At 35.8% G+C, this 144,179-nt stretch overlaps 2 protein-coding genes across 2 annotated transcripts; both read right to left on the bottom strand.

The window, feature by feature from the left end:
• Positions 1-48,870: 48,870 nt before the first annotated feature.
• Positions 48,871-109,143, bottom strand: LOC149266551 (dihydroflavonol 4-reductase-like). The gene is made up of 4 exons (XM_089396903.1): positions 109,031-109,143; positions 108,758-108,924; positions 49,237-49,446; positions 48,871-49,027 (listed from the first exon to the last, which is right to left on the bottom strand). The coding sequence occupies exons 1-4, from the start codon at positions 109,038-109,040 to the stop codon at positions 48,899-48,901; spliced, it is 516 nt and encodes a 171-aa protein (XP_089253029.1). The 5' UTR covers positions 109,041-109,143; the 3' UTR covers positions 48,871-48,898.
• On the bottom strand, positions 106,223-108,603 carry LOC149266552 (putative anthocyanidin reductase). The gene is made up of 4 exons (XM_089387807.1): positions 108,596-108,603; positions 108,160-108,327; positions 106,496-106,741; positions 106,223-106,415 (listed from the first exon to the last, which is right to left on the bottom strand). Exons 1-4 carry the CDS (start codon positions 108,601-108,603, stop codon positions 106,271-106,273), a joined length of 567 nt encoding a protein of 188 aa, XP_089243933.1. The 3' UTR covers positions 106,223-106,270.
• Positions 109,144-144,179: the final 35,036 nt, after the last annotated feature.

Here is a 144,179-nt window from a genome sequence, read left to right as displayed (position 1 = left end):
AACCAGGTCTTGTTAATCGCAGGACCTTCCAGAGGCAGCGAAGTACGCTTCACTGTGGGCAACCAGGGATGAACAAAGGATACGGGAGAGAAAAATATTTTGGGTGATCATGGAGATGAACATCAAGATGGGGATCAATTGCAAGCCGCGGTTATCACCCACTGTCTACAATAGTCTGCAGAGCTTCACGGAGTTCAAAGAAGACTTCCACCATGTCTTCATCAAGGCACGGAAGGACCCTACGAAGATGTGGCATGAGTTACCATATTTGGCGACTGATGATGTGATATTCACAGTCCTTGAGCCTTGGTTCCCGAAGTGGCACGCTCTGGCTGGTTCCGCAGTGGAAGCAGAGAAGTTCGCAGTGCAGCGGAAGAAGGAAGAGACAAAACTGTGGATGGCACAACTGGCGGAAAAGCGCAGAAAATAAGAAGTAGTGGCTAAGGCCCAGGTGATGTACGACACTGCGCAGTTGGCAGAGCAGCAGAAAATAGCAGAAGAAGAGCGCGAAGGACAGAAGTCACCTTCGCTCGAACCAGAGATAGACACAGAAAAAGGTGGCACAGACCCACAGACAATGTCCACCTAGCACAAACGTCCGTGCCCACGAGAGTAGGTAGGGCCGCGAAAGAAGACCAAGGCCTCAAAGACTTCATTCGACCCAATCACCCTTTCTGAGGGGAGTCTACACGATATCAGTGAAATGGTGAGGGATGTCACTGCGGAGGCCCTCTAGCAGTTTGAGGAGCAACACCAGTTGGTATTGGAGGCTCTCCAGACACAAATACAGGAGTTGCAGGTGTGCACTCCACAGGTTGGCACAGTGTCAACCAGCCTCGCAGTCGGCACTTCATTCGCCAAGGAAATATTGTGCGTCAGGGTGACCAACACTATAGTGCTACCAAATGGAGCACTCATGACAAAGAACGAGGCCGACAATCCTATGGTCAGTAGCTTGAAAGGGATAGGGTTAAACATGGCTACGTTCCCTTGGGAGACGCTCTATCTTTTGTAGGATGGAGTCACTGCAAAACTTCGGACTAGGGAGAGTCACGCTCTACAAGTATTGAATGAGCATTGCATCAACATTGAGTAGTTGAGCTTGCAGCACAATGAGGCAGTGGCGCAGAATAGACACATAGTGAAAGTTGTGGAGGAAGCTTGCCAGATGGTCCTGGAGTTGGCCATCCAAGTAGAGGAACTGGTGGAGGCACACGTACGTAAGTTAGCCACAGGGGTGCGCGACATCAGAGCAGAAATGGCCAAGGTTCAACTGGAGCTGAACCTTCAGATAGAAGTACTACAGTTGAAGTCACAGCCTTCAACACTGCTAGAGGTTAGAGAACAGTGCGCCACCACAATCACAACAACAATGGTGGCGATTGGCAGTGTAGTGATAGACTGCATGAAGCTGTTCGAGCAGTCATTCGAGGTCCTCACCACCCTGCAAGAGGACCCGAACATAGAGTGCCTAGAGACAGAGGTGCGCAAGCTGCAATAGAGATACAATGAGGTAAAATGGACCACGTAGATGGTTGCCCTTACATAGAGGCTTCCCAGGATGCAACAGGCCAAGGCACTCAAGGAGCAGGTGGATGTCGCTTGGCATAAGGAGGCAGTTTTAAAAGCATGCCTACAGCCATGGATTGATGAGGCATATACAATTACAACATCCGTTAAAGCAAATCTTGCGCAGCTGCAAGCAACTCAAGAGAGGATTCAGGGCAACAGTTCAATGACAATGGTCACTGAACAACACGTAGAGGAAGTCCAACAGGTAGCCGCTCAATGCGTTGCTTAACTTGCAGCGATCCAAACAGAGCTGGGAGGTCTTTGCGCTAAGATCTCTGCACCTACAAAGTAACTCGGGGGCGAGTCATGATGTTTGTGTTGGGGTCCTGTTGGGCGCAGGATCCCCCAAGGGAAGTTTTGGGGCTTAGAGCCCAGATTTTGGTCAATTTTGTAATTCCAATGTAAAGACTTCGCATTTTGTGGGTGCGGAGCGCGTAGTTTGTTAAAGATTCATAGGGTTGTTTGCCCTTAATTTTGATAATGTAATGTTGGTTGTACAAGATTTACCCATGGTCCACGGACCATGGAATTGTATAAATAGAGTGAGGCTCTAATTAGTTAAGCCATATAATCTAAGAAGAAGAACATATGATGTATTCGAGATAGATCTGAAGTGTAAAGTCTAGTTTTGAGTCGTAGCGTAGGTAGAGGCTCTGCAGCTGAGTGTGCAGAGACCTAGTAGTCTGCAGCTAAGTGCGCGGACCCCTGCAGCTAAGTGCGCAGGGTGAGTTGAGTCTGTACTTATCTGGAAGTATTAATAAAGAGAAGTTTCTATTAATTTTTCCTCTTTATTTCCTGTTTTATGCATCTGTTATATTGGGTATGAATTTCACTTCTGATGCTTGTGTGATGCGCGAATGTGTATAATTGTATTAATTAAGTGAACACAAGTAGGAATATCTGTTTACTCGAAGACAACTAAGATTTGATAATAAGATAAGTAAGATACTTAATCTAATTTGGGAAATATCACAGTTCACTGCCCTAGCGATGCAAAAGCATCTCAGCCCCTGGTTAGGGCTGCGCGAAAGCTCACTATAATAGATCGCGGAGGTACTAAAGGTTAAAACAGAGCGCGAAGACACCTACGCGAAGGTAGGTATAAGTTGGAATAAACCGACATCACATCCATCTCAAGGGCGCAGAAGCTTGGTTCCAGCATCCCCCCATACTGCTTCGGGTGAGACTTCAGTCCGCACTCCGTGGGCTGATGTTGAAAGGGCCAGTAGTCTAGGGATTTGTTTGGCTAAATAACTCTGAACTTGGGTCAGGCCCCCATAAGCCAACAATATGCTACTGTTAGGATCATTATTCTTTGGTTTTTCTACGACACTGGCGATGTATGCTTGTCTTTAACAGTTTTTCATGGGCACGAGCATTGTTTTGGAACTCAGCAAACTACTTCATGCTACTTGGGGAAATGGTGGTTGATACAATTCTTCGAACAAATGGGTTTCACACAACGTGCACCAACATGACCTCATACTCTCTTCAAGCGATACAAATCCACAAATCAATTGTGTATGTTGTGTTAGGGTGTTTGGAAATCATCATATAGCCTTGTTATAGAATTTGTGACATGTATAGATGTGTTATGAGTGATATAAATTTTATTTGGGAGCCCAAAATCCCATGGTAGATTCGGTAATGATATGGGAATTTTTCCTTTGAGTCTGTTGAACACTTATTCTCATCTTCCTCCCACTGTATTTGTAAAGGGATTGAAATCATCTTCAGTGGAGGAAATATTCGTCTTTGCGCAACCCGGAATGTGCCAACTTTGGGCAGTGCCTTCTCTATATGTCAACCTGGCTCGTCCAGATCCATGGCTTTTAATTAGAGAAGGTTTTAGAGCTTTCCCTTTGGGAACCATGACTAGCAAGATGACAGAGGCTCTTTTCATTATATTACTGAAAAAGGTTGACATTGATTAAAAACTTATGGGCTTTCTTTTATGGCTTTCCCAACTAGCTGTGGTAGCTTATAAGATTCCCCTCATAGTCCCTGAATGGGACAGGTCACACCAATTATTAGCTCCTTCGGGCACGTTTTGGAACTTGCCTACCCCAGAAGAGGTCACATAGTCGCACCTAGTGGAGGTCGCATCTTTTATCCACTTCTTGAGGCAGCGACTCAGCGAATTGTGTAGGTCGCCCAGTCACACTTGACTACAAGTCACATTTCTGATGGTTTTCCCAAGGTGCGACCTAGAAACCCAGTTGGAAGTGCGACTCAGCAGAGGTCGCATAGTCACGACTCGGATAAGCCGCTCTTTCTGGCTATTCCTGGAGTTCGATTCTGCAACTTGAATAGGGATGGAGAGGCACAGTCATAAATTGGAGGAAGTCGAGAGCCAATGTGACCCATGGAGGTCACATAGTCATACCAGAGTTCTGGTCACACTTCCTGGATTCTTTCCTAAGACTTTGAGACGTGATCCAGCAACCTGAGTGTAGATGTGACTCATCAAAAGTATCATATTCACACTTGTCATCATGACTTGCATAAATAACCATATTTTTTGGTTTAGGAGCTGCTGACACGACAGTCAGCCATATTTTACAACTCCCGGGACTGACATAGGCCAATGAATAAACTGGATATGGAAACTGCATGAATGGAGATCATTCCCACATAAATTTCAAGATATCCTGTGGGTGCACCTGTCAGTCACCAGACTGGTCGCAGAGTTGTGTCCTGGAGAAGGTCACAATTTGTGGAGAATTACATGCGACTCTGAGAGGTCGCATAGTCACGACCAAATGAAAGTTGCATTCTGGAGGCCCCTTTAAATATTTATAGTGCAATTGTGTTGTGTGTAAATGGGGGACCCTTTTATCACCTTTGGCATCGACACAACATTGTCATAATCTTTCACCAGATGACAGTAATCGTGTGGTGCTTCTTGTCGGTATGTTACGTTGCTATGTGAGGTGTAGAACATATCTCTTACTCCTTCAGCATAAACCAATCCAATATTATTCCAACGCACACCATGCCATGGGTTGAAGGATGTGCCCTGCGTTGGCATTGTATCTTTCTTTCATTTTGCATCAACATACGACCTGGTGTATGATGCCTTTGATGATTTCCACGCTGATTCATTTTATGTTCAGATGCCACCCCATATGATTGTGCCTTACTGGGCCTTCAATGTTTGTCGTGATCTCTACCATTTTGCCTCAAATCCTATACCTATGTCTTCTTATTCTAGTTTAGTCGCATCAACGAACCTGAACCACACTTGGCGTCACACCTTCATGTAGCCATAGCATTTCGTTATCTTTTTCTGCGACTTTGGTATGAGATATTGATAATACACATAGATATATCGCATTCCCATAATATTTGGTTTAGGTACAAATGTCCATAGTGTCGGCTTGGAAATTGCTCGAGTATATATATATATATATATAGAAGATAAATGCAAAAAATTTCTTGTCGTCCCATTACACCTCTCAATTCCCCTTTTCAAAAGTATTTTGCTTCATGTTACGTCTCTCTATCGCATGTGTGGGGAATAGAGCTATTGAGTGCCCCCTCAACTATTTGAAATCATCTTGTTGGTAATTTGTTCAAAAAAATGTTCTATTGGTAATTTGTCTTGGGTGCTTTTCAGGTGACCTATCCATGCATATGCATGCTATGTGTGTTATTCTAGTGAGTTGTGTGGAGTTTTCCTTTGCCATCTAATTAGAAAATATATATGCACATAAATAACATCTATTCCCTTATAATATTGATGTGTGCTTCCCAACGTATTCTATAATGAGCTAAGACTTAACACAAATCATCGAAATGCCCTTTAGCTTGTCTTTAGAGTTATGAACGATACCGTGGTTTGGAAATAATTCATGAGGCTCAACTAGTTTCATTTCAGGGTATTTCTAGTGTAGGTATGCATCGATTGGTGTTCATCAAAGCCCACTCCAGATCCCCTAAACAGTCAATAAAAAAGAACAAATTAGTTTACAGATATGACAAATGAATAAATAACTAATTCACTTCAGGAGAATAAACAATGAATTATCCAAATCAAGGTGTTGCAAATTATATGGGTTGGTCAAGTGCGCTCAAGTTTGGAGACCAACTCAAAATCCAAGTGCTTCCATGGATCTATTAATTGTAGATGGTTTGATATTTCATGATGCCCAAGGTGATGATGCACTCAAAGAGCACGTTCCTTGAAATGCTCATGACTATGCGTTTGGAGGGTGGAGATTAATGCAAAGAAGGGCTTCAAAGACACATGGGAAAGGTGACAAACTTACAAACCCTAATGCACACGTTGAGATGGGGAACCAATTATGAACGTAGGGGAAACATGACATGCAATGATTCTTACCATAATTCCAAGTAGTGTCAATCAGAAATATGAATTAGGTTAAATCATGAAGGGAAGCATTCTTGTGCCAATTTAAGGTTTCTCCCCAAACCCTAGTATGGTCAACATAATGAAAGCCAGATATAAGTCTTGTCTTCCCACACACGGTGCTGCCATTGATTAATTCATAGGATAGTCTTTGAAGTCATGGGCAAGACATCACACTTCCAAAACCCTAATGCAATGGTGGGTCGATGCGCGAGATGGGGCATGACAAAAGAATGCATTATATATATTGTATGATTGCACGCGTGAGTTTTGGGTTGTGTTATATTCTTTCCACGATTAGCCCATGTAGTTAACGGGGGGGTTAGAGGGGGGGTCGAGCCCCCCCTTCGTTGCGCCAATTGTGTAGCGGGGGTTGGGGGAGGGGGGTCACAGGGGTTTGAGGTGTACCTGTAACCCCACTTTATGGGGTCCGGAGCAATGCCCCAAAAAATTTTGGTTTTGGACACTATGTTAGGTTGGGCGGACCCACCTATGGTTTTGTGCATGATTTTCACACATGCTTTTTGGACGCGATGGTTTTTGGTCCATGGTTTTGGACACGATGGTTTTCAGTCCATGGTATTGGATGCTTCAGCATGTATAAATATGTATTGTAACATTGAAAAGAACATAATGAAAAATCAAGCTGGTAGTCCCGGTTTTGGGATCCAGGGGAAAATCTCTATGTATATGTGTTTTATGTGTTATGCTCTCGCATTGTTTATTTTATGTGTTTTAGAATTTGTATGCAGGCAATTTCTGTACAGGGTTAAAACCTACATTTGGTATCGGAGTTTTTTTGGCTTCAAGGGGATGCCTTTGTTGCTAAGGGGTTTTGCTCGAGCCTGTGGTAGACCCTGTTCAGTGGGAGATCTACTGGATCGATTCTGGTGGTGAAAGAAGATGGCGAGCAGTGGAAAGATAGAGATCGAGAAATTTAATGGTCAGATTTTTGAGTTGTGGAAACTCAAGATGGAGGATCTGTTGGTGGATAAAGATTAGTGGATCGCGGTAGATCCGGGTACTAAACCAACGAGAGTGTCCGATGAAGAATGGAAGAAGTTGGATCGGAAGGCAAAGAGCACAATACGATTGTGTGTCTCAGATTCAGTATTGCTGAATGTATCAAGGGAAGCTACGACGAAGGTTTTGTTGGACAAGTTAGGGACTTTGTACCAATCTAAGTCTCTGGTGAATAAACTGTTCCTGCGGAAAAAGCTGTATAACCTGAGGATGAAATATGGAGACTCGGTGACAGAGCATTTGAACGCATTTAATATTGTGGTAAGTCAATTAGCATCTGTTGATATTAAAATTTTAGATGAAGATAAGTGCATCAGTTTGTTGTGTTCTCTATGAGATTCGTGGGATAGTATGGTTATTACAATAGGTAGCAATGCAATTACCTTGCAATTTGATGAAATAGTCTCATCCTTGTTGATAGAGGAGATGAGACGGAAAAATATGGAGAGACAGAATGGTGATGTCTTATCTATACAAGGATGGTCCTAGAATAGAAACAAAAATAAGTCATCGAGTGGGAGATCTAAATCTCCAGGAAAACCTGTAAAGGTGGTGTGCTGGAAATGCGGAAAGGAAGGACACTACAAAAGGGACTGTAAATCTAAAGCTCCTGATAAAGGAAAGGGATCTGATGATGCTCCTTCTGTAGAGGCGAAAACCACCTCAGATGAAGGTGGGGATATGTACTTGGCTTCTTCAAGTACACATGTAGATCATGAGGCATGGTTAATTGATTCAGGTGCATCCTTTCACTTCACTCCCCATAGAGAGTGGTTCTGCGAGTATGAGAAATACGATGGTGGTGATGTCTTCTTAGGGGATGATAAGAAGGCTAGAATTGTTGGTCACGGAAAAGTAAAGTTGAAGTTGCAAGGTGGAAGGATTAGAACACTTCCGGGTGTTCTACATATTCCTGCATTGGCCAGAAGTCTGATTTCTATAAGCAAGCTAGACGATGCAGGTGTAAAAACAGTGTTTGAGAAGGATACCTGCAAGATAGTTTAGGGAGCACTAGTATTGATGCGGGGAGTTCAGATTGGAACTTTGTACAAGCTGCAAGGTAGCACTGTTGTTGATGGGTGCAATAGTTATGTGGTTCCTGAAAGTGGAGCAAAAAATCTAGTGGTCTCTGGAGAGAAGACCATGTTGTGGCATTAAAGGCTTGGACATATTGGAGAGAAAGGCCTTTGAATACTTCATGGTAAAGGTATGGTAGAAGGTGTTATCACAAAAATCTACCCTGATAGGATGCTGATCAGGAAGACTTTGAGTAACTATTTCAGACCAAACGTTTGGCTGAGGCTTAGCCTCCTCAACCTGAGAGGGCTCTCTCACTGGATTAAAGATTTTACTTTGAAGATTAGATGGCTAACTCTATGGAAAATTCGAACAACAATGTACAAATGGTTTTAACATTTCACATGGAAGTCAGGGCATAGAGGGTTTTAACATAAAAGCAAAACAGAGATATAATATAGAGAACACAGCCTACAAACACATGAAGGAAGTTAGAGAATCATCAAATGAATTCTAAGTAACATGTGTCTATACCACTGCAAGTAAGTATATGAAGGAAGCCATGAGGAAAATCAAACATTGAAACCCTTTCTGAATCCTAAGTAGTGAAAGCAGCTCTTTGTATTAACCTGAAAACATATAGTCATATACAATAGCACAATGTGCTTATTTCTTTGAAAATTGCCAACCCTTTGTACATTAGATCTTCTTCTATATATAGAGCTCTTTACATAACTAAGATTCCTCCTCCAGCATGAGGGGAATTCTAATTCATCCTACTATGACACCTATTGATACTTAAAACTACTATTAAATGCAAATGACAACTAACTAGCAGTCCTAGAGACCTAATACAATTAGGAGTGTAACTCCTCATTATGATTAAAAAAACCTTATCTAGGAACTAAACACTCCTTATGAAACCTATAACTCCATGAATTCGAATTTGATAGTGCTCATAACCCTCCAGCTGGCCCTTGATGACTCATCCTTTTACTACTCCTAGAAACTAGGAGACTGTTCCTTGCTCTGTTCTGGCTGAAAAATAGGTCTTGGGACAGAGCTCATATCTTCTCATAAAAAATATATTTGGAAAAAATGAAGGAGGATTTTGTGAACCAATCCGTGCTGAACAAAAAATTCTCTTTGTTTTTTGAAACACCTTTCCTACCACCCAGAATGTGTCTTTGAAAAACAGGTGTAAAACAGAGAAATATGCTTGTGAAAAACTGCACCTACAGCAGTTTCATAGCACAAGTTTGGTCCTTCATTTCTCCCAGATCATAATGGATTTGAAGAAAGTGGAAGAGGTTTTTGTACTTCAGTATCTTAGGAATGAAAACCTCTTTCACTTTTCAGAGATGAGTTTTCCATTGCTTGGTAATCCCCTTGGAAGTCGACTGCTCTTTTCATAACATAAAACTTTGGAGTTCATAAATGTCTTTCCTTTCCTTGTTTTGCCTTTGCTAGACACTTATACTTCGTGAATGCTCCCTTTCAGACCCTCCTCTTCAAAGAAGATTTCCCTTTGTCTTACAAAAATGGTCCATCAAATCACAATATGCAGCTACAGCAGTTTCGTAGCGCGCTACGAAACTGCTGTGCATTAGGCATCACTTACAGCAGTTTTGTAGCGCGCTACGAAACTGCTGTGTAATTTCAAAACATAGTTTTAAGACCAAAATTTAACCTTTTTGAGTCTTTATTTTTATTAAAATGGCTTTCTCCACATGTCATGAAGCTTGTTCAAAACTGAATATAATAAACACCATTCCTCAAGGAAAACTTTCAAAATGTAATCTATATCAAAATTTAGGATTACCTTACTTGCTTTGCTTGAGCCTTCAAAGAACTCTGATGTATGCTGACCCTGAGTTTGCCAAGTGCTTCTTATGCATGAAAGGAGCATGAGAATAACCAAGACCAATTCTTCCTTACCTTACCTTTTTCCTTTGAAATTTGTTTAGTGATAACAGAAGGTATGAGTAATATATCTCTGGATATTGATTTTTGTGAAAATTGTGTATATGGGAAGCAGAATCGGGTGAGTTTCCCTCTAGTGGTAAAAGGGTGAAACAGATATTAGAGCTTGTGCACAGTGATGTGTTTGGACCTGTGAAGGTTCCATCACTGGGTAAGTCTGTGTACTATGTATCATTTATAGATGAGTTCTCAAGGAATACATGGATATATTTCCTTAAGAAGAAATATGAAGTCTTTGACAGGTTTAAAGAATTTAAGGCTCTGGTGGAAAACCAAATAGAGAAGAATATAAAGGTGCTGACGACAGATAACGGTGGAGAGTTTTGCAGTAAAGAATTTGAAGAATTCTGTAAGAAGTGTGGTATAGCACGGCAGAAGACTACTCCATATACACCTCAAAAAATGGAGTTGCAGAAAGAATGAACAAGACATTGATGGAAAGGGCAAGAACCATGCTCAGTGGTGCCGGGTTAGGACAAGAATTCTAGGCAGTGGCAGTGGAGACAGCATGTTACCTGGTCAATAGATCACCTTCATTAGTGTTGGAGGATAAGACTCCACAAGAGGTATGGACTGGTAAGAAACCCTCTCTTTCACATCTGAGGGTATTTGGATGTGATGCATATGTACATGTTCCAAAGGAGAAACAAAACAAGTTGGATAGTAAATCTGAAAAGTGCATCTTTATTGGGTATAAGGATGGTTTAAAGGGTTATAAGCTTTGGGACCCAGTAACAAGGAAGGTAGTGTATAGCTGAGATGTGGTGTTCAGAGAGGCAAAAGATATTATTAAACATGAAGTTCAACCAAAGGAACCTAAAAGGATAGAGTTTGAGCTAAAGGAGGAAGAATCAGACTCTACAGCAGAGGAGGAATCAGAAGAGCCACAAACTCTGGTTGTAAGAAGATCAGTTCGAGAAAGAAGGCAGCCAGAAAGGTATAGTCCATCTGCTTTCTGTTCAAATTTTGCTTTATCTATTACTAATGATGATCCCAGAACTATGAAGGAAGCAGTAAATTCAGAGGATGGAAAACTCTGGAAAGAGGCCATGGTTGATGAAATGGCATCTTTGCACAAAAATGAGGCTTGGGATCTGGTGGAGTTGCCAGCTGGAAGGAAACCCATTGGCAGCAAATGGGTGTTCAAGAGGAAGACAAATGCAGAAGGAAAGGTGGAGAAATACAAAGCTCAGTTGGTAGTAAAAGGTTATTCCCAGGTGCTGGGAATTGATTTTGGTGATATTTTTTCTCCTGTTGCCAAGGTAACTTCTATTAGATTACTTTTATCTGTTGATGCTACTTTTGATTTTGAGGTAGAACAAATGGATGTGAAGACAACATTTCTTCACGGGGATCTGGAAGAGGAGATCTACATGAAGCAACCTGAAGGCTTTGTGGTGAAGGGTAAGAAAGAACTAGTATGCAAGTTAAAAAAGTCTCTGTATGGGTTAAAACAGTCACCAAGGATGTCGTATCAGAAATTTGATACATTTATACGGGGACTTGTATTCAGTAGAAGAAAAGCAGATCATTGTGTGTATTTTAAATTAATTGGTGACTGTGTTATTTATCTGGTCTTGTATGTGGATGATATATTGCTGGTTGGAAATGACAAAGAAATTATCCAGGTTTTGAAGACCTAATTGTCCTCCACATTCGACATGAAATATCTTGGTGCTACAAACTATATTTTGGGCATGGAAATTAAAAGAGATCGGGCAAAGAGGAAGCTCTAGTTAAACCAGATAAAGTATGTCGAGACAATACTACAGAGGTTGAATATGCAAGATAGTAAACCAGTGAAGGTTCCTATTCCTATAGGTGTGAGGTTATCTGTTGAACAGTGTCCTAAGACACAAGAAGAGGAAGAGGACATGTCTCGTGTTCCATATGCAAGTGCAGTCGGTAGCCTGATGTATGCAATGGTCTGTACTAGACCAGACATTGCACATGCAGTGGGAGTATTGAGCAGGTTTATGTCAAAACCAGGGAAGGAGCACTGGACAGCGATGAAGCGAGTTTCCAGGTATTTGCGTGGCACTAGTGATTATGGTTTGTGCTACCAAGGAAGACCAGGATTGGATAAAATGTTGGATATTCGTGGCTTTGTTGATGTAGACTGGGCTGGAGATCTGGATCAGAGAAGATCTACAAGTGGGTATGTGTTTAACCTATTTGGAGGAGCAATCAGTTGGATGAGTAAGAAACAATCTGTAGTGGCACTATCAACTACAGAGGCAGAATACATGGCAGCCACTCATGCAAGCAAGGAAGTAGTTTGGTTGCAGAGATTGTGTTCAAGTATGGGGTTAGTACAGGGAGCTATAAGGATAGACTGTGACATCCAAAGTACAATTTTCTTGGCAAAGAACCCCGCATATCATTCAAAGACAAAGCACATTGATGTTCAATATCACTTTGTGAGGGATATGATAGAAGACAAAAAGGTGTTGCTAGTAAAGGTGGACACTTTGAAGAATACTGCAGATGCATTGACAAAATCTGTGAGCTTTGAGAAGTTCTCTTGGTGTAGAGAGAAAATGGGCATTTCAGGGATGGAAAAATGACTAAGCTCTCTTGTGCCCCCCTGTGGAAAGAAAACAACAAGTGGGAGAATGTTGGGTTGTGTTATATTCTTTCCACGACTAGCCCACATAGTTAACTGGGGGGTTAGAGGGGGGGGGGGGGGGTTCACAGGGGGTTTGAGGTGTACCCTTAACCCCACTTTATGGGGTCTGTGGCAGCACCCGAAAAATTTTGGTTTTGGACACTATGTTAGGTTGGGAGGACCCACCTATGGTTTTGTGCATGATTTTCGCACATGTTTTTTGGACGTGATGGTTTTCGGTCCATGGTATTGGATGCCTCGGCATGTATAAATATGTATTGTAACATTGAAAAGAACATAATGAAAAATCAAGCTGGTAGTCCTGGTTTTGGGATCCAGGGGAAAATATCTGTGTATATGTGTTTTATGTGTTATGCTCTCGCATTGTTTATTTTATGTGTTTTAGAATTCGTATGCAGGTAATTTCTGTACAGGGTTAAAACCTACAGTGAGTGCATCGACATGGTCTCATAAGAACAATCCATGGGGGGATTAGCCAATTAATAACTAGAGTGTCCCTTAATGGCTTGAGGCAAGCAAACGGGGACCCGAAATTTTAGATATGCCCAAAAATTTTGGGTGTTGTTGTAGCGGCTACAACAAGGCCCTAAACAACATTTCTTTGGAAAAATGGGAAAACATGAGTATTCCTCATATAGACCTTTCTAACGAGGTATTGTGTGCGTCAAATGGAGATAATATGCCAAAGTTACAACCTCGGGAAGTTGATGTACCAATTTACCCAAACGAGGCCCATAGTTTTGGTGCTTCATCTCCTGGGTTAGGTTTTTGGATGTTTAGGGTTTTCCATTATTTCTTAATAATAAATAAGCCTTCGAGCCTCATTGTAACATAGCTCAAAGGCATGTAGCCACCACATCTCTTCTCAGAGATAAGCTACCATCGCCCAAGCCAGTTTATTTCCATTTTGTATGTAAGCATATTTTAGTTATTTGATATTAATTAAATGAAGTTTTATTTCTACTGCATCTCTGTGTTTATGTTTATATCTATATTCTGTTGCATTCCTAAATAAGTCTGGATCAAGGGTATTAGAGTGGTATGCTCTTTCTCTATTTTTATTTGCATGTCCCCAACAAGGTTAGAGTATAAGGAGTTAGGGCTTAAACTGGTTGACCATTTGTAAGACCAGCCTCGCAAACCCCGACGGCCTTCCAGGGTGGAAGAAAAGAAAGACAAGGGAGTAGGGGATCCCTTCAAAATATTGCTCGAAGAAGACATCGAGCGACAGAGGAACGCGATGATGTACAAATTTTCCCAGATCCTTCGGCGAATGCCCATAGGAGACACATCTTCATTTGGAAGCCACGCTGGAGGCACCACTCCCTTCAAGGTACAAGTCAACTTTGATATTCCCATATTTGAAGGCCAATTAGATGTAGACACCATAGATAGATGGTTAAATATATTGGAAGGGTATTTTTCGGTTCATGATTTTTCTACTAGGGAGAATATTATTTTTTAATTCCTCAAAGCCGCCCCCCACATCAAGGAATGGTGGGAAACTTACTGTGAACACAAGGGTGAAAGGGAACCCTCACTGTTTTCAGTCACACACACTTGGAACGTTTTCCAAGATGCCATTAAGGAACAGTATTACCTTTTTGGGAGCTATGAATATAAGTACATAAAGTGGACCACTCTATGGCAAGGAAGGGACCAAGACATGTCAGAGTTCACAAATATTTTGCATACCCGTCGCACGAAGTTATGTATCAAGGAATATTAGTAGCATCTGGTACTCAAGTACCATGGTTGTGTACACAAATACATCCAAGACGAGATGGATTTCCTATACATCTCATTGCTTGGCGCCACCTGCCGATACACTATCAAGATCAAGCAAAAGTTAAAACAGAAGAAGCGAGGCTTTGGATCTCTGAATCTGAAGCAAGGGAAAGGCACCCCCAAACCATAGAACAAAGGACAAAGATAACGTGGGGTGACCTAGGAAAACCCGTCGAAGTTGCAAGAAAAGAATAACACCACAAAGACAAAGAAGGACACAAGGAAGTGATCTGAGTTCCATAAGAACCCCACTGACAACACAAGTGAGTGTCGAGCCAAGCAGTCACTGGTGACCGAGCTGAAGACTTCAGAATTAGATGCATGTTCCAACTCTGAGTTAGAACCTAATGAGGGGAATGACAAAGGGAAGAAAATAATTGATGTGGAGCCCAATGCCACTGTTGCCACCACCAAGATCTAGAAGATTGAGCCTGGAGATCCAGAGGAAGGGGAGAGTCTCTTCCACTCACAGATGTGGGTGAAGGGTTCACCATTGCAATTCATTGTCGACAACGAGAACCAAAAGAACCTCATTTCAGTAGGGGTCGTGAAGCGGCTGGGCCTAGCGACCACACCACACCCATAGCCATACACAATCAAGTGGCTTCACCAAGGACGATATCTTCGCATCAGCCAGCAGTGTCGCCTTCCATACAACATCAAGCCCTTCATGGATGAGGTATTTTGTGATGTTTTTTTTCTTGAATTTTATGATGTATTATTAGGCCAACCATACTTGTGGAAGCGTCACGCTGTATATAAGTTGAGGCCTCGCACTATTATTATTTCTTTAGGTAATAATTTATACAGGATAGCAGAGGTAGCCCCGCCTACCACCATCTCTTTGATCTCTGCTAAGAAATGTAGTAATATCATCTCCGAGTTTGGGAAAAAAAAAATTCTTTCTGATTCTCAAAGTAAGGGGAAGATCGTATCCACATCCATGGCCCCCGCGAAGGGTTCCTTCATGCAGTAGAAGCAGGTAGATATGGTCGTGGAAAGATATAGGGACATCTTCTCCTCACCCACAGGGGTACCCTTACACTGTCAGGTCAAGCATTCGATTGATCTGACTCCTGGAGCACCTCTACCCAACGGGCCGATATCTCATCGCTCCATTTTGGAAAATGAAGAGATCAAGCGGAAAATCCAAGAGTTGCTGCAAAAAGGGAACATTCGACCAATTTCCTCTCCTTGTGGGAGCCCGATTGTACTTGTACAAAAGAAGGATGGGACCTGGAGGCTCTGCATTGATTATCAGGCACTAAACAAAATCATTGTCAGGAACAGGTATCCAATCCCACGGATTGATGACCTTTTGGACCAACTCAAGGGGGCCATGTATTTCAGCAAGATCAATATGAAGTTTGGTTATCACCAGGTTCCAATAAAGACCACAAATGTATGGAAGACCGCCTTCAAATCTAAGGAAGGCATTTTTTAATGGTTGGTTATTCCCTTCGGGTTGACAAATGCCCCTACTACTTTTATGAGGCTAATGGATGACATCTTGTAGCCCTTCACCAACTCAATTGTGGTTTTTTATCTTGATGACATCCTCCTCTTCAGTAAGAGTTGGGAATAACACTTGCAACACATTTTGCAGGTCCTTCAAACCCTTCAGAAGCACAAACTGTGTGCCAACTTGGAGAAATGCACCTTTGGCATGAGTCAAGTCCAATATCTAGGTTACATCATAGATGAGTGTGGCGTGCATGTGGATCTGACTAAGATCCAAGTCATTTAGGATTGGCCAACCCCAACCACTCTAACAAATATTCGCAGCTTTTTGGGCCTTACAAACGTTTATTGGAGGTTTGTGTTGGGATTCTCCTATATCACTTGGCCTTTGAGTCAAATTAACAAGGGCAGAGTGAAAGAAAATTTTTCCTAGTCTTAGTCCCAACAGAAGGTGTTCGTTGAGTTGAAGCATTGCCTCTTCTCTGCACCGCTACTCACATTTCTAGATCTACAACAGCTATTTGAAATTGAGACAGACGCCTCCAACTATGCTATTGGTTCAATCGTCACCTAGCACGGGCATCTAGTGGCCTATCATAGTGAGACACTTTCTGATACAATTTGGAAGTACCCCACCTATGATAAAGAGATGTATTCCATCATGCAGGCTTTCTGGTAATGGAAGCACTACATTATGGGGAACGAGATAGACATCCATGTTGATCACCAACCTCTTCAGTTTATACAGACATAAGGGAAGTTGCAAAATGATCCCCATGAGAAGTGGTCTACATATTTGCAAAAATTCCACTTGAACCTTAAATAAAAAAAGGGAAACACCAATCATGTTGCAGAATGCCTCAGTTGGCCTCTAGTTGCAACACTGAATAATGTTTTCAACTCTTGTGGCCACGAGACCTATGGATGAATGCAGCTATACAAAAATAATCTAGAGTTTACCTTGACATACCAGATGCTATTATATGGCAAGAAATTTCTTGATTTCCACCTCCACAACACATTATTATGGTACCTAGGGCACCTTTGTGTTCCTTCAAGCAAGCGTGCCAAGCTGATTTGAGAGGCACACTACAGTTGGGTCACATGACACTTTGGTGTGGAGAAAATTATGGTTATACTACAAAAGTAATTTTATTGGCCAAAACTCTGACTAGATGTTGGGAAATATATCAGATCCTACACTTCCTGCACCATCGCCTAGCCAACCATCAAAAAGAAAGGCCTATACAATCCTCTACCTACTCCCAGCCAACCTTGGGAATCCATCTCCATGGACTATATGGCTGGCCTCCCTTCTGCCAAGCATGGTAATGACTATGTATTTGTGGTCATGGATAGATTTTCTAAGATGGCTATATTGGCGACCTACAAGAAGAGTATCACAGCAAAGGACACTACCAAACTCTTCTTTGAACAAGGGGATCCTGCAGACCATTATATCATATCGGGATAGTAGGTTCTTGAGCACATTTGGTCAAGTCTCTGGACATTATTGGATACCAAGCTCACAAAGTCGATTACATTCCATCCCCATATTGATGGCTAGATGAAGGTCATCAATAGGATGATAGTGCACATACTACGCATACAACTCCAAGCATCCACAAACCTGGGATGAGAATCTTTCCTATGTGCATCACAGTTATAACAAAGCTCTCCATAACTTAACTAGTCGCAGTCCCTTTCAAGTGGGTCTAGGATTTCAACCATTGTGTCTGATTGATGTTGCTATGCCTCATCCGACTACACAGATATCATCCACACATGTATTGCCTGACGGTGATAAAGCAACTAGATTTATTGAGCACATCCAACACATCCGCCAGCAGGTTCATGACATCTTTGAGAATTTGAATGCCAAGTAAAAACACTGACATGATAAACATCGGGTGCCACACAAGTTTCAGCTGGGAAACAAAGTTTGGTTGCATTTTCAGAAAGAATGCCTTATCGAATCCCATAAAAAGCTCAGATGACTCTAATATGGGCCTTACACCATTACCAAGGTTATGGGACAAAATTCTTTTGAGCTCATTATTCCCCCATTCCTTGGCCTACACCTAGTGTTTAATGTGGATCGCCTTTGACCATACTTTCCACCATTACTAGACACATTAGACATTGTAGAACAACTCACACAAACAAAGTTAAACCCATACTGCATGAAACAGGCCACAATTGATTGGATAATAGACAAAAAAAGATCAAGAACACTCACTAGCAGAAGATCCAACTATATCAGGTTGTCAAAGCTGGCCAACTCCTGCGCCAAGGCAAGTGAATCAGTAGGGACCAAGTTCGGCAGAAGTTTCCCCATCTCATGGAGGCACTCAATGCAATGGGGACCATTACTTCCTAAGGAGGAAGGAATGATCTAGGTGGACATTGGTGTCCAATTGCCTATTCCACTTGGACCCCACCATTGTTTCTTTCATTTTTTTAGTTTCCTTAATTGTAGCAGAATTTACTATTTTTGGTATTTTTTCAGGTCCTAAATTTCCAGAGCCATTTTGAGGCCCTAAACGACTCATGTTTGCAGTTGAAATTTGTATTCCTCAAATGCATCTTTCTAACGAGGTATTGTTTGCATCAAATGAAGATCATATGCTAAAGTTATGACCTCGGGAAGTTGATGTACGAATTTACCCAAATGGGGCCCATAGTTTTGGTGCTTAATCTCCTAGGGTTAGGTTTTCAGATGTTTAGGGTTTTCCATTGTTTCTCAATAATAAATAGGCCTTTGAACCTCATTGTAACATAGTTTAGAGGCATGTAGCCACCACATATCTTCTCAGAGATAGGTTACCATAATTTGAGCTAGTTTATTTCCATTCTGTATCCAGACATATTTTTGTTCTTTGATATTAATGAAATGAAGTTTTATTCTTGTTTCATCTTTGTGTTTATCTATATTCTGTTGTGTTCCTGCATAAGTTCAAATTAATCCCTTAGCCACAAGATGTGCCTTATGTTTGTCAACAAATCCATCTGCAACATATTTGGTTCTTTGATCCACTTGCAACATACCAAATTACATCCTTTTGGAAGAGTAACAATATCTAAGTATAGTTCTTAATCAAAGAAGAATACTCATCTGTCATGGAAGCTTCCTAGTAAGGTATTCCAACAACATCAAAAATTTGTTGTGGATATTCCGAAATGGCATTACTTGAAAGAGAGATTCGTTTTGATTGTGGTTGATTTAGGGCTAAATAAATGAAATCAATTATGTCATAACAAAATTTATTAGGGTGGTTTCTCTTGTGAAGGATTCTTCTAGAACATGTTGCTCTTGATATAACTGTTCAGTTGTTAATGGTGTTCATGGAAATTTTCTTCTAGCTAAGGAACATCAGTAGAACTTTATTCTTCTATTAGATCTACATAAGAATCAAAATCATTAGAAAAATTATCAATAATTAGAGATGAAGGAAGAGGGGAAGAGGTTCTTAGATTACTATTTTCATCAAAATGAACATATCCTCAGAACAAAACTTTGTTAGAGGTAGGATAAAGAGACAATAAGCCTTCATGTACTCGCAATAACAAAAAAATATTAGTTGTTTTCTTTTCCATGGCGTTAAGCTTTTCATATGGAATTAATGCCCAAGAAGGACTGTCAAATACCTTGAAAGAAGAGACATCACGCATCTCATGTGTCTAAGCTTCCACTGGAGTCCTATTTTGAACTGCCATATGGGGCATCCTATTTTGAATATAATTGGAACATTTAAGCGCTTTAGCCTAGAAAGTAGGTTCCAAGTTCTTGGATTGAATCATGCAATTATCCATCTCTTTAAGTATTTGGTTCTTTTCAACAACATCATTTTTTTAGGAGTGTAAGGAACATAATGTTGATGAGGATGTCATGTTCTCTACATAAATTTTGAGATTCCTTATTGGCATATTTCCCCCCATTATCAGTGCATAGATTTTTGATGGTGCATTTAGGTTGCTTCTCAATAAAAATTTTAAATGTCTTGGAGGTTGCAAATAATTATCTCTTGTACTTGAGGAAGTACACCGAAGAGTACAGTGATAAATCATCAATAAATTTTAGTTCATATTTGGTTCCTGAAAAGTAACCTGAGTTGAAAAAGTCATTAAATCATTATACACCAACTTAATAAGTGTTATTTCCCTTAAGGTTCTCCTTTTAAGAAATGGATCTCGGTGTTGTTTTCCAAGAATGTAACCTCTAGAGACCCTATCAATACAAGAAACTTTCTGAAGACCTAAAACCAAAAATCGAGTGAACATCTATTACAAATATCCATAATTTAAATGGCCAAATATTTCATGCCAAATCCTACTCAAGGAATTAGCATGAACTATAAAAAGAATAAGCTAAGGAAGGTTGAAAATGAATAAACTTATATAATCGCGAGGCATGATCAATTTATCCAACAATAACAACAACTATTGAATCATGCGATTCTCATACTAACTATTTGATTGGAGAAAACTCCATTATTTTAGCATCACCAGAATGACAGATCTGATAAATGGACGTTAAATTTGTTGAGATCTTAGGGACTAGGAGCACATTGTTAATGCACCCATTGTTCAACTGCATAGCACCTAACCCCAAAACCTCAAGTTGAGTAGAGTCACCCAATGTAATTTGTGAAATGTTGGTATGGGATGTAGAAGGAAGCAAATCTTCATAAGGAGTCATATGATGTGATGCCCCTAAATGAAGTATTCAATCATCTATAGATCTACCTATGGCTTGCGCTAATAAAGCATGTCCCTTGCCTATTGATATATTGTGCTTCTTGATGGTATCATCTAAGACGTTCAAATTTCTCCAATATTTTGCTTCAATATGCCTAGGGTTTCCACAAAAGGTACATGTCTCATTTGATTTTATCTTCTTCTTTTCCTATTTCTTCTTTGTCTTGGAGGAGAATCCTATGTTCTTGAAAGTTGGAGGTGGAGACTTAGTATTCTTCTTAGGCTTGGAGGAAGACTCATGATCTTGAGCATCAATTTCTTTTATTGAGACTATACTTTATGCTGACCTTTGGAGATATGAGACACCAAAGCCTTATTTGAAGAGCTAGAGAGAACATCTAGTTTTTGGAGCTTAGATTGTTCTTGTATGAGACAATTATAGAATTTTTCAAATCTGGGAATTTTGAATGATTCACTAAGGGCATCCCTTGTTGCATCGAAGGTAGATGCAAAAAATTGAAAAGGACCCTTTAGTTTTGACAAAGTAAAAAAAAATACATTCTACTTCATTTTTCTCCTTTCCACATGCTTTTAATTAGGAAAACAATGATATGTATTGGCCAAGATAATCCTCAATAGAGGCATGCTCATTAGGCACCAAAGTTGATAATTTATTTTCCAATTCTAAAGGGTAGAATTCATTGACATTTCCAAATATAGAGGCCAACTTATCCCAACTTTGTTTGGGCTTGGTACATTCTTCAAGATGAAATAGTCAGTTCTTTGAAACATGTAACCCAATCAATCACATTGCTTCATATTGTTTATTATGTAGACAAATATTTCAGCTTATTTTGTAAATACTAGTTAATTTTAACTTAACATTTGCCAATAATAACTTTGTATTTTCTTTTTCCAAGTAATTACAAAGAGTAAGCAACTTTATCATCCTAAACTCTGCCATAATATTGAAACTCATTTAAAAAACAACGGTTTAATACTTTTTTAAAAAAAATAATCTTTTGTCCAAACCTCTTTTCCCAAACTTAAAAAATCCATTTTTTAAATCCTCAAATCAAATTTGGCTCATAACGTGAATTCACTCATCACTACCTTAGGTCAACCTACAATAATCGATGAAGGTGTTACCAGATGGATAGTTCTCAATGAAAATGGTATCTTGTTTGTTTGGAGCAAGTGAGTAGCAAGAAGTTATCTTAGGAGGCAGTGGAAAGAGAATGCACACATCTATGATTTCTTCTTCAATTATTTGATAGCTATTCTTTGTAATTTCATATCCAGTCACTCTTGTCTTAATATACCACTCAACCCCATCCCCCAACATTTGTGTGGTAAGCTCTGTACTGTATGGATCGGTTGAGGCATCTGTGGTATTTTGGGTTTGCAGGTGAATACTTTGGTTTTTCTAGTAGATTTTTGGTTAAATCTAGTTTGAATTAAAAATTAAAACAAAATAAAAATAAAAGCAAAAGAAAAGCAAAAGCAAAAAACAAAAAACAGGTTGCAGTTGTTAAATTGTAAATTTTGGGATATCTCAACTATTTCCCTATCCCAATTCCTTTCAATGATGTTGAATCCTTTTGTAGTATTAAAATCATGATTTAAACATTGAAACTTTAAAATTTTGCAATTCAAAATTATAAATTCTAACTTAAAAATATATTCAAGACAAAATTATCAGCTAGGTATACAACACCAAATATATTCAAGCCAAAATTATCACCTCTGTACAATGATGGAATTTGACGGGCAAATTTCCCGTCACGAGCCATTTTACCTATATATAACATTTGAAAAATTGAAGTGACCGTATTTTGTGACGTGCGTTAAAGTTTATAAAACGTTGTTTTGACAGTTTTTTTTTACCCAAAACGTTACTAACACTTTATTTTAAGCTGTTGAATAATTAGATATATGGTTTATCTTAAAATTTTGAGAAAAAATTAGAATATCTTATGCTTAATATTTGTTCAATTTTAGTAATAATTACGTGAAACATATGATTGTCTTAGAATTTTTTTAGTATGAAATAAGCCAAATATTATATTAAAAACAAGATAGGCATCGAATACATATTTTACATATAATTGGCAGAAGCCAACATCTAAACCTTGTAACAGAAATATAAGCATTGTAACAGTCAACCTCAAAAACTATTACATCAGTAGTATGCTAAAAAGGAACCAGGGAAAAGATGACAAAGCAAAAGAAGTATGTCAGAATTCAAAAGATATCCAAAGATATAGCAAAATCATGGTGATAGTAAGCTGGTACCCAATAGATAGGAGAGAGACCTAAACTCTCGTTTGCAAAGTGCAGCAAGCTAGAGAGAACCAGAAGAAGCAAGTTACGTACCAGCGAGGAGGAAATCCACAATCTGGTAAGTATTATCCATCAGAGAAATATCCATTTTCCACTTACCAGATTGAATTAGAAGTCCTTCCTTTGATAAACTATCTGCTTGAGTATTCTGTGAGCTCTCAACATGTTGAATAGACCAGTCCTTTTTCCTTTCCCAGTAATAGTCGATTTTGTTCATTCATCTAGCCAGCTGGGTGTTTTTAATGGGATATTTGACAATGACATGATCAATGATGATTTTTGAGACCCCATATATCTGAAGAATCAAAATGTTTAGGAAAGTGCTGATGTGAAGTAGGCCCGAAAGTGCCATGGCTTCTGCTTTGTTATTTGTTCCTCGCCCACCATTCTAGTGAATAGAAATATTTTGTTCCTCATTTATAGCAATGAAAACACCACAGGCACACTTTCCGTTCTGCATTGCTCCATCAAAAAAAGATCTAGGGAAAATCATCTGTTTGAGATTGTCTTTCACAATTTCATCTCCTTGTTTATGATGTATGGTTTTTTGTGGTAGAGAATTGTACAAAGATATTATCTGTTCAAAAGCTAAGTGGAAATCCTTTTGCCTATTTTGGAACAAGAGTTTGTTTCTCCATTTCCATATTGTCCAAAAGACCAATTGTGGTATGGATCTCCATGATCTTTTTTGTGTACCCACCATTCAAGTGCCTATTTGATAGAAGGATTAGAAATATATGTAAAACCAAAATAAGAGGATAGGTTCTTCCATAGCTGATGAGTGAGATTGCAATTTAGAAACATATGATAATTATTTCCCCCACCCCCTTTTACAAATTAGGCATATACTTGGGCCCATCCATTTCCTCTTCTACAAATTTTCCCATGTGGGATTTTTGTTGTTGTAGACCAGCCAAGAAAAAATGATAATTTTGCGTGGGGCACCTGATTTCCATAGCCGATAATGGAAAATGTTATCTGGTGGAGGTGGATGCCTTCTAGTCAAGGAAGAATAGATATCTTTTACACTTATGTTATTCTTCCCCCTTTTCCCTTTCCAGGTGAGAAAATCACAAAAATCTGTGCAGCAAAAACCAATACTCCTCATGGCCACTAGTATCCTATGCCATTGATGAGCCAGTGAACCATTAAGGCCCAGCTCATGGGCTTCTTTCCAAATGGGAGAAGGGCCCTGCCAACCAGCAATGACTTGACTCCATACAAAGACCCCAGATCTTTGGAGGGCAGTTTTTATCTGTGGTGTAATAAAAGAGTCATCCTCTGCTCCCAATATAGTATCATACCCTATATACACCTTGTTCCCTTTTTGCAAGCTCCAAGTTAGATTTTGGAGGAAAAATAGTTCAATTTTGTGGAAACTATTCCAAATTGCAGAACCATAAGAGGATCTTATTGTACCTTCCCTGTACCAATAAGATAAGTATTTATTTCCCATGTATTTATTCCTTATAGTTTGCTCCATAAGCTATCTCCAAAAATACTCCTCCAAAGAGATTTACATAACAGAGCCATCCCAAATTTCTGAAGGTCCATACTCCGCCATCCACCAAGTTCTTTTTGGGAGTGTAATACTTGAAATTTTCGACAGATGATATTTCCATTTTTCTATACTTCCACCCCATATGAAGCTTGCCATCATACTGTTCAGTAAAGAGATGATGCTAGCCGGGATGTAAAATAGATGGGCCCAATATATAGTTAATTACGCTAGTACCAATTGTGCTAGTACCACCCTGTCCCCCATCGATAGGCACTTATTTTCCCATCCTGTTATCCTTTTATAGTAGCATTCAGATATCCATTGCCAATCCAATTTCTTATAGCAGGAAGGCTTTAAGTGATATCCAAGGTATTTCATGCCTTCCTTTATGCTTTTTGCATCAATTTTAAACAGATTAGTCAAATATTCAATAATCCCCATATCGAGTTCTCCATAATAGAAGACGAACTTGCTTTCATTTACTTGTAGGCTTGTAGCTTTTTGAAAATTCTATAGTACATTGTAAATACAGCTCCAAGTGACACGGCATAGCATTACAAAAATGAGTATGTCATCCACAAATAAACTATGAGATATGGAGTTTCTTCTACTAATCATCATTGGGCGGCAATGCTATTCCCTAATAGCTCTTTTCAAATGCAGGATTATGGAATCCATTGCAAGAATGAAAAGGAGAGGGGATAGGGAGCACCCCTATCTTAACCCCCTCTCTGCTGAGAAAAAAGCAGTAGGGTATCCATTGATTAGAATTGCAAAATTCACATTTTCAACACATGCCATTATCCAGTTTGATGCTTGATGATTCAGGCCTATTTTGGAGAGTAGACATCTAAGAAACCCCCAGTCAAGACAATCATAGACCTTCCTGAGATCAATTTGTAGAATTGCAGCTTCCAACTTTTTTGTATGTAAGGAGTGTTGGCATTATGTTTACAGATGTTGTACTTGATGGCAACACCCATGGCAAGGCTCTCAATATGTTGAAAATTAAGAAGTACGCAAGAGATTAGTTCAGAAAGTGCGTACCTGCAGGTACACTGTGAAGGGACCGCGGCCTGATACGCAGGTCAGCCGTTCAGGAGGTGCGTACCCCTAGTGCACACATTTCAAGGCAGAGAAAAGCACATGTGGGGTTTCTTATGTTTAACCTTTGGTATTTAGCCGACGGTTTTGTGTTATTATGGTGTCGGCCCGTGGTATTAATCCATGATTTAAGGAAGAGCTTTCCTATATAAAGCAAAGGAGATCATTTGGCTTGTGCATGTTTTGGGTTGAATATCTTATGAGGGCTAGATCTGAAATATTATGATCTCTTGGGAGTATGTCTAGATCTAAATAAGGCGAATCTATTGATGGATTGAGATCTCTTCGGCGCATGTTCAGATCTGTAGATCTGACTGTCTGGGTTATTTCTGAAGTCTTGAAATCATCTATGCCCGAAGGTACGCAGGTACAGTGAAAGAAAAGTGCGTACATACGCAGGAACGAAGCGTTTCAGGTGCGCTGGTACGCAGGCACAGAAGGGTTGCAGGTGCGGAGGTCCTCAGGTAGTTCAATGGATACAGTGCATATGTAAGCAGGCGAGCAGTTGAGCAGGGTGCGTACGTAAGCAGGCGAGCAGTTGAGCAGGGTGCGTACGTAAGCAGGCGAGCAGTTGAGCAGGGTGCGTACTGTAAGCAGGCAGTACATGGGTGAAGCTGCTTACTTCTCTTAAAATCTTTGTTTATCATTGCTGTGTTCTGGGTTTGGTCCTATTATTGTTGATCTGGTTACTACAGTTGACTGGGTGATTCTCTTATACTTGATGATCATTTGATGCTTATGGATCCAGTTTGAAAATTTATGAAAAGTGGTCCTTGTAAGAAAAGAAGTAGGGGGTTGTAGCTCCCTTCCAGGAGAGACTGGAAAATGAGAGAGAGAGTTGTAGCTCTCTGCAGGTTGCAGCCTGCATACTGGTAAATGACTGCACCAGTACATAACCATTGTAAAAGGAGTTTCTAATTTGAAAGAAGATAGAGACATATTGCAGCAGGTGGTTTTCACCCACATTGGGTTTCCACCTTAGATCTTGTGTTCTTTGGTGTGACTATCTATTTTCTTTGTTCATGTTCATTATTTTATGGTACTGACATGCAAAAATAATTCAAGGAACAAATAAGGAAGATTTATTAAAAGAGTTAGATAATACTGATTCACCCCCCCTCTCAGTATTATTTCCAACAAGGAGTGCAAAGCTTCCTACGTGTTCACCACCGCATCATGTATATTCCTGTCTTGGAGGAACCCATGTTGTTCCCAAGAGTTGAATTTGGACAGGATGCCTCGGATTCTACCAGCAATGATCTTAGAGACGATCTTATAAATAACATTACACAGAGAAATTGGTCTGTAATCCAGGAAGGAGGATTTTTCCTTTTTTGGAATGAGGGCGATATATGTTGATGTAATGTGCTGGTGAAACCTGCTCGATATTCTTTATTCTTCCACCATTCCTAGTAGGTCCTTCTTGGTAAGCTCAAAGAAGTGAATAAAGAACTCTATCTTCCATCCATCTGGATCAGGACTTTTGTCCTTTTTAAAAGATCTCATTACCAAAAGGAGTTCCTCCTCAGTGACAGGCTTATAAAGAAAATCATTTTGTTCATCATCGAACATGGTAGGGAAAGGGTCAATTCCCCATAATATATCTTCCACCCTGCCGGGTTCATTCCTTGAGTATGAATTTTTAAAATAACTTGCAGCCGCATTTGAGATTCCTTCTTGAGAATGAACTATATTTCCCTCCTCGTCTTTTATCTCCCAAATTGAATTAATTTCTTGCCTTTTGTTTGCACATTTGTGGAAGAATTTGGTATTCCTATCTCCTTCCTTTAACCATATTGCTCTGATTTTTAATCTCCATGAGGCTTCTTCAATAGCCAATAATCTGTTTTTCTTTGATTCCAACTCCTTTATACGATGGAAAAAATTAAGGGATAGACCATTCTCAGACAATTTGCATGCTATTTCATCCAATTCCTTTTGGATGTCATTCAACTCTCTCCTATTGGATTTCATCTTGTTGCTTTGCCAAGCTTTGACTATGGACTTAAGGGAAGCTAGTTTCTCCAGTAAAATCAGAGAGGGGGAAGAGGAGTCCAAAGGGGAATGGCTCAGCCAGGATTTTAGAACAAGGTCATTAAAGTCTGAATCCTCCAGCTAGACTCTATTGAATTTGAAGGGAAGACCCTTTCTGATACCATTCCTTTTCCACTGAAGAGAAATTGGCCTATGATCAGAGATAAAAATATTAACAGTCTTTGAAACTGGCAACCCCAGGTGATCTAGCAGCTTATCATGAAGCAGGAATCGATTAAGTCTTTTAGCTAAATAAGCAGAGTCAGATCTTCCATTATCCCAAGTGGGATCAATTTTTGAAGGGTAGACATCAATGAAATTATGATAGAGAATAGCGTCTTTGATAAGTCCAGCCAAAGGATTGATCCTCCTGCCTCTGCCCCAAACTTCATCAATGTTGAGGGTACAATTCAAATCACTAGCAATTAAAAATGAGTCCATCTGCATGATTTATGATGAAAGGAAACGGTTCCAGAAAGAAAGATGGTCCTTGTAGGGGGCATAAACATTAAGGATGTGAATGGATCTTGGAATACCATGAAACTTTGCACTTAGCAGGATACCAGCAAAACAAGTGAAAGCTTTTGCTGATATCCATACCGGATCCCATAAGACAACCAGCGCTCCCGAGAGACCATTTCACTCTGTAGCCGCAATATGCCAAGAAGGGAACATTCTTTTGAAGTATGATATGGCATCAGAATGTCCATGCATAGTCTCTTGAATAAGAAGAAGATTGGAATGAGAAGATATGAACAAATCCTTTAGGGCTAAAAGTTTTGGGTCCGCCCCTAGAACCCTAATATTCATGTACATTATATGAGTCATGATTCTTGGTCATTAGGCTGACATGCTCTAAGGGGCCCTTTTGAAGAAAGATCAATTATGGAAATATCAATAAGAGAGCAATCCATACTTAAATTCGAATCAGAATTCTTCCTCCCCCGAAAGTGCCTCGATGCTCTATTATGCTTCTTTCTAACAGTTATGTTTCCTGCCGAGTTAGGACTTATGTGAGGAGAAGAAATTAATAATGGTTTATGGACGATGAGTGGATGAATTTCAAGAGATTATTTTTTAAGGAGAAAGTCGTGGTCACTTCCCACAGAGTTATTTGGAGATGAGGTGGGAGAGTTCAGAGGAGTGACCAATATGCTGGGTTCCTTTCCCTTTGATGAATGGGAAACTCTGACAGGGGAAGATGATGAGGATGGAATGTAGGTGATTTGGGAGGAGGATGGAACAGAGAAATGGGGTGGAAGTATAGGAGAAGGGATAGGGATTTCCTTACAGGGAACAGGTTCCGGAGGGGGAGATGCAGCTAGAATAGCAACAACTTTCCCAATTGATGCTACAGGTTTACGAGGGGGAATGGGAGAAGGAGAGTTACCCTTCGGAGATAAAATCCTTATGGAATTAGAAGGAGATAGTTGAGGGGATGAAGTTTTTAAAATACCTGGTGAATTGGACTTTCTGGCAGGCCTCCTCCTTTGAGCTTCCTCGTCCTTTCGATAGATGCCAGTGAAAGAATTATATGCATTTTGTTGGAATTTCCTTCCATGATGTTGGCCCTCCAGGCGAAAGGGACATCGCTCCTTAATGTCACCAATTCTGTGACAAAACAAGCATCGTAATGGTACCCCCCAAAAATCTAATCTCTGCTAAACATAAATATCACCCCAATGAAGATCAATATGGTCTGGAAAACCTCCTCGACAATCCTTTTCAATAAGAATCCAGGCGACTCTTTTATCCTTTGCCCCCAGGCATTTTGGGTCCACATATACAAACTTTCCTATTGCATTCCCTATATCTGTGGGGATCTCCTTTGTCCACAATTCAATCGGAAAACCAGGTAGCTTAACCCAAATAAGCTTGTTAGATGGGGTATTGTACAATGGATTATATCCAATATACCAGTGATGAAGAGCCAAGAAACTCTTGCCGTGAACCCAAGGAATGTTACGAATTATCTCTAGATCCTCGACGCTTAGGAAATGAAAGTTGTACTAGTTCTTCATAAGACGGACAGTCATTAAAATGTATCCGAGCAAGGATTTCCATTTAGAGCCCAACTAATTCCTCATCTATGAATCATCCATGTCAGGAAAATACCAATGTCCAACAAGTGCCCGTTTCTGTAAGCTTGCAATTCTATTAGACAGGAAAAAACTATCCAAGTTGATGGCTGAGGGTGGCAGAATGGTGTTAATAGGATGTTGTTTCAATTTACATCGAGGTAACTCATATTCACCACCATGATACTCACGTTCCAAGTGAGTTCATGGAGAAATAATTAAATCTGCTAGTGCGGACTGCCAGTCATCCTTGTGACATCGTCCACCATGGAGCTTCTCTGCTTCAATGGTAGCCCGCACCATCGCAGATGAGGCAGACACGTCAGATGTTATCTCCATCATACCGAAAAAGGAAAGTCAAAGCATCAGCTACCCTAACAGATGAAATAAAGGCTAGAATGTGCGGGAACAAGTACTGAAAGATGTTGGTTATAGGAACGGAAGGCCAGACAGTCACTTCCAGATAAGGATGGGAAATTTCAAGTGAAGTGAAAGATCTAGCTATTTAGAGAGACTGACAGAATCTAGGAAAACATCGTGCGAGATTAGCGAAAAGGGAAAAAAAAACCGGGCTGGTACAATTTTTGACAGGATCCTTATGGGAATAGGTATGGGGAATGAGAAAGAAACATACAAGCCATTATGGACGAGGAAAATGGCGGTGTGGGCTAAATCTTCACATGCTATCATCTGCCGGTTGATTTTACTACAAGCTAATATTCCCTCCACCCCCATGGAAAACAAGGAAAATTGACCAAGTGAAACCCATTGACAGAAACCCGAGGAGGAGGCCGAAATCACTGATAATGGTGAAAACAACACAAACAGGACACATGAACCCTAAAAAATAACCAGACTGGTTTGGGGAAAAAGTAGCCACGAGCCCTGAAAGCTCCAGAAAGTGCTTCAGGCCATAAACAGAACAAGAGCTAATAGAGCTCTGGTCTGAGAGAGAGGAAATCCTAATCAAAATCTAAGCAACAACAAAAAAAACCATGACATTTAATCCACCATTTCCCAATTTGACAGCTGAAATCCAAACAAGGACGGGAAACTATACATACACTTGGTAAAGGAAAATTAAAATTATTAAACAATTTTATCTCATAAATAATGGCTTTCAGGCAAGCAAAAACCTTATTCTCAGAGCATAGAGACATACGGCTTCTTGAAATCTATAGAAAAATAGGGTTACCCAAGAAGAAAGCAAGGATATCTTTGTTATTTCCCTTTTCTTAACCTAAAGCCATTAAGAGTAGATGAAGAAATAGTTTGCATACATTATTACAGAAGGCATGAAGCCACCAAAACGAACCCACTGAAACTATCATTTAAGCCACCCGAGCCGATAAATCAAGTACCTTTCGTTTCCGAGTGGTAACATAACATTTTGAACTATAAATAACAGAAGGAAACTGTGGAGCTATACCAAGGCAGATTTGCAGGGACTAAAAGAATGGTATAAGTAGGAAATGACCCTGAGAAAGAGAAGTTTAATATGAGACTCCTCATTGGTTACAGAGGAAAAACAAGAATATAAGGTCAGCTCCTGGTTAAAAAGTAGGCATAGATGGTTTGAATTTGAATGGATTTTGACATGATACAAAGTTCAGGCCTCCTTCGAAGGTCCGAAGGAGACGGGAGCGAAAAAGCTGGTGTGCCTCATGAGGGTGCCATGCAAGAGCATGCAAAAGAATCAAAATAACTCCGCTTCTAGGATCAGAATAACCCAAAATTTAGCTTGTTAAGAACCTTGATCAATGCTTATACCAGTTGTCCCACTTCTGGCCACGTCCCAGTTGCTATTGTTCGTCATCTCGGTGCCTGTCACGGTTGTCTCGGTTGTCTCAGCTCTCTCATTTTCATATTACCATGTAATTGTCTTAGAAATTTACTTATAAGCTTTATTTAGTTTTACTAATAATTAATTTGAATTATATGGTTTTTTTAAGAAATTTACTTATAGTTAAAAAAGTCAAAGTTTGTGTTTTATCTAATTTTATTAATAATTAATAGGTGTTATCAATTTTTTTTAAGTTTATTTTATAGTTAAAAAATTCAAAATTTGTTTATAGTTTAAACAACCAATTTTGTTATCTAATTTTTTATTATTATTATTCAATTTTTCCAATAATCAATTTTAGATTTATGATGTACTCATAGTTCAAAATTGATTTATAACTAGCATAGACCCATTTTAACTCTTGATCACCAAGCACTGAGGCAGTTCAAATCTCTCAAAATGCAAGCGTAAAACTTGAGGAAAGATTTCCACTTCAAAGATATTTCATTCCTCTAGGTTCTTGGTAGATCTGGAATTAAAATGGATCTATCTATCACACCATTAATTCAAAGTCACTACCATATCACCAAAACGAAAGGGAGATTACTAAAATAGAAGTTAGAAGCAAATTAGCAATACGACACGGACATTAATAGATGAAAGTTGAAATTTCTTCATTTGTTTTGAATTCGCTGCCTAATTTGTCCCCCTGTGACCCACCAAAACCAAGATGAGCTAGAGAAAGGCTCATTGGTGCACAACAGACTAAGCGATGGGGCTTAAACCAAAAGTGAAGATCCTGGAGTTTCCAAATGCGAAGGTACAAAATGTCGATGAAGATGTTTTCCAAGAGGTGAACTATAAGCCCATGGAAATATTGGTAAACCTTATGTTGTGGAACATCACACTTACTATGTGAGTGTGGGAGCATGGTGATGCTGGTTCATTTCCTCTAGGAGATTGAGGCCCAGATGGTAGTTCTCCAGTTGTCATTGTAGAGCCGAACCTAGTGGTCCCAACCATGAAGTGCAATAGGCCATCAATACTCTACAACACCAGGTGAATAGACATTGTACAGGATTGCTTGACACCTCAACTAATAGAAGGTGCGTGCATAGTGCAAGGGAAATTTGAACCCTTCACATCAAAAAGGTTTTGGGTAATTTGACCCTTTAATCTTCTAACCCTCATGGGTACCACCAAATGTGAAATGGGATCGACAAACTCTAAATATGATCCAGGGACAAGCGTAGAGAGAGGATGTTGGGTCCCTATAATACTAGTGATTACCCCATTACTATTGTAGTTATACCCCTTATTTATATTGTTGTGCCCCTATTGCCCCCATATTGTTTTTATGTGCCTCATAGAATCTCTCTATTGTTATTTTTGTGGCTTTATATTATTATTGTTAGGTCGACTGGATTATATTGTGACTCCTTAGACTCCTATATATAGAAAGGAGGATTTGTCATTTGTATCATCCAAGAATTGTTCATTTATGTAATTTAAAGGAGGTTTCCCCCTCGAAGAGGCTGAATTCTAAGGCGTTGATCTTTCTTTTCTATCTTTTCTTGAGTTGGTTTCATAGCATTTGGTATTAGAGCTTTGGATTCTAGGGTTTTGCTGCTCCAAACAGGTGATCGTGGCATTTTCGCTATAACTTTTTTTCTGTGACGTTTCAGAAGTCTCAAAAAAAACCAATTTGAGAAGAAATCGCACTGAACCTTGGGTCTGAATTTCAGAGCTTTTTGCGCGATATTTGCGGAGATATGATCTGAGGAAGTTGGTTTTTTTGCAGACTCCTGAATTACATTCAAAATAGGTGACCTGGGGAAAATCGTCATAACTTTCTCTCTGGGGATCGGATTGAAGTTTCGTAAGAAGGTACAGAAAGAGGACGGACTGTAGTTTCTTGTGGGTGTTTTTCAGATCCAAAGGTCGAAAGAGTGACTTGTGGCACATCATACAAGTTAGCTCTACTGAACTAGTCTATAATCAAGTCACTGCGGGAGATTTCGTATAACGCTTCCTTGGAGAATCCAATTTGGGTCAGACTTGTGGCATTGGAAAGAGGACACAGAGAGCTACTACAGGTCACAAGTTCATAACTAGATGATTGGAATGTACAGAGATACATCAGAGGCAATATCAAGCTCCTACAAAGTGAAAAAAGGTGTGTAGATTTTTTTTAAATTTTTGCTTAAGCTTGGTTTGAAAATTTATTTTGAAGGAATTCAAAGGGCATAGTAGAGCATTATTATCGGTAACTGATGCCCCGAGGAAAGAAAATGCAAACACCTAGTAAGGAACCTGAAAGCTCTAGCATGACTCATGAAGAAGAGGAAGAAATGCTACATGATATATCAAAATTACAAGAACAAGTGCAACAAATGTCACACTCACAAAAGTTAACAGATGCTAAGATAAATGGCATGGAAGCTAAGATAAATGGCATGGAAGCTAAGATGAATGGCATGGAAGCTAAGATGGACAATTTGAAGATAGATTTGAAAACAAATTTGAAGACAGGCATGGCAGATTTGAAGACAGATTTGACTAATTTTCTACAAGAAATACTTACTAATGGTGAAAAGGTAGTAAAGGAAACTCATGATGAGAACAAAAGAAATGTTAATCATGATTCCATAGACGCTAATGTTGGATCGAAGAATCACCATATTCCAAAAATCGATATGAGGAAGTTTGATGGCAAGGATCCCGCCACATGGATATTACAGATGGAGCAATTCTTCGATCTCAATAATGTGCAAAACACACAAAAGGTACGTATGGCAACTTTATATTTGGAACCAAATCAGTTTGTATGGTATCAATGGCTTTGTTCTCGTAAACAATTTATCACTTGGGCAATTTTTACGGAAGAATTGATAGCACATTATGAGGATACAAAAAGCAACACTTTTTTTAGCCAATTGATAAGTCTCAAACAAAAGGGTTCAATAATGGAGCACATTGAGGAGTTCCAAAAATTGAACATAAGGGTAAAAGATATTCCAGAGGAGCATAGGATTGATGTGTTCATAGGGTCTTTAAAGGATAATATCCAACATGATGTGCGCCTTTGGGAACCTGATTCATTAGAGAAGGCATTCAGGTTAGCAAGAAAAATGGAAAGCAAAATTATGGCAACTAGGAAGCATACCATTCACAACTATAAAGACGGAAGTGTTGTTGCCCATAGTCTTCCACAACCTACAAGGTTGACACCACAACAATTGGAAGAAAAAAGAGCAAAAGGGCTTTGTTACAATTGTGATAGCAAATACACAAAAGGTCATAAGTGTGCTGAGAAGAAATTATTCTACATAGATTGTGAAGAGGAAGAAGAAAAGGAGCAAGAAAGGTCAAAAGAAGAGGATATATTCCAGGAACAAAGCCTAGATGAAGAACAAATAAATCCGACCATATCTTGTAATGCATTGGCGGGAATTACCACTCCTCAAACCATCAAGATAGAAGGACAAATCAAGAAGAAAAAGGTAATAGTGTTGATTGATTCAGGAAGCACCCACAATTTTATTCATTGTAGGGTAGCAAAAGAATTGAATTGCTTCCTATATCCAGCACCAGAGTGTCAAGTGATGATTGCAAATGGAGGAACAATAAATTGTTCTGGAAAGTGCCATAATATCAAGCTATCCATGGGAGAATATGTATTGACTAGCCCAATGCTTTCCATTCCAATGGGAGGTGCTGATGTTGTACTAGGAGTCCAATGGCTACAATCCTTGGGTACAATAGCTTTTAATTTTCAAGAACTTTTCATGAAATTTTCTGTGGAAGGAAAGGAAGTTGAATTAAGGGGTATTGCAGGGAAACCAGGAAAGATAATCAGCTCTAATGGCATGACAAAGCTTCTAAAAAAGGAGCAAAGAGGTGTAATTGCACAATTATGTTCGCTAGATGTTTCCACATTGGAATCATCTATTTCTCCAGATCTCCAAAAAGTCCTGGACAATCATTCCAAGGTATTTGAGACTCCCAAAGGTCTCCCACCTATGCGTGATCATGATCATGCTATTCATCTGATTCCAGGAAGTGTTCCTCCAAACATCAGGCCGTACAGATATCCCTATGTCCAAAAAAGTGAAATTGAACGTATGGTTGCAGAAATGCTAGAGGCTGGTATAATTCAACCGAGTCAAAGTTCTTTCTCAGCTCCAGTAGTATTGGTGCACAAGAAGGATGGATCATGGCGCATGTGTCCAGATTATAGGGAGCTCAACAAGCTCACTATTAAAGATAAGTTCCCCATTCCTGTCATTGATGAATTACTGGATGAATTGCATGGATCAATTTACTTCACCAAGTTGGATCTTCGTTCGGGATATCATCAAATCAGAATGAAGATTGAAGACATTCCGAAAACGGCATTTAGAACTCATGAGGGTCATTATGAATTTTTGGTCATGCCTTTTGGCCTTACCAATGCACCTTCAACATTTCAAGGTTTGATGAATTCAATTTTCAAACCATTCCTTAGAAAATTTGTGTTAGTATTTTTTGATGATATACTAATCTACAGCAAGTCTTGGAAGGATCATGTTGAACATGTTGACAAGGTGCTACAACTATTGGAGGAGAAACAATTATATGCAAAAAGATCCAAATGTTTCTTTGGAGTCCAGGAGGTGGAATATTTGGGTCATATTGTATCTCATGAAGGAGTTAAGGTAGACCCTAGCAAAATTAAAGCCATTAAGGAATGGAAAATCCCCACATCCATAAAGCATCTGCGAGGATTTCTTGGGTTGACAGGGTATTATCGCAAGTTTGTTAAGAATTATGGGAGAATAGCAGCACCTCTAACAACATTATTGAAGAAAGATTCATTTTCATGGACTCCGGAAGCAACAAAGGCCTTTAAACATCTTAAAGAGGCAATGTGCCAAGCACCGGTCTTAGCTACACCGGACTTCACAAAAACCTTTATTGTGGAATGTGATGCTTCAGGAAATGGAATTGGTGTTGTTCTAATGCAAGATGAAAGACCCATTGCTTTTGAAAGTCGTCCAATCAAGGGAAAGTTTTTAAGCAAAGCTATTTATGAGAAGGAAATGTTGGCAATACTCCATGCACTTAAGAAATGGCGACCCTACCTAATGGGAAGACACTTCAAGGTAAAAACGGATCATGATAGCCTTAAATACTTTTTAGAACAAAGATTATCCTCTGAAGAGCAACAAAAGTGGGTCACAAAGATGTTGGGTTATGACTTTGAAATCATCTACAAAAAGGGAAAGCAAAATGTGGTGGCAGATGCACTCTCAAGAAAGGATGAGGATGTGGAAGCATTGTTGTGTGCCATTTCTATTATCCAACCAGATTGGATAAACGAAGCAAGGGAGGAATGGAAGAATGACGAAGAAGTGTGGGCACTTATTCGAAAGCTACAACAAGATTCCAGTACTTCTGATACATTTAGCTGGCAAAATGATTCGTTATGGTACAAAGATCGCTTATACCTCTGTAAGAATTCCCAGCTAAAACAAAAGATTCTTATGGAATTGCACACTTCTCCCTTAGGAGGGCACTCAGGATTTTTAAAAACTTACCACAGGGTTAAGAAGGAATTTTTTTGGGATGGCCTTAAATCAGATATTCAAAAGTTTGTGGCGGAATGTTTGGTTTGCCAACAAAATAAAGTTGAAACAATTAAGACACCGGGTCTATTACAACCTTTATCCATTCCAAGCCAACGTTGGGAGGAGGTTTCAATGGATTTTATCACAGGTTTACCCAAGTCTGAGGGAAAGAGTGTCATCATGGTGGTAGTTGACAGACTTACCAAGTATGCACACTTTTGTGCATTATCACATCCATTTAAAGCCAGTACAGTTTCTACTGCATTTATGGAAACAGTTCAAAAGCTACATGGAAACCCAAAGATTATTGTAAGTGACAGAGATCCCATTTTCACTGGAAATTTTTGGACAGAATTATTTTCTTGTCTTGGTACTCAGTTAGCTCATAGCTCATCTTATCATCCTCAATCTGATGGGCAAACTGAGATAGTAAACAAATGTTTGGAAGGATATCTTCGTTGCTTTGTATCTGATAAACAGACACAATGGGTCAAATGGTTGCCTCTGGCTGAATGGTGGTATAACACTTCCTTCCATACAACAACAAAAATGACCCCATTTATGGCACTTTATGGGTATCAACCACCATCAATCACATCATATTTAAGAGAAAATTCTAAGGTTCAGGCAGTGGAACATCACATCGAACATCAACAACAAGTCCTCCAACTCTTAAAGGATAACCTCGTGTTGGCACAAAATAGAATGAAACAACAGGCAGATCAACATCGCAGTGAAAGAAGTTTTGATGTAGGTGATTGGGTATTCCTACGGCTACAACCATATAAGCAAATGTCCCTAAAGCAAGCTAAGAAGGATAATAAATTATCACCAAAGTATTATGGTCCGTACAAGGTGTTGGAAAAGATTGGTACTATGGCATACAAATTGGAGCTTCCTGCAGCTTCTCGATTGCACCCAGTTTTCCATGTTTCATGTTTAAAGAAGGTTATAGGCGACAAGCTCCCAGTTCAAACAATATTGCCAGAACTTGACGAGGAAGGAAAAATTATATTGGAACCAGAAGCAGTCACAGAAACAAGAACTCGACAGCTACGAAATCGATCAATTTCAGAGTATCTTATCAAGTGGAAGAACTTATCTGCTGAAGATTCCACATGGGAGGATGAGAATTTTATGCAGAAGTATCCAGAACTACTCAAGCGTTGAGGACAACACTTTTTTGAAGGAGAGGGGCATGTTGGGTCCCTATAATACTAGTGATTACCCCATTACTATTGTAGTTATACCCTTTATTTATATTGTTGTGCCCCTATTACCCCCATATTGTTATTTCTGTGCCCCATAGAATCCCTCTATTGTTATTTTTGTGGCTTTATATTATTATTGTTAGGTCGGCTGGATTATATTGTGACTCCTTAGACTCCTATATATAGAGAGGAGGTTTTGTCATTTGTATCATCCAAGAATTGTTCATTTATGTAATGTAAAGGAGGTTGCCCCCTCGAAGAGGCTGAATTCTAAGGCGTTGATCTTTCTTTTCTATCTTTTCTTGAGTTGGTTTCATAACAGAGGACCAATCATTTGGAGAGAAGCCAAAGCAACCATCACTGACCTTCCTATCTACAATAGGCAGCAACATTCATTTCTCAATAAACATTAGAGAATAAGTGTGGTGGTAGCGGGAGTGGGAGGATGTAGTGGCTCAGTCCCTCAAGTGATGGGGGTCACAGGATGGGAGTTGTTGAGAAGAGGCTACTAGATTTAATTTATGTAAATACCCTTTGTTCATCATAGGTATATATACTGATTACCTTTGTTCATTATATGTAATGTTTAAATCTATTCTTGAAAATTCACATTTTCTTATCTTCTTCCATTTTGTATATTGCTAATCCCTTCTCCATTTAAACATAGCAGAGCAGAAAGGAACATTATTATAGAGCAAGGCATAGAGGGTCGTCAGTTGTTGAGTTGAGTTCAATTCCATTGTACATTATTGATTTGTCTTTCCTTTTCTTATTATGCTTCTTTCTTTTGTTGATGCTTTTGCTATGCCAATGGTTATTTCTTTGTTCTTGTTCTTGCTTGTATGTTTTTGTGGAATTTGGGTTTTTTGTTTTACTTTGATATTGGTGTTTTTTAAAGTTTTTTTATTGTTTACATTTGGTATCGTATGAGAGGGGAGGTGATAATTTCACTAATTAAACCCTATAGTGGTGGTTTTTGTACATTCCACATTATGTGCAGTAGGTAAAAGATGTATGTATTGTTCTTTTGGGTTTTATTTTAATAAACAATTATGTTTATGTGTTTATTTTAGTTCATTTGTTTACTAATATTTTATGCATATGCAGGTGTAGAAAAATTGTGTAGCAGCTCCTCTAAAGACGTTCGATTGTGTTAAGGAAAAAACCTATTGAGTCATTAAAATTATTTTCCTATGATTCACACCCAACTTAATGTAGAGCCCTCAAGTTCAAGTGGTGAAATAAGTAATATTATGTTGTATTAAAAGGTAAAATATTTCTTATGGAAACATAATTGAAGAAAATGAAATCCAACAACTTTACTTTATTTGATCTTCTCCTTGAAGGGCCTTTCCATTGGATAGTTATATCATTCTTAACCAAATCTTAGGTCACCTCCCCCCACTCTTAACCAAGTTTTAAATCTCCTTTCCTCAAGTCTTACTGTCCTCTATAGGTGCCCCTACTTGACATGAATCTCTCTCTCTCTTTATTTTCCGCCACTACTTGACATGAATCTCTCTCTGATTGATTGATATTTCCCAATAGTGATGGCTAGAGTTTGTAAATAAAATATGGTTGGGAGGTCTATTGATTTTTTTTTTGGGTCAAATTCTAGGTAAACAATCATTGAAAAAAAATGTGCTTGAAAATATGAACACATGCATGAGAGTAGTACTAATATTGTTGTTGTACTAACAAACACATACAAACAATTTGATTTATGGGTTATGGAGATTTTATTGTGAGTTTTGTCATAATTGAATAAGTCATTTCTATGTTAGAGTCATTTTGTTATTATGATAAATATGTAAAAAAAATAACATCATTGTGTTATTCAAGAGTAATTTTATAATCAAACTTTATTGGTGAAGGGTTAATTGATTATCAAAACATCATTCTCTAAAGGTAAAATTTTAAACATGACGTTTTTTGACTAAAGTATAAAGACCCAAAACGTCAAAATGTGTGACGGGTACAAAAGAATCCAAATTCCAAATTCCAGCACTGCGTCTGTATACAACACCAAACATATTCCAGCCAAAGTTATCACCTCAGCATACAACACCAAATATATTCCAGCCAAAATTATCACCTTGGTATACAACACCAAATATATTCAAGCCAAAATTATCACCTCGTTGTACAATACCTTTTGTGTCAGATGTTCTCCTAGTATCTTGGTTGCATGAAAGCCCTCTGGCCTAGCAAATTAAATTGAAGAAGATCAGGTGCTCGAGGAAGATCAAGACAAATTAAGGGATATTCGTCGTGGAGTGAAACATGGTGATGTGAAGTAAATGAGGTATATTCACCATTCCTGTTGATATTCTGGGTAGAACAGATGCCTTCACATTGCCGGGCGAGCTTATCCTACTAGCCTAGACGCACATTACCCAGACGGTGAATCCTGGCAGATGTGATATTGCTATGTGTTGACGTTTCGTATGGGCGTTGAAATCAATCAAAGGGACGCCCATACGCGCAAGATGCTTATGGCAGTGCGCGCAGTTCGAAGTCTGGGAACCCCGAGAAGAGCGAGTCAAAAGTGGGATTTATGAAGAATTCCACTCTCAATAGTAACGGCATGTAATAGTTTCGATTATTCTCTTTGAAAGTGTCACCTGAATTTTTTTTATTTTTTATTTTTTAATATTCAGGGTAGGACGGAATTTGATGAGTAAATTAAATTTTAGGTGTAAAAGATAACTATTTTTTATTTTTTTATTTTTTTAATCTGTTATTAATAATTTGTGTTAAAATGATTAAAATGGGCATTAAAGTGGTGTAAATTTAGATTTTAACTTTTTATCCATTAATAATTTTAAGTAAATGTGTTAAAGGGTTCATGAGTGACCTCATAAATGAGGTAAAGTAACATGTAATTGTTTTGGTTTTATGTTTCATTCACACATAATAAGGGAATATATTATTTATGGGAAATGATTACATTAGTGTTTGGCCCATTTAATTTATAAAAAATAAAATAAAAATAAATAAATAACTAACTGAAATTTAATATATTTAAGAGGGTTTATTTGAAAGATTTGGGTGGAAAATGTTTTTTTTTTTGGTTGATTTTTAAGTTAATATTCATTTTGAATTTCATAACCTCACTATGATATACAAATTATTTTGTTAGAATTAGTAATTTTAACAAATAATAGGTGAAAGACACAATAAAACAAAGACTTCTCGATAAAAATTCCAAGCATGTGTATGATTCCATAAAAGGAAGACTCACACACAGGTAAGTAATAGTGATAAGTGATACATGATGATAAAATGTAAATGGGCTTATATGTTTGGGTAGATGGTTGCCACAAATCAATGATGTTAATCTTTGTGTTGTTGTAAAGTATTTGGAATGCTTGTAGTACACGAATTGAAGCAATGTAAGGGGTGCATGATTCATTGTACCTAACACCTTAAAGTTTTGTTCTAAATTGTAAAAAGTTGATTTTCCCATGTAAGACCTCTTGAGTCAACCCTACATGCATTAGTGTGATAATCATGTAGTGTGTATCACTCTTATGTGTAGAGTGGATATGACATTAGGTTGTGGAATTAACTACTAGGTTAGGTATGGAAGTGGCAAGTGTACTTATATCTAAGATTGATGTGGAATGAGAGAACTTGGTATTCAATTGAGAGGAGATCATTCAATTGAGAGGAGAATGTGAGATCGAAGATGCACCAAGTAAGTAAGATTTGTGTAAAATTGGTGAGTATAGTGGATGGAATCCATGTACCTTAGTAGATGGATTTCTTTTTATATGGAATTCAAGAATCAATTGTATCTATATATAAGAGGGAGAAGAGAAATTCCCATTGTGAAGAAGCCAAAGTGAAGAAAAAAGAAACTAGGTGGCTATGGTAGAGACAGTTCTTGTGGGAACTTTATTGGACATTGATAAAATTATGTATAGAATAAAATAAACTTATGACCATATTGTGATATGAGTCACACCTTGTAGTGGGAGCAAGTCTATCGCTTGATTTGATGTAGTGGTCCTTGAAATGTTTGTACCTTGTATCTCCATGAGTTGGAGTATGTATGTACCTATATTTATGAAACATGAAAAAGGCATATCATTGTAAGATCTAGAGAGGCATTCATACTACTTTATCATGTGTCCCTAATGATGATGACGGTGTTTCTTGTCTAGTTTAGTTCCTTAACCTTTGTTAGGGAGTTGTTTAACACTTGAGGACTAGACCATGTGTTGGCGAGACACTCTATGAGTGAACCATATTATTAGTTATAGACACTGAGAAGTTAATTTTTATATTCAGGGGGAGTTCATCAATAAGTTGAATGAACCATGTACATGAAGGAAATCCTAGTAGACATTGCAGCAGTTAGGTACCCTTGCATTTTGGTGGATAGTTGTTCCTTTCTATGACCATCAATAGTTTGGTGATGTATGAATGATCGAGGTACGAAGTGAAAGTGGCAAGTTGGACCAGAGGTAGACTTGCAAGTGCAAAGAGGAAGTCGTCAAGTACAAAGTGAAAGTGGCAAGTTGGACCAGAGGTAGACTTGCAAGTGCATAGAGGAAGTTGTCGACTTCAACTCGTGAAGATAAACACAAGTAGTCATTAAGGGGAAGTGTTGGATTATATAACTCATACTTGTCTTTTATGGATGTGATCATGATTAAGTTGAAAAAATTGGTTATAATTAGGTATAGTTTGTGTTCTATGTAGAAAGTTTGTTCATGTCATTGAGGAGGTTCTTGAGAGCTAGTTGGTTTGAGAGATTCTCTCCAACTAGTTAACTTCCTAGTTTGGTGTGAGGTTGAGATGTTTTTTCAAAGACATTTTATTGTGTGACTAATAATTCGACTCTCTCATCTTAATATAAAAACAATCCATTTGAATATTTTCTATTTATACTCTCCAGTGTTAACACAAAAACAATCTATTTGAGCATTTACTAATTTCTACATAAATTTGTAATGCTTATTTGTACCTTGTGGTGTCTATCTTCTTTTATTAGTCAAAATGCATAATAATGATTAAGATTAACCCATATATACATATACATATATATAATTTTGTTGTGTATTATTTTCATAGAAATTATTGAAAGAAAACTGTATCATCTCTTACATACACTTGAAATTCCTATATTATTTACATTTTAAATTTTGTTGTGTTTTATTTTCATAAAAAATATTGAAAAAAATTACATCATATTTCATATCTTACATACACTTGAAATTCCTATATTATTTACATTTTAAATTTTGTTGTGTATTATTTTCATAAAAAATATTGAAAAAAAATTACATCATATTTTACATACACTTGAAATTCCACACTATTATATTTATAAAAATAAACTTTTCCTTACATCAATAATATTATTTTTCTTTTCTCAAATATTTAAAACTTATCAACTTAATTCTCAAAGTAATTTAAAAACAAACAATTTAATAATAAAAAGGGCTTAAACCTCTCACTAGATTTTTATTGTGCTTAATTCATTTCCCAAAATTGATATCAATCATGGTTATTGTAAATTATTCTTATTATTTCTATATTATATATATATATATCTATATATATATATATATATATATATATATATATATATATATATATATATTTAAATTTATTATAATAATATCATAACATAATATATGTGTTACAATAATATTATTACAATGATAATCTATATATTTTATATATTCATTTATAACTGTGTAATTTGCGATTTTATAGTATATAATTTTTATATATAATATATATTCATTTATAACTATATAATTTGAGATTTTATTGTATATAATTTTTATATAAAAAATTTAATTAATAAGCTAAATTTCATAACCTAATGTTATATTTTAATAGCAATAACATATTGTCATATGGGATGATATTTGGAAAGACTAGACTACATTATATCTCACATGCAGTTAAAATTACTCATGGGAATATTTCTTATATAAAACATTTTTTTCTTATTTTAATAATGTTTTTTACTTTTTATGAGAAAGTTTTTCGGCGTAAATCACATCATAGATCATTTGTCGACGGGTTTTGAACCAACCAGTGTGGTTCATCGTCAGGACAAGTTGAAGCTGCATGTTAAATAGTCAGAGCCGAACCTATAATGGCTATGATTAACCAAGCAACTATAACGGTTATATTTGACCAGGTAACATCTAAATATAACTCGAGGTTAGACCTCCTATAACGGTTATATTTGACCAGGTAACATCTAAATATAACTCGAGGTTAGACCTCCTAACAATTATATTTGACTAGGAAACGATTAACCAGGAACCTATAACGGTTATATTTGACCAGGTAACATCTAAATATAACTGGAGGTTAGACCTCCTAACAATTATATTTGACTAGGAAACGGCTAGATGGACTAGATGAGGGACAGGGATAGGAACGCATAACTATGTTTAAATAAAAATAAATATTTAGTTAGTTTAAATAAACAAATAATTATTAAATTAATAGTAAATTAGTCAAACCTTTATTAAAAATGTTTAAATTTATATAATTAAATAGTTAGATAATTTAAGATAATGTAAACGAGGTAACAAATGAACTTTCCAGAAGAGTTATATAGTTCAATGTTTCATATTCATTTAAATATTTAGTTAATTAATAGTAAGTTTTATATTTAAATACATGATTGTTGTAAGATCTAATTCTAAAAAGCGTAAGAGTAATCTTTTATGTTCCAATTTTTGGATAAAATTATCTAATATTATTATTAATGTTATCATTTTTATTTATTTATTATTATTATTATTTATTTACTTATTTATTTATTATTTTTATTTTATTTTATTTTATTTATTTTTTAAGCCTACGTTCAAAATAATTACTATAATTCCAATCTATAACTAAGCTAAATTTTGTAGATGCATAAAGTTAAAATAAATCTAAATAATAAGGCCTTCTACTATATAAACTAACTCATAAGAGGGGGATTATCAAGGAAGGAAACCAAAGAGAAATAAAGAACCATGACAAAGGAGCTCAGGTAAAGGATAACAAGGGGAGAAAAAACCTATCACAAGGGAAACCAAATAGAAGAGGGAGGGGGGAAGGAAGGAGACGGTTAGGACGTGTAATCAACATTCTTTGGATAGGGAAACTATAATGATCACTTTGCTCATGTTTCTGAAACCCTTTTATTATTGTGTATTAATTGTAAAACAAATTTCTGGCTTATCTATGTGAAGGACCCTCCATTGTGGATTTCCTTTCCTGGTGTCTGGAAGCACTTTCTTTTAAAGGAAATTGTGAGATATCTTGTATTTCATTACAAATTGAATTGAATTCTCTTGAAGAATGGGACTGTGAGAACTGTTTATTTCCTATGTCCCAGTAGTAGTTAAAACCTTCTTTTGATATGCAAATTCCTTTTATTTTTTGACATTCTTCAACAATGTCACATACACATATACTGTGTTTCAGATTGGTTTTTAAATGAATCTCACTGATAAATTGGAAAAGCTGGTAAAATCTCTCTCACAAATATAGAAAGATGACTTATCTTTATTAAATATAAAGGAATCACGAGGTGAAAGATGATTTGAAGTTGATTGATATTCAAATACATATTCTATCTCAATTGTTTTAATATTTAATAAGGAAAAACATTTTATTTTTATTTATATATTATAATGTATAAACAAAATAAATATATATATTTAAATATCAAAATCAAATAAATCTATATTATTAATTTAAATAAAAAACAATAAAATTTAATAAATGAGATGCATCATTTGATAAGATATTCTATATTTTTAATATTTCTCTTAAAATAAATAAATTTCATATAATTAAATAAATCAAAATAGCCATATATATTTTCTATTTCGGGAAATTTCAAATGTAACATGATAAAAAGGGTTAAATCGTAAGTTTAAAAAATATAACATAGGAGTTATGGAATATATATCTTATTTTAAATGGAGAATGACATATAGTTGAAATGGACAACCGGGGAAAACTAAACTAACACACTTTACAAACTTTTTTTTGGAAGAAAAAGTTTATATATTCATAAAAGAAAAATTACATATTGCAGATGCCTGAAACATATGCAGAAACGTGGACTGAGCCATAGACATAAATACTCCAAATGAAGTATCAAGATATGCCCTCTGACACGACAGCAAATAAAGGTATAAACCCCAGAAAAATTGCTTAATAGTGCCCAATATATTGCAGCCCCGAAAAAACAGTCCTGAAGAGACAACCCATTTATAAGGTGCATAAGAACAAAGCACCAAGCATACAAGCTTCTGTGGAAAGAAAAAGAGAACAAAAAGACCTAGATCTGTCCGCCCAAAACAAAAGGAGAGGCACGAAATGACGAAGAGAGCAGCAAAAGTTGCCACTCCTTCCCCACCCCCTCAAACTCTCCACCCGAATGAGACTGGCTCGGTTGAAATTTTTGATGACAGCCTTGAATTTGCAAAGAAATTAGGGTTCCTGCGATGAATGTAATTTGCAAAGAAATTAGGGTTCCTGCCATGAATGTATGGATGGTGAATGATTATGTATTCCAGGTATCTCGAAGATCAATGACTCTAGATTTAAGGCATTATTTCACTTGCTGAAGTTAGTAGAAGATAAGTTTGAAAAGTCTGTTTCGTGCAACACACTTTGAAAACTTATCTTCTACTAACTTCATCAAGTGAAATAATGCCTTAAATCTAGAGTCATTGACCTTCGAGAATACATAATCATTCACCATCCATACATTCATGGCAGGAACCCTCATTTCTTTGCAAATTCAATACTGTCATCAAAAATTTCAACCAAGCCATACTTAAAACGAGAAGCCCATGTCCAACAATTTCTCGGAGGAAATGAGCACACTGCCAATCAGATCCTCCTCTTCATAAAATCTGCAATTTACATGATACAATCTAGTCACCCAAATGCAAATTTTTATAAACAATATGAGAAATATGGAAGGGTAGCTTACTTGACTGGTAGATTGAATTGTGGATAGCGTTTGCGACAGAAATCCCCTAGTTCACGAAGAGTGAGAGACTGAGAAGACCATATATATCGACCTTGAGCAGATAGATGCTCCATCAAGAATATGTGAGCCCTGCATACGTCCTTTGTATGAAGTAATGCATTGGAACCGATGAGATGCTGGAGTTCCCTTAACCACTCATAACACTGGGTATTGCCTGTAGCATAAAATACTCTCCTTAAAGGAATGCTTTGCGAGAAACGTACATTAAGTTATTCAGTGTAGGTATACATTTTGAGCAAATCTAATGATTGAGAAAATAGGTTTTATTGTAAGAAATCTAATGATTGAGAAAATAGGTTTTATGGTAAGAAATCTAATGATTGAGAAAATAGGTTTTATGGTAAGAAGTTATAAGGACAGTTAAATAATGGAGTAATGGTAGATTTTTGTTCACAAAACAAGAGTTTTAAGTTTAATTTGATAATAATCTTAAAAGTGTATAGAATCATTTTAACTATGAATTGGAATTAAAGTATAAATATTTTTTGGAGTGTATTTTTGTCTTCATAAATGAATTCAGTTTCTTGAAATTTTTCTTGGGCATTATATATATATATATATATATATATATATAGCATTTTTGAATTCATAAATGGATTTAACTATTAAAATTTTTCCTTTTTTGAAATTGCTTTTGGGCACATGGTGAAAACTTCTATCTTGATTAGAACAAATCTTTGGTGGATTGTAGCACTCGCCTTCAAAGGGGATCAATACCATACCACTTGCATTAATATTGGGAAGTATATATTGAAGAAAAAATGACATAATATATTGAGCATATAATAAGGGTAAAGGGTTTTTATATGTTGTGTATAAAAAATGTTAATGAAAAAATGGGTGCCTACAATATCTAGTGAAATAAGGGGTTTTATAAATTGGGAAGGTGTATTTAAATAAATTGATTTATAGAAGTATTTTCCAATATGTAATCAAATTAAGAGCATTGTTTAGTATGTCAGGATTTCATTGAGTAAAACCCGGTAATTTTTAATTTTAGACAAAATTTGCTTAAAATATATATATCTAAAAAAAGTGTTCTAAAACTTGAAATATAAGAAAAGGGAATCTCATTTATACCATGTCAAGTTCCTTTGGGATGCATGTATAAGTCTTTACATAGTCATCCTAGAAGAAAGATCATATACATTGAAATATTTTATTTAACATCAATAACAAAATATTTTATTATGATCTAACATTAAAATATATTTTTTTTCTTTTACTTTCTCTATATATATATATGAAATTGATGTTGAAATAAATCAATTAACATAAATACTGTAAATATTTTTAAAAACTATAAAAATTATACAACAATAATAAAAAAATAAATAAAAAAAAAATTATTTAAAACATTATATTTTATTTAAATTAAATATACTAATTATCAAATTATTAAATCTAAACCATTTATAATTTTTCCTTTTCACAAAAACTAGAGATCCACATAAACCACACCTATGAAGAACCACTATTATTATTATTTAATATATAAGTGTATCACTTTGTTACCGAGAATTAAGCCATTAATGGAAATCCAGAAACGTTGGTCCAAAAGCAATCCACGTGTTATTGGCCACTGGCCTTTAATGACCATAAGTTTGAAGAGCAGGAAAAGCATACCTGTGACCACGGCTAAAGCTTCTTCAAAGCTAGCGGGAAGTGTAGGTGTAAGAAGAAAAGGGCCCGCAACTAGCCGCTATTGTCACTACTTCGATTCCATTCTCCAACCCAAACTGACGCGCTGTTTGCTCTCCTGAAACCTTGGCTAAATAATACATCTGAATATCAAAAATCTCATTACTCAGTTTCAAATAACAATATATTTACCAATGTTAATTTAATAATTGGTTAGATTTTTGAGAACTATATTTGCTGGTTCGAAACTTGTTTACAAATAAATTTTAATGTAATTATTTCAGAAATTCTGTTCTTATAAACCTTTTTGAAGTTCACTATCAAAAAATAGAAAATCAAACATTGAACTTACCCAGAAAATAGGCCCTTTACGCTTGATGATATCAGCGTTGCTCCAGCAGGATTCGTCAATACAGTCTCCGAATTCGCCCTTGCAATTCAGCGGAGAAGCTGCAGATATTGAGGAAGTGTATATTACACGCCTCACAGTTTTGGCCTTCTCGCAAGCCCTCAAAATATCAAGGGTCCCATTAACCTCAGCTTCAACGACGCTACTCTGTGTCTTGAAATAGAAAAGATAAATCTCATCCTCAGTTATTTCAGATTTCAAGAATATTTTGAAATCTTACCCTTTTAGGAGATTAATATTTTGGAATCATATTCTTAGGAGATTAAATAATTAACTGCCCAAGTCCATTGTTAATTCCAAGAATATTATGGAATCAAACAAATTAGGTCAATTATTTATATGACCATGTCTATCAAAAACTCAAAATATTTTGAGAATCCACATAAAATACCCCAGACAAATATGGGCGAGGTCAATTATTTACATGGCCATGTCTTTTAAGAACTCAAATATTCTGAAAATCCACAATCTACAATCTACATAGAATACCTACCCTAAAATTCTGAAAATCCACAATCCACGTGGGATACCCACAATAAAATTCTGAGATATTCCCAAAATCAGCCATCAACCTAAATTCAATCTGGATATTTGATCATGATTTACCTCTGCGTCTATGGCAAAATCCATCGGGGTCGCCAAGAGAATGGCGAACTCACAGCCCTGAACGGCAGTATCGAAGCTGCCCTTTTTGGCTTTGAAGAGCCGAAGCCTCTCTTTCGGAGCGACAGAATATGGGCAGTCTCGCGTTCGTCCCCTTCATAATAATTGAGAGAGCGGGACTTCTTGTTTATAAAACAAAGAAAAATATTAAACAAAGAAACTGCTGTTAATGTCAAGGTCGTAATGTAATATAGCATCACCTGGATCCATGACAGTGCCATTGACATTGTATCCCCGGAGCAGAAGATCTTTGATTAGCCACGAGGCAATGAAACCTCCTGCTCCCGTCACACATACAGTGCAGTCTCTTCTTTCCTCGCACATCGTTATCTTTGTCCCTCGCTTCAACAGGATTGTCGGATTGCAAATGAGTGAATTTGGAAAGTTAGAACGAAATATAAGAAGATAAGGTTTAGAGCAAGGAATATCTAAAAGAAGATAGAACAATAATGAGTAATGAGTGAATGAGTTTGGAACGTGGTTGGGATCTAGCAGGGTTAGGAATATTTAAAATCATTTTCTATTGTAAGTGGAGTGTCAGAATTGTATCAGCATATTACCTTTTGTTAATACCTTCTTTGATGTTGGAAGGATTAACACAAACTGTAGATATTTTGAAAATTTATTATTTTGTTTAATTAAATTTTAAAATTATCACTTAGAAATAAAATTTTAAAATAATACAAAATATTATAATGATTTATAGATAAAGGGATTCACTTTTTAGTGTAATGATTGATTCATTGATTGGTTGATCATGAAATAATGCAATGATTGATTGACTGACTATGTAGTACTATGATTGATTCATTGATTGGTTGAATGATTCTAATCGAGTGTAATAATACAATGATTGGTTAATTATAAAGTTGTGCAATGATTGAGTTATCAATTGATTTAAGCAATGTAATTATTAATTTTTGTATTTAAAGTAATGTAATTGATTTTTAACATGATAAATTTGTATTATTTAGTTTATTGATTCATAATATGTTAATAACTTTGTGTTATTATATTTAAATCCTTTTAAATTTGTTGACACCTAATAATAGAGATTGGGCGAACAACTGTAATTAGTGTAAATAAATAATGGAGAAAATGGAGAGTCATTGAGAGATGAACTCAACAATCACTCCTTGTATATAATAATGAACAACCTGAATGAATAATACGATTACATTTTTGGCTTCCCTCTCTGCTTTGTAACTCCTCTCTCGCAACTGCTGCCCCTCTCTAGCAACTGTTGCCTTTCTCTGGCAACTGTTGCAGATGTTCGGTTGGTTATGTGAGGCAACTCTACAAGCACAGTTGAGGTATCACTCTCTTGCTTTCATAGTGTTAAACACAAGTGCGATGAATGAAATTCTCTTATCACTGTGTATCGATGTTGTGGACCCTAATCAGGTATTTTTCTCTATTCATACATTTTATTTATAAATCATAGTCAATTAGTGTTAAGCATTCACACTGAGCTTAAGCGCTAAACTTTTTCTTAAGCGTCTTTATTAAAATATGAATTAATTACGTGGGTAGTATTTGACAAGAGGTAAGCGATATCTCATGCGCCCTAAACGCTGGAAATGGTATTTCTAAATTTCACGCGATTAACCTTAGCGGATGACATGTAGCACGAGAAAACCACTTTTCTCGCACGCTCTCGATTTGTTATGCATCGTGCAAGATTTTACGCGAGATTACGCGATAGCCATTGGATCAAGCAGGATTGATTGACGGTGGAGATTGGCCAAGCTAATTGGTGAGTGGGTGACGCGATAGCCATTCGATTAGACGGATCAGATCTGACAGTGATCACGTTGGAAGATGCATGTGAGTTAATTTAAATTTCGGACACGATAACGTTATGAACTGGGGTTTTAATTCCTTTTGGTTATGTTATGAGATTGTGCGATAGTCTTTCGATTGCATGGGTCCCATCGACAGTGGAGATCGTCCGGGCTAGTTGGTGAGTGGCCGACGCGATATCCGTTGGATCTAGAAAGGTGAGATCAACGACGTGGATTGAAGCGCTTGATAAAATGAGAAGTCAACGAGGGACCAATAGTGATTGGTCAGATAAGAGGGACCCTCAGGGGGAAAATCCATGTACAGAACTAGATTTAAGCACAGCTAATTGGTTACAAAGTTAACCAGTAGTCGAATTACAGACTACCACCTCATTTTCGTCAACCTCCTGCGTCATTTTTTAACCAGTAGAAGAGTGATTTTTTACACAGTACCATTTTAAAATGCACTCATTGATATCTATTGTGGGAGTGGTTCTCACCAAGAAGGAGAACTATCCAGAATGGTCGCGGAAATCAAACACACTCTCATTTATAATGAGCTATGGAAAGGAGTGCGTGTTGGAGATTGAGACAAAGAGCCAGAACAACCTACCTCAGACAAGGAATTCGACATTTGGGAAAATAAGAACAGAATGGTTTATGCATTAATTACAGCATCAGTAAATGATGAGTTGAGTCGCCATATTTCGCCATTTTCAAATGCTTTCGAAGCCTTACAAAAACTGAAGGAAATCTATGACTCACACTCTGCACTTGAATTTGTTCAACTCATGATTAAATTGTTCACCCTTGAATTACAAAATGATGATCCTCTTGCCCTTGCATCAGAAGTAAAATCTATTATGCATGATATCAAAGTCACTAATGTTGAACTCGACATTCCTTTGATAGCTTTTCTCAAGGAACTTTATCCCAGTTACTCAAATTATCTTGAGTCATTGCAAGCAAATGGAAACCTCAAAGATATTACCTTTGATTCCCTTGTGAAAAAAATTGATGAAAGAGAGAAAGCTTTTGGGAAGAAGACAGCTCCTTAGTCTTCTGAAAAGGTTGTCTGCCTTGCACATAGAGAGAAGAATCTTGCTCAAGATTCTTCGAGAGGAAGAGGTGGTCGAAGAGGAAGAGGAAGAAATTTTAGAGCCTGGGGGGGCAGACACTCTCAAGGAGAAAAGTCAGATTTGCACTGCATACGCTGCAAAAGAGATGGATCACATGACGCATCCACATGCAAGTTGCCTTGGGACAGAATTGAGCATGAAAGAAACCAACCCAAAGGTAAAACTAATGACAAAGAGAAAGGTAAAGCCCCTGAATCCACTCACTATGTTGTGGCACACTGTAATATTCAAGTAAACGAAGGCTTATTTAATGCTTCACTTGCTTCTTGGAAAACTGATTGGTTACTTGATTCAGGAGCAACTTGCCACATGACTTTTAGAAGACTTTTTTTTGAATAATTTTCTGACAATGTTGATGGAGCAGTATACTTTGCAGACAAATCAAAACTCAAGCCATTAGGGCTTGGTACAATCAGGCTTAAATTGCCTAGTCATCCAGACTTTCTTCTGCATGATGTTTTATATCTCCTAGAGGTGAGGAGAAACTTGTTGTCCTTGGTCCACATCCGCCAGCAAGGACACTCCATTCATATGTTTGATGGCAAGCTTGAGGTGAGAAAAACATCAGACCACTCACTTGTCATGACGGGGATAGAAGAAGAAAGGCTTCTCAAGCTGCAGGGTACCTCTACTCGTGCTGAAAATTCATCATACAATTCTCATTATGAAAAAGGTACATTTCCATCAAGTTTATTATGGCATGCTAAATTTGGACACTTGAACTATGATAACTCCACTTGTTGAAGAAAAATGGTGTTACTGGTTTGCCTACAATTCCTAGGAAACTTAAGCAATGTGATGCTTGCATTCTAGGAAAGCATAACAAATAGTCTTTTCATGATTCACATTCCAGAGCACATAGAAAACTTGAACTCATTCATTCATATTTATGTGGTCTAATGCCTGTTTCTTCTACAAATGGAAATAAATATATGATGACATTTATTGATGACTACACCAGAATGTGTTGGGTTTATTTATTGAAGAACAAATCTGATGCTTTTCAAACATTCAAGAACTTTCATACATGGATTTAAAATGATGCACAATCTCATATTGGCTCTATTCGCACTGATAATGGAAAAGAATACACTTCAAATGAATTTGAAAACTATCTTCGCCAACATGGGATCAAACATCAAACAATTGTGCCTTATAATCCCCAACAGATCGGAGTAGTTGAAAGAATGAATAGGACAATCTTAAATATGGTGTGCTCCATGATGTTTTTCAAAAATGTAAAAATGATGTTTTGGGCTGATGCAGTTCTATGCGCTGTATATATAAAGAATAGATGTCCATCTAATGCTATTAGAAACAAGAATCCTTATGAAATGTGGTATGGGCACATTCCTTCGATAAAGCATCTCAGGGTCTTTGGTTCCACATGTTATGCTTTGATACCAAAGGTACATAGAAACAAACTTGGTGCAAGAAGTCGTAAGTGTATCTTCTTGGGGTATTCAAACACCTCCAAAGTATACCGTCTCTATGATGAAATCAATAAAAAGTTTGTTGTATCTAGAGATGTAATCTTTCTTGAATCATCCAAAACTGACAATGTTGTTGAGCGGCAACGTGATCGCTTGGATAGATTCACAAATGCAAAATCGTTTCAAGAATTTGATAATTAGATTCCACATCTTGAAGGGGTGATTCCTATACTAGATCAACCTGTGGAATATTCTTCTGAAACACTCTCTCCCCTGCATGAAACTCCAACAACAGATGATACTTTGAGTGATGTGATTGATAGAATTGGGAGACTCAATCTTGATTCAGTCCCAACTCAATCAACGGAGCAGCCTGGACCATCTCAAAAAGGTCCCCCAAAGTGGCTGACAAGGACACTTGAAAGTGTTCATCCTGATGAGGTTGGAAAGACAAGAATTAGAAATTCACCCCGGAAAAATGGAGGTGATGTAGATGACTCTGATTCACCTATTGATATGGATGTTTCTTATGATTGTGAATTGAATTTGTCTACAGATTTTGAACCAACTTCCTTCAAAGAAGTTGCTTCTCATGATGAATGGAAATAAGCAATGCAAAAGGAGTATGATGCCTTGATAAAGAATGGCACTTGGAAGCTGGTTGATCCTCCATTGGGAACCAAACCAATTGGCTGCAAGTGGGTCTACAAGAACAAGTATAAAGCTAATGGCTCACTTGACAAGCACAAAGCCAGGCTTGTGGCAAAAGGTTTTTCACAGAAGAAAGGGGTTGATTATGAGGAGACTTTTTCCCCCACAGCAAAATGGCATACCATCCAGACACTCTTTGCCCTAGCAGCTCAGAATGGTTGGAAAGTCCATCAAATGGATGTAAAAACTGCATTCTTGAATGGAGATCTAAAAGAGAATGTTTTTATGTCCCAGCCTGAAGGATTTTCTATAAAAGGACATGACCATAAAGTATGCAAACTTGTGAAATCCTTGTATGGCCTCAAACAAGCACCGTGATCCTAGTATGAAAAACTAACTGAGCATCTTCTGAAACTCAATTTCAAACATTATAATCTTGATGATGCAACTTTGTTTGTCAAGAAGGTTGGCAAAATAGTTGTATATCTTGTGGTATATGTAGATGATATTTTTATGACAGGGAACAATGAGAGCTACATTGCATCCATAAGAAAGGAATTGAGGAAAGGTTTTGAAATGACTGATTTGGGCTATGTTCATTACTATCTTGGTATTGAAGTAACTCAACATCCAAAGTCCATATTCCTTTCTCAAAAGAAGTACATTGGAGATCTGTTGAACAGGTTTGGCATGACTGAATGCAATCCTCTGACTACTCCAATAGAACAAAACTTAAAGCTCACATCCATTGAAGGAAAAGAATTTGAGGATGCAACAAAGTATAGACAACTTGTAGGAAGTCTCAACTACCTAACTTCTACCAGACCAGACATTTCATTTGTTGTTGGAATCCTCTCCAAGTTTATGCAAAAGCCTTGTGAGGGACATTGGTCTGCTGCAAAAAGAGTTCTAAAGTACTTGAAGGGAACTCAAGACTTTGGAATCAAGTATACACAGGTGGGCGACTTCAGCTTGATTGGATACTCTGATTCAGACTTCGATGGTGACAAGGAAACTAGGGTATCTACTTCGGGTTATGCTATGAGTCTTGGATCAAGAGTTGTCTCCTGGAGATCATGCGAACAATCAGTTCCAACAGATTCCACAATAGAGGAAGAATATGTGGCAGCAGCTGAGGCAACAAAAGAAATTGTGTGGCTCAAGAAAATTCTAGAAGATTTGCAGGTAAAACAAGTACAATCGATTCCACTCATGATTAACAATACCTCAACAATAAATTTAGCGAAGAACCCAAAGTTCCATGATCGAACGAAGCACATCAATACAAAATATCATCTGATTCGACATCATATTGAGGCCAAAACAATCCATCTTCGCCATTGTTCCACTAATGAGCAGATTGCAGACATCTTCACCAAAGTGCTTGGAAGAGAAAAACTTGAAAGATTCAGAACGATGCTTGGACTCACCAACATCCCTTCAGATTAGGGGGGGAATGTTGACACCTAATCATAGGGATTAGGTGAACAACTGTAATTAGTGTAAAATTAATAATAGAGAAAATGAAAAGTCATCGGGAGATGAACTGGACAGTCACTCCCTCTTGTATATAATAATGAACAACCTGAATGAATAATACGATTACATTTGAGGAGTTACCTCCTGGTCTGACAAAATTTAAGAACTTATAATATTTATTACTCTATTATTAGATGCATAATGTTTACATATTTACATTACATTTATACACTATATTATAATAAAATATTAAAATTTTCAACATAAATTATATTAATATAAACATTTTATATATATATATATATATATATATATATATATATATATATATATATATATAATGTTTTAGGTGATATGATAAAGTGTAATCATTTGATGGATAAGTACACAGAAATACGAGCAATACAAAAATTCAAGAGAAACATGGAGGAGAGAATCGCTCTTCTCAATATTACAAATTAGTTAAAGAAGATTACATTGGAAACATCAGTAATAAATGACTGGAGTGAAACTCGACTAAACTGAAACTAAACTAGGACACTTGGATGGACGGTTTTGACATCTAGCAGGTGGTTGGAATTAGATTCTCCAACACTCCCCCTTAATTACAACCACATAAAAATTCAATTACAAAACTTGTTGGTCTATGTCTCAGCTAGGCTTACAATTTAAAAAAATTGACTTCAACTACATTTACTTTTCTTCTTCTCTTCTTCCAGATCTTGTAGCCTCTAAGTTGTTTCAACTTTTTCTTCTCATTGTATACTTCAAACCTTGGTTACTTCATTTGTTGGTGCAAGTCTTCCATTGTTCCAAGTTGTCTAATCATGTCCTGGACTTCTTCAAAAATTTGTTTGTACGTGGGATGTTGCCACATATTATCTTTGTTGTATTATTTTCATTGTCAATCTGCTGCAACATAAGACCATAATATAATTTCATCTCTTCAAGACTCCAATACCTAAAAATTTCATTGATGTTTTCATCATGCATGTTGTCTTCAATATTCATTTTTGCAGCTTCTATGTAGACCTCATCTGAACATGGTGTTGCAAGCCATACCTCAAGGAAATTTAATTCTTCTTCATAATTGTCCTGTTTACCTGCACATTGGAAATATTGGAAATCAATGGTAAGTGTAAAAAAAATTGCAGAACCACATTGATTCTGTTCATTCAGCTCTGCAATGAGAGCTTTCTCCTGTTGTGCTTTCTTTTCTGTCTTTTCCTTTGTCTTTGTTTTCTCTTTGTGGGCTTCCTTCTTTACCTTTGCATCTATCTTTGCTCGTGTCTTTGTCTTTGTTTGTGTCTTTATCTTTGTCTCTTCCACTTCTAAACTAACATGTGTTGTTGCATACAGGTTGTCTTCCACTTGGTTTTTAGATTCAAGTGGGATTATCTCACCAAACAACATCATGTCAATATGTTGTTTTTGTTCCATCACCTGCAACCATTCATCATTAGCCAATAATTCTTCATCAAAATTTACATCAGAAATATTAATTGTTGGATTCACCATAACATTGACTACTCCAATGGCAGCTTCATTGTCCTCAGCAAGCTATGTTGCTGGATTCACCAAATTTTCATCAACAAGCTTTGTTGTTGGATTCACCAAATTTTCATCAACAAGCTTTGTTGCTGGATTCACCATATTGTCATCACCAAGCTTTGTTGTTGGATTCATCAAATTTTCATCAACAAGCTTTGCTGCTGGAATCACCAAATAATCATCCACTTGCAGTTGTTCATAGTGGGATTCAAAAAACTTTTCATCTCAATATAGATCTGCAGCTATAGATTCACTTTCATCTTCAACTTCAATGCTCCCCCTTACACCAAAACTCCTCTCAAGGGTATCCCAGGCCTCCTTGGTTGTCTTGGCATCTAAAATCAGGGGAAGAATGTTGTCTTCTACGGATTATTTTATGTATTTCAATGCAAAGACTTCATTTTTCCTTTTCTCTCCCAAATCTAAAAAAATCTCAAACATCTCATGTTGTCGCTTGACCCTCTCAGCCTCTTCACTTTTCCCATTTATTGAACATTAGCTAGCTATAACTTAACAAACAAATATAATTATGTCAAATATATAAGTTGTTTGGAACAAAACATATTTTCAATGATATCTTTGTTGCTCAACTTCAAAAAAATATGTCCACAAATGCTTACACATTTCTCTATCGACCTTTTCTCAATATTATGGTGGCATTGCAAGCCACTCATAATTGCCCACAACCATATCCAAACAATACCTTTTTTTTTACCATACTCAAAATCCTCTCAGATAAAATTTTTATTTAAATAAACCCTTTTTTAATCTTTAAAAAACAACGAAGTTTATTTAAATAAAAATATCTTTATGAAAAATCTTCAAAAGACTTTTTCACCATGCACCATATGTAGTTTAACCAAGATCATCACCTTAAACGAGTATTTTTAAAGAAATCCTTACGAATACCAATATTTTTGTGCTTTGGATGCCCAATCCACTTCGTGTTCCCAAATTTGTTTTTGGAACAAGACTTTCACGGTGATGGCGAGACTTTGACCGACCCTTCATACCTTTTAGAATTCTATGAGCCATTAAAACATCTTATGCTCCTTTTTTATTAAAAAAATACTGACTTTGTATTTCTTCAACGTTTGCGCAGCTCCGATGGGTTTTTCTGCGTATTTTTGCGCACCTTTTTAATTGATGGTGTATGTGAATTTTAAAATTTCGATAATTTTATCTTTCGATTTTGCGCAATTTTTTGATGCACTGAACTTTTTTTTAGGTGCGTCATTGCACTTTTCTCTTTTACCTCTCACAACGCTAGATTCTTTTTTGCGCTTCCAAAAAAATTAAGGTGCTTTTCTCTCTGGAGTCTTATGCGGCCTGGTCTCTTCTCTCTGCTGCTTTCAAAGACTCTTACACAACCTATGCTCTAATACCATGACAAAAATTGAAGAGACAACGGGGAGCAGAGAATTTCTCTTCTCGGTATTACGAATCAATTAAATAAGATTACATTGGAAACATTGGAGTGAAACTCAACTAAACTAGACTAACCGAAACTGAACTAGGACACTTAGATGGACGGTTTTGACACCTTGCAGGTGGTTGGAATTAGATTCTCCAACAGCAGACATGATGCACACAAAACAATTCGTATATTCTCATTCAAAGACAAATTACAAGCCACATAAATAGTGTTCATGAGATCCAACATATTCCAAACAAGGAGAATATTGTTGAGAAAATCTCTCAACAAAACTCCAACAACCAACAACCCAATCCTACTGATTTACTAATGTAAGCATTATTTCCAAGACCCATCTTTAATGCTTACATTTACATCATTACAAAGATTATTACAAGAAACATAAATTACATATAGTCGCATCTATCTCGTTGGTCTTCCTCGGCACTTATCCCCACTCTGAAGTCTCCTAGACAACACTCTTTTCACAACCACAATTTTTGTGCTTCTCATTCAACTCATTTAAGACATAACCACCGCTGACCATCTTTGATGAACTTTGTAAAATTGGCGATTCTCGATCTCCCGAAGGACAATCTCAATATTGGACTATATCCAGCAGTCAATTATGCATCTGACCTTTCTACATACATGGATCCCATAACATAACCTGTAATTGATGCTCTTGAAGCCCGAAACACAACAACATCCATCAGCATATAACATACATACATAATTAAATTAGCAACGTTCTCTTGGCACCAAAAAATCTAGAAAACCACTAATTCAAATTATGCTAATCTATTCATTGATCGGTTCTCCATTACACACCAAAATATCTATTACATAACTACACAAAATTCACATAATATATTCATATCACTAAAATAAAGCAACCACCCAAGTTAAAAAAGTATGAACTACCTCCCAAGATCTCCACTAGATTGAATGGATCGACTCCTTTTGGATTCTGAAATAATGCAACAGTAGCTCTTTGACCCACCTTTGCCTCTCTGCGCCGAATCTATCTGAATCCAAGGTTCAACGATCGCAGAGGGATAGCCCATAACTTAATTATGAGGACATTCTATGGCACGGGTGACCACTGCTCACTGGCACACATCCATCTGGTGTCTCTCATTCATTCTTGTTCATTCGGACACGCAAAGTCTCCACCGAAGTATCAATAATCATGAAATCGGAAATCACGAGATCAAGGAAGCAATTAATAACAATGTCGTTCATGTCATAAATCTAGAGGCAACGCAGCAAGGCGCTATGCTAGCGCCAATGTCTCATTTCCACTAGTTGCTCCTGCATCTGGCCATACTATCAAGAATAATTGAAGAAAAATAACTAATGGAAAATGTAGTTGTTAAAAATTGAGCTCGCCTTGTATGAGCTTGTAACGTACCATAGACAAACTTGCAACATACCAGTGAGTGGACTAACAGACAATGAATCATCGTCTATCCACGATGCCTCTAATTCTGACAGACATGCCTCTACCTAATGCTTTCTTGTGGAGATGCAAGAGTTGAGGCCAATTAAAATAAAATTCTAAGGTTTGACTTTAAAAAAATATGGAAACTTGACCACACTCTCCTCTATCCAAAAATACATAAATGTTGAACAACTCACCACACATTCATGGAGGTGCAGTGGTTGAAATCTTGACACCCACAATTGCTGCTATTGGACAATTCAGACGACACGTACAGTTACACAATCTCTTCTGAAGACTATCCCCTGATGACACCATACAAATTCCACACTATAGTAATATAGTAATCTATGTGCATATAACAAAACCTCAGATGTCTTCCATCTTCGTGGGCCCTCCCTTAAGGAATTCAAGCCCATAAAGGAGGCTATGATACCAACAAAGAAATCTGAGGAGTAGACATGGTGCACACAAAACAATTCGTATGTTCCCATTCAAAGCTAAAATACAAGTCATGTAAATAGTGCTCATGAGATCCAACAGATTCCAAACAAGTAGAGTATTGTTGAGAAAATCTCTCAACAAAATTCCAACAACCCAATCCTACCTATTTACTAATGTAAGTATTATTTCCAAGTTAAGTTCGGTAATGTTATAATTAGTTAAGTGTATTGATTGCACATGTAGCATCTGTAACACTCCACTTAATTGGCCTATTTTTATGAAGATTTTATATTCTAATCAACCACACTGTGTGAAAGGGAGCAATTCTTTATTCCATATTTAACACATAATTTTTAATACGAAAGTTGTAAAAAAAATTTAAAAATTTCTTGGTTAATAAATGTAACTTGTTAAGAATATGGATTTGCCATTTTTTTAGATGTTAGAAAATTGTATAAATTTTTTAGCAGGTAAGTTTTCACAATTATACATAATATATTGTTATTATTTTTCTAAATATGAACTGCGTAAGTTTGCAAAAAAACACCAACATTTCACAAACTCAAATATCACATTGTATGTGTTTAAATATTTAAAACTTTTACTTAAAAATAAAAATATTTAAAAGAAAATTTATTTTTTAAAATTTATTAATTCACTAGTAGGGAAAAAAATTAACTAAAAACCAATTTTCATCAATTTAGCCCAAAAAAAAACACTCTTGAACTTTAAACTATCCCTTATATACCTCATACCTATACACCATTATTTAAAGTTTCTACTTCTTCGACTTTATGTCTCCAAAGATCTTTGCAATTAAATTAATTTGATGTCTAACTTTTAAAACACTAAAATTTACAAAATTATAATTAGCTAGTTAGATGCTCATGGGGATTTTAATTGACAATGAATGGATGTACTACTAAGGAATTCCCTGCGAAAATATCATTGGTTCAAATCCTTTGTGAGCTAGTTGCCAAAAAAAATGATTATCTACATAGGTACAATCAAAGATTGTGAGAAAAAATCCATGAAACATGAAGAAAATACATTAATATACCATGCCCTTTTTAAAAATAAATTAATTTCATGTTTAACTTCTAAAAAACTAAGAAGTATAATATTATAGCTAAATAGATAGATAGAACCAAGATTTTTATAATCTCTTTGGCTACTCGGACCTTAAACATACTTTATGAATATATAAAATCACTAGAGAAATGAAAGAAAGTGAGATGAGCTAAACATGAAATAAAGATTAAGAAACAAATAAAAAATAGCATAGTAATGTTGGAAAATAACTTCTAGATAATGAAGATTATATTAAAGGAAATACAAAAGAAAAATGAATGAATGAAACAAGTAACCTAGTAAGGGATGTTTATAATGTAGAAAATATTGAAATAAAAGACCAGATCAAAGAGCTAAAAGAAAATATAAGTTGTTATTTCACCTTAAATATTTGGGGATTTAATTGGATGTCAAACTTATTAAAGGAAATGAAAATTGATAGGATCAAACCATGGCCATAGAAAAAGAGCATCAAATCTCATAATTATTTCTTTAGAGGAAGAGGAAAAAGTGGGTGCACTAAACTAATGAGGGAAGATCGGTAGAACAAACAACATGTACTATAGAAGCAAGGAGGTTGGATGAAATAATTGAACATAAAGATAGGTTAATACATGTTAAGATAAACTCTACTAATCATAATTATGACATACTTAATAAAACTTCGTATCTATAAGGGCTATGATTATGTAGAAATAAGGACCTCATTCTAATAAATAAAATTTAATTAAGGAAGTAATCTAAAAATAATAAAACTTGAAAAGGAAAAAAAATGGGCAATAACTAGAAGTAGAGAAAGCAATTCCTAGAGGTAAAGTTGAAATAATACTAATAAATAAGAATTTGACACATTTGTGATCCTCCCTTGGAATTATCACGACTTTCCATGAAGTAAAGGTCCCAAAGTAAGTCATATCATGAGCGAAATGAATACTATGTTGTTGTTTGAAACTTGGGAATACATAGAAGTATTTGTCTTATAGTCACTATGGAATATGAAATCCTCTTATAGAGTCATTGGAGGCATAGTTTCTTATATATGGATTAAGGAAAGATAACACTTACCTCTCATGAAACATTAGTTCAACCCAGGAAATATAAAAAAATAATAACTTGTTGACTAGAAGGAATTATCATAGGTACATACACAACTTATTAGGATATGGTGTAAGAAAGTGAAACTTAGGAAACTGGATTAGTTTTGTAACATAGCTAGTGCCTTAATGCTTAATTATGGATACAGGGTATCATTTTTTTTCTTTCATGAGCTTAACAATCAACTTTGATACCACTTTGTCACATACCCAATTCACTCGTTGACTTACAGAGGTTATTGGGTACCCAAATTTTTCCTTTTCTTTTTACTAGCTTGACAATAAGCTTTAATATAACTTTATCACACACCCTTACTAAATTTATCCTAAACACACTCACAAAAAATGATTTGCATCTCTAATACATTTTTTGAAACACTTTACATATATACTTTTCTTCAAATACTTTGTATGCAACCAATTAAGTAATTCTTTTTCTTGTAGACATTTTGTCAAACTTTTTCTATGACATCAAATAAGAAACATTTCTCTAATTCCACTTGTAACATACTACTTGAAATATACCACTCAATTATGCTACTTTTGATTTATGCCTTTGAGTTATTTTCTCAAATAGTTTGTATGAAAATTGTAAGAAAACACCTTTAACGCAAATCTTCAAATTCTTTGCATGCAAATATGCATAGATTAGCTACAATATTACCATCATACAACAATACTATCCCCATGCACAAAAAACTATTTTCATTGTGGCATTTCATCAAACAAGTTGTACGCAATGAATCATTAACACATTTAAACATTTTTTCAAACACTTTGCATGCAAACTAATATAACAACTTCCTTAGGGAACATATGCTAAATTATAGTAATCCAAGTTCTGAAAAATAATGTAGATGATCAATGGGAATTCCCTCACTTTGGTCCAAGTTTCAACCTTTGTAACCTCCCATATGAAAATTTATAACGAAATGCCAAAATGACTTGTTTGAAGCATGATTTTAGGGGCATCTAGGAAGCTTAACTTTCATTGATCATATCTCCTAAAATGTCATGCCCTAAGATCTAAAAGTTGGACCAGATGATCAACGGGATTTCCCCTCACTATAGTCCAAGTTTGAGATTCTAGAACCTCCCAAAAAAAAGTCAAGAGCATATATGTCAACATGACCTTTCCGATGCATGTTTTTAGGAGCATCCAAGAAGCTTGGATTCCTCTAATGATATATCCTAAACATTACAACCAAAGATATGAAAGTTGAACTAGAAGATTAATGGGATTTATCGTCAATATAGTCCCAGTTTTAGCTTTTTGAACCTCCCAGAAAGAAGTTATAGCAGAATTGCCAACATGATCTATTTAAAGACGCATTTAGGAAGCCCCACTTTCTTTAATCATATTTCCTAAAAAAAAATCAACCCAAGATCTAAAACTTGGACCAAAAGATCGCGGGGTTCTAACATCTCCCTTCCAAATGGTAAATTACCATAATAAATTTTACAACTAATACAATCAATTTTTTTATTATTATTTACATCATACTCGCATATTTACTTAATACAGAGCAATATCTCTCTTCTCACCATTTTTATCTCATCATATCATTTGATTTTTTCTTTTAAATGGCATTAAATCTTCTTTACACTAATCCAAGAATGAATAGCAGGTCATTATATTATATCAAGATATTAATTTATGCTCAAGTCCTTATGTTTTATTTTTATCTTTATAATATAACTATAGATACAATGAAAACCCTATTACATGAAGGAATCCTTACCTTTCTTTCTTTTAGTTCATGGATCCTTGAAAATTAGTTGATAAATACTTCCCCTTTTCTTGTAATACTCCAAACAGAAGGGTCGATCGTAACCCATGGTGTCACTTTTTAAACCCAAGCAATATTATTTTAATGCTATTACTCGTAACCATGACAACATTGAACCTTGTGGCGTCGATTATCATTAGATCATATTATTTATCTTCAAAAATAGACATCGCGGAGACATACACAGTTTCTATCTCATACAAAAGCTAGGAAATGTTGATCATTTATATGCACTTTTGTAGATTACTTTTGAAATAATTCAGCAGATTTAAAACTATAATTCCACCATCACATATTGATCTAATGTCAATGGTTATTGCGTTATTAGCAAGTTACCCCTTACTCTTAGCATTGGTAAAATACATGTATATTTATATTTTTTTTCTTCCCACCTTTTGATATATATCTATATATATATCTATATATATATATATATATATATATATATATATATATATAGATATATATATATATATATATATATATATATATATATTATATATATATATATATATATATATATATATATAGATAAGAACAACGTGTGTAACTTGTTTCACTCTACAAAAGGGTTCCACAAGTTTTATAGAATTATCTTTCTTAATAATACAAATATTATGATAACCACCCTTCACATACATCTGCTCACAAGTTAGGTGATATATATATATATATATATATATATATATATATATATATAACGTGTATAACTTGTTTTACTCTACAAAAGGGTTTCACAAGTTTTATAGAATTATCTTTCTCTTAGTAATACAAATATTATGATAACCATTTTTCAAATACATCTGCTCACAACTTAGGCTATAAAGAGTTTCTGGAAGCTTCAAAAAGGGTTCACTTTAATACAACAGTTTCTACCATGACTACATATGAACCTTGAGAGTATGCATGGTTACCTTGATTTACTTATATAGAAATATGTGATATAGTAAGGGTCACACCGTCACATGAATAAATTGATATGCTACATATGAAACTTCCCCATTGCAACTCATTGGTTTATCAAGCAAAGTCTATAGTTCTTGCAAGTTGTATTGTAATGTGTTTTTTGTTTGTGGCAACATGCTAGAATTTCTTCAACCTTGTGTTTTCATCATGGCTTCGGAAGCAGAAAGGAAAATCCTATACCCTCTGTGATTATGGTAGAGTCTCTTTCAATTTTTTTGTAGATATGTGATAAATAGTGTTCTATCTCCCTTCCTCAAGTGATCCAACCATTGAGGGTTTAACATATTGCTCCATCTTTGCAGGTTGCCTCTTCTTATGGACCTCGACATAGTTGATTTGATAAGGGTTTTCATATACTGTAAAATATTGCTCAACATACAATAACCCAAGTTATTATGGATTTATTATTTTTTCTCATCCCAAGGTTCTTGACCATGAGGGCAAGTCCCTCATATGGAACTGCACGAATTATGGTTTTCATTTTGTTTAGAAGAATTAACTTATTTGATCGACCTTCCATTTAGCTGTATTTTTAGAGATTTTATAGGAGACGTGTATATATTAAGACTATGATATTGGATGTTATGGCTAGCTGACCCTTTTCCTCGATTAAAATGGCCACAACAATATTTTAGAAACCATTTACTTTTCTTGCCCTTTATGATAAATCACAACTAGGGTCTTGTTGCACTGGGTAGCATTATTATGTTTTTATCTTAATTTCAAATTTTGCATATGCATTGGTCATGCATGAGTAAAGTTTAGGATAACCTCTTTTAGATCAATATGTGATGGTGGAATTACAGTTTTAAATGTTGATCATTTATATGCACTTTTGTAGATTACTTTTGAAATAATTCAGCAGATTTAAAACTGTAATTCCACCATCACATATTGATCTAATGCCAATGTTTATTGCGTTATTAGCAAGTTACCCCTTACTCTTAGCATTGGTAAAATACATTTATATTTATATTGTTTTTCTTCCCACCTTTTGATATATATATATATATATATATATATATATATATATATATATATATATATATATATATATATATATATATATATATATATATATATATATTAACGTGTGTAACTTGTTTCACTCTACAAAAGGGTTCCACAAGTTCTATAGAATTATCTTTCTTAATAATACAAATATTATGATAACCACCCTTCACATACATCTACTCACAAGTTAGGTGATATATATATATATATATATCTATATATATATATATATATATATATATATATATATATATATATATAGATAGATATATATGTATATATATATAGATATATATATATATATATATATATATATATATATATATATATATATAGATATATATATAATGTGTGTAACTTGTTTTACTCTACAAAAGGATTTCTCAAGTTTTATAGAATTGTCTTTCTCTTAGTAATACAAATATTATGATAACCATTTTTCAAATACATCTGCTCACAACTTAGGCTATAAAGAGTTTCTGGAAGCTTCAAAAAGGGTTCACTTTAATACAACAATTTCTACCATGACTACATATGAACCTTGAGAGTATGCATGGTTACCTTGATTTACTTATATAGAAATATGTGATATAGTAAAGGTCACACCGTCACATGAATAAATTGATATGCTACATATGAAACTTCCCCATTGCAACTCATTGGTTTATCAAGCAAAGTCTATAGTTCTTGCAAGTTGTATTGTAATGTGTTTTTTGTCTGTGGCAACATGCTAGAATTTCTTCAACCTTGTGTTTTCATCATGGCAACGGAAGCGGAAAGAAAACCCTATACCCACTGCGATTATGGTAGAGTCTCTTTCAATTTTTTTGTAGATATGTGATAAATAGTGTTCTATCTCCCTTCCTCAAGTGATCCAACCATTGAGGGTTTAACATATTGCTCCATCTTTGCAGTTTGCCTCTTCTTATGGACCTCGACATAGTTGATTTGATAAGGGTTTTCCTATACTTGAAAATATTGCTCAACATACAATAACCCAAGTTATTATGGATTTATTATTTTTTCTCGTCCCAAGGTGCTTGACCATGAGGGCAAGTCCCTCATATGGAACTGCACGAATTATGGTTTTCATTTTGTTTAGAAGAATTAACTTATCTGATTGACCTTCCATTTAGTTGTATTTTTAGAGATTTTATAGGAGACGTGTATATATTAAGACTATGATATTGGATGTTATGGCTAGCTGACCCTTTTCCTTGATTAAAATTGAAATAATATTTTAGAAACCATTTACTTTTTTTGTCCTTTATGATAAATCACAACTAGTGTCTTGTTGCACTGGGTAGCATTATTATGTTTTTATCTTAATTTCAAATTTTGCATATGCATTGGTCATGCATGAGTAAAGTTTAGGATAACCTCTTTTGTTCTATCATTTTCAAGGCGGCTATATTGTTGTCTACTTTGTCCAAGTAGACTTAGCTATGCCCATTTTCGGTTGCTTTGCTATTCTCTTTTAGCACAAAACCAAGAGTCCACATTGTAGTGCTCTTTCAATTTTAGCCCTTGTTGTCTTGCATTGTAGGTTTTTTATGAGGATTATATGTATTTTTCTTTTGTGTATAGTCCTAGGGTTTCTTCCCCTTTCACTTATATGCACATTGATGGTCTCATACACATTATGTTATTATATTTATTCTCATCAACTTAGAACATCTTTTCTAGGAAATCCAATCTACATTTACCTGTTTATCCTGCCACATCAACTCAAATCAATCTTTAGCAACTACCTTTTCAATTAACCAACTCTCCTAGTTATTTTGATTCTAGGTGAGCTTAATTCTTCTCCTCCTGGACACTACTATAAGTAAATTAGTTAGTGAAATTTCGAATGATTCAACAACACCAATTTGTAACCCTGTACTATCTAATGACCATTTCAACCATCAGAGCTAGGCCAATCAAGAATTGCTTGCTCTTTTCAAAGTACTTTGCATTTTTTTTAGAATACTTTATCACAATGCCATGTACACATAGCACAATAAAACAATACACATGTACACATACACATATACATCTAACACAACATTTTACACATTACCAAATCGAGTCCAAAGACAACACTGTCTCTATTCATGTGAATGAGGTCATACTACTTTCGCTTTTCCATGATCACAATGTAAGGGTCTTGTTCAGTACAGGTTTCTTTTTGTCAACATATTCCTCTTTTCATGCCATTTTTAAGCAACCATCTTTTTATTCCAATGACTCCTGACAACCATGTTAAACATAATGGCATTTTCACACACACACACACATATATATTCAACATTATCATGTTTGCAATACATATGTACATGTGCAATTTAAGTCAAGGTTAAGATAACTCTCTTTTACCATTTTATTGTCCATTATTTTTGTGGACTCAACTAGCCTACTTGAGTGTCACATTATTGTTTCACGACTCTCAATTTTAGCTTTGATCATTTTCACCTTGCTCATGTTTGAGTAATGCTATCATTTATGAATCTTTTCAGTACTATTTTTGCATGCTTTCGTACTTTTCCATCTCCAAGAACAACCAACATTATACTACCACTCTCACTTTTAATTGGAGAGTCTCCAAATGTTTCTTTTATTTTTTTTATTTCAATAAATTATCATGATATTCTATTCCAGATTACCAACACTTTGTGGGTTTTGATAGGATTTTTTAAGGTGGAATTTCTTTTGTATCCCACAATTAGCATTGTTTCTTGTGCCATCATTATTTAGGTTATTATGGTATCTAGAACTAAAATGCTACAAGGCAACTGTTGACATTCCTCCATCAAGGAGGTCACAAAATAATGTAATGTAATGTAATTTTTGTATTTAAAGTAATGTAATTGATTTTTAACATGATAAATTTGTATTATTCAGTTTATTGATTCATAATATGTTAATAATTTTGTGTTATTAGATTTAAATCCTTTTAAATTTGTTGACAACTAATCATAGAGAATGGGCGAACAACTGTAATTAGTGTAAATAAATGATAGAGAAAATGGAGAGTCATTGAGAGATGAACTCAACAGTCACTTCTTGTATATAATAATGAACAACTTGAATGAATAATACTCTTACATTTGAGGAGTTACCTCCTGGTCTGACATGGTATTAGAGCCAACGCCATTTTTGGCTTCCCTCTCTGCTCTGTAACTCCTCTCTTGCAACTGTTGCCCCTCTCTAGCAACTGTTGCCCTTCTCTGGCAACTGTTGCAAACGTTCGACTGGTTATGTGAGGCAACTCTATAAGCACAATTGAGGTATCACATTCTTGGTTTCATAGTGTTAAACACAGGTGCGATGAATGAAATTCTCTTATCACTGTGTATCGGTGTTCTGCACCCTAATCAGGTATTTTTCTTTGTTCATACATTTTATTTATAAATCACAGTCAATTAGTGTTAAGCGTTAATACTGAGTTTAAGCGCTAAACTATTTCTTAAGCGTCTTTATTAAAAAATGAATTAAGCACGTGTCTAGTATTTGACAAGTGGTAAGCAGTATCTCGTGCGCCCTAAAGGCTAGAAATGGTATTCCTAAATTTCACGCGATTAACCTTAGCGGGTGACACATAGCACGAGAAAACCACTTTTCTCACGCACTCTTGATTTGTTATGCATCGTGCAATATTTCACACGAGATTACGCGATAGCCATTGGATCAAGCGGGATTGATCGACGGTGGAGATTGGCCAAGCTAATTGGTGAGCGAGTGATGCAATAGTCATTCGATTAGACGGATCAGATCTGACAGTGATCACGTCGGAAGATGCATGTGAGTTAATTTAAATTTCGGACACGATAAGGTTATGAACTGGGGTTTTAATTCCTTTCGGTTCTGTTATGAGATAGTCTTTCAATTGCATGGGTCCCATCGACGGTGGAGATCGTCTCGACTTGTTGGTGAGCGGACGATGCAATATCTATTGGATCTGGAAAAGTGAGATCAACGGCACGGATTGAAGCGCTTGATAAAAGGAGAAGTCAATGGGGGACCAACAATGATTGGTCAGATAAGAGGGACCCTCAGGGGGAAAATCAATGTACAGAACCAGATTTAAGCGCAGCTGATTGGTTACAAAGTTAACCAGTAGTTGAATTACAGATTACCACCTCATTTTCGTCAACCTCCTGTGTCATTTTTTTACCAGTAGAAGAATGATTTTTTACACAGTACATTTTTAAAATGCAGTCATTGATATCTATTGTGGGAGTTGTTCTCACCGGGAAGGAGAACTATCCAGAATGGTCGCAGAAATCAAACACGCTCTCATTTATAATGAGCTATGGAAAGGAGTGTGTGTTGGAGACTGAGACAAAGAGCCAGAACAACTTACCTCAGACAAGGAATTTATCATTTGGGAAAATAAGAACAGAATAGCTTATGCATTAATTACGGCATCAGTAAATGAAGAGTTGAGTCGCCATTTTCAAATGCTTTCGAAGCCTTACAAAAACTGAAGGAAATCTATGACTCACACTTTGCACTTGAATTTGTTCAACTCACGATTAAATTGTTCACCCTTGAATTACAAAATGATGATCCTCTTGCTCTTGCATCAGAAGTAAAATCTATTATGCATGATATCAAAGTCACTAATGTTGAACTGGGCATTCCTCTTATAGCTTTTCTCAAGGAACTTTATCCCACTTACTCAAATTATCTTGAGTCATTGCAAGCAAATGGAAACCTCAAAGATATTACCTTTGATTCCCTTGTGAAAAAAATTGATGAAAGAGAGAAAGATTTTGGGAAGAAGAAAACTCCTTAGTCTTCTGAAGAGGTTGTGTGCCTTGCACATAGAGAGAAGAATCTTGCTCAAGATTCTTCAAGATGAAGAGGTGGTTGAAGAGGAAGAGGAAGAAATTTCAAAGGCAGGGGGGGCAGACACTCTCAAGGAAAAAAGTCATATTTGCACTACATACGCTGCAAAAGAGATGGATCACATGATGCATCCACATGCAAGTTGCCTTGGGACAGAATTGAGCATGAAAGAAACCAACCCAAAGGTAAAACTAATGACAAAGAGAAAGGTAAAGCACCTGAATCCGCTCACTATGTTGTGGCACACTATAATATTGGAGTAAATGAAGGCTTATTTAATGCTTCACTTGCTTCTCTGATGCTTGATTTAGGAGCAACTTGCCACATGACTTTTAGAAGACATTCTTTTGAATAATTTTCTGACAATGTTGATGGAGCAGTATACTTTGCAGACAAATCAAAACTCAAGCCATCAGGGCTTGGTACAATCAGGCTTAAATTGCCTGGTCATCCAGACTTTCTTCTTCATCATGTTTTATATCTCCTAGAGCTGAGGAGAAACTTGTTGTCCTTGGTCCACATCCTCCAGCAAGGACACTCCATTCATATGTTTGATGGCAAGCTTGAGGTGATAAAAGCATCAGACCACTCACTTGTCATGACGAGGATAGAAGAAGAAAGGCTTCTCAAGCTACAGGGTACCTCTACTCGTGCACAAAATTCATCATACAATTCTCATTATGAAAAAGGTACATTTCCATCAAGTTTATTATGGCATGCTAGATTTGGACACTTGAACTATGAAAACTCCACTTGTAGAAGAAAAATGGTGTTATTGGTTCGCCTACAATTCCTAGGAAACTTAAGCAATGTGATGCTTGCATTCTAGGAAAGCATAGCAAACAGTCTTTTCATGATTCACATTCCAGATCACATAGAAAACATGAACTCATTCATTCATATTTATGTGGTCCAATGCCTATTTCTTCTGCAAATGGAAATAAATATATGATGAAATTTATTGATGACTACACTAGAATATGTTGGGTTTATTTATTGAAGAACAAATTTGATGCATTTCAAACATTCAAGAACTTTCATACATGGATTTAAAATGATGCACAATCTCATATTGGCTCTATTCGCACTGATAATGGAAAATAATACACTTCAAATGAATTTGAAAACTATCTTCGCCAACATGGGATCAAATATCAAACAACTGTGCCTTATAATACCCCACATATCGGAGTAGCTGAAAGAATGAATAGGATAATCTTAAATATGGTGTGCTCAATGATGTTTTCCAAAAATGTAAAAATGATGTTTTGGGCTGATGCAATTCTATGTGCTATATATATAAAGAATAGATGTCCATCTAATGCTATTAGAAACAAGAATCCTTATGAAATATGGTATGGGCACATTTCTTCGGTAAAGCATCTCAGGGTCTTTGGTTCCACATGTTATGCCTTGATACCAAAGGTACATAGAAACAAACTTGGTGCAAGAAGTCGTAAGTGTATCTTCCTGGGGTATTCAAACACCTCCAAAGCATACCGGCTCTATGATGAAATAAATAAAAAGTTTGTTGTATCTAGAGATGTAATCTTTCTTGAATCATCCAAAACTGAAAATGTTGTTAAGCGGCAACTTGATCGCTTGGATAGATTCACAAATGCAAAATAATTTCAAGAATTTGATAATTAGATTCCACATCTTGAATGGGGGATTCCTATACTAGATCAACCTGTGGAATATTTTTTTGAAGCACTCTCTCCCCCGCATGAAACTCCAACAACATATGATACTTTGAGTGATGTGATTGACAGAATTGGGAGACTCAATCTTGATTCAGTCCCAACTCAATCAATGGAGCAGCTTGGACCATCTCAAAAAGGTCCCCCAAAGTGGCTGACAAAGACACATGAAAGTGTTCATCCTGATAAGGTTGGAAAGACAGGAACTAGAAATTCACCCCGGAAAAATGGAGGTGATGTAGATGACTCTGATTCACCTATTGATATGGATGTTTCTTATGATTGTGAATTGAATTTTTCTACAGATTTTGAACCAAATTCCTTCAAAGAAATTGCTTCTCATGATGAATGGAAATAAGCAATGCAAAAGGAGTATGATGCCTTGATAAAGAATGGCACTTGGAAGCTGGTTGATCCTGCATTGGGAACCAAACCAATTGGCTGCAAGTGGGTCTACAAGAACAAGTGTAAAGCTAATGGCTCACTTGACAAGCACAAAGCCAGGCTTGTGGCAAAAGGTTTTGCACAGAAGGAAGGGGTTGATTATGAGGAGACTTTTTCCCCCACAGCAAAATGGGATACCATCCAGACACTCTTTGCCCTAGCAGCTCAGAACGGTTTGAAAGTCCATCAAATGGATGTAAAAATTGCATTCTTAAATGGAGATCTAAAAGAGAATGTTTTTAAGTCCCAGCCTGAAGGATTTTCTGTAAAAGGACATGACCATAAAGTATGCAAACTTGTGAAATCCTTGTATGGCCTCGAACAAGCACCGTGATCCTGGTATGAAAAACTAACTGAGCATCTTCTGAAACTCAATTTCAAACATTATAATCTTGATGATGCAACTTTGTTTGTCAAGAAGGTTGGCAAAATAGTTTTATATCTTGTGGTATATGTAGATGATATTTTTATGACAGGAAACAATGAGAGCTACATTGCATCCATAAAGAATTAATTGAGGAAAGGTTTTGAAATGATTGATTTGGGCTATGTTCATTACTATCTTGGTATTGAAGTAACTCAACATCTGAAGTCCATATTCCTTTCTCAAAAGAAGTACATTGGAGATTTGTAGAACAGGTTTGGTATGACTGAATGCAATCCTCTGACTACTCCAATGGAACAAAACTTAAAGCTCACATCCATTGAAGGAAAAGAATTTGAGGATGCAACAAAGTATAGACAGCTTGTAAGAAGTCTCAACTACCTAACTTCTACCAGACCAGACATTTCGTTTGTTGTTGGAATCCTCTCCAGGTTTATGCAAAAGCCTTATGAGGGACATTGCTCTATTGCAAAAAGAGTTCTAAAGTACTTGAAGGGAGCTCAAGACTTTGGAATCAAGTATACACAGGTGGGTGACTTCAGCTTGATTGGATACTCTGATTCAGACTGTTATGAAACTAGCTCACAAAAAGATAGAAAAGAGAGATCCACGACTTAGAATTCAGCCTCTTCGAGGGGGCAACCTCCTTTACATTACAAAAATGAACAATTCTTGGATGATACGAATGACAAAACCTCCTTTCTATATATAGGAGTCTAAGGAGTCACAATATAATCGAGCCGACCTAACAATAATAATATAAAGCCACAAAAATAACAATAGAGGGATTCTATGGGGCACAGAAATAACAATATGGGGGTAATAGGGGCACAACAATATAAATAAGGGGTATAACTACAATAGTAATGGGGTAATCACTAGTATTATAGGGACCCAACATGCCCCTCTCCTTCAAAAAAGTGTTGTCCTCAACGCTTGAGTAGTTCTGGATACTTCTGCATAAAATTCTCATCCTCCCATGTGGAATCTTCAGCGGATAAGTTCTTCCACTTGATAAGATACTCTGAAATTGATCGATTTCGTAGCTGTCGAGTTCTTGTTTCTGTGACTGCTTCCGGTTCCAATATAATTTTTCCTTCCTCGTCAAGTTCTGGCAATATTGTTTGAACTGGGAGCTTGTCGCCTATAACCTTCTTTAAACATGAAACATGGAAAACTGGGTGCAATCGAGAAGCTGCAGGAAGCTCCAATTTGTATGCCATAGTACCAATCTTTTGCAACACCTTGTACGGACCATAATACTTTGGTGATAATTTATTATCCTTCTTAGCTTGCTTTAGGGACATTTGCTTATATGGTTGTAGCCGTAGGAATACCCAATCACCTACATCAAAACTTCTTTCACTGCGATGTTGATCTGCCTGTTGTTTCATTCTATTTTGTGCCAACACGAGGTTATCCTTTAAGAGTTGGAGGACTTGTTGTTGATGTTCGATGTGATGTTCCACTGCCTGAACCTTAGAATTTTCTCTTAAATATGATGTGATGGATGGTGGTTGATACCCATAAAGTGCCATAAATGGGGTCATTTTTGTTGCTGTATGGAAGGAAGTGTTATACCACCATTCAGCCAGAGGCAACCATTTGACCCATTGTGTCTGTTTATCAGATACAAAGCAACGAAGATATCCTTCCAAACATTTGTTTACTATCTCAGTTTGCCCATCAGATTGAGGATGATAAGATGAGCTATGAGCTAACTGAGTACCAAGACAAGAAAATAATTCTGTCCAAAAATTTCCAGTGAAAATGGGATCTCTGTCACTTACAATAATCTTTGGGTTTCCATGTAGCTTTTGAACTGTTTCCATAAATGCAGTAGAAACTGTACTGGCTTTAAATGGATGTGATAATGCACAAAAGTGTGCATACTTGGTAAGTCTGTCAACTACCACCATGATGACACTCTTTCCCTCAGACTTGGGTAAACCTGTGATAAAATCCATTGAAACCTCCTCCCAACGTTGGCTTGGAATGGATAAAGGTTGTAATAGACCCGGTGTCTTAATTGTTTCAACTTTATTTTGTTGGCAAACCAAACATTCCGCCACAAACTTTTGAATATCTGATTTAAGGCCATCCCAAAAAAATTCCTTCTTAACCCTGTGGTAAGTTTTTAAAAATCCTGAGTGCCCTCCTAAGGGAGAAGTGTGCAATTCCATAAGAATCTTTTGTTTTAGCTGGGAATTCTTACAGAGGTATAAGCGATCTTTGTACCATAACGAATCATTTTTCCAGCTAAATGTATCAGAAGTACTGGAATCTTGTTGTAGCTTTCGAATAAGTGCCCACACTTCTTCGTCATTCTTCCATTCCTCCCTTGCTTCGTTTATCCAATCTGGTTGGATAATAGAAATGGCACACAACAATGCTTCCACATCCTCATCCTTTCTTGAGAGTGCATCTGCCACCACATTTTGCTTCCCTTTTTTGTAGATGATTTCAAAGTCATAACCCAACATCTTTGTGACCCACTTTTGTTGCTCTTCAGAGGATAATCTTTGTTCTAAAAAGTATTTAAGGCTATCATGATCCGTTTTTACCTTGAAGTGTCTTCCCATTAGGTAGGGTCGCCATTTCTTAAGTGCATGGAGTATTGCCAACATTTCCTTCTCATAAATAGCTTTGCTTAAAAACTTTCCCTTGATTGGACGACTTTCAAAAGCAATGGGTCTTTCATCTTGCATTAGAACAACACCAATTCCATTTCCTGAAGCATCACATTCCACAATAAAGGTTTTTGTGAAGTCCGGTGTAGCTAAGACCGGTGCTTGGCACATTGCCTCTTTAAGATGTTCAAAGGCCTTTGTTGCTTCCGGAGTCCATGAAAATGAATCTTTCTTCAATAATGTTGTTAGAGGTGCTGCTATTCTCCCATAATTCTTAACAAACTTGCGATAATACCCTGTCAACCCAAGAAATCCTCGCAGATGCTTTATGGATGTGGGGATTTTCCATTCCTTAATGGCTTTAATTTTGCTAGGGTCTACCTTAACTCCTTCATGAGATACAATATGACCCAAATATTCCACCTCCTGGACTCCAAAGAAACATTTGGATCTTTTTGCATATAATTGTTTCTCCTCCAATAGTTGTAGCACCCTGTCAACATGTTCAACATGATCCTTCCAAGACTTGCTGTAGATTAGTATATCATCAAAAAATACTAACACAAATTTTCTAAGGAATGGTTTGAAAATTGAATTCATCAAACCTTGAAATGTTGAAGGTGCATTGGTAAGGCCAAAAGGCATGACCAAAAATTCATAATGACCCTCATGAGTTCTAAATGCCGTTTTCGGAATGTCTTCAATCTTCATTCTGATTTGATGATATCCTGAACGAAGATCCAACTTGGTGAAGTAAATTGATCCATGCAATTCATCCAGTAATTCATCAATGACAGGAATGGGGAACTTATCTTTAATAGTGAGCTTGTTGAGCTCCCTATAATCTGGACACATGCGCCATGATCCATCCTTCTTGTGCACCAATACTACTGGAGCTGAGAAAGAACTTTGACTCGGTTGAATTATACCAGCCTCTAGCATTTCTGCAACCATACGTTCAATTTCACTTTTTTGGACATAGGGATATCTGTACGGCCTGATGTTTGGAGGAACACTTCCTGGAATCAGATGAATAGCATGATCATGATCACGCATAGGTGGGAGACCTTTGGGAGTCTCAAATACCTTGGAATGATTGTCCAGGACTTTTTGGAGATCTGGAGAAATAGATGATTCCAATGTGGAAACATCTAGCGAACATAATTGTGCAATTACACCTCTTTGCTCCTTTTTTAGAAGCTTTGTCATGCCATTAGAGCTGATTATCTTTCCTGGTTTCCCTGCAATACCCCTTAATTCAACTTCCTTTCCTTCCACAGAAAATTTCATGAAAAGTTCTTGAAAATTAAAAGCTATTGTACCCAAGGATTGTAGCCATTGGACTCCTAGTACAACATCAGCACCTCCCATTGGAATGGAAAGCATTGGGCTAGTCAATACATATTCTCCCATGGATAGCTTGATATTATGGCACTTTCCAGAACAATTTATTGTTCCTCCATTTGCAATCATCACTTGACACTCTGGTGCTGGATATAGGAAGCAATTCAATTCTTTTGCTACCCTACAATGAATAAAATTGTGGGTGCTTCCTGAATCAATCAACACTATTACCTTTTTCTTCTTGATTTGTCCTTCTATCTTGATGGTTTGAGGAGTGGTAATTCCCGCCAATGCATTACAAGATATGGTCGGATTTATTTGTTCTTCATCTAGGCTTTGTTCCTGGAATATATCCTCTTCTTTTGACCTTTCTTGCTCCTTTTCTTCTTCCTCTTCACAATCTATGTAGAATAATTTCTTCTCAGCACACTTATGACCTTTGTGTATTTGCTATCACAATTGTAACAAAGCCCTTTTGCTCTTTTTTCTTCCAATTGTTGTGGTGTCAACCTTGTAGGTTGTGGAAGACTATGGGCAACAACACTTCCGTCTTTATAGTTGTGAATGGTATGCTTCCTAGTTGCCATAATTTTGCTTTCCATTTTTCTTGCTAACCTGAATGCCTTCTCTAATGAATCAGGTTCCCAAAGGCGCACATCATGTTGGATATTATCCTTTAAAGACCCTATGAACACATCAATCCTATGCTCCTCTGGAATATCTTTTACCCTTATGTTCAATTTTTGGAACTCCTCAATGTGCTCCATTATTGAACCCTTTTGTTTGAGACTTATCAATTGGCTAAAAAAAGTGTTGCTTTTTGTATCCTCATAATGTGCTATCAATTCTTCCGTAAAAATTGCCCAAGTGATAAATTGTTTACGAGAACAAAGCCATTGATACCATACAAACTGATTTGGTTCCAAATATAAAGTTGCCATACGTACCTTTTGTGTGTTTTGCACATTATTGAGATCGAAGAATTGCTCCATCTGTAATATCCATGTGGCGGGATCCTTGCCATCAAACTTCCTCATATCGATTTTTGGAACATGGTGAGTCTTCGATCCAACATTAGAGTCTATGGAATCATGATTAACATTTCTTTTGTTCTCATCATGAGTTTCCTTTACTACCTTTTCACCATTAGTGACCCTTTCTTGTAGCAACTTCTTCAATTCTTCCATCGAATCCTCCATCTTAGCTTCCATGCCCTTTATCTTAGATTCCACACCATTTATCTTAGATTCCACGCCACTTATCTTAGCTTCTGTTAGCTTTTGTGAGCGTGACATTTGTTGCACTTGTTCTTGTAATTTTGATATATCATGTAGCATTTCTTCCTCTTCTTCATGAGTCATGCTAGAGCTTTCAGGTTCCTTACTAGGTGTTTGCATTTTCTTTCCTCGGGGCATCAGTTACCGATAATAATGCTTTACTATGCCCTTTGAATTCCTTCAAACCAAGCTTATGCAAAAATTAAAAAAAACTACACACCTTTTTTCACTTTGTAGAAGCCTGATATTGAATCTGATGTATCTCTGTAATTTCGAATCATCCAGTTCTGAAATTGTGACCTGTAGTAGCCTTCTGTGTCCTCTTTCCAATGCCACTAGTCTGATCCAAATTGGATTCTCCAAGAAAGAGTTATGCAAATCTCCCACAGTGACTTGATTATAGACTAGTTCAGTAGAGCGAACTTGTACGAAGTGCCACGAGTCACTGTTTCAACCTTTGACTCTAAAAAATATATAAAAGAAACTACAGTCCGTCCTCTTTCTGTACCTTCTTACGAAATTTCAATCCGATCCTCAGAAAGAAAGTTATGACGATTTTCCCCAGGTCACCTGTTTTGAATGTAATTCAGGAGTCTGCAAAAAGACCAACTTCCTCAGATCATATCTCCGAAATATCACGCGAAAAGCTCTGAAATTCGGACCCAAGGTTCAGCGCAATTTCTTCTCAAATGGGTTTTTTTTGCGACTTCTGAAACGTCACAGAAAAAATGTTATAGCGAAAATGCCACGATGACCTGTTTGGAGCAGCGAAACCCTAGAATCCAAAGCTCTGATACCAAATGTTATGAAACCAGCTCACAAAAAGATAGAAAAGAGAGATCCACGCCTTAGAATTCAGCCTCTTCGAGGGGGAACCTCCTTTACATTACATAAATGAACAATTCTTGGATGATACAAATGACAAAACCTCCTTTCTATATATAGGAGTCTAAGGAGTCACAATATAATCCAGCCGACCTAACAATAATAATATAAAGCCACAAAAATAACAATAGAGGGATTCTATGGGGCACAGAAATAACAATATGGGGGTAATAGGGGCACAAAAATATAAATAAGGGGTATAACTACAATAGTAATGGGGTAATTACTAGTATTATATGGACCCAACATAGACTTTGATGGAGACAAAGAAACTAGGGTATCTACTTTGGGTTATGCTATGACTCTTGGATCAGGAGTTGTCTCCTGGAGATCACGCAAGCAATCAGTTCTAGCAGATTCCACAACAGAGGAAAAATATGTGGCAGCAGCTCAGGCAACAAAAGAAATTGTGTGGCTCAAGAAAATTTCAGAAGATTTGCAGGTAAAACAAGTACAATCGACTCCACTCATGATTGACAATACCTTGACAATAAAGTTGGCCAAGAACCCAAAGTTCCATGATCGAACGAAGCACATCAACACAAAATATCATCTAATTCAACATCATGTTGAGGCCAAAACAATCCATCTTCGCCATTATTCCACTAATAAGCAGATTGCAGACATCTTCACCAAAGCGCTTGGAAGAGAAAAACTTGAAAGATTCAGAACGATGCTTAGACTCACGAACATCCCTTCAGATTAAGGGGAGGAATGTTGACACCTAATCATAGGGATTAGGTGAACTATTGTAATTAGTGTAAATAAATAACAGAGAAAATGGAGAGTCATTGGGAGATGAACTGGACAGTCACTCCCTCTTGTATATAATAATGAACAACCTGAATGAATAATACGATTACATTTGAGGAGTTACCTCCTGGTCTAACAAAATTTAAGAACTTATAATATTTATTACTCTATTATTCGATGCATAATGTTTACATATTTACATTACATTTATACACTATATTATAATAAAATATTAAAATTTTCAACATAAATTATATTAATATAAACAATTGCTATATATATATATATATATATATATATATATATATATATATATATTGTTTTAGGTGATATGATAAAGTGTAATCATTTGATGGATAAGTACACAGAAATACGAGCAGTACAAAAATTGAAGAGAAAACATGCTTTTAATTAGGACAACAATGATATGAATTGGCCAAGACAATCCTCAATAGAGGCATGCTCATTAGGCACCAAAGTTGATAATTTAGTTTCCAATTCTAAAGGGTAGAATTCATTGACATTTCCAAATACAGAGGCCAACTTATCCCAACTTTGTCTGGGCTTGGTACATTCTTCAAGATGAAATAGTCAGTTCTTTGAAACATGTAACCCAATCAATCACATTTCTTCATCTTGTTTATTATGTAGACAAATATTCCAGCTTCTTTTGTAAACACTAGTTAATTTTCACTTAACATTTGCCAATAATAACTTTGTATTTTCTTTTTCCAAGTAATTACAAAGAGTAAGAAACTTTATCATCCTCAACTCCGCCATAATATTGAAACTCATTAAAAAAAACAACAACATTTTAATACTTTTAAAAAAAAATTAATCTTTTGTCCAAACCTCTTTTCCCAAACTTAAAAAATCCATTTTTAAATCCTCAAATCAAATTTGGCTCATAACGTGAATTCACCCATCACTACCTTAGGTCGACCTAAAACAATCAATGAAGGCGTTACCAGATGGATAGTTCTCAATGAAAATGGTATCTTGTTTGTTTGGAGCAAGTGAGTAGCGAGAAGTTATCTTAAGAGGCAGTGGAAAGAGCATGCACAGATCTATGATTTCTTCTTCAATTAGTTGATAGTTATTCTTTGTAATTTCATATGGCCACTCTTGTCTTAATATACCACTCGACCCCAACCCCCAACCTTTGTGTGGTAAGATCTGCATTGTATGGATCGGTTGAGGCATCTGTGATATTCTGGGTTTGCAAGTCAATACTTTGGTTTTTTTAGCAGATTTTTGGTTAAATCTAGTTTGAATTAAAAATAAAAACAAAATAAAAGCAAAAGAAAAAGAAAAGCAAAAGCAAAAAACAAAAAACATGTTGCAGTTGTTAAATTGTAAAATTTGGGATATCTCAACTGTTTCCCTATCCCAATTCTTTTCGATGATGTTGAATCCTTTTGTAGTATTAAAATCATGATTTAAACATTGAAACTTTAAAATTTTGCAATTCAAAATTATAAATCCTAACTTAAAAATATATTCAAGCCAAAATTATCGCCTCTGTACAATGATGGAATTTGACGGGCAAATTGCCCGTCACGAGCCATTTTACCTGTATATAACATTTGAAAAATTGAAGTGACCGTCTTTTGTGACGTGCATTAAAGTTTATAAAACGTTGTTTTGACGGTTTGTTTTTTACCCGAAACGTTACTAAGACTTTATTTTAAGCTGTTGAATAATTAGATATATGGTTTATCTTAAAATTTCGAGAAAAAATTAGAATATCTTATGCTTAATATTTTTTCAATTTTAGTAATAATTACGTGAAACATATGATTGTCTTAGAATTTTTTTAGTACGGAAAAAAGCCAGATATTATATTAAAAACAAGACAAGCATCGAATACATATTTTACATATAATTGGCAGAAGCCAACATCTAAACCTTGTAACAGAAATATAAGCACTGTAACAGTCAACCTCAAAAACTATTACATCAGTAGTATGCTAAAAAGGAATGAGGGAAAAGATGACAAAGAAAAAGAAGTATGTCAGAATTCAAAAGATATCCAAAGATATAGCAAAATCATGGCGATAGTAGGATAGTACCCAATAGATACGAGAGAGACCTAAACTCTCGTTTGAAAAGTGCAACAAGCCAAAGAGAACCAAAAGAAGCAAGTTACGTACCAGGGAGGAGGAAATCCACAATCTGGTAAGTATTATCCCTCAGAGAAATATCCATTTTCCACTTACTAGATTGAATTAGAAGTCCTTCCTTTGATAGACTGTCTGCTTGAGTATTCTGTGACCTCTCAACATGTTGAATAGACCAGTCCTTTTTCCTTTCCCAGTAATAGTCGATTTTGTTCATCCATCCAGCCAGCTGGGTGTTTTTAATGGGATATTTTCCAATGACATGATCAATGATGATTTTTGAGTCCCCATATATCTGAAGAATCGAAATGCTTAGGAAAGTGCTGATGTGAAGGAGGCCCAAAAGTGCCATGGCTTCTTCTTTGTTGTTTGTTCCTCGCCCACCGTTCTAGTGAATAGAAATATTTTGTTCCTCATTTACAGCAATGAAAACACCACAGGCACACTTTCCGTTTTATGTTTCTCCATCAAAAAAAGATCTAGGGAAAATCATCTATTTGAGATTGTCTTTCACAATTTCATCTCCTTTTTTATGATGTATGGTCTTGTGTGGTAGAGAATTGTACAAAGATATGATCTGTTCAAAAGCTAACTGGAAATATTTTTTCCTATTTTGGAATAAGAGTTTGTTTCTCCATTTCCATATTGTCCAAAAGACCAATTGTGGTATGGATCTCCATGATCTTTTCTGTGTACCCCACCATTCAAGTGCCTCTATGATAGAAGGATTAGAAATATATGTAAAACCAAAATAAGAGGATAGGTTCTTCCATAGCTGATGAGTGAGATTGCAATTTAGAAACATATGATAATTATTTCCCCCACCCCCTTTTACAAATTAGGCATATACTCGGGCCCATCCATTTCCTCTTCTGCAGATTTTCCCATGTGAGATTTTTGTTGTGGTAGACCAGCCAGGAAAAAATGATAATTTTGCGTGGGGCAGCTGATTTCGATAGCCGATAAGGGAAAATGTTATCTGGTGGAGGTGGATGCCCTCTAGTCAAGGAAGAATAGATATCTTTTACACTTATGTTATTCTTCCCCCTTTTCCCTTTCCAGGTGAGAAAATCACAAAAATTTGTGTGGCAGAAACCAATACTCCTCATGGTCATTAGTATCCTATGCCATTGATGAGCAAGTGAACCATTAAGGCCCAGCTCATGGGTTTCTTTCGAAATGGGAGAAGGGCCCTACCAATCAGCAATGACTTGACTCCATACAAAGACCCCAGATCTTTGGAGGGCAGTTTTTATCTGTGTTGTAATAAAAGAGTCATCCTTTGCTCCCAATATAGGATCATACCCTATATACACCTTGTTCCCTTTTTGCAAGCTCCAAGATGCATTTTGGAGGAAAAATAGTTCAATTTTGCGGAAACTATTCCAAATTGCATAACCATAAGAGGATCTTATGGTACCTTCCCTGTACCAGTAAGATAAGTCTTTATTTCCCATGTATTTATTCCTTATAGTTCTGCTCCATAAGCTATCTCCAAAAATACTCCTCCAAAGAGATTTGCATAAGAGAGCCATCCCAAATTTCTAAAGGTCCATAATCCCCCATCCACCAAGTTCTTTTGGGAGTGTAATACTTGAAATTTTCGACAGATGATATTTCCATTCTTTTATGCTTCCACCCCATATGAAGTTTTCCATCATACTGTTCAATAAAGAGATAATGCTAGTCGGGATGTAAAACAGATGGGCCCAATATACAGTTAATCGCGCTAGTACCGATTGTGCTAGTACCACCCTGCCCCCCATCGATAGGCACTTATTTTCCCATCCTGTTATCCATTGGCAATCCAATTTCTTATAGCAGGAAGGCTTTAAGTGATATTCAAGGTATTTCATGCCTTCCTTTATGCTTTTTGCATCAATTTTAAATAGATTAGTCAAATATTCAATAATCCCCATATCGGGTTCTCCATAATAGAAGATGAACTTGCTTTCATTTACTTGTAGGCCTGTAGCTTTTTGAAAATTCTGCAGTACATTGTAAATACAGCTCCAAGTGACACGGCATAGCATTGCAAAAATCAGTATGTCATCCACAAATAAACTATGAGATATGGAGTTTCTTCTGCTAATCATCATTGGGCGGCAATGCTCTTCCCTAACAGCTCTTTTCAAATGCAGGCTTAGGGAATCCATTGCAAGAATGAAAAGAAGATGGGATAGGGAGCACCCCTGTCTTAACCCCCTCTCTGCTGAGAAAAAAGTAGTAGGGTATCCATTGATTAGAATTGCAAAATTCACATTTTCAACACATGCCATTATCTAGTTTGATGCTTGATGATTTAGGCCTATTTTGGAGAGTAGACATCTAAGAAACCCCTAGTCAATACAATCATAGGCCTTCTTGAGATCAATTTGTAGAATTGCAGCTCCCAACTTTTTTGTATGTAAGGAGTGCAAAGCTTCCTGCGTGTTCACCACCGCATCATGTATATTCTTGTCTTGGAGGAACCCGTGTTGTTCCCAAGAGATGAATTTGGATAGGATGCCTCGAATTCTACTAGCAATGATCTTGGAAACGATCTTATAAATAACATTACACAAAGAAATTGGTATGTAATCCAGGAAGGAGGAGGATTTTTCCTTTTTTGGAATGAGGGCGATATATGTTGATGTAATGTGCTGGTGAAACCTGCCCGATATTCTTGATTCTTCCACCATTCCTAGTAGGTCCTTCTTGGTAAGCTCAAAGAAGTGAATAAAGAACTCTATTGTCCATCCATCTGGACCAGAACTTTTGTCCTTTTTAAAAGATCTCATTACCAAAAGAAGTTCCTCCTCAGTGACAGGCTTATAAAGAAAATCATTTTGTTCATCGTCGAACATGGTGGGGAAGGGTCAATTCCCCAGAATATATCTTCCGCCCTCCCTGGTTCATTCCTTGAGTATGAATTTTTAAAATAACTTACAGTCGCATTTGAGATTCCTTCTTCAGAATGAACTATATTTCCCTCCTCGTCTTTTATCTCCCAAATTAAACTAATTTCTCGCCTTTTGTTTGCATATCTGTGGAAGAATTTGGTATTCCTATCTCCTTCCTTTGACCATATTGCTCTGATTTTCAATTTCCATGAGGCTTCTTCAATAGCCAATAATTTGTTTTTCTTTGATTCCAACTCCTTTATACTATGGTGAAAATTAAGGGATAGACCATTCTCAGACAATTTTCAAGCTATTTCATCTAATTCCTTTTGAATGTCATTCAACTCTCTCCTATTGGATTTCATCTTGTTGCTTTGACAGGCTTTGACTATGGACTTAAGGGAAGCTAGTTTCTCGAGTAAAATCAGAGAGGGGGAAGAGGAGTCCAAAGGGGAATGGCTCGGCCAGGATTTTAGAACAAGGTCATTAAAGTTTGAATCCTCCAGCCAGACTCTATTGAATTTGAAGGGAAGACCCTTTCCGATACCATTCCTTTTCCACTTAAGAGAAATTGGCCCGTGATCAGAGATAAAACTATTAACAATCTTTGAAACTGGTAGCCCCAGGAAATCTAGTAGCTTATCATGAAGCAGGAATCGATTAAGTCTTTTAACTAAATAAGCAAAGTTAGATCTTCCATTATCCCAAGTGGGATCAATTTTTGAAGGGTAGAAATCAATGAAATTATGATAGAGAATAGCGTCTTTGATAAGTCCAGCCAAAGGATCGATCCTCATGCCTCTGCCCCAAACTTGATCAATGTTGATGGTACAATTCAAATCACCAGCAATTAACAATGAGTCCATGTGCATGATTTACGATGAAACGAAACAATTCTAGAAAGAAAGACGGTCCTTGTAGGGGGCATAAACATTAAGGATGTGAATGGATCCTGGAATACCATGAAACTTTGCACTTAGCAGGATACCAGCAAAACAAGTGAAAGCTTTTGCCGATATCCATACCGAATCCCATAAGACAACCAGTCCTATCGAGAGACCATTTGACTCTATAGTTGCAATATGCCAAGAAGGGAACATTCTTCTGAAGTATGATATGGTATCAGAACGTCCATGCATAGTGTCTTGAATAAGAAGAAGATTGGAATGAGAAGATATGAACAAATCCTTTAGGGCTAAAAATTTGGGGTTCGCCCCTAGACCCCTAATATTCATGGACATTATATGAGTCATGATGCTTGGTCATTAGGCTGACTTGCTCTAAGGGGCCATTTTGAAGAAATATCAATTATGGAAATATCAATAATAGAGCAATCCATACATAAATTCGAATCAGAATTCTTCCTCCCCCGAAAGTGCCTGGATGCTCTACTATGCTTCCTTCTAACAGTTATGTTTCCTGCCGAGGTAGGACTTATGTGAGGAGAAGAAATCAATAATGGTTTATGGACGGTGAGTAGATGAAGTTCAAGAGATGATTTTTTAAGGATAAAGTCGTGGTCACTTCCCACAGAGTTATTTGGAGATGAGGTGGGAGAGTTCAGAGGAGTGACCGATATGCAGGTTTCCTTTCCCTTTGATGAATGGGAAACTCTGATAGGGAAAGATGATGAGGATGGAATGTAGGTGATATGGGAGGAGGATGGAATAGATAAATGGGGTGGAAGTATAGGAGAAGGGATAGGGATTTCCTTACAGGGAACAGGTTCCAGAGGGGGAGATGTAGCTGGAAGAGCAATGGGGGAATGGGAGAAGGAGAGTCAGCCTTCGAAGATAAAATCCTTATGGAATTAGAAGGAGATAGATGAGGGGATAAAGTTTTTAAAATACCTGGTGAATTGGACATTTTGGCAGGCCTCCTCCTTTGAGCTTCCTCCTCCTTTCGATAGATGCCAGTGAATGAATTATATGCATTTTGTTGGAATTCCCTTCCATGATGTTGGCCCTCCAGGCGAAAGGGACATCGCTCCTTAATGTGACCAATTCTGTGACAAAACAAGCATCAGAATGGTACCCCCCAAATAAACCTCCTCGATAATCCTTTTCAATAAGAATCCAAGCGACTCTTTTATCCTTTGCCCCCGGGCATTTTGGGTCCACATATACAAACTTTCCTATTGCATTCCCTATCTATGGCGGTCTTCTTCTTCCATAATTCAATCGGAAAACTAGGTAGCTTAACCCAAATAAGCTTGTTAGATGGGGTATTGTACAATGGATTATATCCAATATACCAGTGATGAAGAGCCAAGAAACTCTTGCCGTGAACCTAAGGAATGTTACGAATTATTTGTAGATCCTCGATGCTCAGGAAATGAAATTTGTACCAGTTCTTCATAAGACGGACAATCATTAGAATGTATCCGAGAAAGGATTTCCATTTAGAGCCCAACCAATTCCTCATCTATGAATCATCCATGTCAGGAAAATACCAATGTCCAACAAGTGCCTGTTTCTATAAGCTTGCAATTCTATTAGACAGGAAGAAACTATCCAGGTTGATGGCTGAGGGTGGCGGAATGGTCTTAATAGGACGTTGTTTCAATTTACATCAAGGTAATTCATATTCACCACCATGATACTCATGTGCCAAGTGAGTTGATGGATAAATAATTAAATCCGCTAGTGTGGAATGCCAGTCATCCTCGTGACATCGTCCACCATGGAGCTTGTCTGCTTCAATGGTAGCCCGCACCATCGCAGATGAGGCAGACACGTCAGATGTTATCTCCATCATACCGAAAAAGGAAAGTCAGAGCATGAACTACCCTAATAGATGAAATAAAGGCTTGAATGTGTAGGAACAAGTACCAAAAGATGTCGGTTACAGGAACGAAAGGTCAGACAGTCACTTCCAGATAAGGATGGGAAATTTCAAGTGAAGCGAAAAATCTAGGTATTTAGAGAGACTGACAGAATCTAGGAAAACATTGTGCGAGATCAGCAAAAAGGGAAAAAAACATCTAGGCTGGTACAATTTCTGACAGGATCCTTATGGCAATAGGTATGCGGAATCAGAAAGAAACATACAGGCCATTATGGACGAGGAAAATGGTGGTGTTGGCCAAATCTTCGCATGCTATCATCCGCCGGTTGATTATACTACAAGCTAATCTTCCCTCCACCCCCATGGAAAACAAAGAAAATTGACCAAGTGAAACCCATTGATAGAAACCCGAGGAGGAGGCCGAAATCACCGATAACGATGAAAACAACACAAACAGGACACATGAACCCTAAAAAATAACCAGACTGGTTAGGGGAAAAAGTAGTCAGGAGCCCTGAAAGCTCCAGAAAGTGCTTCAGGCCATAAACAGAACAAGAGCTAACATAGCTCTGGTCTGAGAGAGAGGAAATCCTAATCAAAATCTAAGCAACAACAAAAACAACCATGACATTTAATCCACCATTTCCCAATTCGACAGCTGAAACCAAAACAAGGACGAGAAACTATACATACACTTGGTAAAGGAAAGCAAAAATTATTAAACAATTTTATCTCATAAATAATGGCTTTCAGGCAAGCAAGAACCTTATTCTCAGAGCATAGAGGCATACGGCTTCTTGAAATCTATAGAAAAACAGGGTTACCCAAGAAGAAAGCAACAATATCTTTGTTATTTCCCTTTTCTTAACCTAAAGCCATTAAGAGTAGATGAAGAAATAGTCTACATACCTTATTACAAAAGACATGAAGCCACCAAAACGAGCCCACCAAAACCGTCGTTTAAGCCACCCGAGCCGATAAACAAAGTACCTTCCGTTTCCCATGTGGTAACATAACATTTTGAACTATAATAACAGAAGGAAACCATGGAACTGTATCGGGGCAGATTTGCAGGGACCAAAAGAATGGTATAAGAAGGAAATGACCCTGAGAAAGAGAAGTTTAATAAGAGACTCCTCACTGGTTACAGAGGAAAAACAAGAATAGAAGGTCAACTCCTTCTAAAAAAAAATAGGCATAGATGGTCTAAAGCCAAATGGATTTTGACACGATACAAAGTTCAGACCTCCTTCGAAGGTCCGAAGGAGGCGGGAGCGAAAAAGATGGTACAACTCATGAGGGAGCCATGCAAGAGCATGCAAAAGAATAGGAATAACTCCGCTTCTAGGATCAGAATAACCCAAATTTAGCTTGTTAAGAACCTTGATCAATGCTTATATCAGTTGTCCCACTTCTGGCCACGTCCCAGTTGCTATTGTTCATCGTCTCGGTGCGTGTCTCGGCTGTCTCAGTGCTCTCATTTTCATATTACCATGTAATTGTCTTAGAAATTTACTTATAAGCTTTATTCAGTTTTACTAATAATTAATTTGAACTATATGGTTTTTTTTAGAAATTTACTTATAGTTAAAAAAGTCAAAGTTTGTGTTTTATCTAATTTTATTAATAATTAATAGGTGATATCAAATTTTTTTAAGTTTATTTTATAGTTAAAAAATTCAAAATTTGTTTATAGTTTAAACAACCAATTTTGTTATCTAATTTATTATTATTATTATTAAATTTTTCCAATAATCAATTTTAGATTTATGATGTACTCATAGTTCAAAACTGGTTTATAACTAGCATAGACCCATTTTAACTCTTGATCACCAAGCATTGAGGCGGTTCAAATCTCTCAAAATGCAAGAGTAAAACTTGAGGAAAGATTTCCACTTCAAAGAGATTTCATTCCTCTAGGTTCTTGGTAGATCTTGAATTAAAATGGATCTATCTATCACACCATTAATTCAAAGTCACTAACATCACACCAAAACTAAATGGAGATTACTCAAATAGAAGTTAGAAGCAAATTAGCAATATGACATGAATATTAATAGATGAAAGTTGAAATTTCTTCATTTGTTTTGAATTCACTACCTAATTTGTCCCCCTCTGACCCACCAAAACCAAGATGAGCTAGAGAAAGGCTCATTGGTGCACAACAGACTAAGCGATGGGGCTTAAACCAGAAGGAGAATGAAAATCCATGCACAACATAGCTACCAAAAGTGAAGATCCTGGAGTTTCCAAATGCGAAGGTACAAAATTTCGATGAAGATGTTTTCCAAGAGGTGAACTATAAGCCCATGGAAATATTCGTAAACCTTATGTTGTGGAACATCACACTTACTATGTGGGTGTGAGAGCATGGTGATGCTGGTTCATTTCCTCTAGGAGATCGAGGGTGAGATGGTAGTTCTCCAGTTGTAATTATAGAGCCGAACCTAATGGTCCCAACAATGAAGTGCAATAGGCCATCAATACTCTACAACACCAGGTGAATAGACATTGTACAGGATTGCTTGACACCTCAACTAATAGAAGGTGTGTGCATAGTGCAAGGGAAATTTGAACCCTTCACATCAAAAAGGTTTTGGGTAATTTGACCCTTTAATCTTCTAACCCTCATGGGTACCACCAAATGTGAAATGGGATCAACAAACTCTAAATATGTTCAAGGGACAAGTGTAGAGAGAGGACCAATCATTTGGAGAGAAGCCAAAGCAACCATCAATGACCTTCTTATCTACAATAGGAAATGACATGCATTTCTCAATAAACATTAGAGAATAAGTGTGGTGGTAGCGGGAGTGGGAGGATGTAGTGGCTCAGTCCCTCAAGTGATGGGGGTCACAAGATGAGAGTTGTTGAGAAGAGGCTACTAGATTTAATTTATGTAAATACCCTTTGTTCATCATAGGTATATATACTGATTACATTTGTTCACTATATGTAATGTTTAAATCTATTCTTGAAAATTCACATTTTCTTATCTTCTTCCATTTTGTATACTGCTAATCCCTTCTCCATTTAAACATAGCAGATCAGAAAGGAACATTATTATAGAGCAAGGCATAGAGGGTTGTCAGTTGTTGAGTTGAGTTGAGTTCCATTGTACATTATTAATTTGTCTTTCCTTTTCTTATTATGCTTCTTTCTTTTGTTGATGCTTTTTCTATGTCAATGGTTATTTCTTTGTTCTTGTACTTGCTTGTATGTCTCTGTGGAATTTCGGTTTTTTGTTTTACTTTGATATTGGTGTTTTTAAAAGTTTTTTTATTGTTTACATTTGGTGTCATATGAGAGGGGAGGTGATAATTTCACTAATTAAACCCTATAGTGATGGTTTTTGTACATTCCACATTATGTGCAGTAGGTAAAAGATGCATGTATTGTTCTTTTGGGTTTTATTTTAATAAACAATTATGTTTGTGTTTATTTTAGTTCATTTGTTTAATAATATTTTATGCAGATGCAGGTGTAGAAAAATTGTGTAGCAGCTCCTCTAAAGAGGTTGGATTGTGTTAAGGAAAAAACATATTGAGTCATTAAAATTATTTTCCTATGATTCACACTCAGCTTAATGTAGAGTCCTCAAGTTCAAGTGGTGAAATAAGTCATATTATGTTGTATTAAAAGGTAAAATATTTCTTATGGAAACCTAATTGAAGAAAATGAAATCCAACAACTTTACTTTATTTGATCTTCTCCTTGAAGGGCCTTTCCATTGGATAGTTATATCATTCTTAACCAAATCTTAGGTCACCTCCCCCACTCTTAACTAAGTTTTAAATCTCCTTTCCTTAGGTCTTACTCTCCTCTGTAGGGACCCCTACTTGACATGAATCTCTCTCTCTTTATTTTCCACAAATACATTACATTCCATCGAGATGATGAGGATCTTCCTCTGATGGATTGATATTTCCCAATAGTGATGGCTAGAGTTTGTAAATAAAATATGGTTGGGAGGTCTATTGATTTTTTTGGGTCAAATTCTAGGTAAACAATCATTGAAAAAAAATGTGCATGAAAATATTAACATATGGATGAGAGTAATACTAATATTGTTGTTGTACTAACAAACACATACAAACAATTTGATTTCTGGGTTATGGAGATTTTATTGTGAGTTTTCTCAGAATTGAATAAGTCATTTCTATGTTAGAGTCATTTTGTTATTATGATAAATATGTAAAAAAAATAACATCATTGGGTAATTTTATAATCAAACTTTATTGGTGAAGGGTTAATAGATTATGAAAACATAATTCTCTAAGGGTAAAATTTTAAACATAACGTTTTTTGACAGAAGTATAAAGACCCAAAACGTCAAAAAAATTGTGTGACGGGTACAAAAGAATCCAAATTCCAACACTGCCTCTGTATACAACACCAAACATATTCAAGCCAAAATTATCACTGTATACAACACCAAACATATTCAAGTCAAAATTATCACTTCAGTGTACAACAAATATATTCCAGCCAAAATTATCACCTCGGTATACAACACCAAATATATTCCAGCCAAAATTTTCACCTCGCTGTACAATACCTTTTGTGTCATATGTTCTCATGGTATCTTGGTTGCATGAAAACCCTCTGGCCAAGCAAATTAAATTGAAGAAGATCAGGTGCTCGAGGAAGATCAAGACAAATTAAGGGATATTCGTCGTGGAGTGAAACATGGTGATGTGAAGTAAATGAGGTATATTCACCATTCCTGTTGAACAGATGCCTTTACATTGCCAGGCGAGCTTATCCTACTAGACGCACATTACCCAGACGGACAGGACACTGAATCCTGGCAGATGTGATATTGCTATGTGTTGACGTTTCGTATGGGCGTTGAAATCAATCAAAGGGACGCCCATATGCGCAAGATGCTTATGGCAACCCCGAGAAGAGCGAGTGAAAAGTCGGATTCATGAAGAATTCCACTCTCAATAGTAACGGCATGTAATAGTTTCGATTATTCTCTTTGAAAGTGTCACCTGAATTTATTTATTTATTTTAAATATGCAGGGTAGGACGGAGGAGTAAATTGAATTTTAGGTGTAAGAGATAACCATATTTTTATTTATTTTTTAATCTGTTATTAATAATTTGTGTTAAAATGATTAAAATGGGCATTACAGTGGTGTAAATTTAGATTTGAATTTTTTATCCATTAATAATTTTAAGTAAATGTGTTAAAGGGTTCATGAGTGATATTATAAATGAGGTAAAGTAATTTTAAGTAAATGTGTTAAAGAGTTTATGAGTGATATCATAAATAAGGTAAAGTAACAGGTAATTGTTTTGGTTTTATGTTTTATTCACACATGATAAGGAAATATATTATTTATGGGAAATGATTACATTAGTGTTTGGCCCATTTAATTTAAAAACAAAAATAGACAACTGAAATTTAATATATTTAAGAGGGTTTATTTAAAAAATTTGGGTGGAAAATGTTTTTTTGGTGATTTTTAAGTTAATATTCATTTTGAATTTCATAACTTCACTATGATATACAAATTATTTTGTTAGAATTAGTAATTTTAACAAATAATAGGTGAAAGACACAAAAAAACAAAGACTTCTTGATAAAAATTCCAAGCATGTGTATGATTCCATAAAAGGAAGACTCACACAGAGGTAAGTAATAGTGATAAGTGATGCACAGTGATAAAATGTAAATGGGCTTATATGTTTGGGTAGATGGTTGCCACAAATCAATGATGTTAACGTTTGTGTTGTTGTAAAGTATTTGGAATGCTTGTAGTACATGAATTGAAGCAATGTAAGGGGTGCATGATTCGTTGTACCTAACAACTTAAAGTTTTGTTCTAAATTGTAAAAAGTTGATTTTCCCATGTAAGACCTCTTGAGTCAACCCTACATGCATTAGTGTGATAATCATGTAGTGTGTATCACTCTTATGTGTAGAGAGGATATGACATTAGGTTGTGGAATTAACCTCTAGGTTAGGTATGGAAGTGGCAAGTGTACTTATATCTAAGTTTGATGTGGAATGAGAGAAGTTGGTATTCAATTGGGAGGAGATCATTCAATTGAGAGGAGAATGTGAGATCGAAGATGCACCAAGTAAGTAAGATTTGTGTATAATTGGTGAGTATAGTGGATGGAATCCATGTACCTTAGTAGATGGATTTCTTTTTATATGGAAGTCAAGAATCAATTGTATCTATATAAGAGGGAGAAGAGAAATGCCCATTGTGAAGAAGCCAAAGTGAAGAAAAAAGAAAGTAGGTGGCTATGGTAGAGACAGTTCTTGTGGGAACTTTATTGGACATTGATAAAATTATGTATAGAATAAAATAAACTTATGACCATATTGTGATATGAGTCACACCTTGTAGTGGGGGCAAGTCTATCGCTTGATTTGATGTAGTGGACCTTGAAATGTTTGTACCTTGTATCTCCATTAGTTGGAGTATTTATGTACCTATATTTATGAAACATGAAAAAGGCATATCATTGTAAGATCTAGAGAGGCATTCATACTACTTTATCATGTGTCCCTAATGATGATGACGGTGTTTCTTGTCTAGTTTAGTTCCTTAACCTTTGTTAGGGAGTTGTTTAACACTTGAGGACTAGACCATGTGTTGGCCAGACACTCTATGAGTGAACCATATTATTAGTTATAGACACTGAGAAGTTAATTTTTATATTCAGGGGGAGTTCATCAATAAGTTGAATGAACCATGTACATGAAGGAAATCCTAGTAGACATTGCAGCGGTTAGGTACCCTTGCATTTTGGTGGATAGTTGTTCCTTTCTATGACCATCAATAGTTTGGTGATGTATGAATGATCGAGGTACGAAGTGAAAGTGGCAAGTTGGACCAGAGGTAGACTTGCAAGTGCAAAGAGGAATTCGTCAAGTACAAAGTGAAAGTGGCAAGTTGGACCAGAGGTAAACTTGCAAGTGCATAGAGGAAGTCGTCAACCTCAACTCGTGAAGATAAAGACAAGTAATCGTGAAGATAAAGACAAGTAATCATTAAGCGGAACTGTTGGATTATATAACTCACACTTGTCTTTTATGGATGTGATCATGATTAAGTTGAAAAAATTGGTTATAATTAGGTATAGTTTGTGTTCTATGTAGAAATTTTGTTCATGTCATTGAGGAGGTTCTTTAGAGCTAGTTGGTTTGAGAGATTCTCTCCAACTAGCTAACTTCCTAGTTTGGTGTGAGGTTGAGATATTTTTTCAAAGACATTTTATTGTGTGATTGATAATTCTACTCTCTCATCTTAATATAAAAACAATCCATTTGAATATTTTCTATTTATACTCTCAAGTCTTAACATAAAATCAATCTATTTGAGCATTTACTAATTTCTACATAAATTTGTAATGCTTATTTGTACCTTGTGGTGTCTATCTTCTTTTATTAGTCAAAATGCATAATAATGATTAAGATTAACCGATATATACATATACATATATATAATTTTGTTGTGTATTATTTTCATAAAAATTATTGAAAGAAAAGTGTATCATATCTTACATACACTTGAAATTCCTATATTATTTACATTTTAAATTTTGTTGTGTATTATTTTCATAAAAAATATTGAAAAAAATTACATCATATTTCATATCTTACATACACTTGAAATTGCTATATTATTTACATTTTAAATTTTGTTGTGTATTATTTTCATAAAAAATATTGAAAAAAAATTACATCATATTTTACATACACTTGAAATTCCACACTATTATATTTATAAAAATAAACTTTTCCTTACATCAATAATATTATTTTTCTTTTCTCAAATATTTAAAACTTATCAACTTAATTCTCAAAGTAATTTAAAAACAAACATTTTAATAATAAAAAAAGCTTAAACATCTCACTAGATTTTTATTGTGCTTAATTCATTTCCCAAAATTGATATCAATCATGGTTATTGTAAACTATTCTCATTATTTCTATATATATATATATATATATATATATATATATATATATATATTTATTATAATAATATTATAACATAATTTATGTGTTACAATAATATTATTACAATGATAATCTATATATTTTATATATTCATTTATAATTGTGTAATTTGCGATTTTATAGTATATAATTTTTATACATAATATATATTCATTTATAACTATATAATTTGAGATTTTATTGTATATAATTTTTATATAAAAAATTTAATTAATAAGCTAAATTTTATAACCTAATGTTATATTTTAATAGCAATAACATATTGTCATATGGGATCATATTTGGAAAGACTACACTACATTATATCTCACATGAAGTTAAGATTAGTCATGGGCATATTTCTTATATAAAACATTTCTTTCTTACTTTAATAATGTTGTTTACTTTTTATGCGAAAGTTTTACAACGTAAATCACATGATAGATCATATGCGTTTTGAACCAACCAGTGTGGTTCATTGTAAGGACAAGTCGAATAATCAGATCGAGGTTGCATGTTAAATTGTGAGAGAAGAAACTAAACCAGGTACCTATAACGGTTATATTTGACTAGGTAATGTCTAAATATAACTGGAGGTTAGACCTCCTAACAATTATATTTGACTAGGAAACGGCTAGATGGACTAGATGAGGGACAGGGATAGGAATGCATAACTATGTTTAAATAAAAATAAATATTTAGTTAGTTTAAATAAATACCTAAATATAACTGGAGGTTAGACCTCCTAACAATTATATTTGACTAGGAAACGGCTAGATGGACTAGATGAGGGACAGGGATAGGAATGCATAACTATGTTTAAATAAAAAAATATTAAATTAATAGTAAGTTAGTCAAACCTTTATTAAAAATCTTTAAATTTATATAATTAAATAGTTAGATAATTTAAGATAATGTAAACAAGGTAACAAATGAACTTTACACAAGAGTTATATAATTCAATGTTTCATATTCATTTAAATATTTAGTTAATTAATAGTAAGTTTTATATTTAAATACATGATTGTTGTAAGATCTAATTCTAAAAAGCATAAGAGTAATCTTTTATGTTCCAATTTTTGGATAAAATTATCTAATATTATTATTAATGTTATCATTTTTATTTATTTATTTATTATTATTATTATTATTTATTTTTTTTAACCTACATTCAAAATAATTACTATAATTCCAATCTATAACTAAGCTAAATTTTGTAAATGCATAAAGTTAAAATAAATCTAAATAATAAGGCCTTCTACTATATAAACTAACCCATAAGAGGGAGATTATCAAGGAAGGAAACCAAAGAGAAACAAAGGAGAGCAGGTAAAGGATAACAAGGGGAGAAAAAACCTATCACAAGGGAAACCAAATAGAAGAGGGACGGGGAAAGGAAGGAGACGGTTAGGACGTGAGGGCAGGAACCCAACAACTACTTATCTTCCAACTGTCCTCTCTATTGAGATTTTTTTTTATTTATGTAGCAATCTAACATATTGTTACATTTTAAAAACAAATATAATTAATGACACTGTCATATTTGTGTAATCAACCTTCTTTGGATAGGGAAACTGATAATGATCACTTTGCTCATGTTTCTGAAACCCTTTTATTATTGCATATTGATTGTAAAACAAATTTCTGGCTTATCTATGTGAAGGACCCTCCAGTGTGGATTTCCTTTCCTGGTGTCTCGAAGCACTTTCTTTTCAAGCAAAATTTTGAGATATCTTGTATTTCATTTCAAATTGAATTGAATTCTCTGGAAGAATGTGACCGTAAGAACTTCTGTTTATGTCCCGGTAGTAGTTAAAACCTTCTTTTGATATGCAAATTCCTTTTACTTTTTGACATTCTTCAAGAATGTCACATACACATATATTGTGTTTCAAGTTGGTTTTTTAATAAATCTCATTGATAAATTGGAAAAGTTGGTAAAATCTCTCTCACAAATATAGAAAGATGACTTATCTTTATTAAATATAAAGGAATCACAAGGTGAAAGATGATTTGAAGTTGATTGATATTCAAATACATATTCTATCTCAATTGTTTTAATATTTAATAAGGAAAAAAATTTTATTTTTCTTTATATATTATAATGTATAAACAAAATAAATCTATATATTTAAATATCAAAATCAAATAAATCTATATTATTAATTTAAATAAAAAACAATAAAATTTAATAAATGAGATGCATCATTTGATAAGATATTCTATATTTTTAATATTTCTCTTAAAATAAATAAATTTCATATAATTAAATAAATCAAAATAACCATGGTGATGCTGGTTCATTTCCTCTAGGAGATCGAGGGCGAGATGGTAGTTCTCCAGTTGTCATTGTAGAGCCAAACCTGGTGGCCCCAACCATCAATACTCTACAACACCACGTGAATAGACATTGTATAAGATTGCTTGACACCTCAACAAATAGAAGGTGCGTGCATAGTGCAAGGGAAATTTGAACCCTTCACATCAAAAAGGTTTTGGGTAATTTGACCCTCTAATCTTCTAACCCTCATGGATACCACCAAATGTGAAATGGGATCGAAAAACTCTGAATATGATCAAGGGACAAGCGTAGAGAGAGGACCAATCATTTGGAGAGAAGCCAAAGCAACCATCACTGACCTTCTTATCTACAATAGGCAGCGACATGCATTTCTCAATAAACATTAAAGAATAAGTGTGGTGGTAGCGAGAGTGGGAGGATGTAGTGGCTCAGTCCCTCAAGTGATGGGGGTCACAGGATGGGAGTTGTTGAGAAGAGGCTACTAGATTTAATTTATGTGAATACCCTTTGTTCATCATAGGTATATATACTGATTACCTTTGTTCATTATATGTAATGTTTAAATCTATTCTTGAAAATTCACATTTTCTTATCTTCTTCCATTTTGTATACTGCTAATCCCTTCTCCATTTAAACAAAGCAGATTAGAAAGGAACATTATTATAGAGCATGGCATAGAGGGTCGTCAGTTGTTGAGTTGAGTTTAGTTCCATTGTACATTATTAATTTGTCTTTCCTTTTCTTATTATGCTTCTTTCTTTTGTTGATGCTTTTGCTATGTCAATGGTTATTTCTTTGTTCTTGTTCTTGCTTGTATGTTTTTGTGGAATTTGGGTTTTTTTGTTTTACTTTGATATTGGTGTTTTTTAAAGTTTTTTTATTGTTTACATTTGGTATGGTATGAGAGGGGAGGTGATAATTTCACTAATTAAACCCTATAGTGGTGGTTTTTGTACATTCCACATTATGTGCAGTAGGTAAAAGATGCATGTATTGTTCTTTTGGGTTTTATTTTAATAAACAATTATGTTTATGTGTTTATTTTAGTTCATTTGTTTAATAATATTTTATGCATATGCAGGTGTAGAAAAATTGTGTAGCAACTCCTCTAAAGGCGTTGGATTGTGTTAAGGAAAAAACCTATTGAGTCATTAAAATTATTTTCCTATGATTCACACTCAGCTTAATGTAGAGTCCTCAAGTTCAAGTGGTGAAATAAGTCATATTATGTTGTATTAAAAGGTAAAATATTTCTTATGGAAACCTAATTGAAGAAAATGAAATCCAACAACTTTACTTTATTTGATCTTCTCCTTGAAGGGCCTTTCCATTGGATAGTTATATCATTCTTAACCAAATCTTAGGTCACCTCCCCCACTCTTAACCAAGTTTTAAATCTCCTTTCCTCAGGTCTCACTGTCCTCTGTAGGGCCCTACTTGACATGAATCTCTCTCTCTTTATTTTCCGCCACTACTTGACATGAATCTCTCTCTCTTTATTTTCCACAAATACATTACATTCCATGGAGATGATGAGGATCTTCCTCTGATGGATTGATATTTCCCAATAGTGATGACTAGAGTTTGTAAATAAAATATGGTTGGGAGGTCTATTGATTTTTTTTTGGGTCAAATTCTAGGTAAAAAATCATTGAAAAAAAATGTGCGTGAAAATATTAACACATGGATGAGAGTAATACTAATATTGTTGTTGTACTAACAAACACATACAAACAATTTGATTTCTGGGTTATGGAGATTTTATTGTGAGTTTTTTCAGAATTGAATAAGTCATTTCTATGTTAGAGTCATTTTGTTATTATGATAAATATGTAAAAAAATAACATCATTGTGTTATTCAAGGGTAATTTTATAATCAAACTTTATTGGCGAAGGGTTAATTGATTATCAAAACATCATTCTCTAAGGGTAAAAGTTTAAACATAACGTGGGTTAATTGATTATCAAAACATCATTCTCTAAGGATAAAAGTTTAAACATAACGTTTTTTGACGAGAAGTATAAATACCCAAAACGTCAAAAAAAATAATTTGTGTGATGGGTACAAAAGAATCCAAATTCCAGCACTACCTCTGTATACAACACCAAACATATTCCAGCCAAAATTATCACCTCAACATACAACACCAAATATATTCCAGCCAAAATTATCACCTCGGTATACAACACCAAATATATTCCAACCAAAATTATCACCTCCCTGTACGATACCTTTTGTGTCAGATGTTCTCATAGTATCTTGGTTGCAGGAAAGCCCTGGCCAAGCAAATTAATTTGAAGAAGATCAGGTGCAAGAGGAAGATCAAGACAAATTAAGGGATATTCGTCGTGGAGTGAAACATGGTGATGTGAAGTAAATGAGGTATATTCACCATTCCTGTTGATATTCTGGGTAGAACATATGCCTTTACATTGCCGGGCGAGCTTATCGTACTAGACGCACATTACTCAGGAAATTGATCGAGGAACCTGCTGTTCTTATGTCAAGGACAGTGAATCCTGGCAGATGTGATATTACTATGTGTTGACGTTTCGTATGGGCGTTGAAATCAATCAAAGGGACGCCCATACGTGCAAGATGCTTATGGCAGTGCGCGCAGTTCGAAGTCTGGGAACCCCGAGAAGAGCGAGTGAAAAGTGGGATTTATGAAGAATTCCACTCTCACCTGATTTTGATTTTATTTTTATTTTTAATATTCAGGGTACGATGGAATTTGATGAGTAAATTAAATTTTAGGTGTAAAAGATAATTATTTTTTATTTTTTTAATATGTTATTAATAATTTGTGTTAAAATGATTAAAATGGGCATTATAGTGGTGTAAATTTAGACTTGAACTTTTTATCCATTGATAATTTTAAGTAAATGTGTTAAAAAGTTCATGAGTGATATCATAAATGAGGTAAAGTAACAATGTTTCTTGTCTAGTTTAGTTCCTTAACCTTTGTTAGGGAGTTGTTTAACACTTGAGGACTAGACCCTGTGTTGGCCACACACTCTATGAGTGAACCATATTATTAGTTATAGACACTGAGAAGTTAATTTTTATATTCAGGGGGGAGTTCATCAATAAGTTGAATGAACCATGTACATGAAGGAAATCCTAGTAGACATTGCAGCAGTTAGGTACCCTTGCATTTTGGTGGATAGTTGTTCCTTTCTATGACCATCAATAGTTTGGTGATGTATGAATGATCGAGGTACGAAGTGAAAGTGGCAAGTTGGACCAGAGGTAGACTTGCAAGTGCAAAGAGGAATTTGTCAAGTACAAAGTGAAAGTGGCAAGTTGGACCAGAGGTAGACTTGCAAGTGCATAGAGGAAGTCGTCGACCTCAACTCGTGAAGATAAAGACAAGTAGTCATTAAGGGGAAGCGTTGGATTATATAACTCATACTTGTCTTTTATGGATGTGATCATGATTAAGTTGAAAAAATTGGTTATAATTAGGTATAGTTTGTGTTCTATGTAGAAAGTTTGTTCATGTCATTGAGGAGGTTCTTGAGAGCTAGTTGGTTTGAGAGATTCTCTCCAACTAGTTAACTTCCTAGTTTGGTGTGAGGTTGAGATATTTTTTTCAAAGACATTTTATTGTGTGACTAATAATTCTACTCTCTCATCTTAATATAAAAACAATCCATTTGAATATTTTCTATTTATACTCTCAGTCTTAACATAAAAACAATCTATTTGAGCATTTAATTTCTACACAAATTTGTAATGCTTATTTGTACCTTGTGGTGTCTATCTTCTTTTATTAGCCAAAATGCATAATAATGATTAAGATTAACCCATATATACATATACATATGTATAATTTTGCTGTGTATTATTTTCATAAAAATTATTGAAAGAAAACTGTATCATATCTTACATACACTTGAAATTCCTATATTATTTACATTTTAAATTTTGTTGTGTATTATTTTCATAAAAAATATTGAAAAAAACTACATCATATTTTACATACACTTGAAATTCTACACTATTATATTTATAAAAATAAACTTTTCCTTACATCAATAATATTATTTTTTTTTCTCAAATATTTAAAACTTATCAACTTAATTCTCAAAGTAATTTAAAAACAAACAATTTAATAATAAAAAAAGCTTAAACATCTCACTAGATTTTTATTGTGCTTAATTCATTTCCCAAAATTGATATCAATTAGGGTTATTGTAAACTATTCTCATTATTTCTATATTTTATATATATATATATATATATATATATTAAATTTATTATAATAATATTATAACATAATTTATGTGTTACAATAATATTATTATAATGATAATCTATATATTTTATATATTCATTTATAACTATATAATTTGAGATTTTATTGTATATAATTTTTATATAAAAAATTTAATTAATAAGTTAAATTTCATAACCTAATGTTATATTTTGATAGCAATAACATATTGTCATATGGGATCATATTTGGAAAGACTAGACTACATTATATCTCACATGTAGTTAAGATTAGTCATAGGCATATTTCTTATATAAAATATTTTTTTCTTACTTTAATAATGTTGTTTACTTTTTATGAGAAAGTTTTTGGGGGTAAATCACATGATAGATCATTTGTCGACGCTTTTAGAACCAACTAGTGTGGTTCATCGTCAGGACAAGTTGAAGAATCAGATACAGCCTGCATGTTAAATAGTCAGAGCAGAACCTATAACGGCCTATAACGATTAACGAGGCACCTATAACGCTTATATTTGACCAGGTAACGTCTAAATATAACTGGAGATTAGACCTCCTAACAATTATATTTGACTAGGAAACGGCTAGATGGACTAGATGAGGGACAGGGATAGGAACGCTTAACTATGTTTAAATAAAAATAAATATTTAGTTAGTTTAAATAAATAAATAATTATTAAATTAATAGTAAGTTAGTCAAACCTTTATTAAAAATGTTTAAATTTATATAATTAAATAGTTAGATAATTTAAGATAATGTAAACAAGGTAACAAATGAACTTTCCAGAAGAGTTATATAATTCAATGTTTCATATTCATTTAAATATTTAGTTAATTAATAGCAAGTTTTATATTTAAATACATGATTGTTGTAAGATCTAATTCTAAAAAGCATAAGAGTAATATTTTATGTTCCAATTTTTGGATAAAATTATCTAATATTATTATTAATGTTATCATTTTTATTTATTTATTTATTTATTATTATTATTATTTATTTATTTACTTATTTTTATTTATTTTTTTAAGCCTACATTCAAAATAATTACTATAATTCCAATCTATAACTAAGCTAAATTTTGTAAATGCATAAAGTTAAAATAGATCTAAATAATAAGGCCTTCTACTATATAAACTAACCCATAAGAGGGGGATTATCAAGGAAGGAAACCAAAGAGAAATAAAGAACCATGACAAAGGAGAGCAGGTAAAGGATAACAAGGGGAGAAAAAACCTATCACAAGGGAAACCAAATAGAAGAGGGACGGGGAAAGGAAGGAGACGATTAGGACGTGAGGGCAGGAACCCAACAACAACTTATCTTCCAACTATCCTCTCTATTGAGATTTTTTTTATTTATGTAGCAATCTAACATATTGTTACATTTTAAAAACAAATATAATTAATGACACTATCATATTTGTGTAATCAACCTTCTTTGGATAGGGAAACTGATAATGATCACTTTGCTCATGTTTCCGAAACCCTTTTATTATTGCGTATTAATTGTAAAACAAATTTCTGGCTTATCTATGTGAAGGACCCTCCAGTGTGGATTTCCTTTCCTGGTGTCTGGAAGCACTTTCTTTTCAAGGAAATTGTGAGATATCTTGTATTTCATTTCAAATTGAATTGAATTCTCTAGAAGAATGTGACCGTAAGAACTTCTGTTTATGTCCCGGTAGTAGTTAAAACCTTCTTTTGATATGCAATTTTTTTTTATTTTTTGACATTCTTCAACAATGTCACATACACATATACTGTGTTTCAGGTTGGTTTTTAAATGAATCTCACTGATAAATTGGAAACGCTCGTAAAATCTCTCTCACAAATATAGAAAGATGACTTATCTTTATTAAATATAAAGGAATCACAAGGTGAAAGATAATTTGAAGTTGATTGATATTCAAATACATCTTCTATCTCAATTGTTTTAATATTTAATAAGGAAAAACATTTTATTTTTCTTTATATATTATAATGTATAAACAAAATAAATCTATATATTTAAATATCAAAATCAAATAAATCTATATTATTAATTTACATAAAAAACAATAAAATTTAATAAATGAGATGCATCATTTGATAAGATATTCTATATTTTTAATATTTCTCTTAAAATAAATAAATTTCATATAATTAAATAAATCAAAATAACCATATATATTTTCTATTTCAGGAAATTTCAAATGTAACCTGATAAAAAGGGTTAAATCGTAAGTTTAAAAAATATAACATAGAAGTTATGGAATATATATCTGATTTTAAATGGAGAATGACATATAGTTGAAATGGGACAACCAAGAAAAACTAAACCAACACACTTTGCAAACTTATCTTCTACTAACTTCTTCAAGTGAAATAATGCCTTAAACCTAAATTCATTGACCTTCCAGATACCTGGAATACATAATCATTCACCATCCATACATAATCATTCACCATCCATACATTCATGGTAGGAACCCTAATTTCTTTGCAAATTACATTCATGGCAAGAACCCTAATTTCTTTGCAAATTCAATGCTGTCATCAAAAATTTCAACCAAGCCGTACTTAAACGAGAAGCCCATGTCCAACAATTTCTTGGAGGAAATGGGCACACTGCTGATCGGATCCTCCTCTTCATAAAATCTGCAGTTTACATGATACAATCTAGTCACCCAAATGCAAATTTTTATAAACAATATGAGAAATATGAAAGGGTAGCTTACTTGACTGGTAGATTGAATTGTGGATAGCGTTTGCGACAGAAATCCCCCAGTTCACGAAGAGTGAGAGACTGAGAAGAGCATATATATCGACCTTGAGCAGATGGATGCGCCATCAAGAATATGTGAGCCCTGCATACGTCATCTGTATGCAGTAATGCAATGGAACCGATGAGATGCTGGAGCTCCCTTAACCACTCATAACACTGGGCATTGCCTGTAGCATAAAATACTCTCCTTAAAGGAATGCTTTGCCAGGAACGTACATTAAGTTATTGAGTGTAGGTATACATTTTGAGCAAATCTAATGATTGAGAAAATAGGTTTTATGGTAAGAAATCTAGTGATTGAGAAAATAGGTTTTATGGTAAGAAGTTATAAGGACAGTTAAATAATGGAGTAATGGTAGATTTTTGTTCACAAAACAAGAGTTTTAAATTTAATTCAATAATAATCTTAGAAGTGTATAGATCCATTTTAAGTATGAATTGGAATTAAAATATAAATATTTTTTGGAGTGTATTTTTGTCTTCATAAATGAATTCAGTTTCTCCAAATTTTTCTTGGGCATTATATATATATATATATAGATATGGCATTTTTGAATTCATGAATGGATTTAACTATTAAAATTTTTCCTTTCTTGAAATTGCTTTTGGGCACATGGTGAGAACTTCTATCTTGATTAGAACAAATCTTTCTTGGATTTTAGCAGTGGCCTTCAAAGGGGATCAATACCATACCACTTACATTAATATTGGGAAGTATATATTGAAGAAAAAATGACATAATATACTGAGCATATAATAAGGGGTAAAGGGTTTTTATATGTTGTGTATAAAAAATGTTAATGAAAAAATGGATACCTACAATATCTAGTGAAAGAAGGGGTTTTATAAATTGGGAAGGTGTATTTAAATAAATTGATTTATAGAAGTATTTTCCAATATGTAATCAAATTAAGGGCATTGTTTAGTATGTCAGGATTTCATTGAGTAAAACCCCGTAATTTTTAATTTTAGACAAAATTAGCTTAAAATATATATATCTAAAAAAAAGTGTTCTAAAACTTGAAATATAAGAAAAGGGAATCTCATTTATACCATGTCAAGTTCCTTTGGGATGCCTGTATACATCTTTACATAGTCATTCTAGAAGAAAGATCATATACATTGAAATATTTTATTTAACATCAATAACAAAATATTTTATTATGATCTAACATTAAAATAATTTTTTTCTTTTACTTTATCTATATATATATATGAAATTGATGTTGAAATAAATCAATTAACATAAATAATGTAAATATTTTTAAAAACTATAAAAATTATACAACAATAATAAAAATAAAAATAGAAAAAAAAATTATTTAAAACATTATATTTTATTTAAATTAAATATACTAATTATCAAATTATTAAATCTAAACCATTTAAATCTAAATCTCATTACTCAGTTTCAAATAACAATATATATACCAATGTTAATTGGTTAGATTTTTGAGAACTGGTTCAAAACTTGTTAAATTAATTAGATTTTTGAGAACTAAATTTGCTGGTTCAAAAGTCGTTCACAAATAAATAAATTTTAATGTAATTATCTCAGAAATTCTGTTCTTATAAACCTTTTTCAAGTTCACTGTTAAAAAAAATAGAAAATCAAACATTGAACATACCCAGAAAAGAGGCCCTTTACGCTTGATGATATCAGCGTTGCTCCAGCAGGATTCGTCAATACAGTCTCCGAATTTGCTCTTGTAATTCAGCGGAGAAGCTGCAGATATTGAGGAAGTGTATATTACACGCCTCACAGTTTTGGCCTTCTCGCAAGCCCTCAAAATATCAAGGGTCCCATTAACCTCAGTTATTTCAGATTTGAAGAATATTTTGAAATCTTACCCTTTTAGGAGAATAATATTTTGGAATCTTATTCTTAGGAGATTAAATAACTAACTGCTAAAGTCCATTGTTAATTCCAAGAATATTATGGAATCAAACAGATGAGGTCAATTATTTATATGACCATGTCTATCAAAAGCTCAAATATTTTGAGAATCCACATAAAATAACCAGACAAATATGGGCGAGGTCAATTATTTACATGGCCATGTCTTTTAAGAACTCAAATATTCTGAAAATCCACCATCTACATAGAATACCTACCCTAAAATTCTGAAAATCCACAATCCACGTGGGATACCCACAATATTCCCAAAATCAGCCATCAACCTAAATTCAATTTGGATATTTGATTATTATTTACCTCTGCGTCTATGGCAAAATCCATCGGTGTCGCCAAGAGAATGGCGAACTCACAGCCCTGAACGGCAGTATCGAAGCTGCCCTTTTCGAGGAGATTGGCTTTGAAGAGCCGAAGCCTCTCTTTGGCTCCCGGGAGCGACAGAATATGGGCAGTCTCGCGTTCGTCCCCTGCATAATAATTGAGAGAGCCGGACTTCTGGTTTATAAAACAAAGAAAGATATTAAACAAAGAAGCTGCTGTTAATGCCAAGGTCGTAATGTAACATAACATTACCTGGATCCATGACAGTGCCATGGACATTGTATCCCCGGAGCAGAAGATCTTTGATTAGCCATGAGGCAATGAAACCTCCAGCTCCCGTCACACATACAGTGCAGTCAACAGGATTGTCGGATTGCAAATGAGTGAATTTGGAAAGTTTGAACGAAATATAAGAAGATAAGGTTTAGAACAAGGAATATCTAAAAGAAATAGAACAATAATGAGTAATGAGTGAATAAGTTTGGAACGTGGTTGGAATCTAGCAGGGTTAGGAATATTTAAAATCATTTTCTATTGTAAGTAGAGTGTCAGAATTGTATCAGCATATTACCTTTTGTTAATAAAAGTTTGGAAAGACTTTGAGTGATGTTGAAATTTCAGGTTTTAAATTATATTTTCTTTGATGTTGGAAGGATTAAGACAAACGGTAGATATTTTGAAAATTTATTATTTTGTTTAATTAAATTTTAAAATTATCACTTCGAAATAAAATTTTAAAATAAAACAAAATATTATAATGATTTATAGATAAAGGGATTCACTTTTTAGTGTAATGATTGATTTATTGATTGGTTGATTATGAAATAGTGCAATGATTGATTTATTGATTGATTGACTATGTAGAACCATGATTGATTCATTGATTGGTTGAATGATTTGTAATTATTAATTTTTGTATTTAAAGTAATGTAATTGATTTTTAACATGATAAATTTGTATTATTGAGTTTATTGATTCATAATATGTTAATAACTTTGTGTTATTAGATTTAAATCTTTTTAAATTTGTTGACACCTAATCATAGAGATTGGGCGAACAAAATATCTTGTTCAAATGAAATATCTTGTGATTTATGCCGAAAAATCTCTCATAAACTGTAATTAGTGTAAATAAAGAATAGAGAAAATAGAGTCATCGAGAGATGAACTGAACAGTCACTCCTTGTATATAATAATGAACAACCTAAATGAATAATACGATTACATTTGAGGAGTTACCTCCTCGTCTGACATGGTATCAGAGCCAACGCCATTTTTGGCTTCCCTCTCTGCTTTGTAACTCCTCTCTCGCAACTGCTGCCCCTCTCTAGCAACTGTTGCCCCTCTCTGGCAACTGTTGCAGACGTTTGGCTGGTTATGTGAGGCAACTGCTCTACAAGCGCAGTTGAGGTATCACTCTCTTGGTTTCATAGTGTTAAACACGGGTGCGATGAATGAAATTCTCTTATCACTGTGTATCGGTGTTCTGGACCCTAATCAGGTATTTTTCTCTGTTCATACATTTTATTTATAAATCACAGTCAATTAGTGTTAAGCTTTAATACTAAGTTTAAGCGCTAAATTTTTTCTTAAGCGTCTTTATTAAAATATGAATTAAGCACGTGGGTAGTATTCGACAAGTGGTAAGCGGTATCTCGTGCGCCCTAAAGGCTGGAAATGGTATTCCTAAATTTCACACGATTAACCTTAGCGAGCGACACGTAGCACGAGAAAACCACTTTTCTCGCACGCTCTCGATTTGTTATGCATCGTGCAAGATTTCACACGAGATTACGTGATAGCCGTTGGGTCAAGCAGGATTGATCGACGGTGGAGATTGGCCAAGCTAATTGGTGAGCGAGTGATGCGATAGCCGTTCGATTAGACGGATCAGATCTGACAGTGATCACGTCGGAAGATGCATGTGAGTTAATTTAAATTTCGAACACGATAAGGTTATGAACTGGCGTTTTAATTCCTTTTGGTTCTGTTATGAGATTGTGCGATAGTCTTTCGATTGCATGGGTCCCATCGACGGTGGAGATCGTCCGGGCTAGTTGGTGAGCGGATGACGCGATATTTGTTGGATCTGGAAAAGTGAGATCAACGGCGCGGATTGAAGCGCTTGATAAAAGGAGAAGTCAACAAGGGACCAACAATGATTGGTCAGATAAGAGGGACCCTCAGGGGGAAAATCCATGTACAGAACCAAATTTAAGCGCAGCTGATTGGTTACAAAGTTAACCAGTAGTCGAATTACAGATTACCACCTCATTTTCGTCAACCTCCTGCGCCATTTTTTTATCAGTAGAAGAATGATTTTTTACACAGTACATTTTTAAAATGCACTCATTGATATCTATTGTGGGAGTGGTTCTCACCAGGAAGGAGAACTATCGAGAATGGTCGCGGAAATCAAACACACTCTCATTTATAATGAGCTATGGAAAGGAGTGTGTGTTGGAGACTGAGACAAAGAGCCAAAATAGCTTACCTCAGATAAGGAATTCACCATTTGGGAAAATAAGAACAGAATGGCTTATGAATTAATTACAGCATCAGTAAATGAAGAGTTGAGTCGCCATATTTCGCCATTTTCAAATGCTTTCGAAGCCTTACAAAAACTGAAGGAAATCTATGACTCACACTCTGCACTTGAATTTGTTCAACTCATGATTAAATTGTTCACCCTTGAATTACAAAATGATGATCCTCTTGCTCTTGCATCAGAAGTAAAATCTATTATGCATGATATCAAAGTCACTAATGTTGAACTGGACATTCCTCTGATAGCTTTTCTCAAGGAACTTTATCCCACTTACTCAAATTATCTTGAGTCATTGCAAGCAAATGGAAACCTCAAAGATATTACCTTTGATTCCCTTGTGAAAAAAATTAATGAAAGAGAGAAAGCTTTTGGGAAGAAGACAACTCCTTAGTCTTCTAAAGAGGTTGTGTGCCTTGCACATAGAGAGAATAATCTTGCTCAAGATTCTTCAAGAGGAAGAGGTGGTCGAAGAGGAAGAGGAAGAAATTTCAAAGGCAGGGGGGGCAGACACTCTCAAGGAGAAAAGTCAGATTTGCACTGCATACGCTGCAAAAGAGATGGATCACATGATGCATCCACATGCAAGTTGCCTTGGGACAGAATTGAGCATGAAAGAAACCAACCCAAAGGTAAAACTAATGACAAAGAGAAAGGTAAAGCACCTGAATCCACTCACTATGTTGTGGCACACTGTAATATTGGAGTAAATGAAGGCTTATTTAATGCTTCACTTGCTTCTTGGAAAAATGATTGGTTGCTTGATTCAAGAGCAACTTGCCACATGACTTTTAGAAGACATTTTTTTGAATAATTTTCTGACAATGTTGATGGAGCAGTATACTTTGCAGACAAATCAAAACTCAAGCCATCAGGGCTTGGTACAATCAGGCTTAAATTGCCTGGTCATCCAGACTTTCTTCTGCATCATGTTTTATATCTCTTAGAGCTGAGGAGAAACTTGTTGTCCTTGGTCCACATCCGCCAGCAAGGACACTCCATTCATATGTTTGATGGCAAGCTTGAGGTGATAAAAGCATCAGACCACTCACTTGTCATGACAGGGATAGAAGAAGAAAGGCTTCTCAAGCTGCTGGGTACCTCTACTCGTGCACAAAATTCATCATACAATTCTCATTATGAAAAAGGTACATTTCCATCAAGTTTATTATGGCATGCTAGATTTGGACACTTGAACTATGACAACTCCACTTGTTGAAGAAAAATGGTGTTACTGGTTCGCCTACAATTCCTAGGAAACTTAAGTAATGTGATGCTTGCATTCTAGGAAAGCATAGCAAACAGTCTTTTCATGATTCACATTCCAGATCACATAGAAAACTTGAACTCATTCATTCATATTTATGTGGTCCAATGCCTGTTTCTTCTGCAAATGGAAATAAATATATGATGACATTTATTGATGACTACACCAGAATGTGTTGGGTTTATTTATTGAAGAACAAATCTGATGCTTTTCAAACATTCAAGAACTTTCATACATGGATTTAAAATGATGCACAATCTCATATTGGCTCTATTCGCACTGATAATGGAAAATAATATATTTCAAATGAATTTGAAAACTATCTTCGCCAACATGGGATCAAACATTAAACAACTGTGCCTTATAATCCCCAACAGATCGGAGTAGCTGAAAGAATGAATAGGACAATCTTAAATATGGTGTGCTCCATGATGTTTTTCAAAAATGTAAAAATGATGTTTTGGGCTGATGCAGTTCTATGTGTTGTATATATAAAGAATAGATGTCCATCTAATGCTATTAGAAACAAGAATCCTTATGAAATGTGGTATGGGCACATTCCTTCGGTAAAGCATCTCAGGGTCTTTGGTTCCACATGTTATGCCTTGATACCAAAGGTACATAGAAACAAACTTGGTGCAAGAAGTCGTAAGTGTATCTTCCTGGGGTATTCAAACACCTCCAAAGCATACCGGCTCTATGATGAAATCAATAAAAATTTTGTTGTATCTAGAGATGTAATCTTTCTTGAATCATCCAAAACTGACAATGTTGTTGAGCGGCAACTTGATCGCTTGGATAGATTCACAAATGAAAAATCATTTCAAGAATTTGATAATTAGATTCCACATCTTGAAGGGGGGATTCCTATACTAGATCAACCTGTGGAATATTCTTCTGAAGCACTCTCTCCCCCGCATGAAACTCCAACAACAGATGATACCTTGAGTGATGTGATTGACAGAATTGGGAGACTCAATCTTGATTCAGTCCCAACTCAATCAACGGAGCAGCCTGGACCATCTCAAAAAGTTCCCCGAAAGTGGCTGACAAAGACACTTGAAAGTGTTCATCCTGATGAGGTTGGAAAGACAGGAACTAGAAATTCACCCCGGAAAAATGGAGGTGATGTAGATGACTCTGATTCACGTATTGATATGGATGTTTCTTATGATTGTGAATTGAATTTGTCTACAGATTTTGAACCAACTTCCTTCAAAGAAGTTGCTTCTCATGATGAATGGAAATAAGCAATGCAAAAGGAGTATGATGCCTTGATAAATAATGGCACTTGGAAGCTGGTTGATCCTCCATTGGGAACCAAACCAATTGGCTGCAAGTGGGTCTACAAGAACAAGTATAAAGCTAATGGCTCACTTGACAAGCACAAAGCTAGGCTTGTGGCAAAAGGTTTTGCACAGAAGGAAGGGGTTGATTACGAGGAGACCTTTTCCCCCACAACAAAATGGGATACCATCCAGACACTCTTTGCCCTAGCAGCTCAAAACGGTTGGAAAGTCCATCAAATGGATGTAAAAACTGCATTCTTGAATGGAGATCTAAAAGAGAATGTTTTTATGTCCCAGCCTAAAGGATTTTCTGTAAAAGGACATGACCATAAAGTATGCAAACTTGTGAAATCCTTATATGGCCTCAAACAAGCACTGTGATCCTGGTATGAAAAACTAACTAAGCATCTTCTGAAACTCAATTTCAAACATTATAATCTTGATGATGCAACTTTGTTTGTCAAGAAGGTTGGAAAAATAGTTGTATATCTTGTGGTATATGTAGATGATATTTTTATGACAGGGAACAATGAGAGCTACATTGCATCCATAAAGAAGGAATTGAGGAAAGGTTTTGAAATGACTGATTTGGGCTATGTTCATTACTATCTTGGTATTGAAGTAACTCAACATCCAAATCCATATTCCTTTCGCAAAAGAAGTACATTGGAGATCTGTTGAACAGGTTTGGCATGACTGAATGCAATCCTCTAACTACTCCAATGGAACAAAACTAAAAGCTCACATCCATTGAAGGAAAAGAATTTGAGGATGCAACAAAGTATAGACAGCTTGTAGGAAGTCTCAACTACCTACTTCTACGAGACCAAACATTTAGTTTGTTGTTGGAATCCTCTCCAGGTTTATGCAAAAGCCTTGTGAGGGACATTAGTCTGTTGCAAAAAGAGTTCTAAAGTACTTGAAGGGAACTCAAGACTTTGGAATCAAGTATACACAGGTGGGCGACTTCAGCTTGATTGGATACTCTGATTCAGACTTCGATGGAGACAAAGAAACTGGGGTATCTACTTCGGGTTATGCTATGAGTCTTAGATCAGGAGCTGTCTCCTGGAGATCACGCAAACAATCAGTTCCAGCAGATTCCACAACAGAGGCAGAATATGTGGCAGCAGCTGAGGCAACAAAAGAAATTGTGTGGCTCAAGAAAATTCTAGAAGATTTGCAGGTAAAACAAGTACAATCGACTCCACTCATGATTGACAATACCTCGGCAATAAAGTTGGCCAAGAACCCAAAGTTCCATGATCAAACGAAGCACATCAATACAAAATATCATCTGATTCGACATCATGTTGAGGCCAAAACAATCCATCTTCGCCATTGTTCCACTAATGAGCAGATTGCAGACATCTTCACCAAAGCACTTGGAAGAGAAAAACTTGAAAGATTCAGAACGATGCTTGGACTCACCAACATCCCTTCAGATTAAGGGGGGGAATGTTGACACCTAATCATAGGGATTAGGTAAACAACTGTAACTAGTGTAAATAAATAATAGAGAAAATGGAGAGTCATCGGGAGATGAACTGGACAGTCACTCCCTCTTGTATATAATAATGAACAACCTGAATGAATAATACGATTACATTTGAGGAGTTACCTCCTCGTCTGACAAAATTTAAGAACTTATAATATTGATTACTCTATTATTAGATGCATAATGTTTACATATTTACATTACATTTATACACTATATTATAATAAAATATTAAAATTTTCAACATAAATTATATTAATATAAACATTTGCTATATATATATATATATATATATATATATATATATATATATAGATATTATGTTTTAGGTGATATGATAAAGTGTAATCATTTGATGGATAAGTACACAGAAATACGAGCAATACAAAAATTGAAGAGAAAACATGGAGGAGAGAATTGCTCTTCTCAATATTATGAATTAGTTAAAGAAGATTACATTGAAAACATCAGTAATAAATGAATGGAGTGAAACTCGACTAAACTGAACTAACTAAAACTAAACTAGGACACTTGGATGGATGGTTTTGACATCTAGCAGGTGGTTGGAATTAGATTCTCCAACACTCCCCCTTAATTACAACCACATAAAAATTCAATTACAAAACTTGTTGGTCTATGTCTTAGCTAGGCTTACAATTTAAAAAAATTGACTTCAACTACATTTACTTTTCTTCTTCTCTTCTTCCAGATCTTGTAGCCTCTAAGTTGTTTCAACTTTTTCTTCTCGTTGTATCCTTCAAACCTTGGTTACTTCATTTGTTGGTGCAGGTCTTCCATTGTTCCAAGTTGTCTAAGCATGTCCTGGACTTCTTCAAAAATTGGTTTGTATGTGGGATGTTGCCACATATTATCTTTGTTGTATTATTTTCATCATCAATCTGCTGCAACATAAGACCATAATACAATTTCATCTCTTCAGGACTCCAATACCTAAAAATTTCATTGATGTTTTCATCATGCATGTTGTCTTCAATATTCATTTTTGCAGCTTCTATGTAGACCTCATCTAAACATGGTGTTGCAAGCCATACCTCAAGGAAATTTAATTCTTCTTCATAATTGTCCTGTTTACCTGCACATTGGAAATCAATGGTAAGTGTAAAAAAAATTGCAGAACCACATTGATTCTGTTCATTCTACTCTGCAATGAGAGTTTTCTCCTGTTGTGCTTTCTTTTCTGTCTTTGCCTCTGTCTTTGTTTTCTCTTTGTGGGCTTCCTTCTTTACCTTTGCATCTATCTTTGTCCATGTCTTTGTCTTTGTTTGTGTCTTTATCTTTGCCTCTTTCACTTCTATACTAACATGTGTTGTTGCATACAGGTTGTCTTCCACTTGGTTTTTAGATTTAAGTGGGATTATCTCACCAAACAACATCATGTCAATATGTTGTTTTTGTTCCATCATCTTCAACCATTCATCATTAGCCAATAATTCTTCATCAAAATTTACATCAGAAATATTAATTGTTGGATTCACCATAACATTCACTGCTCCAATGGCAGCGTCATTGTCCTCAGTGAGATATGTTGCTGGATTCATCAAATTTTCATCAGCAAGCTTTGTTGTTGGATTCACCAAATTTTCATCAACAAGTTTTGTTGCTAGATTCACCATATTGTCATCACCAAGCTTTGTTGCTGGATTCATCAAATTTTCTTCAACAAGCTTTGCTGCTAGAATCACCAAATAATCATCCACTTGCAGTTGTTCATAGTGGGATTCAACAAACTTTTCATCTCAATGTAGATCTGCAGCTATAGATTCACTTTCATCTTCAACTTCAATGCTCCCCCTTACACCAAAACTCCTCTCAAGGGTATCCCAGGCCTCCTTGGTTGTCTTGGCATCTAAAATCAGGGGAAGAATGTTGTCTTCTACGGATTATTTTATTTATTTCAATGCAAAGACTTCATTTTTCCTTTTCTCTTCCAAATCTAAAAAAATCTCAAACATCGCATGTTGTCACTTGACCCTCTCAGCCTCTTGGCTTTTTCCATTTATTGAACATTAGCTAACTATAACTTAACAAACAAATGTAATTATGTCAAACATATAAGTTGTTTGGAACAAAACATATTTTCAATGATATCTTTGTTGCTCAACTTCAAAAAAAATATGTCTACAAATGCTTACACATTTCTCTATCGACCTTTTCTCACTATTATGGTGGCATTGCAAGCCACTCATAATTGCCCACAACCATATCCAAACAATACCTTTTTTATACCATACTCAAAATCCTCTCAGATAAAAAATTTATTTAAATAAACCCTTTTTTAATCTTTAAAAAACAACGAAGTTTATTTAAATAAAAAAATCTTTATGAAAAATCTTCACAAGACTTTTTCACCATGCACCATATGTAGTTTAACAAAGATCATCACTTTAAACAAGTTTTTTTAAAGAAATCCTTACGAATACCAATATTTTTGTGCTTTGAATGCCCAATCCACTTTTTGTTCCCAAATTTTTTTTTGGAACAAGACTTTCACGGTGATGGCGAGACTTTGACCGACCCTTCATACCTTTGAGAATTCTGTGAGCCATTAAAACATCTTATGCTCCTTTTTTATTAAAAAAATACTGACTTTGTATTTCTTCAACGTTTGCGCAGCTCCAATGGGTTTTTCTGCGTAGTTTTGCGCACCATTTTAATTGATGGGGTATGTGAATTTTAAATTTTCGATAATTTTATCTTTTGATTTTGCGCAATTTTTTGTCGCTGGGCTGCGAAATTGATGCACTGAACTTTTTTTATAGGTGCGTCATTGCACTTTTCTCTTTTACCTCTTACAATGCTTATTCTTTTTTTCGCTTCCAAAAAAATTAAGGTGCTTCTCTCTCTGGAGTCGACCTGGTAGTACCCATAATTTTATTCATTGTAAGGTAGCCAAGGAATTGAATTGCTTCCTATATCTAGCACCAAAGTGTCAAGTGATGATTGCAAATGGAGGAACTATAAATTTCTCTGGAAAGTGTCATAATATCAAGATAAACATGGGGGAATATGTATTGAATAGTCTAATTCTTTCCATTCCAATGGGTGGTTTTGATGTTGTACTGGAGTCCAAATCCTACAATATATGTGGATGATAGCTTTTAATTTTCAGGAACGTTTCTTTAAATTTTTTTTGGGAAGGAAAGGAAGTTGAATTAAGGGTATCACATAGACACCAGGAAAGATAATCAAACCTAATGGCATGAGGAAGATTCTGAAGAAAGAACAATAGGGTGTAATTCCACGGTTATGCTCACCAAAGGCTCACACATTGAAATCATATATTTCTCTAGATATTGAAAAAGTCTTGGATAATAATTCATAGGGCTCCTAAAGGTGTCCCACCTATTCATTATCATGATCATGCTACTCATTTGATTCCACAAAGTATTCCTCCAAACATCAGACCTTACAAATATTCCTATGCCCAAAAGAGTGAAATTGGACGTATGGTGCAGAAATGTTAGAGGCAGGTATAATTTAAACTAGTCAAAGTTCTTTCTCTATTGCAGTAGTATTGGTGCACAAGAAGTATGGATCATGGTGTATGTGTTTGCATTATAGGGAGCTCAACAAGATCATTATTAAAGATAGATTTCCCATTTCTTTCATTGATGAATTGTTGGATGAATGACATGGAGCAATTTAATTCACCAAGCTAGATCTTCATTTAGGATGTCATCAAATTAAAACTAATATTGAATACATTATGAAAACAGCATTAAAGACTCATGAGGGTCATTATGAAATTTTGGTCATGCCTTTTGGGCTTACTAATGCACCTTCCACATTTCAAGGCTTGCTGAATTCCATTTTCCAACCCTTTCTTAGAAAATTTGTGTTAGTATTTTTTGATGATATATTAATCTACAAAACATTTTGTAAGGATCATGTTCAACATCTTGAAAGGGTGCTCAAAACATCAGAGGATAAAGAATTATATGTAAAAACCTCCAAATGTTTCTTTGGAGTATAGGAGGTGGAATCTTTGGGTCATGTTGTATCTCATATGGGTGTTAAGGTATACCCTAACAAAATTAAAGCCATTAAGGAATGGAAAATACCCACAACCATGAATCATCTTCGAGCATTTCTCAGGTTGAGAGGGTATTACCGCATTTTTATTAGTAAATGTGGGAGAATAATAATACCTCTAACAACATGACTGAAGAAAGATCCATTTTCTGGACTCCAGAACATATAAGGCCTTTGAACATCTTAAAGAGACAATGTGCCAAGCACCAGCCTTAGCTATGTTAAACTTTACAAAAACCTTTATTGTGGAATACTATGCCTAAGGAAATGGAATTGGTGTTCTTTTAATTCAAGAAGGAAGACCCATTTCTTTTGAAAGTCATGCAATCAAAGGAAAGTATTTACACAAACCCATTTATGAGAAGGAAATGTTGGAAATATGATGTGCACTAAAGCAATGGTGACCTTACATAATGGGAAGACACTTCATCGTAAAAACAAAACATGATAAAGTGCAGTGGACTCGTGTAGACAAAGTGCAACACACCTCAAATGATGTCTAGCAAGATTTTTATGGAAAAATGAATGGAACTTTGGTATTTTAGATTCTTAAACAAGTTTTTTAACTCCCATGGTGACCAAACCTGACTTTCAAAAACAATAATTGCGATTTGGAGCCTTAATCATGAAAGTGCAATAGCTAAAAGAAGTGCAACACATATATCATAATCATTGTACTAGTGGTGATGTCATGGCACAATATGATTTGACACCCTAATTGACTATCTTAACCCAAATAATTTGTACCAATTATGATCCGAAATGATCAAAGAGTGATCTAGAGGATCCAAAATATGCTCAAAGTTCCATAAAATGATAAAAAATTAAAGCTGTCAAATGATTTGGAAACTAGCTTCATTGCGTAGATTTCGTCATTTTGAATCCAACACAACTTGAATGGCGAAAATCCAACTTCGTATGAAGAATTTATTGAAGGTAAAATTTCAAGTCCAAGCTGTACAAAAAAAGTCAAAGGTCAACTTGTTAAAGTCAAAGTCAAGGCTCAAGGTTCCACAGGTCAACCGTTAATTCATGGTTGCGGTGGATAAGGTTCTAGGCGCACAGTTTTGACTGACACGTGGTGCCTCCAAATCTTGACAAGTGTCATTACATGATTGGTTACTTTTGGACCAATCTTGAGGTGACACGTGACCCTATCAGAGGGTGACAAGTGGCCTTGTAAAAATAGTCAATTTTTTTTTAACCAAATGGAAGAACTAGACGAGATTGAATCCCATGACCTTTTCTCTACAAATTTGTTGCCTTACCATTGCACTATGAATGTGGTGCTTGTTATCAACACTCCATCACTTATTGCTAAAAGGTATGCATTTTCCAGTTAGAATAAAAGAGAAACATGGAACAATGATGGCTCCGCCATACATATCCTCCTCCAATTAAACTCTAAAATTCTGCCATAATTATTAAATGGTGAGCCTCATTATTACCATGGGATATGGTTTATGAAAATCAATAAATATGATGTGGAAAAGTAATATATGGTGTGGAACAATATTTTATGGAGTGATAAGGATAATTATGTAATGGGATATGTAATAGTCTGGACGGATAAGATTACGTGAGTATTATAATATGGAGGGATAATGTTTTTTACATAATAATGATGGGAGGTCATTACGATATGGTGATAAACCATATCACATAAAGATTTTAATTATGTGATAAATATCGTATCATACAACCATGGAAGGGAGGTCGAGATTTGATCTCCTCACTTCTCACATTTTATTACGAAACTATGCCAATGTGCCACAAGATGTAGAGTTGAATTTTATGTAGTAGAAGGAGGTTTTATGCAGTGACAGATTAGCGGGACAAGGAAAATTTGGAGACACATTTCGGGAACACCATGAAGCCTATTTTAAATCCGAAAGTTGTTGCATGGTCCAGAGACAAAGGAGACTATAGAAGAGTCAGTCTAGATTGTATTTGAAGCATTTTTATATGTACTTTTTATGATTTTTTGAAAATTTTAATAAAAGGGCCTCCCAATTAAAACCCAGACCCGAAGAGGTAGGCTTGAAGATAATTGAACTTCATTATTAAAGTGCTATTGTTATTGTCTCTTGTGTGTTTTGTTTATTTTTCTGTAATTTTTCTTTCGAGTTTCCAACAACAATTGAATTGAGCTCTTTTTAATAGTGGTTTTTAAGTACATGCATACACTTTTAAAACTTTAATAAACCAGTATCAATTTCAATTAGGATTTAGATCAATTGGTATCAGAGAGAGTTATTAGTAGTTTGTTTTAAGTGTGCATGATCAATAGGAGAAAATCAAGGTTTTGTGAATGAGAACTTGTTGAAGGAGATCCATAAGTTGGCTCGAGAAGAAGGACAACTCACGGAGAAGATATGGTGGAAGAAGGAAAACGTGATCATCCTTTCGGATCTCATGCAAGCTTTATGGATGCTTTCACAACCTTGTGATCCATGGTTGAGGGGTTGTACCATGAGTTAAAAAAGGTGAAAGAGGAAGATAGGCCTAAAGATGGGGAAGCTAAGGCATCACATACCAAAAAGCCTAAATATGAAGACCATTTGATTCAGGTAAAAAGATAGAAGCTGATGATGATAAAAAGTATCCTTTTTCTTCCCTTTTTGGCGATCAACGTGAATCATATTCTCTAAAACCTTTTCTTAAATTTCTTTTGAAATTTGACTTACCCATGTGTAATGGTGAAATAAATGTTGAGAAACTTGATAATTGGATTCAACTGGTGGAGATGTATTGTAGTGTGCAACAAATTTTTGACGATGTGGTCAAGATTCGATTGGATTCATTTCGTCTAGAAGGCACGACACTCATCTGGTGGCAGAGTAAGTTACAGCACAAGACTCGGGAGATTGGTAATATTTTTCCCTCATGAAGTGATTTTGTTTCTGCACTTAGAAAGCAATTCTACTCGTTGGGATATAAGGAGAAAGCCTTAGTTGAATGGAAAAGTATTAAAGTTAAGAAAGGACAATCAATGTAGGAATACATAGATGAATTTCACAACAAAGTGTTAATGCTTGATATTCCCTTACATACACAAGAGACTGTAATGAAATATATAGGAGGATTACTTGAATATATTTGTAATTATGTATTCATGTTTAGTCCTACTAACCTGGATGAAGTAGTTGTTCAATAAACTTACATTGAAGCAGGAAAATCTAGAGTTGGTGTATCATTGGAATCAACATCTAGAAAAGAGGGAAAAGACAAGAGGAAAATTTCCATTAAGATAGAAGAGGAGAAGCTCTCTTGAAAGAAGTTAAAGAAGGAAGGGCACGACGAACAACATTGTTGGAAACTACACCCTGACAAATGACCAAAGCGGTTTAAAGGAAAGAAGGGTAAACAAAAAGTTGTAGCAGAAATAGCGCAAATAGATTTGGGTTCATAATCAAGCGATGAGGCTCAAATTGCAGTAGGTTTGTCAAGTAAATTTGATAATGGTAATGATTTTGATAGTTCATGTGATATAGAATAATGAAAATTATGTAAGGGTTATTATGAAGCATAATAAGATCAACACTTTGTTAGATAGTGGGTCTCAAGCTAATCTAATTTCTGAGGAGGTGGTTAAGAATTTGGGATTAAAAACTAAAAAGAATCATAGACCTTACACACTAAATGGGATCAGAAAAAATCATAAATTTCTAGTAACTAAGAAATGTATCTTACAATTTGCAATCATATCTCAATTTATGCATAAGGTGATAGGTGATTTAGTGTCGCTAGATGCATGTGGAATGGTCTTAGGTAGCCCTTATTTATATGATCAAAAGGAAATTTTCTACAGGGAACAAAATCAATATCATTTGTTTAAAAGGGGAATTGAATATATTATGCATTCTCATCCTATAAAGGCAAAAAAATATTTTCAAATAGTGCAACAGTTAAGGAGGGAAACTTATGTAAGTAAAACTATGCTTGTACCATCAACGACACTTAAGCATAAAACAAATGAGAAAAATGTTCTTAAGAAATTTGAACTTGTACAACAAGTATCATTGCATGATGAGTTGTGTTCCAGTTAAGAAGAGTCAGCAGGGTATAGTTTCATTTATGTCAGTATGTTCAGTGTTGTTATTCATCTTTCTTCTGTTTAGTAGTATGTGGGTTATAACAACAAATATGGATGTATATATGGATGGAAAATGGAATAGTGTGCTTTGCAATTTTTATCTTGTACTAATGATTATGTGGATGAGTAATATGTAGAGATTCAAAACAGGTTGGCTCAAAGATACCTGGCAGGTGGAGAGACATTGTCCTCACCTTCAAACAATGTAGATTGGTCCTGATGATGGATCCCTGTTGGGATTTGAAACATTGATAGAAATATGGTTTCTACTGTGGATACTCCAAGACTAAGCTCAAAAGAAATGAACCACAGATTCCTAAAATCCAGAATCATTTCCTTGTATGGAGGGGATACATAGAGTGAAACTATTTTACTTGAAAATTTCAAAGTGAAGATAGCAAGAAGAGTTGCAGATTCAAATTGGTCCTGATGATGGATCCATGTTGGAATTTGAAATGCTGACAGAAATATGGTTTCTAATGTGGATACTCTGAGACTAAGCTCAAAAGAAATGAACCATAGATGCCTAAAATCTAGAATCAATTCCCTGTACGCAGGGGATACATGGAGTGAAATTATTTTACTCGAAAATTTCAGAGTGAAGATGGTAAGAAGAGCTACAGATTCAGACTGGTCTTGATGATGGATCCCTGTTGGGATTTGAAACATTAACAGAAATATGGTTTCTGTTGTGGATAGTCTGAGATTAAGCTCAAAATAAATGAACCACAGATGCCTAAAATCCAGAATCATTTCCCTATACAGAGGGGATACATCGAGCGAAACTATTTTACTCGAAAATTTCAGAGTGAAGATAGCAAGAAGAGCTGCAGATTCGGATTGGTCTTGATGATGGATCCCTGTTGGGATTTGAAACGTTGACAGAAATATGGTTTCTATTGTGGATACTGCGAGACTAAGCTCAAAAGAAATAAACCACATATGCCTAAAATCTAAAATCATTCCCCCGTACGGAGGGGATACATGGAGTGAAACTATTTCACTCGAAAATTTCAAAGTGAAGATAGCAAGAAGAGCTGCAGATTCAGATTTCTCCTGATGATGGATCCCTGTTGGGATTTAAAACGTTGACAGAAATATGGTTTCTACTGTGGATACCCCGAGACTAAGCTCAAAATAAATGAACCACAGATGCCTAAAATCCAGAATCATTTCCTTGTATACATGGAGTGAAACTATTTTACTCGAAAATTTCAGAGTGAAGATAGCAAGAAGAGCTGCATATTCAGAATGGTCCTGATGATGAATCCCTGTTGGAATTTGAAACGTTGATAGAAATATGGTTTCTACTATGGATACTCCGAGACTAAGCTCAAAAGAAATGAACCGCAGACGCCTAAAATCCAGAATCATTTCCCTGTATGGAGGGGATACATGGAATGAAACCATTTTACTCGAAAATTTCAGAGTGAAGATAGCAAGAAGAGCTGCAAATTCAAATTGGTCCTGATGATGGATCCCTGTTGGGATTTGAAATGTTGACAAAAATATGGTTTCTACTATGGATACTCCGAGACTAAACTCAAAAGAAATGAACCACATATGCCTAAAATCCAGAATCATTTCCCTGTAGGTAGGGGATACATGGAGTGAAACTATTTTACTCGAAAATTTCAGAGTGAAGATAGCAAGAAGAGTTGTAGATTCAGATTGGTCCTGATGATGCATCCCAAGTGGGATTTGAAAAGTTGACAGAAATATGGTTTCTACTATGGATACTCCGAGACTAAGCTCAAAAGCAATGAACCACAAATGACTAAAATCCAGAATCATTTCCCTGTATGAAGGCGATACATGGAGTGAAACTATTTTACTCGAAAATTTCAGAGTGAAGATAGCAAGAAGAGCTGCAGATTCAGATTGGTCCTGATGATGGATCCCTGTTGGGATTTGAAATGTTGACAGAAATATGGTTTCTACTATGGATACTACAAGAGTAAGCTCAAAATAAATGAACCACAGATGCCTAAAATCTAGAATCATTTCCCTGTATGGAGGGGATACATGGAGTGAAACTATTTTACATGATAATTTCAGAGTGAAGATAGCAAGAAGAGCTGTAGATTGAGATTGGTCATGATGATGGATCCCTGTTGGTATTTGAAATGTTGACAGAAATATAGTTTCTACTATGGATACTCCAAGATTAACCTCAAAAGAAATGAACCACAGATGCCTAAACTCTAGACTTGTTTCCCTGTACGGAGGGGATACATGGAGTGAAACTATTTTACTCGAAAATTTCATAGTTAAGATAGCAAGAAGAGCTGGAGATTCAGATTGGTCCTGATGATAGATCCATGTTGGGAATTTAAACATTGACAGAAGTATAGTTTCTACTGTGGATACTACGAGACTAAGCTCAAAAGAAATGAACCACAAATGCCTAAAATCCAGAATCATTTCCCTGTACAGAGGGAATACATGGACTAAAACTATTTTATTCAAAAATTTCAGAGTGAAGATGGCAAGAAGAGCTATAGATTCAGACTGGTCCTGATGATGGATCCCTGTTGGGATTTGAAACATTGACAAAAATATGGTTTCTGCTGTGGATAGTCTGAGACTAAGCTCAAAAGAAATGAACCACAGATGCCTAAATCCAGAATCATTTCCCTATACAGAGGGGATACATCGAGTGAAACTATTTTACTCGAAAATTTCAGAGTAAAGATATCAAGAAGAGCTGCAGATTCAGATTGGTCCTGATGATGGATCCCTGTTGGGATTTGAAACGTTGACAAAAATATGGTTTCTTTTGTGGATACTACGAGACTAAGCTCAAAAGAAATAAACCACATATGCCTAAAATCTAGAATCATTCCCCCATACGAAGGGGATACATGGAGTGAAAATATTTTACTCGAAAATTTCAGAGTGAAGATAGCAAGAAGAGCTGTAGATTCAAATTTCTCCTGATGATGGATCCCTGTTGGGATTTAAAACGTTGACAGAAATATGGTTTCTACTGTGGATACCCCGAGACTAAGCTCAAAAGAAATGAACCACAGATTCCTAAAATCCAGAATCATTTCCCTGTACGGACGGGATACATGGAGTGAAACTATTTTACTCTAAAATTTCAGAGTGAAGATAGCAACAAGAGCTGCATATTCAGATTGGTACTGATGATGGATCCCTGTTGGGATTTGAAACATTGACATAAATATGGTTTCTACTATGGATACTCCGAGACTAAGCTCAAAAGAAATGAACCACATATGCCTAAAATCCAGAATCATTTCCCTATACAGAGGGGATACATGGAGTGAAACTATTTTACTCAAAAAATTCAAAGTGAAGATAGCAAGAAGAGCTATAGATTCAGATTGGTCGTGATGATGGATCCCTGTTGGCATTTGAAACGTTGACAGAAATATGGTTTGTACTATCGATATTGCGAGACTAAGCTCAAAAAAATGAACCACAGATGCCTAGAATCCAGAATCATTTCCCTGTATGGAGGGGATAAATGGAGTGAAATTATTTTACTCAAAAATTTCAGAGTGAAGATAGCAGGAAGAGCTGTAGATTAAGATTGGTCTTGATGATGGATCCCTATTGGGATTTGAAACGTTGACAGAAATATGGTTTCTACTGTGGATAATTTGAGACTAAGGTCAAAAGAAATGAACCACAGATGCCTAAAATACAGAATCATTTCTCTGTATGGAGGCGATACATGAAGTGAAACTATTTTACTCGAAAATTTCAGAGTGAAGATAGCAAGAAGAGCTGTAGATTCAGATTGGTCCTGATGATGGATCCCTGTTGGGATTTGAAACATTGTCAGAAATATTGTTTTCACTGTGGATACTCCGAGACTAAGCTCAAAAGAAATGAGCAACAGATTCCTAAAATCTAGAATCATTTCCCTGTACGGAGGGGATACATCGAGTGAAACTATTTACTCAAAAATTTCAGTGTGAAGATAGCAAGAAGAGTTGCCGATTTAGATTGGTCCTGATGATGGATCCCTGTTGCGATTTGAAACATTGACAGAAATATGGTTTCTACTATGGATACTTCGAGAATAAGCTAAACGAAATGAACCACAGATGCCTAAAATCCAGAATCATTTCGCTCTACGGAGGGGATACATGGAGTGAAACTATTTTACTCGAAAATTTCAGAGTGATGATAGCAAGAAGAGCTGCAGATTCAGATTGGTCCTGATGATGGATCCCTGTTGGGATTTGAAATGTTGACAGAAATATGGTTTCTACTATGGATGTTCCGAGAATAAGCTCAAAAGAAATGAACCACGTATGCCTAAAATCCAGAATCATTTCCCTGTACAGAGGGGATACATGGAGTGAAGCTATTTTACTCAAAAATTTCAGAGTGAAGATAGAAAGAAGAGCTGCAGATTCAGATTGGTCCTAATGATGGAACCCTGTTGGGATTTGAAACATTGACATAAATATGGTTTCTACTGTGGATACTCTGAGACTAAGCTTAAAAGAAATGAACCACAGATGCCTAAAATCCAGAATCATTTCCCTGTACAGAGGGGATACATGGAGTGAAACTATTCTACTCGAAAATTTCAGAGTGAAGATAGCAAGAAGAGCTGCAGATTCAGATTGGTCCTGATGATGGATCGTTGTTGGGATTTGAAATGTTGATAGAAATATGGTTTCTACTGTGGATACTCCAAGACTAAGCTCAAAAGAAATGAACCACAGATGCCTAAAATCCAAAATCATTTCCTTGTATGGAGGGGATACATGGAGTGAAACTATTTTACTCGAACATTTCAGAGTCAAGATTGTAAGAAGAGCTGTAGATTCAGATTGGTCCTGATGATGGATCCCTGTTGGGATTTAAAACGTTGACAGAAATATGGCTTCTACTGTGGATACTCTAAGACTAAGATCAAAAGAAATAAACCACAGATGCCTAAAATCCAGAATCATTTCCCTGTACAAAGGGGATACATGGAGTGAAACTATTTTACTCGAAAATTTCAGAGTGAAGATAGCAAGAAGGGCTACAGATTCAGATTGGTCCTGATGATGGATCCCTATTGGGCTTTGAAACGTTGACAGAAATATGGTTTCTACTGTGGATACTTCGAGACTAAGCTCAAAAGAAATGAACCACAGATGCCTAAAATCCAGAATCATTTCCCTGTACAGAGGGGATTCATGGAGTGAAACTATTTAATTTGAAAATTTCAGAGTGAAGGTAGCAAGAAGACCTGCAGATTCAGATTGGTCCTGATGATGGATCCCTGTTGGGATTTGAAGCTTTGAGAGAAATATGGTTTCTACTATGGATACTCTGAGACTAAGCTAAAAAAAAATGAACCACAGATGCCTAAAATCCAAAATCGTATCACTGTACGGAGGGGATACATGGAGTGAAACTATTTTCGTTGAAAATTTTAGAGTGAAGATAGCAAGAATAGCTACAAATTCAGGTTGGTCCTGATGATGGATCGTTGTTGGGAGTTGAAACGTTAACAGAAATATGGTTTCTACTGTGGATACTCGGAGACTAAGCTCAAAAGAAATGAACCACAGATGCCTAAAATACAGAATCATTTCCGTGTACGAAGGGGATACATGAAGTGAAACTATTTTACTCGAAAATTTCAGAGTGAAGATAGCAAGAATAGACGCAGATTCAAATTGGTCCTGATGATGGATCCCTGTTGGGATTTGAAACTTTGACAGAAATATGGTTTCTACTGTGGATACTCCTAGACTAAGCTCAAAAGAAATGAACCAAAGATGCCTAAAATCCATAATCATTTCCCTGTACAGAGGGGATACATGGAGTGAAATTATTTTACTCGAAAATTTCATAGTGAAGATAGCAAGAAGAGCTACAGATTCAGATTGGTCCTGATGATGGATCCGTATTGGGATTTGAAACATTGACGAGAAACATGGTTTATAATGTGGATACTCTGATACTAAGCTCAAAAGAAATGAACCACAGGTGACCAAAATCCAGAATCATTTCCCTGTATGAAGGGGATACATGGAGTGAAACTATTATACTCGAAAATCTAATAGTGAAGATAGCACGAAGAGCTGCAGATTCACATTGGTCCTGATGATGGATCCCTATTGGGATTTGAAACATTGACAAAAATTTGTTTTCTACTGTGGATACTCCGAGTCTAACCTCAAAAGAAATGAACCACACATGCCTAAAATCCAGAATCATTTCCTTGTACGGAGGGGATACATGCAGTGAAACTATTTTACTTGAAAATTTCAGAGTCAAGATAGCAAGAAGCGGAGCAGATTCAGATTGGCACTGATGATCGATCGCTTTTGGGATTTGAAACATTGACAGAAATATGGTTTCGACTGTGGATAGTATGAGACTAAGATCAAAAGAAAAAAACCACAGATGCCTAAAATCCATAATCATTTCACCGTACAGAGGGGATACATGGACTGAAACTATTTTACTCGAAAATTTCAGAGTGAAGATAGCAAGAAGAGCTACAGATTGAGATTGGTCCTGATGATGGATCCCTGTTGGGATTTGAAACGTTGACAGAAATATAGTTTCTACTGTGGATACTTCGAGACTAAGCTCAAAAGAAATGAACCACAAATGCCTAAAATCTAGAATCATTTCCCCGTACTGATAGGATACATGGAGTGAAACTATTTTACTCGAAAATTTCTTAGTGAAGATTGCAAGAAGAGCTGCAGATTCATATTGGTCCTGATGATGGATCCCTGTTGGGATTTGAAACATTGACAGAAATATGGTTTCTCCTATGGATACTCCGGGGCTAAGATCAAAATAAATAAACCATAGATGCCTAAAATCTAGAATCATTTCTCTATATGGAGGGGATACATGGAGTGAAACTATTTTACTCAAAAGTTTCAGAGAGAAGATAGCAAGAAGAGCTGCAGATTCAGATTGGTCCTGATGATGGATCCCTATTGGGATTTGAAACGTTGATAGAAATATGGTTTCTACTATGGATATTCTAAGACTAAGCTCAAAAGAAATGAACCACAGATGCCTAAAATCCAAAATCATTTCCCTGTACGGAGGCGATACATGGGGTGAAACTATTTTATTAGAAAATTTCAGAGTGAAGATAGAAAGAAGATCTACAGATTTAGATTGGTCTTAATGATGGTTCCCTGTTGGGATTTGAAACGTTGACAGAAATGTGGTTTCTATTGTGGATACTCTGAAACTAAGCTAAAAGTAAATGAACCACAGATGCCAAAAATCCAGAATCATTTCCCTGTACAGACGGGATACATGGAGTGAAACTATTTTACTCAAAAATTTCAGAGTGAAGATAGCAAGAAGAGTTGTAGATTCACATTGGTTCTGATGATGGTCCCCTGTTTGGATTTGAAATGTTGATAGAAATATGGTTTGTACTGTGGATACTCTGAGATTAAGCTCCAAATAAATGAACCACAAATGCCTAAAATCTAGAATCATTTCCTTGTACAGAGGGGATACATGGAGTGAAACTATTTTACTCGAAAATTTCAGAGTGAATATAGCAAGAAGAGCTACAGATTCAGATTGGTCCTGATGATGGATCCCTATTGGGATTTGAAACTTTGACAGAAATATGGTTTCTACTGTGGATACTCCGAGACTAAGCTCAAAAGAAGTGAACCACAGATGCCTAAAATCCAGAGTCATTTCGCTGTATGGAGGGGATACATGGAGTGAAACTATTTTACTTGAAAATTTCAGAGTGAAGATAGCAAGAAGAGCTGTAGATTAAGATTGGTCCTGATGATGGATCCCTATTGGGATTTGAAACATTGAAAGAAATATGGTTTGTACTGTGGATACTCCGAGAATAAGCGCAAAATAAATGAACCACAGATGCAAAAAATCCATAATCATTTCCCTATATCGAGTGAATAAATGGAGTGAAACTATTTTACTCAAAAATTTCAGAGTGGAGATAGCATGAAGAGCTTCAGATTCAGATTGGCTGTGATGATGGATCCCTGTTGGGATTTCAAACGTTGATAGAAATATGGTTTCTACTTTGGATACTTCGAGACTAAGCTCAAAAGAAATGAACCACATATGCTTAAAATACAGAATCATTTCCTTGTACGGAGGAGATACATGGAGTGAAGCTATTTTGCTCGAAAATTTCAGAGTGAACATAACAAGAAGAGCTGCAGATTCAGATTGGTCCTAATGATGGATCCCCGTTGGGATTTGAAACGTTGACAAAAATATGGTTTCTACTATGGATACTCCAAGACTAAGCTCAAAATAAATGAACCACAGATGCCTAAAATCTAGAATCATTGCCTTGTACCTACGGGATACATGGAGTGAAACTATTTTACTTGAAAATTTCATAGTGAAGATAGCAAGAAGAGTTGTAGATTCAGATTGGTCCTGATGATGGATCCCTGTTGCAATTTGAAATGTTGACAGAAATATGATTTCTACTGCGGATACTTTGAGACTAAGCTCAAAATAAATGAACCACAAGTGCCTAAAATCCAGAATCATTTCCCTGTACGGAAGGGATACATGTAGTAAAACTATTTTACTCAAAAATTTCAAAGTTAAGATAGCAAGAAGAGGTGCAAATTCAGATTGGTCTTGATGATGGATCCCTATTGGGATTTGAAACGTTGACAGAAATATGGTTTCTATTATGGATACTCCGAGACCAATCTCAAAAGAAATGAACCACAGATGCCTAGAATCGATAATCATTTCCCTGTACAGAGGGGATATATGGAGTAAAACTATTTTACTCGAAAATTTCAGTGTGAAGATAGCAAGAAGAGCTGCAGATTCAGATTGGTCCTGATGATTGATCCCTGTTGGGATTTGAAACATTGACAGAAATATGGTTTCTACCGTGGATACCACGAGACTAAGCTCAAAAGAAATGAACCACAGATGCCTAAAATCCAGAATCATTTCCCAGTACGGAGAGGATACATGGAGTGAAACTATTTTACTCGAAAGTTTCAGAGTGAAGATAGCAAGAAGAGTTGCAGTTTCAGATTGGTCCTGATGATGGATCCCTGTTGGGATTTGAAACATTGAGAAAAATATGGTTTCTACTGTGGATACTCCGAGACTAAGCTCAAAAGAAATGAACCACAGATGCCTAAAATCCAGAATCATTTCCCTGTACGGAGGGGATAGATGGAGTGAAACTATTTTCCTCAAAAATTTCAGAGTGAAGATAGCAACAAGAGCTGTAGATTCAAATTGGTCCTGATGATGGATCCCTGTTGGGATTTGAAACGTTGAGAAAAATATGGTTTCTACTGTGAATACTCCGAGACTAAGCTCAAAAGAAATGAACCACAGATGCCTAAAATCCAGAATCATTTCCCTGTACGGAGAGGATAGATGGGGTGAAACTATTTTACTCAAAAATTTCAGAGTGAAGATAGCAAGAAGAGCTGCAGATTTAGATTTGTCCTGATGATGGATCCCTAATGGGATTTGAAACGTTGACAGAAATATGGTTTTTACCGTGGATACTCAGAGACTAAGCTAGAAATAAATGAACCACATATGCCTAAAATCTAGAATCATTTCCCTATACAGAGGGGATACATGGAGCAAAACTATTTTGTTCGGAAATTTTAGAGTGAAGATAGCAAGAAGAGCTACAGATTCAGATTGGTCCTGACAATGGATCCCTGTTGGGATTTGAAACGTTGACAGAAATATGGTTTGTATTGTGGATACTCCGAGACTAAGCTAAAAAGAAATGAACCACAGATGCCTAAAATCTAGAATAATTTCCCTATACGAAGGGGATACATGGAGTGAAACTATTTTACTCGAAAATTTCAGAGTGAAGCTTGCAAGAGGAGCTGCAGATTCAGATTGGTCTTGATGATGGATTCCTGCTGGGATTTGAAACATTGACAGAAATATGGTTTCTACTGTTGATACTCCGAGAATAAGCTCAAAATAAATGAACCACAGATGCCTAAACTCCAGAATCATTTCCCTGTACAGAGGGGATACATGGAGTGAAACTATTTTACTCAAAAATTTCAGAGTGAAGATAGCAAGAAGAGTTGCAGATTCAGATTGGTCCTGATGATGGATCCTTGTTGGGATTTGAAACATTGATAGAAATATGGTTTCTACTGTGGACACTCCAAGATTGAGCTCAAAAGAAATGAACCACAGATGCCTAAAATCCAGAATCATTTCCTTGTATGGAGGGGATACATGCAGTGAAACTATTTTACATGAAAATTTCAGAGTGAAGATAGCAAGAAGAGCTGCAGATTCAGATTGGTCCTATTGATGGATCTCTGTTGCGATTTGAAACATTGACAGAAATATGGTTTCTACTGTGGATACTCTGAGACTAAGGTCAAAATGAATTAACCAGAAATGCCTAAAATCCAAAATAATTTCCCTGTACGAAGGGGATACATGGAGTGAAACTATTTTACTCGAAAATTTCAGAGTGAAGATAGCAAAAACCAGTACATATTCAGATTGGTCCTGATGATGAATCCTTGTTGGGATTTGAAACGTTTACAAAAATATGGTTTGTACTATCGATATTGTGAGACTAAGCTCAAAATAAATGAACCATAGATGCTTAAAATCCAAAATCATTTCCTTGTATTGAGGGGATAAATGGAGTGAGATTATTTTACTCGAAAATTTCAGAGTGAAGATAGCAGGAAGAGTTGTAGATTAAGATTGTTCCTGATGATGGATCCTTGTTTGGATTTGAAACGTTGAAAGAAATATGGTTTGTACTGTGGATACTCCGAGAATAAGCTCAAAATAAATGAACCACATATGTAAAAATCTAGAATCATTTCCTTGTGTGGAAGGGATACATGGAGTGATACTATTTTACTCGAAAATTTTAGAGTGAAGATAGCAGGAAGAGCTGCAGATTCAGATTGGTCTTGATGATGAATCCCTGTAGGGATTTGAAACATTAAAGAAATATGGTTTCTACTATGGAGACTTCGAGATTAAGCTCAAAAGAAATGATCCACAGATGCATAAAATCCATAATCATTTCCCTGTAAGGAGGAGATACATGGAGTGAAACTATTTTATTCGAATGAAGATAGCAAGAAAAGCTACAGATTCAGATTGGTCCTGATGATGGATCTTTGTTGGGAATTGAAACTTTGACAGAAATATGGTTTCTACTGTGGATACTCCGAGACTAAGCTCAAAATAAATGAACCACAGATGCCGAAAATTCAGAATCATTTCCCTATACCGAGGGGATACATGGAGTGAAACTATTTTACTTGAAAATTTCAGAGTGAAGATAGGAAGAAAAGCTACATATTCACATTGGTCCTGATGATGGATCCCTGTTGGGATTTGAAACGTTGATTGAAATATGGCTTATACTGTGGATACTCCAGAATCATTTCCCTATATGGAGGGGATACATGGAGTGAAACTATTTGACTTGAAAATTTCAGAGTCAAGATAGCAAGTAGAGCTGGAGATTCAGATTGGCCCTCATGACGGATCCCTATCGGGATTTGAAATGTTGACAAAAACATGGTTTCTACTATGCATACTACGAGACGAAGCTCAAAAGAAATGAACCACAGTTGCCTAAGTTCCAAAATCATTTACCTGTACAGAGGGGATACGTGGAGTGAAACTATTTTACTCAAAAATTTCAGAGTGAAGATAGAAAGAAGAGCTACAGATTCAGATTGGCCCTGATGATGGATCCCTATTGGGAGTTGAAACGTTCACAGAAATATGGTTTCTATTGTCGATACTCTGAGACTAAGCTCAGAAGAAATGAAACACGGAAGCCTAAAATCCATAATCATTTCCCTGTACGGAGGGGATACATGGAGTGAATCTATTTTACTCGAAAATTTCAGAGTGAAGATAGCAAGAAAAGCTGCAGATTCAGATTAGTCTTGATGATGGATCCCTGTTGGGATTTGAAACTTTGAAAGAAATATGGTTTCTACAATGGATACTCCGAGACTAAGCTCAAAAGAAATGAACCACATATGCCTAAAATCCAAAATAGTTTCCCTTTACGGAGGGGATACATGGAGTGAAACTATTTTACTCGAAAATTTCAGAGTGAAGATAGCAAGAAGAGCTGGAGATTCAGATTGGTCCTGATGATGGATCCCTGTTTCGATTTGAAACGTTGATAGAAATATGGTTTCTACTGTGGATACTTCGAGACTAAGCTCAAAATTAATGAACCACATGTGCCAAAAATCAGGAATCATTTCCGTGTACGGAGGGGATACACGTAGTGAAACTATTTTACTCGAAAATTTCAGAGTGAAGATAGCAAGAAGAGCTGCAGTTTCAGATTGGTCCTGATGATGGATCCCTGTTGGGATTTGAAATGTTGACAGAAATATGGTTTCTACTGTGGATACTCCGAGACTAAGCTCAAAAGAAATGAACCAGAGATGCCTAAAATCCAGAATCGTTTCCTTGTATCGAGGGGGTACATGGAGTAAAACTATTTTACTCGAAAATTTCAGAGTGAAGATAGCTTGAAGAGCTGCAGATTCAGATTGGTCCTGATGATGGATCCCTGTTGGGATTTGAAACGTTGACAGAAATATGGTTTCTACTTTGGATACTTCGAGACTAAGCTCAAAAGAAATGAACCACAGATGCCTAAAATCCAAAATCATTTCCCTGTACGGAGGGGATACATGGAGTGAAACTATTTTACTCGAAATTTTTAGAGTGAATATAGCAAGAAGAGCTGCAAATTCAGATTGGTCCTGATGATGGATCCTTGTTGGGATTTGAAACGTTCAGAAAAATATGGTTTCTACTATAGATACTCCGAGACTAAGCTCAAAAGAAATGAACCACAAATGCCTAAAATCCATAATCATTTCCCTGTACGGAGGGGATACATGGAGTGAAACTATTTTACTCGAAAATTTCAGAGTGAAGATAGCAAGAAGAGCTGCATATTCAGATTGGTCTTGATGATGGATCCCTATTGGGATTTGAAACGTTGACAGAAATATGGTTTTTGCTGTGGATACTCTGAGACAAAGCTCAAAATAAATGAACCACATATGCTTAAGATCCAGAATCATTTCCCTATATGGAGGGGATACATGGTGTGAAACTATTTTACTCTAAAATTTCAGAGTGAAGATGGTAAGAAGAGCTGCAGATCAGATTGGTCCTAATGATGGATCCCTGTTGGGATTTGAAATGTTGACAGAAATGTGGTTTATGCTGTGGATACTCTGAGACAAAGCTCAAAATAAATGAACCACATATGCCTAAGATCCATAATCATTTCCCTGTATGGAGGGGATACATGGAGTGAAACTATTTTACTCGAAAATTTCAGAGTGAAGATAGCAAGAAGAGATGCAGATTCAAATTGGTCCTAATGATGGATCCCTGTTGGGATTTGAAACGTTGATAGAAATATGGTCTCTACTGTGGATACTGCGAGACTAAGCTCAAAAGAAATGAACCACGGAAGCCTAAAATCTGGAATAATTTCCCTGTATGGAGGGGATACATGGAGTGAAAATATTTTACTCGAAAATTTCAAGTGAAGATAGCAAGAAGAGATGCAGATTCAGATTGGTCCTGATGATGGATCCCTGTTGGGATTTGAAACGTTGACAGAAATATGGTTTCTAATGTGGATACTTCGAGACTAAGCACAAAAGAAATGAACCACAGATGCTTAAAACCCAGAATCATTTCCTTGTACACAGGAGATACATGGAGTGAAACTATCTTAATCGAAAATTTCAGAGTGAAGATAGTAGGAAGAGCTATAAATTCAGATTGGTCCTGATGATGGATCCCTATTGGGATTTAAAACTTTGACAGAAACATGGTTCTACTGTGGATACTTCGAGACTAAGCTCAAAAGAAATGAACCACAAATGCCTAAAATATAGAATCATTTCCCTATACCGAGGGGATACATGGAGTGAAACTATTTTACTTGATAATTTCAGAGTGAAGATAGGAAGAAGAGGTGGAGATTCATGTTGGTATTGATGATGGATCCCTGTTGGGAATTGAAACTTTGACAGAAATATGATTTCTACTGTGGATACTCCGAGACTAAGCTCAAAAGAACTGAAGCAAGGATGCCTAAACTCCAGAATCATTTCCCTATACGGAGGGGATACATGGAGTGAAACTATTTTACTTGAAAATTGCAGAGTCATGATAGCAAGAAGAGCTGGAGATTCAGATTGGTCCTGATGATGGATCCCTGTTGGGATTTGAAACGTTGACAGAAATATGGTTTCTACTGTGGATACTCTGAGACTAAGTTCAAAAGAAATGAACCACAGTTGCCTAAGATCAAGAATCATTTCCCTGTACGGAGGGCATACATGGAGTGAAACTATTTTACTTGAAAATTTCAGAGTGAAGATAGCAAGAAGAGCAGTAGATTCAGATTGGTCCTGATGAGGGATCCCTGTTGGGATTTGAAACATTGACAGCAATATGGTTTGTACTGTGGATATTCCTAGACTAAGCTTAAAAGAAATGAACCCCAGATGCTTAAAATCCAGAATCATTTCCCTATACGGAGGGGATGCATGGAGTGAAACTATTTTACTCAAAAATCTAGCAAGAAGAGCTAAGATTGGATTGAAGAAGAGCTGCAGATTCAGATTGGTCTCGATGATGGTTCCCTGTTGGGATTTGAAACATTGACAGAAATATTGTTTAAACTGTGGATACTCCGAGACTAAGCTCAAAAGAAATGAACCACATATGCCTAAAATCCAGAATCATTTCCATGAATGGAGGGGATACATGGAGTGAAACTATTTTACTAGAAAATTTCAGAGTGAAGATAGCAACAAGAGCTGCAGATTCAGATTGGCCCTGATGATGGATCCCTATTGGGAGTTGAAACGTTGACAGAAATATGGTTTCTACTGTGGATAATCCAAGACTAAGCTCATAAGAAATGAACCACAGAAGCCTAAAATCCAGAATCATTTCCCTGTATTAAGGGGATACATGGAGTGAATCTATTTTACTCGAAAATTTAAGAGTGAAGATAGCAAGAAGAGCTGCAGATTCAGATTGGTCCTGATGATGGATCCCTGTTGGGATTTGAAACGTTGACAGAAATATGGTTTCTACTGTGGATACTCCAAGACTAAGCTCAAAAGAAATGAACCATAGATGCCTAAAATCCAGAATAATTTCCCTGTACGGAGGGGATACATGGAGTGAAACTATTTTACTCGAAAATTTCAGAGTGAAGATAGCAAGAAGAGCTGCAGATTCAGATTGGTCCTGATGATGGATCCCTGTTTCGATTTGAAATGTTGACAGAAATATGGTTTCTACTATGGATACTTCGAGACTAAGCTCAAAATTAATGAACCACAGATGCCTAAAATCAGGAATCATTTCCGTGTATGGAGGGGATACATGTAGTGAAACTATATTACTCGAAAATTTCAGAGTGAAGATAGTAAGAAGAGCTGCAGATTTCAGATTGGTCCTGATGATGGATCCCTGTTGGGATTTGAAATGTTGACAGAAATATGGTTTCTACTGTGGATACTCTGAGACTAAGCTCAAAAGAAATGAACCAGAGATGCCTAAAATCTAGAATCATTTCCTTGTATGGAGGGGATACATGGAGTAAAACTATTTTACTCGAAAATTTCAGAGTGAAGATAGCTTGAAGAGCTACAGATTCAGATTGGTCCTGATGATGGATCCCTGTTGGGATTTGAAACGTTGACAGAAATATGGTTTCTACTTTGGATACTCCAAGACTAAGCTCAAAAGAAATGAACCACAGATGCCTAAAATCCAAAATCATTTCCCTGTATGGAGGGGATACATGGAGTGAAACTATTTTACTCGAAAGTTTCAGAGTGAATATAGCAAGAAGAGCTGCAAATTCAGATTGGTCCTGATGATGGATCCTTGTTGGGATTTGAAACGTTCAGAAAATATGGTTTCTACTGTACATAATCCGAGACTAAGCTCAAAGGAAATGAACCACAAATGCCTAAAAGCCATAATCATTTCCCTGTACGGAGGGGATACATGGAGTGAAACTATTTTACTCGAAAGTTTCAGAGTGAATATAGCAAGAAGAGCTGCAAATTCAGATTGGTCCAGATGATGGATCCCTGTTGGCATTTGAAACGTTCAGAAAAATATGGTTTCTACTGTAGATACTCCGAGACTAAGCTCAAAAGAAATGAACCACAGATGCCTAAAATCCATAATCATTTCCCTGTACGGAGGGGATACATGGAGTGAAACTATTTTACTCGAAAATTTCAGAGTGAAGATAGCAAGAAGAGCTGTAGATTCAGATTGGTCCTGATGATGGATCCCTGTTGGGATTTGAAACGTTGACAGAAATATGGTTTCTGTTGTGGATACTCTGAGACAAAGCTCAAAATAAATGAACCACATATGCCTAAGATCCAGAATCATTTCCCTACATGGAGGGGATACATGGAGTGAAAGTATTTTACTCGAAAATTTCAGAGTGAAGATAGAAGAAGAGCTGCAGATTCAAATTGGTCCCAATGATGGATCCCTATTGGTATTTGAAACGTTGACAGAAATATGGTTTCTGTTGTGGATACTCTGAGACAAAGCTCAAAATAAATGAACCACATATGCCTAAGATCCATAATCATTTCCCTGTACGGAGGGGATACATGGAGTGAAACTATTTTACTCGAAAATTTCAGAGTGAAGATAGAAGAAGAGCTGCAGATTCAAATTGGTCCCAATGATGGATCCCTGTTGGGATTTGGAACGTTGACAGAAATATGGTCTCTACTATGGATACTCCGAGACTAAGCTCAAAAGAAATGAAGCACAGATGCCTAAAATCCGGAATAATTTTCTTTGTACGGAGGGGATACATAGAGTGAAACTATTTTACTCGAAAATTTCAGAGTGAAGATAGCAAGAAGAGCTGCAGATTCAGATTGGTCCTGATGATGGATCCTTGTTGGGATTTGAAACGTTGACATAAATATGGTTTCTAATGTGGATACTTCGAGACTAAGCTCAAAAGAAATGAACCACAGATGCTTAAAACCCAGAATCATTTCCTTGTACGGAGGAGATACATGGAGTGAAACTATCTTACTCGAAAATTTCAGAGTGAAGATAGCAAGAAGAGCTACAGATTCAGATTGGTCCTGATGATGGATCCCTGTTGGGATTTGAAACTTTGACAGAAATATGGTTTCTATTGTGGATACTTCGAGACTAAGCTCAAAAGAAATGAACTACAAATGCCTAAAATCCAGAATCATTTCCCTGTACCGAGGGGATACATGGAGTGAAACTATTTTACTTGAAAATTTCATAGTGAAGATAGGAAGAAGAGGTGGAGATTGACATTGGTCCTGATGATGGATCCCTGTTGGGATTTGAAATGTTGACAGAAATATGGTTTCTACTGTGGATACTCCGAGACTAAGCTCAAAAGAAATGAAGCACAGATGCCTAAAATCAAAATCATTTCCCTATACGGAGGGGATACATGGAGTGAAACTATTTTACTCAAAAATTTCAGAGTCAAGATAGCAAGAAGAGCTGGAGATTCAGATTGGTCCTGATGATGGATCCCTGTTGGGATTTGAAACGTTGACAGAAATATGGTTTCTACTATGGATACTCTGAGACTAAGTTCAAAAGAAATGAACCACAGTTGCCTAATATCAAGAATCATTTCCATGTACGGAGAGCATACATGGAGTGAAACTGTTTTACTTAAAAATTTCGGAGTGAAGATAGCAAGAAGAGCAGCAGATTCAGATTGGTCCTGATGAGGGATCCCTGTTGGGATTTGAAACATTGACAGAATTATGGTTTGTACTGTGGATACTCCTAGACTAAGCTCAAAAGAAATGAACCACAAATGCCTAAAATCCAGAATTAGTTCAGTGTGCGGAGGTGATACATGGAGTGAAACTATTTTACTCGAAAATTTCAGAGTGAAGATGGAAAGAGGTACCGCAGATTCAGATTGGACGTGAGGATGGATCCCTGTTGGGATTCGAAACGTTGACAGAAATATGGTTTCTACCAGAATGCCTAAAATCCAGAATCATTTCCCTGTACGAAGGAGATGCATGGAGTGAAACTATTTTACTTGAAATTTTCAAGGTGAAGATAGCAAGAAGAGATGCAGATTTAGATTGGTCCTGATGATGGTTCCCTATTGGGATTTGAAGCATTGACAGAAATATTGTTTAAACTGTGGATACTCCGAGACTAAGCTCAAAAGTAATGAACCACATATGCCTATCCAGAATCATTTCCCTGAATGGAGGGGATACATGGAGTGAAACTATTTTACTCAAAAATTTCAGAGTGAAGATAGCAAGAAGAGCTGCAGATTCAGATTGGCCTGATGATGGATCCCTGTTGGGATTTGAAACATTGACAGAAATATGGTTTCTACTATGGATACTCTGAGACTAAGCTCAGAAGAAATGAACCACAGAAGCCTAAAATCCAGAATCATTTCCCTGTACGGAGGGGATACATGGAGTGAATCTATTTTACTCGAAAATTTCAGAGTGAAGATAGCAAGAAGAGCTACAGATTCAGATTGGTCCTGATGATGGATCCCTGTTGGGATTTGAAACTTTGACAGAAATATGGTTTCTATTGTGGATACTCCGAGACTAAGCTCAAAAGAAATGAACTACAAATGCCTAAAATCCAGAATCATTTCCCTCTACCTAGGGGATACATGGAGTGAAACTATTTTACTTGAAAATTTCATAGTGAAGATAGGAAGAAGGAGTGGAGATTCACATTGGTCTTGATGATGGATCCCTGTTGGAATTTGAAATGTTGACAGAAATATGGTTTCTACTGTGGATACTCCGAGACTAAGCTCAAAAGAAATGAAGCACAGATGCCTAAAATCGAAAATCATTTCCCTATACGGAGGGGATACATGGAGTGAAACTATTTTACTCGAAAATTGCAGAGTCAAGATAGCAAGAAGAGCTGGAGATTCAGATTGGTCCTGATGATGGATCCCTGTTGGGATTTGAAACGTTGACAGAAATATGGTTTCTACTATGGATACTCTGAGACTAAGTTCAAAAGAAATGAACCACAGTTGCCTAATATCAAGAATCATTTCCATGTACGGAGAGCATACATGGAGTGAAACTGTTTTACTTAAAAATTTCGGAGTGAAGATAGCAAGAAGAGCAGCAGATTCAGATTGGTCCTGATGAGGGATCCCTGTTGGGATTTGAAACATTGACAGAATTATGGTTTGTACTGTGGATACTCCTAGACTAAGCTCAAAAGAAATGAACCACAAATGCCTAAAATCCAGAATCATTTCAGTGTGCGGAGGTGATACATGGAGTGAAACTATTTTACTCGAAAATTTCAGAGTGAAGATGGAAAGAGGTACCGCAGATTCAGATTGGACGTGAGGATGGATCCCTGTTGGGATTCGAAACGTTGACAGAAATATGGTTTCTACCGTGGATACACCGAGACTAAGCTCAAAATAAATGAACCAGAAATGCCTAAAATCCAGAATCATTTCCCTGTATGAAGGAGATGCATGGAGTGAAACTATTTTACTTGAAATTTTCAAGGTGAAGATAGCAAGAAGAGATGCAGATTTAGATTGGTCCTGATGATGGTTCCCTATTGGGATTTGAAGCATTGACAGAAATATTGTTTAAACTGTGGATACTCCGAGACTAAGCTCAAAAGTAATGAACCACATATGCCTATCCAGAATCATTTCCCTGAATGGAGGGGATACATGGAGTGAAACTATTTCACTCAAAAATTTCATAGTGAAGATAGCAAGAAGAGCTGCAGATTCAGATTGGCGCTGATGATGGATCCCTGTTGGGAGTTGAAACATTGACAGAAATATGGTTTCTACTATGGATACTCTGAGACTAAGCTCAGAAGAAATGAACCACAGAAGCCTAAAATCCAGAATCATTTCCCTGTACGGAGGGGATACATGGAGTGAATCTATTTTACTCGAAAATTTCAGAGTGAAGATAGCAAGAAGAGCTACAGATCCAGATTGTTCCTGATGATGGATCCTTGTTGGGATTTGAAACTTTGATAGAAATATGGTTTCTATTGTGGATACTCCGAGACTAAGCTCAAAAGAAATGAACCATAGATGCCTAAAATCCAGAATAATTTCCCTGTACGGAGGGGATACATGGAGTGAAAGTATTTACTTGAAAATTTCAGAGTGAAGATAGCAAGAAGAGCTGCAAATTCAGATTGGTCTTGATGATGGATCCCTATTTCGATCTGAAACGTTGACAGAAATATGGTTTCTACTGTGGATACTTCGAGACTAAGCTCAAAATTAATGAACCACAGATGCCTAAAATCAGGAATCATTTTCGTGTATGGAGGGGATACATGTAGTGAAACTATTTTACTCGAAAATTTATGAGTTAAGATAGCGAGAAGAGCTGCAAATTCAAATTGGTCCTGATGATGGATCCCTATTGGGATTTGAAATGTTGACAGAAATATGGGTTCTGATGTGGATACTCTGAGACAAAGCTCAAAATAAATGAACCACATATGCCTAAGATCCATAATCATTTCCCTGTAGAGAGGGGATACATGGAGTGAAACTATTTTACTCGAAAATTTCAGAGTGA

This window comes from Pinus tabuliformis, chromosome 6 (assembly GCF_031772625.1).
Source record: "Pinus tabuliformis cultivar Carrire ecotype Pingquan chromosome 6, CPIR1, whole genome shotgun sequence".
NCBI classification, from domain to species: domain Eukaryota; kingdom Viridiplantae; phylum Streptophyta; class Pinopsida; order Pinales; family Pinaceae; genus Pinus; species Pinus tabuliformis.
Note: the sequence above shows the minus strand (reverse complement) of the source record. Positions and strands in the feature narration are given on the sequence as shown.

Excerpts from the sequence above, each read along its gene's own strand:
- LOC149266552 (XM_089387807.1), bottom strand. Across the intron at positions 106,742-108,159 it reads CTTTTCTGGGTATGTTCAAT|CATTCCTTTAAGGAGAGTAT; the intron begins GTTTGATTTTCT and ends TTCCTGGCAAAG. Across the intron at positions 106,416-106,495 it reads CAATTCAATCTACCAGTCAA|ATTTTATGAAGAGGAGGATC; the intron begins GTAAGCTACCCT and ends TGTAAACTGCAG.
- LOC149266551 (XM_089396903.1), bottom strand. Across the intron at positions 49,447-108,757 it reads ATTTTGCCATAGACGCAGAG|ACACAGAGTAGCGTCGTTGA; the intron begins GTAAATAATAAT and ends TTCTATTTCAAG. Across the intron at positions 49,028-49,236 it reads GTAAAGGGCCTATTTTCTGG|ATGTATTATTTAGCCAAGGT; the intron begins GTAAGTTCAATG and ends TTTGATATTCAG.